Consider the following 144,179-nt stretch of genomic DNA (forward strand, 5'->3'; position numbering starts at 1 on the left):
ACTTATCAATTCTGTTTATATTTTGCAATTCTGTTCATATCTTGCAAAGCTGAATTTATATCTCAAAATTCTGAGTTTATATCACAAAATTCTAAGTTTATATCTGTTAATTCTGAGTTCATACTTCACAATTCTCTTTTTATCTTGCAATTCTCTTCATATCTTGCAATGCTGAATTTATATTTGACAGTTCTGGGTTTATATCACACAATTCTAAGTTTATATCAGTTAATTCTGAGTTCATACTTCACAATTCTGTTTACATCCCACAATTCTGAGTTTATATCACACAATTCTAAGTTTATATCCCACAATTCTGAGTTTATATCACAAAATTCTAAGTTTATATCTTTTAATTCTGAGTTTATACTTCACAATTCTATTTATATCTCACAATTCTGAGTTTATATCACAAAATTCTAAGTTTATATCTGTTAATTCTGAGTTTATACTTCACAATTCTATTTATATCCCACAATTCTGAGTTTATATCACACAATTCTAGGTTTATATCTGTTAATTCTGAGTTTATACTTCACAATTCTGTTTATATCCCACAATTCTGAGTTTATACTTTACAATTCTCTTTATATCTTACAATTCTGTTCATATCTTGCAAAGCTGAATTTGTATTTGACAGTTCTGAGTTTATATCACAAAATTCTAAGTTTATATCTGTTAATTCTGAGTTCATACTTCACAATTCTCTTTTTATCTTGCAATTCTCTTCATATCTTGCAATGCTGAATTTATATCTCAAAATTCTGAGTTTATATCACAAAATTCTAAGTTTATATCTGTTAATTCTGAGTTCATACTTCACAATTCTCTTTTTATCTTGCAATTCTCTTCATATCTTGCAATGCTGAATTTATATTTGACAGTTCTGGGTTTATATCACACAATTCTAAGTTTATATCAGTTAATTCTGAGTTCATACTTCACAATTCTGTTTACATCCCACAATTCTGAGTTTATATCACACAATTCTAAGTTTATATCCCACAATTCTGAGTTTATATCACGAAATTCTAAGTTTATATCTTTTAATTCTGAGTTTATACTTCAATATTCTATTTATATCTCACAATTTTGAGTTTATATCACAAAATTCTAAGTTTATATCTGTTAATTCTGAGTTTATACTTCACAATTCTGTTTATATCCCACAATTCTGAGTTTATATCACACAATTCTAGGTTTATATCTGTTAATTCTGAGTTTATACTTCACAATTCTGTTTATATCCCACAATTCTGAGTTTATACTTTACAATTCTCTTTATATCTTGCAATTCTGTTCATATCTTGCAATGCTGAATTTGTATTTGACAGTTCTGGGTTTATATCACAAAATTTTAAGTTTATATCCAACAATTCTGAATTTATACTTATCAATTCTGTTTATATCTTGCAATTCTGTTCATATCTTGCAATGCTGAATTTATATTTGACAGTTCTGGGTTTATATCACAAAATTCTAAGTTTATATCTGTTAATTCTGAGTTCATACTTCACAATTGTCTTTTTATCTTGCAATTCTCTTCATATCTTGCAATGCTGAATTTATATTTGACAGTTCTGGGTTTATATCACACAATTCTAAGTTTATATCAGTTAATTCTGAGTTCATACTTCACAATTCTGTTTACATCCCACAATTCTGAGTTTATATCACACAATTCTAAGTTTATATCACACAATTCTGAGTTTATATCACAAAATTCTAAGTTTATATCTTTTAATTCTGAGTTTAAACTTCACAATTCTATTTATATCTCACAATTTTGAGTTTATATCACAAAATTCTAGGTTTATATCTGTTAATTCTGAGTTTATACTTCACAATTCTGTTTATATCCCACAATTCTGAGTTTATACTTTACAATTCTCTTTATATCTTGCAATTCTGTTCATATCTTGCAATGCTGAATTTATATTTGACAGTTCTGGGTTTATATCACAAAATTTTAAGTTTATATCCAAGAATTCTGAGTTTATATTACACAATTCTATTTATATCTCACAATTTTGAATTTATATCACAAAATTCTAAATTTATATCCCACAATTTTGATTTTTTTATCACACATTTCTGAGTTTATACTTCACAATTCTGTTTATATCTTGCAATTCTGTTCATATCTTGCAAAGCTGAATTTATATCTCAAAATTCTGAGTTTATATCCCAGTATTCTGAGTTTTTATCACAAAATTCTAAGTTTATATCCCACAATTCTGAGTTTATATCACAAAATTCTAAGTTCATATCTTTTAATTCTGAGTTTATACTTCACAATTCTGTTTATATCTTGCAATTCTGTTCATATCTTGCAAAGCTGAATTCATATCTCAAAATTCTGAGTTTATATCACAAAATTCTAAGTTTATATCTGTTAATTCTGAGTTTATACTTCACAATTCTCTTTTTATCTTGCAATTCTCTTCATATCTTGCAATGCTGAATTTATATTTGACAGTTCTGGGTTTATATCACACAATTCTAAGTTTATATCAGTTAATTCTGAGTTCATACTTCACAATTCTGTTTACATCCCACAATTCTGAGTTTATATCACACAATTCTAAGTTTATGTCTTTTAATTCTGAGTTTATACTTTACAATTCTCTTTTTATCTTGCAATTCTGTTCATATCTTGCAATGCTGAATTTGTATTTGACAGTTCTGGGTTTATATCCCACAATTCTGAATTTATACTTATCAATTCTGTTTATATCTTGCAATTCTCTTCATATCTTGCAATGCTGAATTTATATTTGACAGTTCTGGGTTTATATCACACAATTCTAAGTTTATATCAGTTAATTCTGAGTTCATACTTCACAATTCTGTTTACATCCCACAATTCTGAGTTTATATCACACAATTCTAAGTTTATGTCTTTTAATTCTGAGTTTATACTTTACAATTCTCTTTTTATCTTGCAATTCTGTTCATATCTTGCAATGCTGAATTTGTATTTGACAGTTCTGGGTTTATATCCCACAATTCTGAATTTATACTTATCAATTCTGTTTATATCTTGCAATTCTGTTCATATCTTGCAAAGCTGAATTTATATCTCAAAATTCTGAGTTTATATCACAAAATTCTAAGTTTATATCTGTTAATTCTGAGTTCATACTTCACAATTCTCTTTTTATCTTGCAATTCTCTTCATATCTTGCAATGCTGAATTTATATTTGACAGTTCTGGGTTTATATCACACAATTCTAAGTTTATATCAGTTAATTTTGAGTTCATACTTCACAATTCTCTTTTTATCTTGCAATTCTCTTCATATCTTGCTATGCTGAATTTATATTTGACAGTTCTGGGTTTATATCACACAATTCTAAGTTTATATCAGTTAATTCTGAGTTCATACTTCACAATTCTGTTTATATCCCACAATTCTGAGTTTATACTTCACAATTCTGTTTATATCCAACAATTCTGAGTTTATATCACACAATTCTAAGTTTATATCACACAATTCTGAGTTTATATCACAAAATTCTAAGTTTATATCTTTTAATTCTGAGTTTATACTTCACAATTCTATTTATATCTCACAATTTTGAGTTTATATCACAAAATTCTAGGTTTATATCTGTTAATTCTGAGTTTATACTTCACAATTCTGTTTATATCCCACAATTCTGAGTTTATACTTTACAATTCTCTTTATATCTTGCAATTCTGTTCATATCTTGCAATGCTGAATTTATATTTGACAGTTCTGGGTTTATATCACTAAATTTTAAGTTTATATCCAAGAATTCTGAGTTTATATTACACAATTCTATTTATATCTCACAATTTTGAATTTATATCACAAAATTCTAAATTTATATCCCACAATTTTGATTTTTTTATCACACATTTCTGAGTTTATACTTCACAATTCTGTTTATATCTTGCAATTCTGTTCATATCTTGCCAAGCTGAATTTATATCTCAAAATTCTGAGTTTATATCCCAGTATTCTGAGTTTTTATCACAAAATTCTAAGTTTATATCCCACAATTCTGAGTTTATATCACAAAATTCTAAGTTCATATCTTTTAATTCTGAGTACTGATTGATACTTATCAATTCTGTTTATATCTTGCAATTCTGTTCATATCTTGCAATGCTGAATTTATATTTGACAGTTCTGGGTTTATATCACACAATTCTAAATTTATATCTGTTAATTCTGAGTTCATACTACATACTTCATAATTCATACTTTACAATTCTGTTTATATCCCACAATTTTGAGTTTATATCGCAAAATTCTAAGTTTATATCCCACATTTCTGAGTTTATACTTCACAATTCTGTTTATATCTTGCAATTCTGTTCATATCTTGCCAAGCTGAATTTATATCTCAAAATTCTGAGTTTATATCACACAATTCTAAGTTTATATCCCACAATTCTGAGTTTATATCACAAAGTGATATAAATTCTGAGTTTATAATTTACAATTCTCTTTATATCTTGCAATTCTGTTCATATCTTGCAATGCTGAATTTATATTTGACAGTTCTGGGTTTATATCACACAATTCTAAATTTATATCTGTTAATTCTGAGTTCATACTACATACTTCATAATTCATACTTTACAATTCTGTTTATATCCCACAATTTTGAGTTTATATCGCAAAATTCTAAGTTTATATCCCACATTTCTGAGTTTATACTTCACAATTCTGTTTATATCTTGCAATTCTGTTCATATCTTGCCAAGCTGAATTTATATCTCAAAATTCTGAGTTTATATCACACAATTCTAAGTTTATATCCGTTCATTTAAGTTTATATCCAAGAATTCTGAGTTTATATTACACAATTCTATTTATATCTCACAATTTTGAATTTATATCACAAAATTCTAAATTTATATCCCACAATTTTGATTTTTTTATCACACATTTCTGAGTTTATACTTCACAATTCTGTTTATATCTTGCAATTCTGTTCATATCTTGCAAAGCTGAATTTATATCTCAAAATTCTGAGTTTATATCCCAGTATTCTGAGTTTTTATCACAAAATTCTAAGTTTATATCCCACAATTCTGAGTTTATATCACACAATTCTAAGTTTATATCTTTTAATTCTGAGTTTATACTTCATAATTCTGTTTATATCTTGCAATTCTGTTCATATCTTGCAAAGCTGAATTCATATCTCAAAATTCTGAGTTTATATCACAAAATTCTAAGTTTATATCTGTTAATTCTGAGTTTATACTTCACAATTCTGTTTATATCTTGCAATTCTGTTCATATCTTGCAAAGCTGCATTCATATCTCAAAATTCTGAGTTTATATCACACAATTCTAAGTTTATATCTTTTAATTCTGAGTTTATACTTCACAATTCTGTTTATATCTTGCAATTCTGTTCATATCTTGCAAAGCTGAATTTATATCTCAAAATTCTGAGTTTATATCCCAGTATTCTGAGTTTTTATCACAAAATTCTAAGTTTATATCCCACAATTCTGAGTTTATATCACAAAATTCTAAGTTCATATCTTTTAATTCTGAGTTTATACTTCACAATTCTGTTTATATCTTGCAATTCTGTTCATATCTTGCAAAGCTGCATTCATATCTCAAAATTCTGAGTTTATATCACACAATTCTAAGTTTATATCTTTTAATTCTGAGTTTATACTTCATAATTCTGTTTATATCTTGCAATTCTGTTCATATCTTGCAAAGCTGAATTCATATCTCAAAATTCTGAGTTTATATCACAAAATTCTAAGTTTATATCTGTTAATTCTGAGTTTATACTTCACAATTCTGTTTATATCTTGCAATTCTGTTCATATCTTGCAAAGCTGAATTTGTATTTGACAGTTCTGGGTTTATATCCCACAATTCTGAATTTATACTTATCAATTCTGTTTATATCTTGCAATTCTGTTCATATCTTGCAAAGCTGAATTTATATCTCAAAATTCTGAGTTTATATCACACAATTCTAAGTTTATATCCCACAATTCTGAGTTTATATCACAAAATTCTAAGTTTATATCTTTTAATTCTGAGTTTATAATTTACAATTCTCTTTATATCTTGCAATTCTGTTCATATCTTGCAATGCTGAATTTATATTTGACAGTTCTGAGTTTATATCACAAAATTCTAAGTTCATATCTGTTAATTCTGAGTTCATACTTCACAATTCTGTTTATATCCCACAATTCTGAGTTTATATCACACAATTCTAAGTTTATATCTTTTAATTCTGAGTTTATACTTTACAATTCTATTTATATCTTGCAATTCTGTTCATATCTTGCAATGCTGAATTTATATTTGACAGTTCTAAGTTTATATCTTTTAATTCTGAGTTTATACTTCATAATTCTGTTTCTATCTCACAATTTTGAGTTTATATCACAAAATTCTAAGTTTATGTCTTTTAATTCTGAGTTTATACTTTACAATTCTGTTTATATCCCACAATTCTGAGTTTATATCACAAAATTCTAAGTTTATGTCTTTTAATTCTGAGTTTATACTTTACAATTCTCTTTTTATCTTGCAATTCTGTTCATATCTTGCAATGCTGAATTTGTATTTGACAGTTCTGGGTTAATATCCCACAATTCTGAATTTATACTTATCAATTCTGTTTATATTTTGCAAAGCTGAATTTATATCTCAAAATTCTGAGTTTATATCACAAAATTCTAAGTTTATATCTGTTAATTCTGAGTTCATACTTCACAATTCTCTTTTTATCTTGCAATTCTCTTCATATCTTGCAATGCTGAATTTATATTTGACAGTTCTGGGTTTATATCACACAATTCTAAGTTTATATCAGTTAATTTTGAGTTCATACTTGACAATTCTGTTTACATCCCACAATTCTGAGTTTATATCACACAATTCTAAGTTTATATCCCACAATTCTGAGTTTATATCACAAAATTCTAAGTTTATATCTTTTAATTCTGAGTTTATAATTTACAATTCTCTTTATATCTTGCAATTCTGTTCATATCTTGCAATGCTGAATTTATATTTGACAGTTCTGAGTTTATATCACAAAATTCTAAGTTCATATCTGTTAATTCTGAGTTGATACTTCACAATTCGCTTTTTATCTTGCAATTCTCTTTGTTCTGAGACACCTCGCTGGCATCTTATTAAACGAGAAACTAAGATGAATCCTGACTCTTCGATACTTTATGGGTGGAGTTTGGCTGACTGTTGAATTGCATTCATACATGCGACGAGAACAGTACACTCTTCATGTCTTGCCATGCTGAATTTATATTTGACAGTTCTGGGTTTATATCACACAATTCTAAGTTTATATCTGTTAATTCTGAGTTCATACTTCACAATTCTGTTTATATCCCACAATTCTGAGTTTATATCACACAATTCTAAGTTTATATCTTTTAATTCTGAGTTTAAACTTTACAATTCTATTTATATCTTGCAATTCTGTTCATATCTTGCAATGCTGAATTTATATTTCACAGTTCTAAGTTTATATCTTTTAATTCTGAGTTTATACTTCATAATTCTGTTTCTATCTCACAATTTTGAGTTTATATCACAAAATTCTCAGTTTATGTCTTTTAATTCTGAGTTTATACTTTACAATTCTGTTTATATCCCACAATTCTGAGTTTATATCACAAAATTCTAAGTTTATGTCTTTTAATTCTGAGTTTATACTTTACAATTCTCTTTTTATCTTGCAATTCTGTTCATATCTTGCGATGCTGAATTTGTATTTGACAGTTCTGGGTTTATATCCCACAATTCTGAATTTATACTTATCAATTCTGTTTATATTTTGCAATTCTGTTCATATCTTGCAAAGCTGAATTTATATCTCAAAATTCTGAGTTTATATCACAAAATTCTAAGTTTATATCTGTTAATTCTGAGTTCATACTTCACAATTCTCTTTTTATCTTGCAATTCTCTTCATATCTTGCAATGCTGAATTTATATTTGACAGTTCTGGGTTTATATCACACAATTCTAAGTTTATATCAGTTAATTCTGAGTTCATACTTCACAATTCTGTTTACATCCCACAATTCTGAGTTTATATCACACAATTCTAAGTTTATATCCCACAATTCTGAGTTTATATCACAAAATTCTAAGTTTATATCTTTTAATTCTGAGTTTATACTTCACAATTCTATTTATATCTCACAATTCTGAGTTTATATCACAAAATTCTAAGTTTATATCTGTTAATTCTGAGTTTATACTTCACAATTCTATTTATATCCCACAATTCTGAGTTTATATCACACAATTCTAGGTTTATATCTGTTAATTCTGAGTTTATACTTTACAATTCTCTTTATATCTTACAATTCTGTTCATATCTTGCAAAGCTGAATTTGTATTTGACAGTTCTGAGTTTATATCACAAAATTCTAAGTTTATATCTGTTAATTCTGAGTTCATACTTCACAATTCTCTTTTTATCTTGCAATTCTCTTCATATCTTGCAATGCTGAATTTATATCTCAAAATTCTGAGTTTATATCACAAAATTCTAAGTTTATATCTGTTAATTCTGAGTTCATACTTCACAATTCTCTTTTTATCTTGCAATTCTCTTCATATCTTGCAATGCTGAATTTATATTTGACAGTTCTGGGTTTATATCACACAATTCTAAGTTTATATCAGTTAATTCTGAGTTCATACTTCACAATTCTGTTTACATCCCACAATTCTGAGTTTATATCACACAATTCTAAGTTTATATCCCACAATTCTGAGTTTATATCACGAAATTCTAAGTTTATATCTTTTTTTTTTTTTTTTTTTTATTGTCGGTTATTTCAATACACATGCACATACAAGTACAGTCTCAGCTATACAGCTATAATGGGAAATATACAAACAAACAAATTAACACAATCAGGCTAGGGACTAAATATGCACCATGAAATACAGAGTCAAGAGAAATTATTAATGCAGCGCCAAAAAGGTGTCCATAACTGCCAAAAATCCTCAGACTTTTGATGCATATCATAGGTAAGTTTCTCGAGTGGAAATAGTGTACATGCTTGAGACAACCACATTTTAAAAGATGGTACCTGAGGAGATGACCACAATAAAAGTATGCATTTCTTTGCTAGATAAACCAAAATTAGAAACAAGTGTTTGGTGTGGGAGTCCAGTACATTCTCTACTCCACCATATAACAAATAAAATTCCAGAGAAAAACACAGTTTTAACTTAAAGAGCCTTTGTAGAAAATAATGTACTTTCTTCCAAAAAGAAATGATTTTGTCACAATACCAAAAACAGTGAAGGAATGTTCCTTTACATTTTTTACAGTTAAAACAAAGATCAGAAGAGTTTCTGTAAATCTTTTTCAGACGTAAAGGTGTAAGATAGACTCTGTTAATGAATTTATAATTAAGTTCATGAATACCCAATGAAGTACATTTAGAGAACAAATTGTTACATATTTCAGACCAATCTGTATCTTCAATTTCGTGACCTAAATCTTTTTCCCATACACTCTTTAAGCTCTTGAAAGAAGATTTACATGAATAAGATAGAGCTCTGTATATTTTGGATATTAACCCCTTGGAAAAACTGCTTGTTACAATTTGCTCTATGGCAGCAAGTTCAAATCTCAATTTACCCTTATCAGACAAAGATTTTATGAAATGACGCAGCTGAAGGTATTTAAAAAAATTAGATTGTGGTATGTTATATTGGCTAGAAATTTCTTGGAAAGATTTAAATGTACTGCCTGTAAAGAGGCACGATAACTTTAGAATCCCTAGCTTAGACCAATCTGAAAGGCCAATATTTTGTAAGGATACAGGGAAATCAGGATTAAAAGCAATAGGTGAAAACAAAGTTGTATTAGCTGGAATTTGAAAATATTTTTTTATGTCTCCCCATGTCAAAAGAGTATTTGAGATGATGAAATTTGTTGAAGTGCATTCAAGTTTTTTAATATTTATAATAAAAGGTAGGAATTTTATTGGGAGAGGAGCACAGGCTGATGCCTCCATATTGAACCATCTAGAGTCTGTTCTTTCGCTGTACCAGCTGACCATGTGTTTTACCTGTGCTGACCAAAAGTAAAGTTGTAAATTTGGTAAAGCGACTCCTCCCATTTCTCTTGGTTTCATTAATTTGTTAAGATTAATTCTGGGCATTTTATGGTTCCAGATAAATTTAGAAAAGTGCTTATTAATGTCTTTAAAAAAAGTATTAGGTAAATAACAAGGAAGAGATTGAAATAAATATAAAAATTTAGGGAGAATATTCATTCTAATCACATTAATCCTACCCAAAAAAGAAATAGGAAGTGTCCTCCACGTGTTAAGGTCTTTTTTAATAGCTTCAAAAAGAGGAACGTAATTTTCTTTAAATAAATCCTTAAGTATTGGTGTAATAAATATGCCAAGATATTTAAAACCAACAGAAGTAATTTTAAAGGGTGAAAGGGATGAAAGATTGAGTAGATTAGGTATATGGAAAGAGAGTGCCATAGATTTTGACAGGTTAATTTTATATCCGGATAAAATACTATAATCTGAAATACAATTTAATAACGCAGGGATTGACCTATCTGGTTCAGAAATATATAGCAGCACATCATCTGCGTATAAAGAAATCCGATGTTCTTCGTCTCCTACCGTTATTCCAACAAGATGTTGACATTGTCTTATCGATTCAGCTAGTGGCTCAATTACAAGGGCGAAGAGCAGGGGTGAAAGAGGGCACCCCTGTCTTGTGCCTCTTTCTATGTCAAAGGGTTTTGAGGTCAGGCCATTCGTAGTCACAGTAGCTTGAGGGCTAGCATAAAGCAATTTGATCAAATCAATGAATTTGGGACCGAGATTAAATCTTTTAAGGGTGGCAAAAAGAAATTTCCATTCGACTCGGTCGAAGGCTTTTTCTGCGTCAAGGGAAATAATAAGGGATGGAGTTTTACATGCTTGTATTGAATTTATAATATTTAGGAGTCGACGGATATTGTCTGTGCCAAAACGTGATTTTATGAATCCTGTCTGGTCTGGCTTAATGACTTGTGGTAACACAGTTTCAAGTCTGCGAGCAAGTATCTTAGCAAGAATTTTGTAATCGGTATTCAGAAGACTTATCGGTCTGTAAGAGGCACATTCTTGAAGATCTTTGTCTTTTTTAGGGATTAAACAAATAGATGCTGTTTTCCATGACTCAGGAGCCATTCCACGATCTAATAAATTTTGGAGGGCGGGTATTAAAATAGGAGAGAGTTCTGGCCAAAATTTTTTGTAAAATTCACAGGGGAATCCGTCCGGGCCTGGAGATTTATTCGAGGGCATAGAAAGGATTGCGCTAAAAACTTCTTCTGGTGACAAAGGTGAATCCAAAAACGTCCTATCTTCATCAGAAATAGTTGAGAGAGGAATTCTGTCTAAGAATTCAGTAATATCAGATTGTCCAGCAGTAACTTGTGATTTATATAATGTTTTGTAAAAGTTTCTGAATAATTTATTAATTTGAGCAGCATTGTATGTAATTGAGGCATCTGGCGTCTTCATTGATTTAATTGTTCTCTCATTCTGTGTTTTTTTAATTAGATGGGCTAATAATCTATTAGGTTTATTTGCGTATTCATAGTACTTTTGTTTTGAAAAGAAAATAAGTTTTTTAATGTGGTTTGTGTGGTCCAAATTAAGTTCTGCTCTGGCTCGACATAATTGGGCCCAATTTGTTTGAGTAGGGGCTGTACTATGTAGACATTCCAGTCTCTTTACTTCATTTTCTAGCTCCTGTCTTTTTCTATACCAAGTTCGTTTGTACGCAGAAGTATAAGATATAATATGCCCTCTAATGGTAGCTTTAGCAGCATCCCAAATAGTTGCAGATGATACCGGCGAATTTTCATTGTCTATCCAATAATTTTTTAGCCCTTCCCGAACTGAATCGCAAAACGGTGAATCATTCAACATAGAAGAATTAAATCTCCAGACCCTTGTGGTCCTGTGTACGCTTAGCGTCATGTCTAAGTAGACTGGAGCATGGTCAGACAAAACAATTGAGCCAATTTGACATGCAGATACTGTATGAAGATATTGAATGGGGATCAGAATGTAATCTAAACGAGAATACGAGCTATGGGGGTTAGAATAAAAAGTGTATTCTTTACTTCTCCCGTTAAATTCTCTCCAAACATCAGAGATTCCAGACTCGTTACAAAGTTCCTTGAGGACCATAGATGCTCTAGGGTGAGTGAGTGTTTCTGAAGTGGATTTATCCATTTTTTGATCCATGACACAGTTAAAGTCACCAGCACAAAGTCCCAAGCCATTGCAGTACTGATTAAACAAAAGTACGACTTTAGATATAAATTCAGGGGAATCCTCGTTTGGAGCATAAACATTAAGTAAAGTGATAGATTGCCCATATACTGTGCCTGTGATTAACACATATCTCCCATCTGGATCGTTAATCTGGTGCTCTAGAATAAAAGGGAAATGCCTACTGATTAAAATAATTGTACCTCTCTTCCTGGTGTTTGCTTTACACGATGAAAAGAATATCTGTCCAACCCAATCCCGTTTTAATTTTATGTGTTCTGAGTCAGATAAATGTGTCTCTTGTAGCATAGCGATAGTAGCTTTTTGTTTTTTCAGATAGGTTAATATTTTTTTCCTCTTAATCACATGTCCTAGCCCTTTAACATTCCATGTAATAACCCTGGTCGTATTGTACATAGTCATGAAACAGAGAAAAGTAAAAACAAAAAAAGCTGTAAGTTTAAGACTGCATCAAACCTAAAACATACATAAGACCGACAAGAAAGATTTTTGTATTTTAGAACACAAAACATGACATATTGAACCCAACACCCCCTCCCCCTGCCCTCCAGCCTCGTCCCCAAACGACGAGGCACACCCCGAGAGACTAAACTTAGGTTACTGTACCCGACCGGCACCGAGCATAAGGTGGTAACAGCCCATACCAAGTAGCAATACAGAGTTATACCCATAGGGGGCGCGCAAGCGCTACAGACCAGTTCCCTTCCCGTAGATCCAATATCCGAGGGTTAAACGTTTGGCCAGCGATCCGCCCACACACACAAAAAAAATAAAATAAAATAAAAAAATCTATATCCTGGCCACATATCCATTTTCAAAATAAAACGTCCTCGGATTATTGTTAAGAGTCAACGCAATAAAAGAAAGTCTATAACAGAATCAACAGCTTTCAGTTTAACATACTTGTATCTATTGTAAACGTTACCCTTCTGGCATTACTTATCTTCCAATGTTTTCATAAACTCCACGACTTCGGCTGGGGAAGAAAAAAGATGCATCCGAGTTCCGTGAAGGCAACGAAGTTTGGCAGGGTAAGCAAAGCCTCTAAACATGTCACAGGCAGACAGTTTCTTCCTGACATCGTCGAACTCCCGGCGTTTCTTCAGCACCTCGGCGGATACGTCTTGAAAGAAGCGCAGTTGAATCCCTTCGTGGCAGATGTACCGTTTTTTCCGCGCTGCTTGCAGTATCAACTCTTTGTCCACATAGCGCAAGAATCGCACTAAAACACTTCGTGGAGCATGGTTTGCTCCCGGCACCGGGCCGAGAGACCTGTGAGCTCGTTCAATCTCAAAGTGTGTTTCAGGAGTAAGGTCCAGCCATTTCGGCAACATCCTTGTCAAATATTGCGCAATAGGGTCAGAACCTTCAGCTTTCTCAGGGAGGCCGACGATCCTCAGGTTTTTCCGCCTGCCTCGGTTCTCCAAGTCGTCTATTTTGGCTCTAAGTAATGATAGATCTTTGTCCTGAGACGTGATTCTTCTTTCCTGCGATAACATGGCATCTTCAGCAGAGGAGATTCTTGCTTCTGCCTCGGTTAGTCGTGACTCGTTGGACGCCACTCTACCGGTTAAATTAGAAAGGGATTCCTGTATTGCGACAACTGAAGTAGAAATATTGTCCAAGCGACTATCGATTGCACTCAGTCTGCCATCGATATTGCCCAGGCTGGCTCCCAGCGAGCGAATTTCGGTCAGCATGGCGTCAGATTGGTCTGACAAGGCCTCCTCCGCCTCGGCCTGCTTTTTTTTTGCAGCTCTGGAAGGCCGAGAGGAAGCGAAGAGTGGAAACTCTCGTGATTCTTTGATCTCGGACATTGCTGTTTAATGTAAGAGCGATTGACTTCAAATTAACTAAAAGATAAATTAGAAAAAAGGGAACTGGCACGGAGCTAACAGATTATGCGGCCATCTTCTTCGAGGTCCCTCTAGCGCCCCCCCCTAAGTTTATATCTTTTAATTCTGAGTTTATACTTCAATATTCTATTTATATCTCACAATTTTGAGTTTATATCACAAAATTCTAAGTTTATATCTGTTAATTCTGAGTTTATACTTCACAATTCTGTTTATATCCCACAATTCTGAGTTTATATCACACAATTCTAGGTTTATATCTGTTAATTCTGAGTTTATACTTCACAATTCTGTTTATATCCCACAATTCTGAGTTTATACTTTACAATTCTCTTTATATCTTGCAATTCTGTTCATATCTTGCAATGCTGAATTTGTATTTGACAGTTCTGGGTTTATATCACAAAATTTTAAGTTTATATCCAACAATTCTGAATTTATACTTATCAATTCTGTTTATATCTTGCAATTCTGTTCATATCTTGCAATGCTGAATTTATATTTGACAGTTCTGGGTTTATATCACAAAATTCTAAGTTTATATCAGTTAATTCTGAGTTCATACTTCACAATTGTCTTTTTATCTTGCAATTCTCTTCATATCTTGCAATGCTGAATTTATATTTGACAGTTCTGGGTTTATATCACACAATTCTAAGTTTATATCAGTTAATTCTGAGTTCATAATTCACAATTCTGTTTACATCCCACAATTCTGAGTTTATATCACACAATTCTAAGTTTATATCACACAATTCTGAGTTTATATCACAAAATTCTAAGTTTATATCTTTTAATTCTGAGTTTAAACTTCACAATTCTATTTATATCTCACAATTTTGAGTTTATATCACAAAATTCTAGGTTTATATCTGTTAATTCTGAGTTTATACTTCACAATTCTGTTTATATCCCACAATTCTGAGTTTATACTTTACAATTCTCTTTATATCTTGCAATTCTGTTCATATCTTGCAATGCTGAATTTATATTTGACAGTTCTGGGTTTATATCACAAAATTTTAAGTTTATATCCAAGAATTCTGAGTTTATATTACACAATTCTATTTATATCTCACAATTTTGAATTTATATCACAAAATTCTAAATTTATATCCCACAATTTTGATTTTTTTATCACACATTTCTGAGTTTATACTTCACAATTCTGTTTATATCTTGCAATTCTGTTCATATCTTGCAAAGCTGAATTTATATCTCAAAATTCTGAGTTTATATCCCAGTATTCTGAGTTTTTATCACAAAATTCTAAGTTTATATCCCACAATTCTGAGTTTATATCACAAAATTCTAAGTTCATATCTTTTAATTCTGAGTTTATACTTCACAATTCTGTTTATATCTTGCAATTCTGTTCATATCTTGCAAAGCTGAATTCATATCTCAAAATTCTGAGTTTATATCACAAAATTCTAAGTTTATATCTTTTAATTCTGAGTTTATACTTCATAATTCTGTTTATATCTCACAATTTTGAGTTTATATCTTTTAATTCTGAGTTTATACTTCACAATTCTGTTTATATCTTGCAATTCTGTTCATATCTTGCAAAGCTGAATTCATATCTCAAAATTCTGAGTTTATATCACAAAATTCTAAGTTTATATCTGTTAATTCTGAGTTTATACTTCACAATTCTGTTTATATCTTGCAATTCTGTTCATATCTTGCAAAGCTGAATTCATATCTCAAAATTCTGAGTTTATATCACAAAATTCTAAGTTTATATCTGTTAATTCTGAGTTCATACTTCACAATTCTCTTTTTATCTTGCAATTCTCTTCATATCTTGCAATGCTGAATTTATATTTGACAGTTCTGGGTTTATATCACACAATTCTAAGTTTATATCAGTTAATTCTGAGTTCATACTTCACAATTCTGTTTACATCCCACAATTCTGAGTTTATACTTCACAATTCTGTTTATATCTTGCAATTCTGTTCATATCTTGCAAAGCTGCATTCATATCTCAAAATTCTGAGTTTATATCACACAATTCTAAGTTTATATCTTTTAATTCTGAGTTTATACTTCATAATTCTGTTTATATCTCGCAATTCTGTTCATATCTTGCAAAGCTGAATTCATATCTCAAAATTCTGAGTTTATATCACAAAATTCTAAGTTTATATCTGTTAATTCTGAGTTTATACTTCACAATTCTGTTTATATCTTGCAATTCTGTTCATATCTTGCAAAGCTGCATTCATATCTCAAAATTCTGAGTTTATATCACACAATTCTAAGTTTATATCTTTTAATTCTGAGTTTATACTTCACAATTCTGTTTATATCTTGCAATTCTGTTCATATCTTGCAAAGCTGAATTCATATCTCAAAATTCTGAGTTTATATCACAAAATTCTAAGTTTATATCTGTTAATTCTGAGTTTATACTTCACAATTCTGTTTATATCTTGCAATTCTGTTCATATCTTGCAAAGCTGAATTTATATCTCAAAATTCTGAGTTTATATCACAAAATTCTAAGTTTATATCTGTTAATTCTGAGTTCATACTTCACAATTCTCTTTTTATCTTGCAATTCTCTTCATATCTTGCAATGCTGAATTTATATTTGACAGTTCTGGGTTTATATCACACAATTCTAAGTTTATATCAGTTAATTCTGAGTTCATACTTCACAATTCTGTTTACATCCCACAATTCTGAGTTTATATCACACAATTCTAAGTTTATGTCTTTTAATTCTGAGTTTATACTTTACAATTCTCTTTTTATCTTGCAATTCTGTTCATATCTTGCAATGCTGAATTTGTATTTGACAGTTCTGGGTTTATATCCCACAATTCTGAATTTATACTTATCAATTCTGTTTATATCTTGCAATTCTGTTCATATCTTGCAAAGCTGAATTTATATCTCAAAATTCTGAGTTTATATCACAAAATTCTAAGTTTATATCTGTTAATTCTGAGTTCATACTTCACAATTCTCTTTTTATCTTGCAATTCTCTTCATATCTTGCAATGCTGAATTTATATTTGACAGTTCTGGGTTTATATCACACAATTCTAAGTTTATATCAGTTAATTTTGAGTTCATACTTCACAATTCTCTTTTTATCTTGCAATTCTCTTCATATCTTGCTATGCTGAATTTATATTTGACAGTTCTGGGTTTATATCACACAATTCTAAGTTTATATCAGTTAATTCTGAGTTCATACTTCACAATTCTGTTTACATCCCACAATTCTGAGTTTATACTTCACAATTCTGTTTATATCCAACAATTCTGAGTTTATATCACACAATTCTAAGTTTATATCACACAATTCTGAGTTTATATCACAAAATTCTAAGTTTATATCTTTTAATTCTGAGTTTATACTTCACAATTCTATTTATATCTCACAATTTTGAGTTTATATCACAAAATTCTAGGTTTATATCTGTTAATTCTGAGTTTATACTTCACAATTCTGTTTATATCCCACAATTCTGAGTTTATACTTTACAATTCTCTTTATATCTTGCAATTCTGTTCATATCTTGCAATGCTGAATTTATATTTGACAGTTCTGGGTTTATATCACTAAATTTTAAGTTTATATCCAAGAATTCTGAGTTTATATTACACAATTCTATTTATATCTCACAATTTTGAATTTATATCACAAAATTCTAAATTTATATCCCACAATTTTGATTTTTTTATCACACATTTCTGAGTTTATACTTCACAATTCTGTTTATATCTTGCAATTCTGTTCATATCTTGCCAAGCTGAATTTATATCTCAAAATTCTGAGTTTATATCCCAGTATTCTGAGTTTTTATCACAAAATTCTAAGTTTATATCCCACAATTCTGAGTTTATATCACAAAATTCTAAGTTCATATCTTTTAATTCTGAGTACTGATTGATACTTATCAATTCTGTTTATATCTTGCAATTCTGTTCATATCTTGCAAAGCTGAATTTATATCTCAAAATTCTGAGTTTATATCACAAAATTCTAAGTTTATATCTGTTAATTCTGAGTTCATACTTCACAATTCTCTTTTTATCTTGCAATTGCAAGATAAAAAGAGAATTGTGAAGTTTATATCACACAATTGCAAGATAAAAAGAGAATTGTGAAGTATGAACTCAGAATTAACAGATATAAACTTAGAATTTTGTGATATAAACTCAGAATTTTGAGATATAAATTCAGCTTTGCAAGATATGAACAGAATTGCAAGATATAAAATATCTCTTCATTCTCTTCATATCTTGCAATGCTGAATTTATATTTGACAGTTCTGGGTTTATATCACACAATTCTAAGTTTATATCAGTTAATTTTGAGTTCATACTTCACAATTCTGTTTACATCCCACAATTCTGAGTTTATATCACACAATTCTAAGTTTATATCCCACAATTCTGAGTTTATATCACAAAATTCTAAGTTTATATCTTTTAATTCTGAGTTTATAATTTACAATTCTCTTTATATCTTGCAATTCTGTTCATATCTTGCAATGCTGAATTTATATTTGACAGTTCTGGGTTTATATCACACAATTCTAAATTTATATCTGTTAATTCTGAGTTCATACTACATACTTCATAATTCATACTTTACAATTCTGTTTATATCCCACAATTTTGAGTTTATATCGCAAAATTCTAAGTTTATATCCCACATTTCTGAGTTTATACTTCACAATTCTGTTTATATCTTGCAATTCTGTTCATATCTTGCCAAGCTGAATTTATATCTCAAAATTCTGAGTTTATATCACACAATTCTAAGTTTATATCCCACAATTCTGAGTTTATATCACAAAGTGATATAAATTCTGAGTTTATAATTTACAATTCTCTTTATATCTTGCAATTCTGTTCATATCTTGCAATGCTGAATTTATATTTGACAGTTCTGGGTTTATATCACACAATTCTAAATTTATATCTGTTAATTCTGAGTTCATACTACATACTTCATAATTCATACTTTACAATTCTGTTTATATCCCACAATTTTGAGTTTATATCGCAAAATTCTAAGTTTATATCCCACATTTCTGAGTTTATACTTCACAATTCTGTTTATATCTTGCAATTCTGTTCATATCTTGCCAAGCTGAATTTATATCTCAAAATTCTGAGTTTATATCACACAATTCTAAGTTTATATCCGTTCATTTAAGTTTATATCCAAGAATTCTGATTTTATATTACACAATTCTATTTATATCTCACAATTTTGAATTTATATCACAAAATTCTAAATTTATATCCCACAATTTTGATTTTTTTATCACACATTTCTGAGTTTATACTTCACAATTCTGTTTATATCTTGCAATTCTGTTCATATCTTGCAAAGCTGAATTTATATCTCAAAATTCTGAGTTTATATCCCAGTATTCTGAGTTTTTATCACAAAATTCTAAGTTTATATCCCACAATTCTGAGTTTATATCACACAATTCTAAGTTTATATCTTTTAATTCTGAGTTTATACTTCATAATTCTGTTTATATCTTGCAATTCTGTTCATATCTTGCAAAGCTGAATTCATATCTCAAAATTCTGAGTTTATATCACAAAATTCTAAGTTTATATCTGTTAATTCTGAGTTTATACTTCACAATTCTGTTTATATCTTGCAATTCTGTTCATATCTTGCAAAGCTGCATTCATATCTCAAAATTCTGAGTTTATATCACACAATTCTAAGTTTATATCTTTTAATTCTGAGTTTATACTTCACAATTCTGTTTATATCTTGCAATTCTGTTCATATCTTGCAAAGCTGAATTTATATCTCAAAATTCTGAGTTTATATCCCAGTATTCTGAGTTTTTATCACAAAATTCTAAGTTTATATCCCACAATTCTGAGTTTATATCACAAAATTCTAAGTTCATATCTTTTAATTCTGAGTTTATACTTCACAATTCTGTTTATATCTTGCAATTCTGTTCATATCTTGCAAAGCTGCATTCATATCTCAAAATTCTGAGTTTATATCACACAATTCTAAGTTTATATCTTTTAATTCTGAGTTTATACTTCATAATTCTGTTTATATCTTGCAATTCTGTTCATATCTTGCAAAGCTGAATTCATATCTCAAAATTCTGAGTTTATATCACAAAATTCTAAGTTTATATCTGTTAATTCTGAGTTTATACTTCACAATTCTGTTTATATCTTGCAATTCTGTTCATATCTTGCCAAGCTGAATTTATATCTCAAAATTCTGAGTTTATATCACACAATTCTAAGTTTATATCCCACAATTCTGAGTTTATATCACAAAATTCTAAGTTTATATCTTTTAATTCTGAGTTTATAATTTACAATTCTCTTTATATCTTGCAATTCTGTTCATATCTTGCAATGCTGAATTTATATTTGACAGTTCTGAGTTTATATCACAAAATTCTAAGTTCATATCTGTTAATTCTGAGTTCATACTTCACAATTCTGTTTATATCCCACAATTCTGAGTTTATATCACACAATTCTAAGTTTATATCTTTTAATTCTGAGTTTATACTTTACAATTCTATTTATATCTTGCAATTCTGTTCATATCTTGCAATGCTGAATTTATATTTGACAGTTCTAAGTTTATATCTTTTAATTCTGAGTTTATACTTCATAATTCTGTTTCTATCTCACAATTTTGAGTTTATATCACAAAATTCTAAGTTTATGTCTTTTAATTCTGAGTTTATACTTTACAATTCTGTTTATATCCCACAATTCTGAGTTTATATCACAAAATTCTAAGTTTATGTCTTTTAATTCTGAGTTTATACTTTACAATTCTCTTTTTATCTTGCAATTCTGTTCATATCTTGCAATGCTGAATTTGTATTTGACAGTTCTGGGTTAATATCCCACAATTCTGAATTTATACTTATCAATTCTGTTTATATTTTGCAAAGCTGAATTTATATCTCAAAATTCTGAGTTTATATCACAAAATTCTAAGTTTATATCTGTTAATTCTGAGTTCATACTTCACAATTCTCTTTTTATCTTGCAATTCTCTTCATATCTTGCAATGCTGAATTTATATTTGACAGTTCTGGGTTTATATCACACAATTCTAAGTTTATATCAGTTAATTTTGAGTTCATACTTGACAATTCTGTTTACATCCCACAATTCTGAGTTTATATCACACAATTCTAAGTTTATATCCCACAATTCTGAGTTTATATCACAAAATTCTAAGTTTATATCTTTTAATTCTGAGTTTAAACTTCACAATTCTATTTATATCTCACAATTTTGAGTTTATATCACAAAATTCTAGGTTTATATCTGTTAATTCTGAGTTTATACTTCACAATTCTGTTTATATCCCACAATTCTGAGTTTATACTTTACAATTCTCTTTATATCTTGCAATTCTGTTCATATCTTGCAATGCTGAATTTATATTTGACAGTTCTGGGTTTATATCACAAAATTTTAAGTTTATATCCAAGAATTCTGAGTTTATATTACACAATTCTATTTATATCTCACAATTTTGAATTTATATCACAAAATTCTAAATTTATATCCCACAATTTTGATTTTTTTATCACACATTTCTGAGTTTATACTTCACAATTCTGTTTATATCTTGCAATTCTGTTCATATCTTGCAAAGCTGAATTTATATCTCAAAATTCTGAGTTTATATCCCAGTATTCTGAGTTTTTATCACAAAATTCTAAGTTTATATCCCACAATTCTGAGTTTATATCACAAAATTCTAAGTTCATATCTTTTAATTCTGAGTTTATACTTCACAATTCTGTTTATATCTTGCAATTCTGTTCATATCTTGCAAAGCTGAATTCATATCTCAAAATTCTGAGTTTATATCACAAAATTCTAAGTTTATATCTTTTAATTCTGAGTTTATACTTCATAATTCTGTTTATATCTCACAATTTTGAGTTTATATCTTTTAATTCTGAGTTTATACTTCACAATTCTGTTTATATCTTGCAATTCTGTTCATATCTTGCAAAGCTGAATTCATATCTCAAAATTCTGAGTTTATATCACAAAATTCTAAGTTTATATCTGTTAATTCTGAGTTTATACTTCACAATTCTGTTTATATCTTGCAATTCTGTTCATATCTTGCAAAGCTGAATTTATATCTCAAAATTCTGAGTTTATATCACAAAATTCTAAGTTTATATCTGTTAATTCTGAGTTCATACTTCACAATTCTCTTTTTATCTTGCAATTCTCTTCATATCTTGCAATGCTGAATTTATATTTGACAGTTCTGGGTTTATATCACACAATTCTAAGTTTATATCAGTTAATTCTGAGTTCATACTTCACAATTCTGTTTACATCCCACAATTCTGAGTTTATACTTCACAATTCTGTTTATATCTTGCAATTCTGTTCATATCTTGCAAAGCTGAATTTATATCTCAAAATTCTGAGTTTATATCCCAGTATTCTGAGTTTTTATCACAAAATTCTAAGTTTATATCCCACAATTCTGAGTTTATATCACAAAATTCTAAGTTCATATCTTTTAATTCTGAGTTTATACTTCACAATTCTGTTTATATCTTGCAATTCTGTTCATATCTTGCAAAGCTGCATTCATATCTCAAAATTCTGAGTTTATATCACACAATTCTAAGTTTATATCTTTTAATTCTGAGTTTATACTTCATAATTCTGTTTATATCTCGCAATTCTGTTCATATCTTGCAAAGCTGAATTCATATCTCAAAATTCTGAGTTTATATCACAAAATTCTAAGTTTATATCTGTTAATTCTGAGTTTATACTTCACAATTCTGTTTATATCTTGCAATTCTGTTCATATCTTGCAAAGCTGCATTCATATCTCAAAATTCTGAGTTTATATCACACAATTCTAAGTTTATATCTTTTAATTCTGAGTTTATACTTCACAATTCTGTTTATATCTTGCAATTCTGTTCATATCTTGCAAAGCTGAATTCATATCTCAAAATTCTGAGTTTATATCACAAAATTCTAAGTTTATATCTGTTAATTCTGAGTTTATACTTCACAATTCTGTTTATATCTTGCAATTCTGTTCATATCTTGCAAAGCTGAATTTATATCTCAAAATTCTGAGTTTATATCACAAAATTCTAAGTTTATATCTGTTAATTCTGAGTTCATACTTCACAATTCTCTTTTTATCTTGCAATTCTCTTCATATCTTGCAATGCTGAATTTATATTTGACAGTTCTGTGTTTATATCACACAATTCTAAGTTTATATCAGTTAATTCTGAGTTCATACTTCACAATTCTGTTTACATCCCACAATTCTGAGTTTATATCACACAATTCTAAGTTTATGTCTTTTAATTCTGAGTTTATACTTTACAATTCTCTTTTTATCTTGCAATTCTGTTCATATCTTGCAATGCTGAATTTGTATTTGACAGTTCTGGGTTTATATCCCACAATTCTGAATTTATACTTATCAATTCTGTTTATATCTTGCAATTCTGTTCATATCTTGCAAAGCTGAATTTATATCTCAAAATTCTGAGTTTATATCACAAAATTCTAAGTTTATATCTGTTAATTCTGAGTTCATACTTCACAATTCTCTTTTTATCTTGCAATTCTCTTCATATCTTGCAATGCTGAATTTATATTTGACAGTTCTGGGTTTATATCACACAATTCTAAGTTTATATCAGTTAATTTTGAGTTCATACTTCACAATTCTCTTTTTATCTTGCAATTCTCTTCATATCTTGCTATGCTGAATTTATATTTGACAGTTCTGGGTTTATATCACACAATTCTAAGTTTATATCAGTTAATTCTGAGTTCATACTTCACAATTCTGTTTACATCCCACAATTCTGAGTTTATACTTCACAATTCTGTTTATATCCAACAATTCTGAGTTTATATCACACAATTCTAAGTTTATATCACACAATTCTGAGTTTATATCACAAAATTCTAAGTTTATATCTTTTAATTCTGAGTTTATACTTCACAATTCTATTTATATCTCACAATTTTGAGTTTATATCACAAAATTCTAGGTTTATATCTGTTAATTCTGAGTTTATACTTCACAATTCTGTTTATATCCCACAATTCTGAGTTTATACTTTACAATTCTCTTTATATCTTGCAATTCTGTTCATATCTTGCAATGCTGAATTTATATTTGACAGTTCTGGGTTTATATCACTAAATTTTAAGTTTATATCCAAGAATTCTGAGTTTATATTACACAATTCTATTTATATCTCACAATTTTGAATTTATATCACAAAATTCTAAATTTATATCCCACAATTTTGATTTTTTTATCACACATTTCTGAGTTTATACTTCACAATTCTGTTTATATCTTGCAATTCTGTTCATATCTTGCCAAGCTGAATTTATATCTCAAAATTCTGAGTTTATATCCCAGTATTCTGAGTTTTTATCACAAAATTCTAAGTTTATATCCCACAATTCTGAGTTTATATCACAAAATTCTAAGTTCATATCTTTTAATTCTGAGTACTGATTGATACTTATCAATTCTGTTTATATCTTGCAATTCTGTTCATATCTTGCAAAGCTGAATTTATATCTCAAAATTCTGAGTTTATATCACAAAATTCTAAGTTTATATCTGTTAATTCTGAGTTCATACTTCACAATTCTCTTTTTATCTTGCAATTGCAAGATAAAAAGAGAATTGTGAAGTTTATATCACACAATTGCAAGATAAAAAGAGAATTGTGAAGTATGAACTCAGAATTAACAGATATAAACTTAGAATTTTGTGATATAAACTCAGAATTTTGAGATATAAATTCAGCTTTGCAAGATATGAACAGAATTGCAAGATATAAAATATCTCTTCATTCTCTTCATATCTTGCAATGCTGAATTTATATTTGACAGTTCTGGGTTTATATCACACAATTCTAAGTTTATATCAGTTAATTTTGAGTTCATACTTCACAATTCTGTTTACATCCCACAATTCTGAGTTTATATCACACAATTCTAAGTTTATATCCCACAATTCTGAGTTTATATCACAAAATTCTAAGTTTATATCTTTTAATTCTGAGTTTATAATTTACAATTCTCTTTATATCTTGCAATTCTGTTCATATCTTGCAATGCTGAATTTATATTTGACAGTTCTGGGTTTATATCACACAATTCTAAATTTATATCTGTTAATTCTGAGTTCATACTACATACTTCATAATTCATACTTTACAATTCTGTTTATATCCCACAATTTTGAGTTTATATCGCAAAATTCTAAGTTTATATCCCACATTTCTGAGTTTATACTTCACAATTCTGTTTATATCTTGCAATTCTGTTCATATCTTGCCAAGCTGAATTTATATCTCAAAATTCTGAGTTTATATCACACAATTCTAAGTTTATATCCCACAATTCTGAGTTTATATCACAAAGTGATATAAATTCTGAGTTTATAATTTACAATTCTCTTTATATCTTGCAATTCTGTTCATATCTTGCAATGCTGAATTTATATTTGACAGTTCTGGGTTTATATCACACAATTCTAAATTTATATCTGTTAATTCTGAGTTCATACTACATACTTCATAATTCATACTTTACAATTCTGTTTATATCCCACAATTTTGAGTTTATATCGCAAAATTCTAAGTTTATATCCCACATTTCTGAGTTTATACTTCACAATTCTGTTTATATCTTGCAATTCTGTTCATATCTTGCCAAGCTGAATTTATATCTCAAAATTCTGAGTTTATATCACACAATTCTAAGTTTATATCCGTTCATTTAAGTTTATATCCAAGAATTCTGAGTTTATATTACACAATTCTATTTATATCTCACAATTTTGAATTTATATCACAAAATTCTAAATTTATATCCCACAATTTTGATTTTTTTATCACACATTTCTGAGTTTATACTTCACAATTCTGTTTATATCTTGCAATTCTGTTCATATCTTGCAAAGCTGAATTTATATCTCAAAATTCTGAGTTTATATCCCAGTATTCTGAGTTTTTATCACAAAATTCTAAGTTTATATCCCACAATTCTGAGTTTATATCACACAATTCTAAGTTTATATCTTTTAATTCTGAGTTTATACTTCATAATTCTGTTTATATCTTGCAATTCTGTTCATATCTTGCAAAGCTGAATTCATATCTCAAAATTCTGAGTTTATATCACAAAATTCTAAGTTTATATCTGTTAATTCTGAGTTTATACTTCACAATTCTGTTTATATCTTGCAATTCTGTTCATATCTTGCAAAGCTGCATTCATATCTCAAAATTCTGAGTTTATATCACACAATTCTAAGTTTATATCTTTTAATTCTGAGTTTATACTTCACAATTCTGTTTATATCTTGCAATTCTGTTCATATCTTGCAAAGCTGAATTTATATCTCAAAATTCTGAGTTTATATCCCAGTATTCTGAGTTTTTATCACAAAATTCTAAGTTTATATCCCACAATTCTGAGTTTATATCACAAAATTCTAAGTTCATATCTTTTAATTCTGAGTTTATACTTCACAATTCTGTTTATATCTTGCAATTCTGTTCATATCTTGCAAAGCTGCATTCATATCTCAAAATTCTGAGTTTATATCACACAATTCTAAGTTTATATCTTTTAATTCTGAGTTTATACTTCATAATTCTGTTTATATCTTGCAATTCTGTTCATATCTTGCAAAGCTGAATTCATATCTCAAAATTCTGAGTTTATATCACAAAATTCTAAGTTTATATCTGTTAATTCTGAGTTTATACTTCACAATTCTGTTTATATCTTGCAATTCTGTTCATATCTTGCAAAGCTGAATTTGTATTTGACAGTTCTGGGTTTATATCCCACAATTCTGAATTTATACTTATCAATTCTGTTTATATCTTGCAATTCTGTTCATATCTTGCAAAGCTGAATTTATATCTCAAAATTCTGAGTTTATATCACAAAATTCTAAGTTTATATCTGTTAATTCTGAGTTCATACTTCACAATTCTCTTTTTATCTTGCAATTGCAAGATAAAAAGAGAATTGTGAAGTTTATATCACACAATTGCAAGATAAAAAGAGAATTGTGAAGTATGAACTCAGAATTAACAGATATAAACTTAGAATTTTGTGATATAAACTCAGAATTTTGAGATATAAATTCAGCTTTGCAAGATATGAACAGAATTGCAAGATATAAAATATCTCTTCATTCTCTTCATATCTTGCAATGCTGAATTTATGTTTGACAGTTCTGGGTTTATATCACACAATTCTAAGTTTATATCAGTTAATTTTGAGTTCATACTTCACAATTCTGTTTACATCCCACAATTCTGAGTTTATATCACACAATTCTAAGTTTATATCCCACAATTCTGAGTTTATATCACAAAATTCTAAGTTTATATCTTTTAATTCTGAGTTTATAATTTACAATTCTCTTTATATCTTGCAATTCTGTTCATATCTTGCAATGCTGAATTTATATTTGACAGTTCTGGGTTTATATCACACAATTCTAAATTTATATCTGTTAATTCTGAGTTCATACTACATACTTCATAATTCATACTTTACAATTCTGTTTATATCCCACAATTTTGAGTTTATATCGCAAAATTCTAAGTTTATATCCCACATTTCTGAGTTTATACTTCACAATTCTGTTTATATCTTGCAATTCTGTTCATATCTTGCCAAGCTGAATTTATATCTCAAAATTCTGAGTTTATATCACACAATTCTAAGTTTATATCCCACAATTCTGAGTTTATATCACAAAATTCTAAGTTTATATCTTTTAATTCTGAGTTTATAATTTACAATTCTCTTTATATCTTGCAATTCTGTTCATATCTTGCAATGCTGAATTTATATTTGACAGTTCTGAGTTTATATCACAAAATTCTAAGTTCATATCTGTTAATTCTGAGTTCATACTTCACAATTCTGTTTATATCCCACAATTCTGAGTTTATATCACACAATTCTAAGTTTATATCTTTTAATTCTGAGTTTATACTTTACAATTCTATTTATATCTTGCAATTCTGTTCATATCTTGCAATGCTGAATTTATATTTGACAGTTCTAAGTTTATATCTTTTAATTCTGAGTTTATACTTCATAATTCTGTTTCTATCTCACAATTTTGAGTTTATATCACAAAATTCTAAGTTTATGTCTTTTAATTCTGAGTTTATACTTTACAATTCTGTTTATATCCCACAATTCTGAGTTTATATCACAAAATTCTAAGTTTATGTCTTTTAATTCTGAGTTTATACTTTACAATTCTCTTTTTATCTTGCAATTCTGTTCATATCTTGCAATGCTGAATTTGTATTTGACAGTTCTGGGTTAATATCCCACAATTCTGAATTTATACTTATCAATTCTGTTTATATTTTGCAAAGCTGAATTTATATCTCAAAATTCTGAGTTTATATCACAAAATTCTAAGTTTATATCTGTTAATTCTGAGTTCATACTTCACAATTCTCTTTTTATCTTGCAATTCTCTTCATATCTTGCAATGCTGAATTTATATTTGACAGTTCTGGGTTTATATCACACAATTCTAAGTTTATATCAGTTAATTTTGAGTTCATACTTGACAATTCTGTTTACATCCCACAATTCTGAGTTTATATCACACAATTCTAAGTTTATATCCCACAATTCTGAGTTTATATCACAAAATTCTAAGTTTATATCTTTTAATTCTGAGTTTATAATTTACAATTCTCTTTATATCTTGCAATTCTGTTCATATCTTGCAATGCTGAATTTATATTTGACAGTTCTGAGTTTATATCACAAAATTCTAAGTTCATATCTGTTAATTCTGAGTTGATACTTCACAATTCGCTTTTTATCTTGCAATTCTCTTTGTTCTGAGACACCTCGCTGGCATCTTATTAAACGAGAAACTAAGATGAATCCTGACTCTTCGATACTTTATGGGTGGAGTTTGGCTGACTGTTGAATTGCATTCATACATGCGACGAGAACAGTACACTCTTCATGTCTTGCCATGCTGAATTTATATTTGACAGTTCTGGGTTTATATCACACAATTCTAAGTTTATATCTGTTAATTCTGAGTTCATACTTCACAATTCTGTTTATATCCCACAATTCTGAGTTTATATCACACAATTCTAAGTTTATATCTTTTAATTCTGAGTTTAAACTTTACAATTCTATTTATATCTTGCAATTCTGTTCATATCTTGCAATGCTGAATTTATATTTCACAGTTCTAAGTTTATATCTTTTAATTCTGAGTTTATACTTCATAATTCTGTTTCTATCTCACAATTTTGAGTTTATATCACAAAATTCTCAGTTTATGTCTTTTAATTCTGAGTTTATACTTTACAATTCTGTTTATATCCCACAATTCTGAGTTTATATCACAAAATTCTAAGTTTATGTCTTTTAATTCTGAGTTTATACTTTACAATTCTCTTTTTATCTTGCAATTCTGTTCATATCTTGCAATGCTGAATTTGTATTTGACAGTTCTGGGTTTATATCCCACAATTCTGAATTTATACTTATCAATTCTGTTTATATTTTGCAATTCTGTTCATATCTTGCAAAGCTGAATTTATATCTCAAAATTCTGAGTTTATATCACAAAATTCTAAGTTTATATCTGTTAATTCTGAGTTCATACTTCACAATTCTCTTTTTATCTTGCAATTCTCTTCATATCTTGCAATGCTGAATTTATATTTGACAGTTCTGGGTTTATATCACACAATTCTAAGTTTATATCAGTTAATTCTGAGTTCATACTTCACAATTCTGTTTACATCCCACAATTCTGAGTTTATATCACACAATTCTAAGTTTATATCCCACAATTCTGAGTTTATATCACAAAATTCTAAGTTTATATCTTTTAATTCTGAGTTTATACTTCACAATTCTATTTATATCTCACAATTCTGAGTTTATATCACAAAATTCTAAGTTTATATCTGTTAATTCTGAGTTTATACTTCACAATTCTATTTATATCCCACAATTCTGAGTTTATATCACACAATTCTAGGTTTATATCTGTTAATTCTGAGTTTATACTTCACAATTCTGTTTATATCCCACAATTCTGAGTTTATACTTTACAATTCTCTTTATATCTTACAATTCTGTTCATATCTTGCAAAGCTGAATTTGTATTTGACAGTTCTGAGTTTATATCACAAAATTCTAAGTTTATATCTGTTAATTCTGAGTTCATACTTCACAATTCTCTTTTTATCTTGCAATTCTCTTCATATCTTGCAATGCTGAATTTATATCTCAAAATTCTGAGTTTATATCACAAAATTCTAAGTTTATATCTGTTAATTCTGAGTTCATACTTCACAATTCTCTTTTTATCTTGCAATTCTCTTCATATCTTGCAATGCTGAATTTATATTTGACAGTTCTGGGTTTATATCACACAATTCTAAGTTTATATCAGTTAATTCTGAGTTCATACTTCACAATTCTGTTTACATCCCACAATTCTGAGTTTATATCACACAATTCTAAGTTTATATCCCACAATTCTGAGTTTATATCACGAAATTCTAAGTTTATATCTTTTAATTCTGAGTTTATACTTCAATATTCTATTTATATCTCACAATTTTGAGTTTATATCACAAAATTCTAAGTTTATATCTGTTAATTCTGAGTTTATACTTCACAATTCTGTTTATATCCCACAATTCTGAGTTTATATCACACAATTCTAGGTTTATATCTGTTAATTCTGAGTTTATACTTCACAATTCTGTTTATATCCCACAATTCTGAGTTTATACTTTACAATTCTCTTTATATCTTGCAATTCTGTTCATATCTTGCAATGCTGAATTTGTATTTGACAGTTCTGGGTTTATATCACAAAATTTTAAGTTTATATCCAACAATTCTGAATTTATACTTATCAATTCTGTTTATATCTTGCAATTCTGTTCATATCTTGCAATGCTGAATTTATATTTGACAGTTCTGGGTTTATATCACAAAATTCTAAGTTTATATCTGTTAATTCTGAGTTCATACTTCACAATTGTCTTTTTATCTTGCAATTCTCTTCATATCTTGCAATGCTGAATTTATATTTGACAGTTCTGGGTTTATATCACACAATTCTAAGTTTATATCAGTTAATTCTGAGTTCATACTTCACAATTCTGTTTACATCCCACAATTCTGAGTTTATATCACACAATTCTAAGTTTATATCACACAATTCTGAGTTTATATCACAAAATTCTAAGTTTATATCTTTTAATTCTGAGTTTAAACTTCACAATTCTATTTATATCTCACAATTTTGAGTTTATATCACAAAATTCTAGGTTTATATCTGTTAATTCTGAGTTTATACTTCACAATTCTGTTTATATCCCACAATTCTGAGTTTATACTTTACAATTCTCTTTATATCTTGCAATTCTGTTCATATCTTGCAATGCTGAATTTATATTTGACAGTTCTGGGTTTATATCACAAAATTTTAAGTTTATATCCAAGAATTCTGAGTTTATATTACACAATTCTATTTATATCTCACAATTTTGAATTTATATCACAAAATTCTAAATTTATATCCCACAATTTTGATTTTTTTATCACACATTTCTGAGTTTATACTTCACAATTCTGTTTATATCTTGCAATTCTGTTCATATCTTGCAAAGCTGAATTTATATCTCAAAATTCTGAGTTTATATCCCAGTATTCTGAGTTTTTATCACAAAATTCTAAGTTTATATCCCACAATTCTGAGTTTATATCACAAAATTCTAAGTTCATATCTTTTAATTCTGAGTTTATACTTCACAATTCTGTTTATATCTTGCAATTCTGTTCATATCTTGCAAAGCTGAATTCATATCTCAAAATTCTGAGTTTATATCACAAAATTCTAAGTTTATATCTGTTAATTCTGAGTTTATACTTCACAATTCTCTTTTTATCTTGCAATTCTCTTCATATCTTGCAATGCTGAATTTATATTTGACAGTTCTGGGTTTATATCACACAATTCTAAGTTTATATCAGTTAATTCTGAGTTCATACTTCACAATTCTGTTTACATCCCACAATTCTGAGTTTATATCACACAATTCTAAGTTTATGTCTTTTAATTCTGAGTTTATACTTTACAATTCTCTTTTTATCTTGCAATTCTGTTCATATCTTGCAATGCTGAATTTGTATTTGACAGTTCTGGGTTTATATCCCACAATTCTGAATTTATACTTATCAATTCTGTTTATATCTTGCAATTCTGTTCATATCTTGCAAAGCTGAATTTATATCTCAAAATTCTGAGTTTATATCACAAAATTCTAAGTTTATATCTGTTAATTCTGAGTTCATACTTCACAATTCTCTTTTTATCTTGCAATTCTCTTCATATCTTGCAATGCTGAATTTATATTTGACAGTTCTGGGTTTATATCACACAATTCTAAGTTTATATCAGTTAATTTTGAGTTCATACTTCACAATTCTCTTTTTATCTTGCAATTCTCTTCATATCTTGCTATGCTGAATTTATATTTGACAGTTCTGGGTTTATATCACACAATTCTAAGTTTATATCAGTTAATTCTGAGTTCATACTTCACAATTCTGTTTATATCCCACAATTCTGAGTTTATACTTCACAATTCTGTTTATATCCAACAATTCTGAGTTTATATCACACAATTCTAAGTTTATATCACACAATTCTGAGTTTATATCACAAAATTCTAAGTTTATATCTTTTAATTCTGAGTTTATACTTCACAATTCTATTTATATCTCACAATTTTGAGTTTATATCACAAAATTCTAGGTTTATATCTGTTAATTCTGAGTTTATACTTCACAATTCTGTTTATATCCCACAATTCTGAGTTTATACTTTACAATTCTCTTTATATCTTGCAATTCTGTTCATATCTTGCAATGCTGAATTTATATTTGACAGTTCTGGGTTTATATCACTAAATTTTAAGTTTATATCCAAGAATTCTGAGTTTATATTACACAATTCTATTTATATCTCACAATTTTGAATTTATATCACAAAATTCTAAATTTATATCCCACAATTTTGATTTTTTTATCACACATTTCTGAGTTTATACTTCACAATTCTGTTTATATCTTGCAATTCTGTTCATATCTTGCCAAGCTGAATTTATATCTCAAAATTCTGAGTTTATATCCCAGTATTCTGAGTTTTTATCACAAAATTCTAAGTTTATATCCCACAATTCTGAGTTTATATCACAAAATTCTAAGTTCATATCTTTTAATTCTGAGTACTGATTGATACTTATCAATTCTGTTTATATCTTGCAATTCTGTTCATATCTTGCAAAGCTGAATTTATATCTCAAAATTCTGAGTTTATATCACAAAATTCTAAGTTTATATCTGTTAATTCTGAGTTCATACTTCACAATTCTCTTTTTATCTTGCAATTGCAAGATAAAAAGAGAATTGTGAAGTTTATATCACACAATTGCAAGATAAAAAGAGAATTGTGAAGTATGAACTCAGAATTAACAGATATAAACTTAGAATTTTGTGATATAAACTCAGAATTTTGAGATATAAATTCAGCTTTGCAAGATATGAACAGAATTGCAAGATATAAAATATCTCTTCATTCTCTTCATATCTTGCAATGCTGAATTTATATTTGACAGTTCTGGGTTTATATCACACAATTCTAAGTTTATATCAGTTAATTTTGAGTTCATACTTCACAATTCTGTTTACATCCCACAATTCTGAGTTTATATCACACAATTCTAAGTTTATATCCCACAATTCTGAGTTTATATCACAAAATTCTAAGTTTATATCTTTTAATTCTGAGTTTATAATTTACAATTCTCTTTATATCTTGCAATTCTGTTCATATCTTGCAATGCTGAATTTATATTTGACAGTTCTGGGTTTATATCACACAATTCTAAATTTATATCTGTTAATTCTGAGTTCATACTACATACTTCATAATTCATACTTTACAATTCTGTTTATATCCCACAATTTTGAGTTTATATCGCAAAATTCTAAGTTTATATCCCACATTTCTGAGTTTATACTTCACAATTCTGTTTATATCTTGCAATTCTGTTCATATCTTGCCAAGCTGAATTTATATCTCAAAATTCTGAGTTTATATCACACAATTCTAAGTTTATATCCCACAATTCTGAGTTTATATCACAAAGTGATATAAATTCTGAGTTTATAATTTACAATTCTCTTTATATCTTGCAATTCTGTTCATATCTTGCAATGCTGAATTTATATTTGACAGTTCTGGGTTTATATCACACAATTCTAAATTTATATCTGTTAATTCTGAGTTCATACTACATACTTCATAATTCATACTTTACAATTCTGTTTATATCCCACAATTTTGAGTTTATATCGCAAAATTCTAAGTTTATATCCCACATTTCTGAGTTTATACTTCACAATTCTGTTTATATCTTGCAATTCTGTTCATATCTTGCCAAGCTGAATTTATATCTCAAAATTCTGAGTTTATATCACACAATTCTAAGTTTATATCCGTTCATTTAAGTTTATATCCAAGAATTCTGAGTTTATATTACACAATTCTATTTATATCTCACAATTTTGAATTTATATCACAAAATTCTAAATTTATATCCCACAATTTTGATTTTTTTATCACACATTTCTGAGTTTATACTTCACAATTCTGTTTATATCTTGCAATTCTGTTCATATCTTGCAAAGCTGAATTTATATCTCAAAATTCTGAGTTTATATCCCAGTATTCTGAGTTTTTATCACAAAATTCTAAGTTTATATCCCACAATTCTGAGTTTATATCACACAATTCTAAGTTTATATCTTTTAATTCTGAGTTTATACTTCATAATTCTGTTTATATCTTGCAATTCTGTTCATATCTTGCAAAGCTGAATTCATATCTCAAAATTCTGAGTTTATATCACAAAATTCTAAGTTTATATCTGTTAATTCTGAGTTTATACTTCACAATTCTGTTTATATCTTGCAATTCTGTTCATATCTTGCAAAGCTGCATTCATATCTCAAAATTCTGAGTTTATATCACACAATTCTAAGTTTATATCTTTTAATTCTGAGTTTATACTTCACAATTCTGTTTATATCTTGCAATTCTGTTCATATCTTGCAAAGCTGAATTTATATCTCAAAATTCTGAGTTTATATCCCAGTATTCTGAGTTTTTATCACAAAATTCTAAGTTTATATCCCACAATTCTGAGTTTATATCACAAAATTCTAAGTTCATATCTTTTAATTCTGAGTTTATACTTCACAATTCTGTTTATATCTTGCAATTCTGTTCATATCTTGCAAAGCTGCATTCATATCTCAAAATTCTGAGTTTATATCACACAATTCTAAGTTTATATCTTTTAATTCTGAGTTTATACTTCATAATTCTGTTTATATCTTGCAATTCTGTTCATATCTTGCAAAGCTGAATTCATATCTCAAAATTCTGAGTTTATATCACAAAATTCTAAGTTTATATCTGTTAATTCTGAGTTTATACTTCACAATTCTGTTTATATCTTGCAATTCTGTTCATATCTTGCAAAGCTGAATTTGTATTTGACAGTTCTGGGTTTATATCCCACAATTCTGAATTTATACTTATCAATTCTGTTTATATCTTGCAATTCTGTTCATATCTTGCAAAGCTGAATTTATATCTCAAAATTCTGAGTTTATATCACACAATTCTAAGTTTATATCCCACAATTCTGAGTTTATATCACAAAATTCTAAGTTTATATCTTTTAATTCTGAGTTTATAATTTACAATTCTCTTTATATCTTGCAATTCTGTTCATATCTTGCAATGCTGAATTTATATTTGACAGTTCTGAGTTTATATCACAAAATTCTAAGTTCATATCTGTTAATTCTGAGTTCATACTTCACAATTCTGTTTATATCCCACAATTCTGAGTTTATATCACACAATTCTAAGTTTATATCTTTTAATTCTGAGTTTATACTTTACAATTCTATTTATATCTTGCAATTCTGTTCATATCTTGCAATGCTGAATTTATATTTGACAGTTCTAAGTTTATATCTTTTAATTCTGAGTTTATACTTCATAATTCTGTTTCTATCTCACAATTTTGAGTTTATATCACAAAATTCTAAGTTTATGTCTTTTAATTCTGAGTTTATACTTTACAATTCTGTTTATATCCCACAATTCTGAGTTTATATCACAAAATTCTAAGTTTATGTCTTTTAATTCTGAGTTTATACTTTACAATTCTCTTTTTATCTTGCAATTCTGTTCATATCTTGCAATGCTGAATTTGTATTTGACAGTTCTGGGTTAATATCCCACAATTCTGAATTTATACTTATCAATTCTGTTTATATTTTGCAAAGCTGAATTTATATCTCAAAATTCTGAGTTTATATCACAAAATTCTAAGTTTATATCTGTTAATTCTGAGTTCATACTTCACAATTCTCTTTTTATCTTGCAATTCTCTTCATATCTTGCAATGCTGAATTTATATTTGACAGTTCTGGGTTTATATCACACAATTCTAAGTTTATATCAGTTAATTTTGAGTTCATACTTGACAATTCTGTTTACATCCCACAATTCTGAGTTTATATCACACAATTCTAAGTTTATATCCCACAATTCTGAGTTTATATCACAAAATTCTAAGTTTATATCTTTTAATTCTGAGTTTAAACTTCACAATTCTATTTATATCTCACAATTTTGAGTTTATATCACAAAATTCTAGGTTTATATCTGTTAATTCTGAGTTTATACTTCACAATTCTGTTTATATCCCACAATTCTGAGTTTATACTTTACAATTCTCTTTATATCTTGCAATTCTGTTCATATCTTGCAATGCTGAATTTATATTTGACAGTTCTGGGTTTATATCACAAAATTTTAAGTTTATATCCAAGAATTCTGAGTTTATATTACACAATTCTATTTATATCTCACAATTTTGAATTTATATCACAAAATTCTAAATTTATATCCCACAATTTTGATTTTTTTATCACACATTTCTGAGTTTATACTTCACAATTCTGTTTATATCTTGCAATTCTGTTCATATCTTGCAAAGCTGAATTTATATCTCAAAATTCTGAGTTTATATCCCAGTATTCTGAGTTTTTATCACAAAATTCTAAGTTTATATCCCACAATTCTGAGTTTATATCACAAAATTCTAAGTTCATATCTTTTAATTCTGAGTTTATACTTCACAATTCTGTTTATATCTTGCAATTCTGTTCATATCTTGCAAAGCTGAATTCATATCTCAAAATTCTGAGTTTATATCACAAAATTCTAAGTTTATATCTTTTAATTCTGAGTTTATACTTCATAATTCTGTTTATATCTCACAATTTTGAGTTTATATCTTTTAATTCTGAGTTTATACTTCACAATTCTGTTTATATCTTGCAATTCTGTTCATATCTTGCAAAGCTGAATTCATATCTCAAAATTCTGAGTTTATATCACAAAATTCTAAGTTTATATCTGTTAATTCTGAGTTTATACTTCACAATTCTGTTTATATCTTGCAATTCTGTTCATATCTTGCAAAGCTGAATTTATATCTCAAAATTCTGAGTTTATATCACAAAATTCTAAGTTTATATCTGTTAATTCTGAGTTCATACTTCACAATTCTCTTTTTATCTTGCAATTCTCTTCATATCTTGCAATGCTGAATTTATATTTGACAGTTCTGGGTTTATATCACACAATTCTAAGTTTATATCAGTTAATTCTGAGTTCATACTTCACAATTCTGTTTACATCCCACAATTCTGAGTTTATACTTCACAATTCTGTTTATATCTTGCAATTCTGTTCATATCTTGCAAAGCTGAATTTATATCTCAAAATTCTGAGTTTATATCCCAGTATTCTGAGTTTTTATCACAAAATTCTAAGTTTATATCCCACAATTCTGAGTTTATATCACAAAATTCTAAGTTCATATCTTTTAATTCTGAGTTTATACTTCACAATTCTGTTTATATCTTGCAATTCTGTTCATATCTTGCAAAGCTGCATTCATATCTCAAAATTCTGAGTTTATATCACACAATTCTAAGTTTATATCTTTTAATTCTGAGTTTATACTTCATAATTCTGTTTATATCTCGCAATTCTGTTCATATCTTGCAAAGCTGAATTCATATCTCAAAATTCTGAGTTTATATCACAAAATTCTAAGTTTATATCTGTTAATTCTGAGTTTATACTTCACAATTCTGTTTATATCTTGCAATTCTGTTCATATCTTGCAAAGCTGCATTCATATCTCAAAATTCTGAGTTTATATCACACAATTCTAAGTTTATATCTTTTAATTCTGAGTTTATACTTCACAATTCTGTTTATATCTTGCAATTCTGTTCATATCTTGCAAAGCTGAATTCATATCTCAAAATTCTGAGTTTATATCACAAAATTCTAAGTTTATATCTGTTAATTCTGAGTTTATACTTCACAATTCTGTTTATATCTTGCAATTCTGTTCATATCTTGCAAAGCTGAATTTATATCTCAAAATTCTGAGTTTATATCACAAAATTCTAAGTTTATATCTGTTAATTCTGAGTTCATACTTCACAATTCTCTTTTTATCTTGCAATTCTCTTCATATCTTGCAATGCTGAATTTATATTTGACAGTTCTGGGTTTATATCACACAATTCTAAGTTTATATCAGTTAATTCTGAGTTCATACTTCACAATTCTGTTTACATCCCACAATTCTGAGTTTATATCACACAATTCTAAGTTTATGTCTTTTAATTCTGAGTTTATACTTTACAATTCTCTTTTTATCTTGCAATTCTGTTCATATCTTGCAATGCTGAATTTGTATTTGACAGTTCTGGGTTTATATCCCACAATTCTGAATTTATACTTATCAATTCTGTTTATATCTTGCAATTCTGTTCATATCTTGCAAAGCTGAATTTATATCTCAAAATTCTGAGTTTATATCACAAAATTCTAAGTTTATATCTGTTAATTCTGAGTTCATACTTCACAATTCTCTTTTTATCTTGCAATTCTCTTCATATCTTGCAATGCTGAATTTATATTTGACAGTTCTGGGTTTATATCACACAATTCTAAGTTTATATCAGTTAATTTTGAGTTCATACTTCACAATTCTCTTTTTATCTTGCAATTCTCTTCATATCTTGCTATGCTGAATTTATATTTGACAGTTCTGGGTTTATATCACACAATTCTAAGTTTATATCAGTTAATTCTGAGTTCATACTTCACAATTCTGTTTACATCCCACAATTCTGAGTTTATACTTCACAATTCTGTTTATATCCAACAATTCTGAGTTTATATCACACAATTCTAAGTTTATATCACACAATTCTGAGTTTATATCACAAAATTCTAAGTTTATATCTTTTAATTCTGAGTTTATACTTCACAATTCTATTTATATCTCACAATTTTGAGTTTATATCACAAAATTCTAGGTTTATATCTGTTAATTCTGAGTTTATACTTCACAATTCTGTTTATATCCCACAATTCTGAGTTTATACTTTACAATTCTCTTTATATCTTGCAATTCTGTTCATATCTTGCAATGCTGAATTTATATTTGACAGTTCTGGGTTTATATCACTAAATTTTAAGTTTATATCCAAGAATTCTGAGTTTATATTACACAATTCTATTTATATCTCACAATTTTGAATTTATATCACAAAATTCTAAATTTATATCCCACAATTTTGATTTTTTTATCACACATTTCTGAGTTTATACTTCACAATTCTGTTTATATCTTGCAATTCTGTTCATATCTTGCCAAGCTGAATTTATATCTCAAAATTCTGAGTTTATATCCCAGTATTCTGAGTTTTTATCACAAAATTCTAAGTTTATATCCCACAATTCTGAGTTTATATCACAAAATTCTAAGTTCATATCTTTTAATTCTGAGTACTGATTGATACTTATCAATTCTGTTTATATCTTGCAATTCTGTTCATATCTTGCAAAGCTGAATTTATATCTCAAAATTCTGAGTTTATATCACAAAATTCTAAGTTTATATCTGTTAATTCTGAGTTCATACTTCACAATTCTCTTTTTATCTTGCAATTGCAAGATAAAAAGAGAATTGTGAAGTTTATATCACACAATTGCAAGATAAAAAGAGAATTGTGAAGTATGAACTCAGAATTAACAGATATAAACTTAGAATTTTGTGATATAAACTCAGAATTTTGAGATATAAATTCAGCTTTGCAAGATATGAACAGAATTGCAAGATATAAAATATCTCTTCATTCTCTTCATATCTTGCAATGCTGAATTTATATTTGACAGTTCTGGGTTTATATCACACAATTCTAAGTTTATATCAGTTAATTTTGAGTTCATACTTCACAATTCTGTTTACATCCCACAATTCTGAGTTTATATCACACAATTCTAAGTTTATATCCCACAATTCTGAGTTTATATCACAAAATTCTAAGTTTATATCTTTTAATTCTGAGTTTATAATTTACAATTCTCTTTATATCTTGCAATTCTGTTCATATCTTGCAATGCTGAATTTATATTTGACAGTTCTGGGTTTATATCACACAATTCTAAATTTATATCTGTTAATTCTGAGTTCATACTACATACTTCATAATTCATACTTTACAATTCTGTTTATATCCCACAATTTTGAGTTTATATCGCAAAATTCTAAGTTTATATCCCACATTTCTGAGTTTATACTTCACAATTCTGTTTATATCTTGCAATTCTGTTCATATCTTGCCAAGCTGAATTTATATCTCAAAATTCTGAGTTTATATCACACAATTCTAAGTTTATATCCGTTCATTTAAGTTTATATCCAAGAATTCTGAGTTTATATTACACAATTCTATTTATATCTCACAATTTTGAATTTATATCACAAAATTCTAAATTTATATCCCACAATTTTGATTTTTTTATCACACATTTCTGAGTTTATACTTCACAATTCTGTTTATATCTTGCAATTCTGTTCATATCTTGCAAAGCTGAATTTATATCTCAAAATTCTGAGTTTATATCCCAGTATTCTGAGTTTTTATCACAAAATTCTAAGTTTATATCCCACAATTCTGAGTTTATATCACACAATTCTAAGTTTATATCTTTTAATTCTGAGTTTATACTTCATAATTCTGTTTATATCTTGCAATTCTGTTCATATCTTGCAAAGCTGAATTCATATCTCAAAATTCTGAGTTTATATCACAAAATTCTAAGTTTATATCTGTTAATTCTGAGTTTATACTTCACAATTCTGTTTATATCTTGCAATTCTGTTCATATCTTGCAAAGCTGCATTCATATCTCAAAATTCTGAGTTTATATCACACAATTCTAAGTTTATATCTTTTAATTCTGAGTTTATACTTCACAATTCTGTTTATATCTTGCAATTCTGTTCATATCTTGCAAAGCTGAATTTATATCTCAAAATTCTGAGTTTATATCCCAGTATTCTGAGTTTTTATCACAAAATTCTAAGTTTATATCCCACAATTCTGAGTTTATATCACAAAATTCTAAGTTCATATCTTTTAATTCTGAGTTTATACTTCACAATTCTGTTTATATCTTGCAATTCTGTTCATATCTTGCAAAGCTGCATTCATATCTCAAAATTCTGAGTTTATATCACACAATTCTAAGTTTATATCTTTTAATTCTGAGTTTATACTTCATAATTCTGTTTATATCTTGCAATTCTGTTCATATCTTGCAAAGCTGAATTCATATCTCAAAATTCTGAGTTTATATCACAAAATTCTAAGTTTATATCTGTTAATTCTGAGTTTATACTTCACAATTCTGTTTATATCTTGCAATTCTGTTCATATCTTGCAAAGCTGAATTTGTATTTGACAGTTCTGGGTTTATATCCCACAATTCTGAATTTATACTTATCAATTCTGTTTATATCTTGCAATTCTGTTCATATCTTGCAAAGCTGAATTTATATCTCAAAATTCTGAGTTTATATCACAAAATTCTAAGTTTATATCTGTTAATTCTGAGTTCATACTTCACAATTCTCTTTTTATCTTGCAATTGCAAGATAAAAAGAGAATTGTGAAGTTTATATCACACAATTGCAAGATAAAAAGAGAATTGTGAAGTATGAACTCAGAATTAACAGATATAAACTTAGAATTTTGTGATATAAACTCAGAATTTTGAGATATAAATTCAGCTTTGCAAGATATGAACAGAATTGCAAGATATAAAATATCTCTTCATTCTCTTCATATCTTGCAATGCTGAATTTATGTTTGACAGTTCTGGGTTTATATCACACAATTCTAAGTTTATATCAGTTAATTTTGAGTTCATACTTCACAATTCTGTTTACATCCCACAATTCTGAGTTTATATCACACAATTCTAAGTTTATATCCCACAATTCTGAGTTTATATCACAAAATTCTAAGTTTATATCTTTTAATTCTGAGTTTATAATTTACAATTCTCTTTATATCTTGCAATTCTGTTCATATCTTGCAATGCTGAATTTATATTTGACAGTTCTGGGTTTATATCACACAATTCTAAATTTATATCTGTTAATTCTGAGTTCATACTACATACTTCATAATTCATACTTTACAATTCTGTTTATATCCCACAATTTTGAGTTTATATCGCAAAATTCTAAGTTTATATCCCACATTTCTGAGTTTATACTTCACAATTCTGTTTATATCTTGCAATTCTGTTCATATCTTGCCAAGCTGAATTTATATCTCAAAATTCTGAGTTTATATCACACAATTCTAAGTTTATATCCCACAATTCTGAGTTTATATCACAAAATTCTAAGTTTATATCTTTTAATTCTGAGTTTATAATTTACAATTCTCTTTATATCTTGCAATTCTGTTCATATCTTGCAATGCTGAATTTATATTTGACAGTTCTGAGTTTATATCACAAAATTCTAAGTTCATATCTGTTAATTCTGAGTTCATACTTCACAATTCTGTTTATATCCCACAATTCTGAGTTTATATCACACAATTCTAAGTTTATATCTTTTAATTCTGAGTTTATACTTTACAATTCTGTTTATATCTTGCAATTCTGTTCATATCTTGCAATGCTGAATTTATATTTGACAGTTCTAAGTTTATATCTTTTAATTCTGAGTTTATACTTCATAATTCTGTTTCTATCTCACAATTTTGAGTTTATATCACAAAATTCTAAGTTTATGTCTTTTAATTCTGAGTTTATACTTTACAATTCTGTTTATATCCCACAATTCTGAGTTTATATCACAAAATTCTAAGTTTATGTCTTTTAATTCTGAGTTTATACTTTACAATTCTCTTTTTATCTTGCAATTCTGTTCATATCTTGCAATGCTGAATTTGTATTTGACAGTTCTGGGTTAATATCCCACAATTCTGAATTTATACTTATCAATTCTGTTTATATTTTGCAAAGCTGAATTTATATCTCAAAATTCTGAGTTTATATCACAAAATTCTAAGTTTATATCTGTTAATTCTGAGTTCATACTTCACAATTCTCTTTTTATCTTGCAATTCTCTTCATATCTTGCAATGCTGAATTTATATTTGACAGTTCTGGGTTTATATCACACAATTCTAAGTTTATATCAGTTAATTTTGAGTTCATACTTGACAATTCTGTTTACATCCCACAATTCTGAGTTTATATCACACAATTCTAAGTTTATATCCCACAATTCTGAGTTTATATCACAAAATTCTAAGTTTATATCTTTTAATTCTGAGTTTATAATTTACAATTCTCTTTATATCTTGCAATTCTGTTCATATCTTGCAATGCTGAATTTATATTTGACAGTTCTGAGTTTATATCACAAAATTCTAAGTTCATATCTGTTAATTCTGAGTTGATACTTCACAATTCGCTTTTTATCTTGCAATTCTCTTTGTTCTGAGACACCTCGCTGGCATCTTATTAAACGAGAAACTAAGATGAATCCTGACTCTTCGATACTTTATGGGTGGAGTTTGGCTGACTGTTGAATTGCATTCATACATGCGACGAGAACAGTACACTCTTCATGTCTTGCCATGCTGAATTTATATTTGACAGTTCTGGGTTTATATCACACAATTCTAAGTTTATATCTGTTAATTCTGAGTTCATACTTCACAATTCTGTTTATATCCCACAATTCTGAGTTTATATCACACAATTCTAAGTTTATATCTTTTAATTCTGAGTTTAAACTTTACAATTCTATTTATATCTTGCAATTCTGTTCATATCTTGCAATGCTGAATTTATATTTCACAGTTCTAAGTTTATATCTTTTAATTCTGAGTTTATACTTCATAATTCTGTTTCTATCTCACAATTTTGAGTTTATATCACAAAATTCTCAGTTTATGTCTTTTAATTCTGAGTTTATACTTTACAATTCTGTTTATATCCCACAATTCTGAGTTTATATCACAAAATTCTAAGTTTATGTCTTTTAATTCTGAGTTTATACTTTACAATTCTCTTTTTATCTTGCAATTCTGTTCATATCTTGCAATGCTGAATTTGTATTTGACAGTTCTGGGTTTATATCCCACAATTCTGAATTTATACTTATCAATTCTGTTTATATTTTGCAATTCTGTTCATATCTTGCAAAGCTGAATTTATATCTCAAAATTCTGAGTTTATATCACAAAATTCTAAGTTTATATCTGTTAATTCTGAGTTCATACTTCACAATTCTCTTTTTATCTTGCAATTCTCTTCATATCTTGCAATGCTGAATTTATATTTGACAGTTCTGGGTTTATATCACACAATTCTAAGTTTATATCAGTTAATTCTGAGTTCATACTTCACAATTCTGTTTACATCCCACAATTCTGAGTTTATATCACACAATTCTAAGTTTATATCCCACAATTCTGAGTTTATATCACAAAATTCTAAGTTTATATCTTTTAATTCTGAGTTTATACTTCACAATTCTATTTATATCTCACAATTCTGAGTTTATATCACAAAATTCTAAGTTTATATCTGTTAATTCTGAGTTTATACTTCACAATTCTATTTATATCCCACAATTCTGAGTTTATATCACACAATTCTAGGTTTATATCTGTTAATTCTGAGTTTATACTTCACAATTCTGTTTATATCCCACAATTCTGAGTTTATACTTTACAATTCTCTTTATATCTTACAATTCTGTTCATATCTTGCAAAGCTGAATTTGTATTTGACAGTTCTGAGTTTATATCACAAAATTCTAAGTTTATATCTGTTAATTCTGAGTTCATACTTCACAATTCTCTTTTTATCTTGCAATTCTCTTCATATCTTGCAATGCTGAATTTATATCTCAAAATTCTGAGTTTATATCACAAAATTCTAAGTTTATATCTGTTAATTCTGAGTTCATACTTCACAATTCTCTTTTTATCTTGCAATTCTCTTCATATCTTGCAATGCTGAATTTATATTTGACAGTTCTGGGTTTATATCACACAATTCTAAGTTTATATCAGTTAATTCTGAGTTCATACTTCACAATTCTGTTTACATCCCACAATTCTGAGTTTATATCACACAATTCTAAGTTTATATCCCACAATTCTGAGTTTATATCACGAAATTCTAAGTTTATATCTTTTAATTCTGAGTTTATACTTCAATATTCTATTTATATCTCACAATTTTGAGTTTATATCACAAAATTCTAAGTTTATATCTGTTAATTCTGAGTTTATACTTCACAATTCTGTTTATATCCCACAATTCTGAGTTTATATCACACAATTCTAGGTTTATATCTGTTAATTCTGAGTTTATACTTCACAATTCTGTTTATATCCCACAATTCTGAGTTTATACTTTACAATTCTCTTTATATCTTGCAATTCTGTTCATATCTTGCAATGCTGAATTTGTATTTGACAGTTCTGGGTTTATATCACAAAATTTTAAGTTTATATCCAACAATTCTGAATTTATACTTATCAATTCTGTTTATATCTTGCAATTCTGTTCATATCTTGCAATGCTGAATTTATATTTGACAGTTCTGGGTTTATATCACAAAATTCTAAGTTTATATCTGTTAATTCTGAGTTCATACTTCACAATTGTCTTTTTATCTTGCAATTCTCTTCATATCTTGCAATGCTGAATTTATATTTGACAGTTCTGGGTTTATATCACACAATTCTAAGTTTATATCAGTTAATTCTGAGTTCATACTTCACAATTCTGTTTACATCCCACAATTCTGAGTTTATATCACACAATTCTAAGTTTATATCACACAATTCTGAGTTTATATCACAAAATTCTAAGTTTATATCTTTTAATTCTGAGTTTAAACTTCACAATTCTATTTATATCTCACAATTTTGAGTTTATATCACAAAATTCTAGGTTTATATCTGTTAATTCTGAGTTTATACTTCACAATTCTGTTTATATCCCACAATTCTGAGTTTATACTTTACAATTCTCTTTATATCTTGCAATTCTGTTCATATCTTGCAATGCTGAATTTATATTTGACAGTTCTGGGTTTATATCACAAAATTTTAAGTTTATATCCAAGAATTCTGAGTTTATATTACACAATTCTATTTATATCTCACAATTTTGAATTTATATCACAAAATTCTAAATTTATATCCCACAATTTTGATTTTTTTATCACACATTTCTGAGTTTATACTTCACAATTCTGTTTATATCTTGCAATTCTGTTCATATCTTGCAAAGCTGAATTTATATCTCAAAATTCTGAGTTTATATCCCAGTATTCTGAGTTTTTATCACAAAATTCTAAGTTTATATCCCACAATTCTGAGTTTATATCACAAAATTCTAAGTTCATATCTTTTAATTCTGAGTTTATACTTCACAATTCTGTTTATATCTTGCAATTCTGTTCATATCTTGCAAAGCTGAATTCATATCTCAAAATTCTGAGTTTATATCACAAAATTCTAAGTTTATATCTGTTAATTCTGAGTTTATACTTCACAATTCTGTTTATATCTTGCAATTCTGTTCATATCTTGCAAAGCTGAATTTATATCTCAAAATTCTGAGTTTATATCACAAAATTCTAAGTTTATATCTGTTAATTCTGAGTTCATACTTCACAATTCTCTTTTTATCTTGCAATTCTCTTCATATCTTGCAATGCTGAATTTATATTTGACAGTTCTGGGTTTATATCACACAATTCTAAGTTTATATCAGTTAATTCTGAGTTCATACTTCACAATTCTGTTTACATCCCACAATTCTGAGTTTATATCACACAATTCTAAGTTTATGTCTTTTAATTCTGAGTTTATACTTTACAATTCTCTTTTTATCTTGCAATTCTGTTCATATCTTGCAATGCTGAATTTGTATTTGACAGTTCTGGGTTTATATCCCACAATTCTGAATTTATACTTATCAATTCTGTTTATATCTTGCAATTCTGTTCATATCTTGCAAAGCTGAATTTATATCTCAAAATTCTGAGTTTATATCACAAAATTCTAAGTTTATATCTGTTAATTCTGAGTTCATACTTCACAATTCTCTTTTTATCTTGCAATTCTCTTCATATCTTGCAATGCTGAATTTATATTTGACAGTTCTGGGTTTATATCACACAATTCTAAGTTTATATCAGTTAATTTTGAGTTCATACTTCACAATTCTCTTTTTATCTTGCAATTCTCTTCATATCTTGCTATGCTGAATTTATATTTGACAGTTCTGGGTTTATATCACACAATTCTAAGTTTATATCAGTTAATTCTGAGTTCATACTTCACAATTCTGTTTATATCCCACAATTCTGAGTTTATACTTCACAATTCTGTTTATATCCAACAATTCTGAGTTTATATCACACAATTCTAAGTTTATATCACACAATTCTGAGTTTATATCACAAAATTCTAAGTTTATATCTTTTAATTCTGAGTTTATACTTCACAATTCTATTTATATCTCACAATTTTGAGTTTATATCACAAAATTCTAGGTTTATATCTGTTAATTCTGAGTTTATACTTCACAATTCTGTTTATATCCCACAATTCTGAGTTTATACTTTACAATTCTCTTTATATCTTGCAATTCTGTTCATATCTTGCAATGCTGAATTTATATTTGACAGTTCTGGGTTTATATCACTAAATTTTAAGTTTATATCCAAGAATTCTGAGTTTATATTACACAATTCTATTTATATCTCACAATTTTGAATTTATATCACAAAATTCTAAATTTATATCCCACAATTTTGATTTTTTTATCACACATTTCTGAGTTTATACTTCACAATTCTGTTTATATCTTGCAATTCTGTTCATATCTTGCCAAGCTGAATTTATATCTCAAAATTCTGAGTTTATATCCCAGTATTCTGAGTTTTTATCACAAAATTCTAAGTTTATATCCCACAATTCTGAGTTTATATCACAAAATTCTAAGTTCATATCTTTTAATTCTGAGTACTGATTGATACTTATCAATTCTGTTTATATCTTGCAATTCTGTTCATATCTTGCAAAGCTGAATTTATATCTCAAAATTCTGAGTTTATATCACAAAATTCTAAGTTTATATCTGTTAATTCTGAGTTCATACTTCACAATTCTCTTTTTATCTTGCAATTGCAAGATAAAAAGAGAATTGTGAAGTTTATATCACACAATTGCAAGATAAAAAGAGAATTGTGAAGTATGAACTCAGAATTAACAGATATAAACTTAGAATTTTGTGATATAAACTCAGAATTTTGAGATATAAATTCAGCTTTGCAAGATATGAACAGAATTGCAAGATATAAAATATCTCTTCATTCTCTTCATATCTTGCAATGCTGAATTTATATTTGACAGTTCTGGGTTTATATCACACAATTCTAAGTTTATATCAGTTAATTTTGAGTTCATACTTCACAATTCTGTTTACATCCCACAATTCTGAGTTTATATCACACAATTCTAAGTTTATATCCCACAATTCTGAGTTTATATCACAAAATTCTAAGTTTATATCTTTTAATTCTGAGTTTATAATTTACAATTCTCTTTATATCTTGCAATTCTGTTCATATCTTGCAATGCTGAATTTATATTTGACAGTTCTGGGTTTATATCACACAATTCTAAATTTATATCTGTTAATTCTGAGTTCATACTACATACTTCATAATTCATACTTTACAATTCTGTTTATATCCCACAATTTTGAGTTTATATCGCAAAATTCTAAGTTTATATCCCACATTTCTGAGTTTATACTTCACAATTCTGTTTATATCTTGCAATTCTGTTCATATCTTGCCAAGCTGAATTTATATCTCAAAATTCTGAGTTTATATCACACAATTCTAAGTTTATATCCCACAATTCTGAGTTTATATCACAAAGTGATATAAATTCTGAGTTTATAATTTACAATTCTCTTTATATCTTGCAATTCTGTTCATATCTTGCAATGCTGAATTTATATTTGACAGTTCTGGGTTTATATCACACAATTCTAAATTTATATCTGTTAATTCTGAGTTCATACTACATACTTCATAATTCATACTTTACAATTCTGTTTATATCCCACAATTTTGAGTTTATATCGCAAAATTCTAAGTTTATATCCCACATTTCTGAGTTTATACTTCACAATTCTGTTTATATCTTGCAATTCTGTTCATATCTTGCCAAGCTGAATTTATATCTCAAAATTCTGAGTTTATATCACACAATTCTAAGTTTATATCCGTTCATTTAAGTTTATATCCAAGAATTCTGAGTTTATATTACACAATTCTATTTATATCTCACAATTTTGAATTTATATCACAAAATTCTAAATTTATATCCCACAATTTTGATTTTTTTATCACACATTTCTGAGTTTATACTTCACAATTCTGTTTATATCTTGCAATTCTGTTCATATCTTGCAAAGCTGAATTTATATCTCAAAATTCTGAGTTTATATCCCAGTATTCTGAGTTTTTATCACAAAATTCTAAGTTTATATCCCACAATTCTGAGTTTATATCACACAATTCTAAGTTTATATCTTTTAATTCTGAGTTTATACTTCATAATTCTGTTTATATCTTGCAATTCTGTTCATATCTTGCAAAGCTGAATTCATATCTCAAAATTCTGAGTTTATATCACAAAATTCTAAGTTTATATCTGTTAATTCTGAGTTTATACTTCACAATTCTGTTTATATCTTGCAATTCTGTTCATATCTTGCAAAGCTGCATTCATATCTCAAAATTCTGAGTTTATATCACACAATTCTAAGTTTATATCTTTTAATTCTGAGTTTATACTTCACAATTCTGTTTATATCTTGCAATTCTGTTCATATCTTGCAAAGCTGAATTTATATCTCAAAATTCTGAGTTTATATCCCAGTATTCTGAGTTTTTATCACAAAATTCTAAGTTTATATCCCACAATTCTGAGTTTATATCACAAAATTCTAAGTTCATATCTTTTAATTCTGAGTTTATACTTCACAATTCTGTTTATATCTTGCAATTCTGTTCATATCTTGCAAAGCTGCATTCATATCTCAAAATTCTGAGTTTATATCACACAATTCTAAGTTTATATCTTTTAATTCTGAGTTTATACTTCATAATTCTGTTTATATCTTGCAATTCTGTTCATATCTTGCAAAGCTGAATTCATATCTCAAAATTCTGAGTTTATATCACAAAATTCTAAGTTTATATCTGTTAATTCTGAGTTTATACTTCACAATTCTGTTTATATCTTGCAATTCTGTTCATATCTTGCAAAGCTGAATTTGTATTTGACAGTTCTGGGTTTATATCCCACAATTCTGAATTTATACTTATCAATTCTGTTTATATCTTGCAATTCTGTTCATATCTTGCAAAGCTGAATTTATATCTCAAAATTCTGAGTTTATATCACAAAATTCTAAGTTTATATCTGTTAATTCTGAGTTCATACTTCACAATTCTCTTTTTATCTTGCAATTGCAAGATAAAAAGAGAATTGTGAAGTTTATATCACACAATTGCAAGATAAAAAGAGAATTGTGAAGTATGAACTCAGAATTAACAGATATAAACTTAGAATTTTGTGATATAAACTCAGAATTTTGAGATATAAATTCAGCTTTGCAAGATATGAACAGAATTGCAAGATATAAAATATCTCTTCATTCTCTTCATATCTTGCAATGCTGAATTTATGTTTGACAGTTCTGGGTTTATATCACACAATTCTAAGTTTATATCAGTTAATTTTGAGTTCATACTTCACAATTCTGTTTACATCCCACAATTCTGAGTTTATATCACACAATTCTAAGTTTATATCCCACAATTCTGAGTTTATATCACAAAATTCTAAGTTTATATCTTTTAATTCTGAGTTTATAATTTACAATTCTCTTTATATCTTGCAATTCTGTTCATATCTTGCAATGCTGAATTTATATTTGACAGTTCTGGGTTTATATCACACAATTCTAAATTTATATCTGTTAATTCTGAGTTCATACTACATACTTCATAATTCATACTTTACAATTCTGTTTATATCCCACAATTTTGAGTTTATATCGCAAAATTCTAAGTTTATATCCCACATTTCTGAGTTTATACTTCACAATTCTGTTTATATCTTGCAATTCTGTTCATATCTTGCCAAGCTGAATTTATATCTCAAAATTCTGAGTTTATATCACACAATTCTAAGTTTATATCCCACAATTCTGAGTTTATATCACAAAATTCTAAGTTTATATCTTTTAATTCTGAGTTTATAATTTACAATTCTCTTTATATCTTGCAATTCTGTTCATATCTTGCAATGCTGAATTTATATTTGACAGTTCTGAGTTTATATCACAAAATTCTAAGTTCATATCTGTTAATTCTGAGTTCATACTTCACAATTCTGTTTATATCCCACAATTCTGAGTTTATATCACACAATTCTAAGTTTATATCTTTTAATTCTGAGTTTATACTTTACAATTCTATTTATATCTTGCAATTCTGTTCATATCTTGCAATGCTGAATTTATATTTGACAGTTCTAAGTTTATATCTTTTAATTCTGAGTTTATACTTCATAATTCTGTTTCTATCTCACAATTTTGAGTTTATATCACAAAATTCTAAGTTTATGTCTTTTAATTCTGAGTTTATACTTTACAATTCTGTTTATATCCCACAATTCTGAGTTTATATCACAAAATTCTAAGTTTATGTCTTTTAATTCTGAGTTTATACTTTACAATTCTCTTTTTATCTTGCAATTCTGTTCATATCTTGCAATGCTGAATTTGTATTTGACAGTTCTGGGTTAATATCCCACAATTCTGAATTTATACTTATCAATTCTGTTTATATTTTGCAAAGCTGAATTTATATCTCAAAATTCTGAGTTTATATCACAAAATTCTAAGTTTATATCTGTTAATTCTGAGTTCATACTTCACAATTCTCTTTTTATCTTGCAATTCTCTTCATATCTTGCAATGCTGAATTTATATTTGACAGTTCTGGGTTTATATCACACAATTCTAAGTTTATATCAGTTAATTTTGAGTTCATACTTGACAATTCTGTTTACATCCCACAATTCTGAGTTTATATCACACAATTCTAAGTTTATATCCCACAATTCTGAGTTTATATCACAAAATTCTAAGTTTATATCTTTTAATTCTGAGTTTATAATTTACAATTCTCTTTATATCTTGCAATTCTGTTCATATCTTGCAATGCTGAATTTATATTTGACAGTTCTGAGTTTATATCACAAAATTCTAAGTTCATATCTGTTAATTCTGAGTTGATACTTCACAATTCGCTTTTTATCTTGCAATTCTCTTTGTTCTGAGACACCTCGCTGGCATCTTATTAAACGAGAAACTAAGATGAATCCTGACTCTTCGATACTTTATGGGTGGAGTTTGGCTGACTGTTGAATTGCATTCATACATGCGACGAGAACAGTACACTCTTCATGTCTTGCCATGCTGAATTTATATTTGACAGTTCTGGGTTTATATCACACAATTCTAAGTTTATATCTGTTAATTCTGAGTTCATACTTCACAATTCTGTTTATATCCCACAATTCTGAGTTTATATCACACAATTCTAAGTTTATATCTTTTAATTCTGAGTTTAAACTTTACAATTCTATTTATATCTTGCAATTCTGTTCATATCTTGCAATGCTGAATTTATATTTCACAGTTCTAAGTTTATATCTTTTAATTCTGAGTTTATACTTCATAATTCTGTTTCTATCTCACAATTTTGAGTTTATATCACAAAATTCTCAGTTTATGTCTTTTAATTCTGAGTTTATACTTTACAATTCTGTTTATATCCCACAATTCTGAGTTTATATCACAAAATTCTAAGTTTATGTCTTTTAATTCTGAGTTTATACTTTACAATTCTCTTTTTATCTTGCAATTCTGTTCATATCTTGCAATGCTGAATTTGTATTTGACAGTTCTGGGTTTATATCCCACAATTCTGAATTTATACTTATCAATTCTGTTTATATTTTGCAATTCTGTTCATATCTTGCAAAGCTGAATTTATATCTCAAAATTCTGAGTTTATATCACAAAATTCTAAGTTTATATCTGTTAATTCTGAGTTCATACTTCACAATTCTCTTTTTATCTTGCAATTCTCTTCATATCTTGCAATGCTGAATTTATATTTGACAGTTCTGGGTTTATATCACACAATTCTAAGTTTATATCAGTTAATTCTGAGTTCATACTTCACAATTCTGTTTACATCCCACAATTCTGAGTTTATATCACACAATTCTAAGTTTATATCCCACAATTCTGAGTTTATATCACAAAATTCTAAGTTTATATCTTTTAATTCTGAGTTTATACTTCACAATTCTATTTATATCTCACAATTCTGAGTTTATATCACAAAATTCTAAGTTTATATCTGTTAATTCTGAGTTTATACTTCACAATTCTATTTATATCCCACAATTCTGAGTTTATATCACACAATTCTAGGTTTATATCTGTTAATTCTGAGTTTATACTTCACAATTCTGTTTATATCCCACAATTCTGAGTTTATACTTTACAATTCTCTTTATATCTTACAATTCTGTTCATATCTTGCAAAGCTGAATTTGTATTTGACAGTTCTGAGTTTATATCACAAAATTCTAAGTTTATATCTGTTAATTCTGAGTTCATACTTCACAATTCTCTTTTTATCTTGCAATTCTCTTCATATCTTGCAATGCTGAATTTATATCTCAAAATTCTGAGTTTATATCACAAAATTCTAAGTTTATATCTGTTAATTCTGAGTTCATACTTCACAATTCTCTTTTTATCTTGCAATTCTCTTCATATCTTGCAATGCTGAATTTATATTTGACAGTTCTGGGTTTATATCACACAATTCTAAGTTTATATCAGTTAATTCTGAGTTCATACTTCACAATTCTGTTTACATCCCACAATTCTGAGTTTATATCACACAATTCTAAGTTTATATCCCACAATTCTGAGTTTATATCACGAAATTCTAAGTTTATATCTTTTAATTCTGAGTTTATACTTCAATATTCTATTTATATCTCACAATTTTGAGTTTATATCACAAAATTCTAAGTTTATATCTGTTAATTCTGAGTTTATACTTCACAATTCTGTTTATATCCCACAATTCTGAGTTTATATCACACAATTCTAGGTTTATATCTGTTAATTCTGAGTTTATACTTCACAATTCTGTTTATATCCCACAATTCTGAGTTTATACTTTACAATTCTCTTTATATCTTGCAATTCTGTTCATATCTTGCAATGCTGAATTTGTATTTGACAGTTCTGGGTTTATATCACAAAATTTTAAGTTTATATCCAACAATTCTGAATTTATACTTATCAATTCTGTTTATATCTTGCAATTCTGTTCATATCTTGCAATGCTGAATTTATATTTGACAGTTCTGGGTTTATATCACAAAATTCTAAGTTTATATCTGTTAATTCTGAGTTCATACTTCACAATTGTCTTTTTATCTTGCAATTCTCTTCATATCTTGCAATGCTGAATTTATATTTGACAGTTCTGGGTTTATATCACACAATTCTAAGTTTATATCAGTTAATTCTGAGTTCATACTTCACAATTCTGTTTACATCCCACAATTCTGAGTTTATATCACACAATTCTAAGTTTATATCACACAATTCTGAGTTTATATCACAAAATTCTAAGTTTATATCTTTTAATTCTGAGTTTAAACTTCACAATTCTATTTATATCTCACAATTTTGAGTTTATATCACAAAATTCTAGGTTTATATCTGTTAATTCTGAGTTTATACTTCACAATTCTGTTTATATCCCACAATTCTGAGTTTATACTTTACAATTCTCTTTATATCTTGCAATTCTGTTCATATCTTGCAATGCTGAATTTATATTTGACAGTTCTGGGTTTATATCACAAAATTTTAAGTTTATATCCAAGAATTCTGAGTTTATATTACACAATTCTATTTATATCTCACAATTTTGAATTTATATCACAAAATTCTAAATTTATATCCCACAATTTTGATTTTTTTATCACACATTTCTGAGTTTATACTTCACAATTCTGTTTATATCTTGCAATTCTGTTCATATCTTGCAAAGCTGAATTTATATCTCAAAATTCTGAGTTTATATCCCAGTATTCTGAGTTTTTATCACAAAATTCTAAGTTTATATCCCACAATTCTGAGTTTATATCACAAAATTCTAAGTTCATATCTTTTAATTCTGAGTTTATACTTCACAATTCTGTTTATATCTTGCAATTCTGTTCATATCTTGCAAAGCTGAATTCATATCTCAAAATTCTGAGTTTATATCACAAAATTCTAAGTTTATATCTGTTAATTCTGAGTTTATACTTCACAATTCTGTTTATATCTTGCAATTCTGTTCATATCTTGCAAAGCTGAATTTATATCTCAAAATTCTGAGTTTATATCACAAAATTCTAAGTTTATATCTGTTAATTCTGAGTTCATACTTCACAATTCTCTTTTTATCTTGCAATTCTCTTCATATCTTGCAATGCTGAATTTATATTTGACAGTTCTGGGTTTATATCACACAATTCTAAGTTTATATCAGTTAATTCTGAGTTCATACTTCACAATTCTGTTTACATCCCACAATTCTGAGTTTATATCACACAATTCTAAGTTTATGTCTTTTAATTCTGAGTTTATACTTTACAATTCTCTTTTTATCTTGCAATTCTGTTCATATCTTGCAATGCTGAATTTGTATTTGACAGTTCTGGGTTTATATCCCACAATTCTGAATTTATACTTATCAATTCTGTTTATATCTTGCAATTCTGTTCATATCTTGCAAAGCTGAATTTATATCTCAAAATTCTGAGTTTATATCACAAAATTCTAAGTTTATATCTGTTAATTCTGAGTTCATACTTCACAATTCTCTTTTTATCTTGCAATTCTCTTCATATCTTGCAATGCTGAATTTATATTTGACAGTTCTGGGTTTATATCACACAATTCTAAGTTTATATCAGTTAATTTTGAGTTCATACTTCACAATTCTCTTTTTATCTTGCAATTCTCTTCATATCTTGCTATGCTGAATTTATATTTGACAGTTCTGGGTTTATATCACACAATTCTAAGTTTATATCAGTTAATTCTGAGTTCATACTTCACAATTCTGTTTATATCCCACAATTCTGAGTTTATACTTCACAATTCTGTTTATATCCAACAATTCTGAGTTTATATCACACAATTCTAAGTTTATATCACACAATTCTGAGTTTATATCACAAAATTCTAAGTTTATATCTTTTAATTCTGAGTTTATACTTCACAATTCTATTTATATCTCACAATTTTGAGTTTATATCACAAAATTCTAGGTTTATATCTGTTAATTCTGAGTTTATACTTCACAATTCTGTTTATATCCCACAATTCTGAGTTTATACTTTACAATTCTCTTTATATCTTGCAATTCTGTTCATATCTTGCAATGCTGAATTTATATTTGACAGTTCTGGGTTTATATCACTAAATTTTAAGTTTATATCCAAGAATTCTGAGTTTATATTACACAATTCTATTTATATCTCACAATTTTGAATTTATATCACAAAATTCTAAATTTATATCCCACAATTTTGATTTTTTTATCACACATTTCTGAGTTTATACTTCACAATTCTGTTTATATCTTGCAATTCTGTTCATATCTTGCCAAGCTGAATTTATATCTCAAAATTCTGAGTTTATATCCCAGTATTCTGAGTTTTTATCACAAAATTCTAAGTTTATATCCCACAATTCTGAGTTTATATCACAAAATTCTAAGTTCATATCTTTTAATTCTGAGTACTGATTGATACTTATCAATTCTGTTTATATCTTGCAATTCTGTTCATATCTTGCAAAGCTGAATTTATATCTCAAAATTCTGAGTTTATATCACACAATTCTAAGTTTATATCCCACAATTCTGAGTTTATATCACAAAGTGATATAAATTCTGAGTTTATAATTTACAATTCTCTTTATATCTTGCAATTCTGTTCATATCTTGCAATGCTGAATTTATATTTGACAGTTCTGGGTTTATATCACACAATTCTAAATTTATATCTGTTAATTCTGAGTTCATACTACATACTTCATAATTCATACTTTACAATTCTGTTTATATCCCACAATTTTGAGTTTATATCGCAAAATTCTAAGTTTATATCCCACATTTCTGAGTTTATACTTCACAATTCTGTTTATATCTTGCAATTCTGTTCATATCTTGCCAAGCTGAATTTATATCTCAAAATTCTGAGTTTATATCACACAATTCTAAGTTTATATCCGTTCATTTAAGTTTATATCCAAGAATTCTGAGTTTATATTACACAATTCTATTTATATCTCACAATTTTGAATTTATATCACAAAATTCTAAATTTATATCCCACAATTTTGATTTTTTTATCACACATTTCTGAGTTTATACTTCACAATTCTGTTTATATCTTGCAATTCTGTTCATATCTTGCAAAGCTGAATTTATATCTCAAAATTCTGAGTTTATATCCCAGTATTCTGAGTTTTTATCACAAAATTCTAAGTTTATATCCCACAATTCTGAGTTTATATCACACAATTCTAAGTTTATATCTTTTAATTCTGAGTTTATACTTCATAATTCTGTTTATATCTTGCAATTCTGTTCATATCTTGCAAAGCTGAATTCATATCTCAAAATTCTGAGTTTATATCACAAAATTCTAAGTTTATATCTGTTAATTCTGAGTTTATACTTCACAATTCTGTTTATATCTTGCAATTCTGTTCATATCTTGCAAAGCTGCATTCATATCTCAAAATTCTGAGTTTATATCACACAATTCTAAGTTTATATCTTTTAATTCTGAGTTTATACTTCACAATTCTGTTTATATCTTGCAATTCTGTTCATATCTTGCAAAGCTGAATTTATATCTCAAAATTCTGAGTTTATATCCCAGTATTCTGAGTTTTTATCACAAAATTCTAAGTTTATATCCCACAATTCTGAGTTTATATCACAAAATTCTAAGTTCATATCTTTTAATTCTGAGTTTATACTTCACAATTCTGTTTATATCTTGCAATTCTGTTCATATCTTGCAAAGCTGCATTCATATCTCAAAATTCTGAGTTTATATCACACAATTCTAAGTTTATATCTTTTAATTCTGAGTTTATACTTCATAATTCTGTTTATATCTTGCAATTCTGTTCATATCTTGCAAAGCTGAATTCATATCTCAAAATTCTGAGTTTATATCACAAAATTCTAAGTTTATATCTGTTAATTCTGAGTTTATACTTCACAATTCTGTTTATATCTTGCAATTCTGTTCATATCTTGCAAAGCTGAATTTGTATTTGACAGTTCTGGGTTTATATCCCACAATTCTGAATTTATACTTATCAATTCTGTTTATATCTTGCAATTCTGTTCATATCTTGCAAAGCTGAATTTATATTTGACAGTTCTGGGTTTATATCACACAATTCTAAATTTATATCTGTTAATTCTGAGTTCATACTACATACTTCATAATTCATACTTTACAATTCTGTTTATATCCCACAATTTTGAGTTTATATCGCAAAATTCTAAGTTTATATCCCACATTTCTGAGTTTATACTTCACAATTCTGTTTATATCTTGCAATTCTGTTCATATCTTGCCAAGCTGAATTTATATCTCAAAATTCTGAGTTTATATCACACAATTCTAAGTTTATATCCCACAATTCTGAGTTTATATCACAAAATTCTAAGTTTATATCTTTTAATTCTGAGTTTATAATTTACAATTCTCTTTATATCTTGCAATTCTGTTCATATCTTGCAATGCTGAATTTATATTTGACAGTTCTGAGTTTATATCACAAAATTCTAAGTTCATATCTGTTAATTCTGAGTTCATACTTCACAATTCTGTTTATATCCCACAATTCTGAGTTTATATCACACAATTCTAAGTTTATATCTTTTAATTCTGAGTTTATACTTTACAATTCTATTTATATCTTGCAATTCTGTTCATATCTTGCAATGCTGAATTTATATTTGACAGTTCTAAGTTTATATCTTTTAATTCTGAGTTTATACTTCATAATTCTGTTTCTATCTCACAATTTTGAGTTTATATCACAAAATTCTAAGTTTATGTCTTTTAATTCTGAGTTTATACTTTACAATTCTGTTTATATCCCACAATTCTGAGTTTATATCACAAAATTCTAAGTTTATGTCTTTTAATTCTGAGTTTATACTTTACAATTCTCTTTTTATCTTGCAATTCTGTTCATATCTTGCAATGCTGAATTTGTATTTGACAGTTCTGGGTTAATATCCCACAATTCTGAATTTATACTTATCAATTCTGTTTATATTTTGCAAAGCTGAATTTATATCTCAAAATTCTGAGTTTATATCACAAAATTCTAAGTTTATATCTGTTAATTCTGAGTTCATACTTCACAATTCTCTTTTTATCTTGCAATTCTCTTCATATCTTGCAATGCTGAATTTATATTTGACAGTTCTGGGTTTATATCACACAATTCTAAGTTTATATCAGTTAATTTTGAGTTCATACTTGACAATTCTGTTTACATCCCACAATTCTGAGTTTATATCACACAATTCTAAGTTTATATCCCACAATTCTGAGTTTATATCACAAAATTCTAAGTTTATATCTTTTAATTCTGAGTTTATAATTTACAATTCTCTTTATATCTTGCAATTCTGTTCATATCTTGCAATGCTGAATTTATATTTGACAGTTCTGAGTTTATATCACAAAATTCTAAGTTCATATCTGTTAATTCTGAGTTGATACTTCACAATTCGCTTTTTATCTTGCAATTCTCTTTGTTCTGAGACACCTCGCTGGCATCTTATTAAACGAGAAACTAAGATGAATCCTGACTCTTCGATACTTTATGGGTGGAGTTTGGCTGACTGTTGAATTGCATTCATACATGCGACGAGAACAGTACACTCTTCATGTCTTGCCATGCTGAATTTATATTTGACAGTTCTGGGTTTATATCACACAATTCTAAGTTTATATCTGTTAATTCTGAGTTCATACTTCACAATTCTGTTTATATCCCACAATTCTGAGTTTATATCACACAATTCTAAGTTTATATCTTTTAATTCTGAGTTTAAACTTTACAATTCTATTTATATCTTGCAATTCTGTTCATATCTTGCAATGCTGAATTTATATTTCACAGTTCTAAGTTTATATCTTTTAATTCTGAGTTTATACTTCATAATTCTGTTTCTATCTCACAATTTTGAGTTTATATCACAAAATTCTCAGTTTATGTCTTTTAATTCTGAGTTTATACTTTACAATTCTGTTTATATCCCACAATTCTGAGTTTATATCACAAAATTCTAAGTTTATGTCTTTTAATTCTGAGTTTATACTTTACAATTCTCTTTTTATCTTGCAATTCTGTTCATATCTTGCAATGCTGAATTTGTATTTGACAGTTCTGGGTTTATATCCCACAATTCTGAATTTATACTTATCAATTCTGTTTATATTTTGCAATTCTGTTCATATCTTGCAAAGCTGAATTTATATCTCAAAATTCTGAGTTTATATCACAAAATTCTAAGTTTATATCTGTTAATTCTGAGTTCATACTTCACAATTCTCTTTTTATCTTGCAATTCTCTTCATATCTTGCAATGCTGAATTTATATTTGACAGTTCTGGGTTTATATCACACAATTCTAAGTTTATATCAGTTAATTCTGAGTTCATACTTCACAATTCTGTTTACATCCCACAATTCTGAGTTTATATCACACAATTCTAAGTTTATATCCCACAATTCTGAGTTTATATCACAAAATTCTAAGTTTATATCTTTTAATTCTGAGTTTATACTTCACAATTCTATTTATATCTCACAATTCTGAGTTTATATCACAAAATTCTAAGTTTATATCTGTTAATTCTGAGTTTATACTTCACAATTCTATTTATATCCCACAATTCTGAGTTTATATCACACAATTCTAGGTTTATATCTGTTAATTCTGAGTTTATACTTCACAATTCTGTTTATATCCCACAATTCTGAGTTTATACTTTACAATTCTCTTTATATCTTACAATTCTGTTCATATCTTGCAAAGCTGAATTTGTATTTGACAGTTCTGAGTTTATATCACAAAATTCTAAGTTTATATCTGTTAATTCTGAGTTCATACTTCACAATTCTCTTTTTATCTTGCAATTCTCTTCATATCTTGCAATGCTGAATTTATATCTCAAAATTCTGAGTTTATATCACAAAATTCTAAGTTTATATCTGTTAATTCTGAGTTCATACTTCACAATTCTCTTTTTATCTTGCAATTCTCTTCATATCTTGCAATGCTGAATTTATATTTGACAGTTCTGGGTTTATATCACACAATTCTAAGTTTATATCAGTTAATTCTGAGTTCATACTTCACAATTCTGTTTACATCCCACAATTCTGAGTTTATATCACACAATTCTAAGTTTATATCCCACAATTCTGAGTTTATATCACGAAATTCTAAGTTTATATCTTTTAATTCTGAGTTTATACTTCAATATTCTATTTATATCTCACAATTTTGAGTTTATATCACAAAATTCTAAGTTTATATCTGTTAATTCTGAGTTTATACTTCACAATTCTGTTTATATCCCACAATTCTGAGTTTATATCACACAATTCTAGGTTTATATCTGTTAATTCTGAGTTTATACTTCACAATTCTGTTTATATCCCACAATTCTGAGTTTATACTTTACAATTCTCTTTATATCTTGCAATTCTGTTCATATCTTGCAATGCTGAATTTGTATTTGACAGTTCTGGGTTTATATCACAAAATTTTAAGTTTATATCCAACAATTCTGAATTTATACTTATCAATTCTGTTTATATCTTGCAATTCTGTTCATATCTTGCAATGCTGAATTTATATTTGACAGTTCTGGGTTTATATCACAAAATTCTAAGTTTATATCTGTTAATTCTGAGTTCATACTTCACAATTGTCTTTTTATCTTGCAATTCTCTTCATATCTTGCAATGCTGAATTTATATTTGACAGTTCTGGGTTTATATCACACAATTCTAAGTTTATATCAGTTAATTCTGAGTTCATACTTCACAATTCTGTTTACATCCCACAATTCTGAGTTTATATCACACAATTCTAAGTTTATATCACACAATTCTGAGTTTATATCACAAAATTCTAAGTTTATATCTTTTAATTCTGAGTTTAAACTTCACAATTCTATTTATATCTCACAATTTTGAGTTTATATCACAAAATTCTAGGTTTATATCTGTTAATTCTGAGTTTATACTTCACAATTCTGTTTATATCCCACAATTCTGAGTTTATACTTTACAATTCTCTTTATATCTTGCAATTCTGTTCATATCTTGCAATGCTGAATTTATATTTGACAGTTCTGGGTTTATATCACAAAATTTTAAGTTTATATCCAAGAATTCTGAGTTTATATTACACAATTCTATTTATATCTCACAATTTTGAATTTATATCACAAAATTCTAAATTTATATCCCACAATTTTGATTTTTTTATCACACATTTCTGAGTTTATACTTCACAATTCTGTTTATATCTTGCAATTCTGTTCATATCTTGCAAAGCTGAATTTATATCTCAAAATTCTGAGTTTATATCCCAGTATTCTGAGTTTTTATCACAAAATTCTAAGTTTATATCCCACAATTCTGAGTTTATATCACAAAATTCTAAGTTCATATCTTTTAATTCTGAGTTTATACTTCACAATTCTGTTTATATCTTGCAATTCTGTTCATATCTTGCAAAGCTGAATTCATATCTCAAAATTCTGAGTTTATATCACAAAATTCTAAGTTTATATCTGTTAATTCTGAGTTTATACTTCACAATTCTCTTTTTATCTTGCAATTCTCTTCATATCTTGCAATGCTGAATTTATATTTGACAGTTCTGGGTTTATATCACACAATTCTAAGTTTATATCAGTTAATTCTGAGTTCATACTTCACAATTCTGTTTACATCCCACAATTCTGAGTTTATATCACACAATTCTAAGTTTATGTCTTTTAATTCTGAGTTTATACTTTACAATTCTCTTTTTATCTTGCAATTCTGTTCATATCTTGCAATGCTGAATTTGTATTTGACAGTTCTGGGTTTATATCCCACAATTCTGAATTTATACTTATCAATTCTGTTTATATCTTGCAATTCTCTTCATATCTTGCAATGCTGAATTTATATTTGACAGTTCTGGGTTTATATCACACAATTCTAAGTTTATATCAGTTAATTCTGAGTTCATACTTCACAATTCTGTTTACATCCCACAATTCTGAGTTTATATCACACAATTCTAAGTTTATGTCTTTTAATTCTGAGTTTATACTTTACAATTCTCTTTTTATCTTGCAATTCTGTTCATATCTTGCAATGCTGAATTTGTATTTGACAGTTCTGGGTTTATATCCCACAATTCTGAATTTATACTTATCAATTCTGTTTATATCTTGCAATTCTGTTCATATCTTGCAAAGCTGAATTTATATCTCAAAATTCTGAGTTTATATCACAAAATTCTAAGTTTATATCTGTTAATTCTGAGTTCATACTTCACAATTCTCTTTTTATCTTGCAATTCTCTTCATATCTTGCAATGCTGAATTTATATTTGACAGTTCTGGGTTTATATCACACAATTCTAAGTTTATATCAGTTAATTTTGAGTTCATACTTCACAATTCTCTTTTTATCTTGCAATTCTCTTCATATCTTGCTATGCTGAATTTATATTTGACAGTTCTGGGTTTATATCACACAATTCTAAGTTTATATCAGTTAATTCTGAGTTCATACTTCACAATTCTGTTTATATCCCACAATTCTGAGTTTATACTTCACAATTCTGTTTATATCCAACAATTCTGAGTTTATATCACACAATTCTAAGTTTATATCACACAATTCTGAGTTTATATCACAAAATTCTAAGTTTATATCTTTTAATTCTGAGTTTATACTTCACAATTCTATTTATATCTCACAATTTTGAGTTTATATCACAAAATTCTAGGTTTATATCTGTTAATTCTGAGTTTATACTTCACAATTCTGTTTATATCCCACAATTCTGAGTTTATACTTTACAATTCTCTTTATATCTTGCAATTCTGTTCATATCTTGCAATGCTGAATTTATATTTGACAGTTCTGGGTTTATATCACTAAATTTTAAGTTTATATCCAAGAATTCTGAGTTTATATTACACAATTCTATTTATATCTCACAATTTTGAATTTATATCACAAAATTCTAAATTTATATCCCACAATTTTGATTTTTTTATCACACATTTCTGAGTTTATACTTCACAATTCTGTTTATATCTTGCAATTCTGTTCATATCTTGCCAAGCTGAATTTATATCTCAAAATTCTGAGTTTATATCCCAGTATTCTGAGTTTTTATCACAAAATTCTAAGTTTATATCCCACAATTCTGAGTTTATATCACAAAATTCTAAGTTCATATCTTTTAATTCTGAGTACTGATTGATACTTATCAATTCTGTTTATATCTTGCAATTCTGTTCATATCTTGCAAAGCTGAATTTATATCTCAAAATTCTGAGTTTATATCACAAAATTCTAAGTTTATATCTGTTAATTCTGAGTTCATACTTCACAATTCTCTTTTTATCTTGCAATTGCAAGATAAAAAGAGAATTGTGAAGTTTATATCACACAATTGCAAGATAAAAAGAGAATTGTGAAGTATGAACTCAGAATTAACAGATATAAACTTAGAATTTTGTGATATAAACTCAGAATTTTGAGATATAAATTCAGCTTTGCAAGATATGAACAGAATTGCAAGATATAAAATATCTCTTCATTCTCTTCATATCTTGCAATGCTGAATTTATATTTGACAGTTCTGGGTTTATATCACACAATTCTAAGTTTATATCAGTTAATTTTGAGTTCATACTTCACAATTCTGTTTACATCCCACAATTCTGAGTTTATATCACACAATTCTAAGTTTATATCCCACAATTCTGAGTTTATATCACAAAATTCTAAGTTTATATCTTTTAATTCTGAGTTTATAATTTACAATTCTCTTTATATCTTGCAATTCTGTTCATATCTTGCAATGCTGAATTTATATTTGACAGTTCTGGGTTTATATCACACAATTCTAAATTTATATCTGTTAATTCTGAGTTCATACTACATACTTCATAATTCATACTTTACAATTCTGTTTATATCCCACAATTTTGAGTTTATATCGCAAAATTCTAAGTTTATATCCCACATTTCTGAGTTTATACTTCACAATTCTGTTTATATCTTGCAATTCTGTTCATATCTTGCCAAGCTGAATTTATATCTCAAAATTCTGAGTTTATATCACACAATTCTAAGTTTATATCCCACAATTCTGAGTTTATATCACAAAGTGATATAAATTCTGAGTTTATAATTTACAATTCTCTTTATATCTTGCAATTCTGTTCATATCTTGCAATGCTGAATTTATATTTGACAGTTCTGGGTTTATATCACACAATTCTAAATTTATATCTGTTAATTCTGAGTTCATACTACATACTTCATAATTCATACTTTACAATTCTGTTTATATCCCACAATTTTGAGTTTATATCGCAAAATTCTAAGTTTATATCCCACATTTCTGAGTTTATACTTCACAATTCTGTTTATATCTTGCAATTCTGTTCATATCTTGCCAAGCTGAATTTATATCTCAAAATTCTGAGTTTATATCACACAATTCTAAGTTTATATCCGTTCATTTAAGTTTATATCCAAGAATTCTGAGTTTATATTACACAATTCTATTTATATCTCACAATTTTGAATTTATATCACAAAATTCTAAATTTATATCCCACAATTTTGATTTTTTTATCACACATTTCTGAGTTTATACTTCACAATTCTGTTTATATCTTGCAATTCTGTTCATATCTTGCAAAGCTGAATTTATATCTCAAAATTCTGAGTTTATATCCCAGTATTCTGAGTTTTTATCACAAAATTCTAAGTTTATATCCCACAATTCTGAGTTTATATCACACAATTCTAAGTTTATATCTTTTAATTCTGAGTTTATACTTCATAATTCTGTTTATATCTTGCAATTCTGTTCATATCTTGCAAAGCTGAATTCATATCTCAAAATTCTGAGTTTATATCACAAAATTCTAAGTTTATATCTGTTAATTCTGAGTTTATACTTCACAATTCTGTTTATATCTTGCAATTCTGTTCATATCTTGCAAAGCTGCATTCATATCTCAAAATTCTGAGTTTATATCACACAATTCTAAGTTTATATCTTTTAATTCTGAGTTTATACTTCACAATTCTGTTTATATCTTGCAATTCTGTTCATATCTTGCAAAGCTGAATTTATATCTCAAAATTCTGAGTTTATATCCCAGTATTCTGAGTTTTTATCACAAAATTCTAAGTTTATATCCCACAATTCTGAGTTTATATCACAAAATTCTAAGTTCATATCTTTTAATTCTGAGTTTATACTTCACAATTCTGTTTATATCTTGCAATTCTGTTCATATCTTGCAAAGCTGCATTCATATCTCAAAATTCTGAGTTTATATCACACAATTCTAAGTTTATATCTTTTAATTCTGAGTTTATACTTCATAATTCTGTTTATATCTTGCAATTCTGTTCATATCTTGCAAAGCTGAATTCATATCTCAAAATTCTGAGTTTATATCACAAAATTCTAAGTTTATATCTGTTAATTCTGAGTTTATACTTCACAATTCTGTTTATATCTTGCAATTCTGTTCATATCTTGCAAAGCTGAATTTGTATTTGACAGTTCTGGGTTTATATCCCACAATTCTGAATTTATACTTATCAATTCTGTTTATATCTTGCAATTCTGTTCATATCTTGCAAAGCTGAATTTATATCTCAAAATTCTGAGTTTATATCACAAAATTCTAAGTTTATATCTGTTAATTCTGAGTTCATACTTCACAATTCTCTTTTTATCTTGCAATTGCAAGATAAAAAGAGAATTGTGAAGTTTATATCACACAATTGCAAGATAAAAAGAGAATTGTGAAGTATGAACTCAGAATTAACAGATATAAACTTAGAATTTTGTGATATAAACTCAGAATTTTGAGATATAAATTCAGCTTTGCAAGATATGAACAGAATTGCAAGATATAAAATATCTCTTCATTCTCTTCATATCTTGCAATGCTGAATTTATGTTTGACAGTTCTGGGTTTATATCACACAATTCTAAGTTTATATCAGTTAATTTTGAGTTCATACTTCACAATTCTGTTTACATCCCACAATTCTGAGTTTATATCACACAATTCTAAGTTTATATCCCACAATTCTGAGTTTATATCACAAAATTCTAAGTTTATATCTTTTAATTCTGAGTTTATAATTTACAATTCTCTTTATATCTTGCAATTCTGTTCATATCTTGCAATGCTGAATTTATATTTGACAGTTCTGGGTTTATATCACACAATTCTAAATTTATATCTGTTAATTCTGAGTTCATACTACATACTTCATAATTCATACTTTACAATTCTGTTTATATCCCACAATTTTGAGTTTATATCGCAAAATTCTAAGTTTATATCCCACATTTCTGAGTTTATACTTCACAATTCTGTTTATATCTTGCAATTCTGTTCATATCTTGCCAAGCTGAATTTATATCTCAAAATTCTGAGTTTATATCACACAATTCTAAGTTTATATCCCACAATTCTGAGTTTATATCACAAAATTCTAAGTTTATATCTTTTAATTCTGAGTTTATAATTTACAATTCTCTTTATATCTTGCAATTCTGTTCATATCTTGCAATGCTGAATTTATATTTGACAGTTCTGAGTTTATATCACAAAATTCTAAGTTCATATCTGTTAATTCTGAGTTCATACTTCACAATTCTGTTTATATCCCACAATTCTGAGTTTATATCACACAATTCTAAGTTTATATCTTTTAATTCTGAGTTTATACTTTACAATTCTATTTATATCTTGCAATTCTGTTCATATCTTGCAATGCTGAATTTATATTTGACAGTTCTAAGTTTATATCTTTTAATTCTGAGTTTATACTTCATAATTCTGTTTCTATCTCACAATTTTGAGTTTATATCACAAAATTCTAAGTTTATGTCTTTTAATTCTGAGTTTATACTTTACAATTCTGTTTATATCCCACAATTCTGAGTTTATATCACAAAATTCTAAGTTTATGTCTTTTAATTCTGAGTTTATACTTTACAATTCTCTTTTTATCTTGCAATTCTGTTCATATCTTGCAATGCTGAATTTGTATTTGACAGTTCTGGGTTAATATCCCACAATTCTGAATTTATACTTATCAATTCTGTTTATATTTTGCAAAGCTGAATTTATATCTCAAAATTCTGAGTTTATATCACAAAATTCTAAGTTTATATCTGTTAATTCTGAGTTCATACTTCACAATTCTCTTTTTATCTTGCAATTCTCTTCATATCTTGCAATGCTGAATTTATATTTGACAGTTCTGGGTTTATATCACACAATTCTAAGTTTATATCAGTTAATTTTGAGTTCATACTTGACAATTCTGTTTACATCCCACAATTCTGAGTTTATATCACACAATTCTAAGTTTATATCCCACAATTCTGAGTTTATATCACAAAATTCTAAGTTTATATCTTTTAATTCTGAGTTTATAATTTACAATTCTCTTTATATCTTGCAATTCTGTTCATATCTTGCAATGCTGAATTTATATTTGACAGTTCTGAGTTTATATCACAAAATTCTAAGTTCATATCTGTTAATTCTGAGTTGATACTTCACAATTCGCTTTTTATCTTGCAATTCTCTTTGTTCTGAGACACCTCGCTGGCATCTTATTAAACGAGAAACTAAGATGAATCCTGACTCTTCGATACTTTATGGGTGGAGTTTGGCTGACTGTTGAATTGCATTCATACATGCGACGAGAACAGTACACTCTTCATGTCTTGCCATGCTGAATTTATATTTGACAGTTCTGGGTTTATATCACACAATTCTAAGTTTATATCTGTTAATTCTGAGTTCATACTTCACAATTCTGTTTATATCCCACAATTCTGAGTTTATATCACACAATTCTAAGTTTATATCTTTTAATTCTGAGTTTAAACTTTACAATTCTATTTATATCTTGCAATTCTGTTCATATCTTGCAATGCTGAATTTATATTTCACAGTTCTAAGTTTATATCTTTTAATTCTGAGTTTATACTTCATAATTCTGTTTCTATCTCACAATTTTGAGTTTATATCACAAAATTCTCAGTTTATGTCTTTTAATTCTGAGTTTATACTTTACAATTCTGTTTATATCCCACAATTCTGAGTTTATATCACAAAATTCTAAGTTTATGTCTTTTAATTCTGAGTTTATACTTTACAATTCTCTTTTTATCTTGCAATTCTGTTCATATCTTGCGATGCTGAATTTGTATTTGACAGTTCTGGGTTTATATCCCACAATTCTGAATTTATACTTATCAATTCTGTTTATATTTTGCAATTCTGTTCATATCTTGCAAAGCTGAATTTATATCTCAAAATTCTGAGTTTATATCACAAAATTCTAAGTTTATATCTGTTAATTCTGAGTTCATACTTCACAATTCTCTTTTTATCTTGCAATTCTCTTCATATCTTGCAATGCTGAATTTATATTTGACAGTTCTGGGTTTATATCACACAATTCTAAGTTTATATCAGTTAATTCTGAGTTCATACTTCACAATTCTGTTTACATCCCACAATTCTGAGTTTATATCACACAATTCTAAGTTTATATCCCACAATTCTGAGTTTATATCACAAAATTCTAAGTTTATATCTTTTAATTCTGAGTTTATACTTCACAATTCTATTTATATCTCACAATTCTGAGTTTATATCACAAAATTCTAAGTTTATATCTGTTAATTCTGAGTTTATACTTCACAATTCTATTTATATCCCACAATTCTGAGTTTATATCACACAATTCTAGGTTTATATCTGTTAATTCTGAGTTTATACTTTACAATTCTCTTTATATCTTACAATTCTGTTCATATCTTGCAAAGCTGAATTTGTATTTGACAGTTCTGAGTTTATATCACAAAATTCTAAGTTTATATCTGTTAATTCTGAGTTCATACTTCACAATTCTCTTTTTATCTTGCAATTCTCTTCATATCTTGCAATGCTGAATTTATATCTCAAAATTCTGAGTTTATATCACAAAATTCTAAGTTTATATCTGTTAATTCTGAGTTCATACTTCACAATTCTCTTTTTATCTTGCAATTCTCTTCATATCTTGCAATGCTGAATTTATATTTGACAGTTCTGGGTTTATATCACACAATTCTAAGTTTATATCAGTTAATTCTGAGTTCATACTTCACAATTCTGTTTACATCCCACAATTCTGAGTTTATATCACACAATTCTAAGTTTATATCCCACAATTCTGAGTTTATATCACGAAATTCTAAGTTTATATCTTTTTTTTTTTTTTTTTTTTATTGTCGGTTATTTCAATACACATGCACATACAAGTACAGTCTCAGCTATACAGCTATAATGGGAAATATACAAACAAACAAATTAACACAATCAGGCTAGGGACTAAATATGCACCATGAAATACAGAGTCAAGAGAAATTATTAATGCAGCGCCAAAAAGGTGTCCATAACTGCCAAAAATCCTCAGACTTTTGATGCATATCATAGGTAAGTTTCTCGAGTGGAAATAGTGTACATGCTTGAGACAACCACATTTTAAAAGATGGTACCTGAGGAGATGACCACAATAAAAGTATGCATTTCTTTGCTAGATAAACCAAAATTAGAAACAAGTGTTTGGTGTGGGAGTCCAGTACATTCTCTACTCCACCATATAACAAATAAAATTCCAGAGAAAAACACAGTTTTAACTTAAAGAGCCTTTGTAGAAAATAATGTACTTTCTTCCAAAAAGAAATGATTTTGTCACAATACCAAAAACAGTGAAGGAATGTTCCTTTACATTTTTTACAGTTAAAACAAAGATCAGAAGAGTTTCTGTAAATCTTTTTCAGACGTAAAGGTGTAAGATAGACTCTGTTAATGAATTTATAATTAAGTTCATGAATACCCAATGAAGTACATTTAGAGAACAAATTGTTACATATTTCAGACCAATCTGTATCTTCAATTTCGTGACCTAAATCTTTTTCCCATACACTCTTTAAGCTCTTGAAAGAAGATTTACATGAATAAGATAGAGCTCTGTATATTTTGGATATTAACCCCTTGGAAAAACTGCTTGTTACAATTTGCTCTATGGCAGCAAGTTCAAATCTCAATTTACCCTTATCAGACAAAGATTTTATGAAATGACGCAGCTGAAGGTATTTAAAAAAATTAGATTGTGGTATGTTATATTGGCTAGAAATTTCTTGGAAAGATTTAAATGTACTGCCTGTAAAGAGGCACGATAACTTTAGAATCCCTAGCTTAGACCAATCTGAAAGGCCAATATTTTGTAAGGATACAGGGAAATCAGGATTAAAAGCAATAGGTGAAAACAAAGTTGTATTAGCTGGAATTTGAAAATATTTTTTTATGTCTCCCCATGTCAAAAGAGTATTTGAGATGATGAAATTTGTTGAAGTGCATTCAAGTTTTTTAATATTTATAATAAAAGGTAGGAATTTTATTGGGAGAGGAGCACAGGCTGATGCCTCCATATTGAACCATCTAGAGTCTGTTCTTTCGCTGTACCAGCTGACCATGTGTTTTACCTGTGCTGACCAAAAGTAAAGTTGTAAATTTGGTAAAGCGACTCCTCCCATTTCTCTTGGTTTCATTAATTTGTTAAGATTAATTCTGGGCATTTTATGGTTCCAGATAAATTTAGAAAAGTGCTTATTAATGTCTTTAAAAAAAGTATTAGGTAAATAACAAGGAAGAGATTGAAATAAATATAAAAATTTAGGGAGAATATTCATTCTAATCACATTAATCCTACCCAAAAAAGAAATAGGAAGTGTCCTCCACGTGTTAAGGTCTTTTTTAATAGCTTCAAAAAGAGGAACGTAATTTTCTTTAAATAAATCCTTAAGTATTGGTGTAATAAATATGCCAAGATATTTAAAACCAACAGAAGTAATTTTAAAGGGTGAAAGGGATGAAAGATTGAGTAGATTAGGTATATGGAAAGAGAGTGCCATAGATTTTGACAGGTTAATTTTATATCCGGATAAAATACTATAATCTGAAATACAATTTAATAACGCAGGGATTGACCTATCTGGTTCAGAAATATATAGCAGCACATCATCTGCGTATAAAGAAATCCGATGTTCTTCGTCTCCTACCGTTATTCCAACAAGATGTTGACATTGTCTTATCGATTCAGCTAGTGGCTCAATTACAAGGGCGAAGAGCAGGGGTGAAAGAGGGCACCCCTGTCTTGTGCCTCTTTCTATGTCAAAGGGTTTTGAGGTCAGGCCATTCGTAGTCACAGTAGCTTGAGGGCTAGCATAAAGCAATTTGATCAAATCAATGAATTTGGGACCGAGATTAAATCTTTTAAGGGTGGCAAAAAGAAATTTCCATTCGACTCGGTCGAAGGCTTTTTCTGCGTCAAGGGAAATAATAAGGGATGGAGTTTTACATGCTTGTATTGAATTTATAATATTTAGGAGTCGACGGATATTGTCTGTGCCAAAACGTGATTTTATGAATCCTGTCTGGTCTGGCTTAATGACTTGTGGTAACACAGTTTCAAGTCTGCGAGCAAGTATCTTAGCAAGAATTTTGTAATCGGTATTCAGAAGACTTATCGGTCTGTAAGAGGCACATTCTTGAAGATCTTTGTCTTTTTTAGGGATTAAACAAATAGATGCTGTTTTCCATGACTCAGGAGCCATTCCACGATCTAATAAATTTTGGAGGGCGGGTATTAAAATAGGAGAGAGTTCTGGCCAAAATTTTTTGTAAAATTCACAGGGGAATCCGTCCGGGCCTGGAGATTTATTCGAGGGCATAGAAAGGATTGCGCTAAAAACTTCTTCTGGTGACAAAGGTGAATCCAAAAACGTCCTATCTTCATCAGAAATAGTTGAGAGAGGAATTCTGTCTAAGAATTCAGTAATATCAGATTGTCCAGCAGTAACTTGTGATTTATATAATGTTTTGTAAAAGTTTCTGAATAATTTATTAATTTGAGCAGCATTGTATGTAATTGAGGCATCTGGCGTCTTCATTGATTTAATTGTTCTCTCATTCTGTGTTTTTTTAATTAGATGGGCTAATAATCTATTAGGTTTATTTGCGTATTCATAGTACTTTTGTTTTGAAAAGAAAATAAGTTTTTTAATGTGGTTTGTGTGGTCCAAATTAAGTTCTGCTCTGGCTCGACATAATTGGGCCCAATTTGTTTGAGTAGGGGCTGTACTATGTAGACATTCCAGTCTCTTTACTTCATTTTCTAGCTCCTGTCTTTTTCTATACCAAGTTCGTTTGTACGCAGAAGTATAAGATATAATATGCCCTCTAATGGTAGCTTTAGCAGCATCCCAAATAGTTGCAGATGATACCGGCGAATTTTCATTGTCTATCCAATAATTTTTTAGCCCTTCCCGAACTGAATCGCAAAACGGTGAATCATTCAACATAGAAGAATTAAATCTCCAGACCCTTGTGGTCCTGTGTACGCTTAGCGTCATGTCTAAGTAGACTGGAGCATGGTCAGACAAAACAATTGAGCCAATTTGACATGCAGATACTGTATGAAGATATTGAATGGGGATCAGAATGTAATCTAAACGAGAATACGAGCTATGGGGGTTAGAATAAAAAGTGTATTCTTTACTTCTCCCGTTAAATTCTCTCCAAACATCAGAGATTCCAGACTCGTTACAAAGTTCCTTGAGGACCATAGATGCTCTAGGGTGAGTGAGTGTTTCTGAAGTGGATTTATCCATTTTTTGATCCATGACACAGTTAAAGTCACCAGCACAAAGTCCCAAGCCATTGCAGTACTGATTAAACAAAAGTACGACTTTAGATATAAATTCAGGGGAATCCTCGTTTGGAGCATAAACATTAAGTAAAGTGATAGATTGCCCATATACTGTGCCTGTGATTAACACATATCTCCCATCTGGATCGTTAATCTGGTGCTCTAGAATAAAAGGGAAATGCCTACTGATTAAAATAATTGTACCTCTCTTCCTGGTGTTTGCTTTACACGATGAAAAGAATATCTGTCCAACCCAATCCCGTTTTAATTTTATGTGTTCTGAGTCAGATAAATGTGTCTCTTGTAGCATAGCGATAGTAGCTTTTTGTTTTTTCAGATAGGTTAATATTTTTTTCCTCTTAATCACATGTCCTAGCCCTTTAACATTCCATGTAATAACCCTGGTCGTATTGTACATAGTCATGAAACAGAGAAAAGTAAAAACAAAAAAAGCTGTAAGTTTAAGACTGCATCAAACCTAAAACATACATAAGACCGACAAGAAAGATTTTTGTATTTTAGAACACAAAACATGACATATTGAACCCAACACCCCCTCCCCCTGCCCTCCAGCCTCGTCCCCAAACGACGAGGCACACCCCGAGAGACTAAACTTAGGTTACTGTACCCGACCGGCACCGAGCATAAGGTGGTAACAGCCCATACCAAGTAGCAATACAGAGTTATACCCATAGGGGGCGCGCAAGCGCTACAGACCAGTTCCCTTCCCGTAGATCCAATATCCGAGGGTTAAACGTTTGGCCAGCGATCCGCCCACACACACAAAAAAAATAAAATAAAATAAAAAAATCTATATCCTGGCCACATATCCATTTTCAAAATAAAACGTCCTCGGATTATTGTTAAGAGTCAACGCAATAAAAGAAAGTCTATAACAGAATCAACAGCTTTCAGTTTAACATACTTGTATCTATTGTAAACGTTACCCTTCTGGCATTACTTATCTTCCAATGTTTTCATAAACTCCACGACTTCGGCTGGGGAAGAAAAAAGATGCATCCGAGTTCCGTGAAGGCAACGAAGTTTGGCAGGGTAAGCAAAGCCTCTAAACATGTCACAGGCAGACAGTTTCTTCCTGACATCGTCGAACTCCCGGCGTTTCTTCAGCACCTCGGCGGATACGTCTTGAAAGAAGCGCAGTTGAATCCCTTCGTGGCAGATGTACCGTTTTTTCCGCGCTGCTTGCAGTATCAACTCTTTGTCCACATAGCGCAAGAATCGCACTAAAACACTTCGTGGAGCATGGTTTGCTCCCGGCACCGGGCCGAGAGACCTGTGAGCTCGTTCAATCTCAAAGTGTGTTTCAGGAGTAAGGTCCAGCCATTTCGGCAACATCCTTGTCAAATATTGCGCAATAGGGTCAGAACCTTCAGCTTTCTCAGGGAGGCCGACGATCCTCAGGTTTTTCCGCCTGCCTCGGTTCTCCAAGTCGTCTATTTTGGCTCTAAGTAATGATAGATCTTTGTCCTGAGACGTGATTCTTCTTTCCTGCGATAACATGGCATCTTCAGCAGAGGAGATTCTTGCTTCTGCCTCGGTTAGTCGTGACTCGTTGGACGCCACTCTACCGGTTAAATTAGAAAGGGATTCCTGTATTGCGACAACTGAAGTAGAAATATTGTCCAAGCGACTATCGATTGCACTCAGTCTGCCATCGATATTGCCCAGGCTGGCTCCCAGCGAGCGAATTTCGGTCAGCATGGCGTCAGATTGGTCTGACAAGGCCTCCTCCGCCTCGGCCTGCTTTTTTTTTGCAGCTCTGGAAGGCCGAGAGGAAGCGAAGAGTGGAAACTCTCGTGATTCTTTGATCTCGGACATTGCTGTTTAATGTAAGAGCGATTGACTTCAAATTAACTAAAAGATAAATTAGAAAAAAGGGAACTGGCACGGAGCTAACAGATTATGCGGCCATCTTCTTCGAGGTCCCTCTAGCGCCCCCCCCTAAGTTTATATCTTTTAATTCTGAGTTTATACTTCAATATTCTATTTATATCTCACAATTTTGAGTTTATATCACAAAATTCTAAGTTTATATCTGTTAATTCTGAGTTTATACTTCACAATTCTGTTTATATCCCACAATTCTGAGTTTATATCACACAATTCTAGGTTTATATCTGTTAATTCTGAGTTTATACTTCACAATTCTGTTTATATCCCACAATTCTGAGTTTATACTTTACAATTCTCTTTATATCTTGCAATTCTGTTCATATCTTGCAATGCTGAATTTGTATTTGACAGTTCTGGGTTTATATCACAAAATTTTAAGTTTATATCCAACAATTCTGAATTTATACTTATCAATTCTGTTTATATCTTGCAATTCTGTTCATATCTTGCAATGCTGAATTTATATTTGACAGTTCTGGGTTTATATCACAAAATTCTAAGTTTATATCAGTTAATTCTGAGTTCATACTTCACAATTGTCTTTTTATCTTGCAATTCTCTTCATATCTTGCAATGCTGAATTTATATTTGACAGTTCTGGGTTTATATCACACAATTCTAAGTTTATATCAGTTAATTCTGAGTTCATAATTCACAATTCTGTTTACATCCCACAATTCTGAGTTTATATCACACAATTCTAAGTTTATATCACACAATTCTGAGTTTATATCACAAAATTCTAAGTTTATATCTTTTAATTCTGAGTTTAAACTTCACAATTCTATTTATATCTCACAATTTTGAGTTTATATCACAAAATTCTAGGTTTATATCTGTTAATTCTGAGTTTATACTTCACAATTCTGTTTATATCCCACAATTCTGAGTTTATACTTTACAATTCTCTTTATATCTTGCAATTCTGTTCATATCTTGCAATGCTGAATTTATATTTGACAGTTCTGGGTTTATATCACAAAATTTTAAGTTTATATCCAAGAATTCTGAGTTTATATTACACAATTCTATTTATATCTCACAATTTTGAATTTATATCACAAAATTCTAAATTTATATCCCACAATTTTGATTTTTTTATCACACATTTCTGAGTTTATACTTCACAATTCTGTTTATATCTTGCAATTCTGTTCATATCTTGCAAAGCTGAATTTATATCTCAAAATTCTGAGTTTATATCCCAGTATTCTGAGTTTTTATCACAAAATTCTAAGTTTATATCCCACAATTCTGAGTTTATATCACAAAATTCTAAGTTTATATCCCACAATTCTGAGTTTATATCACAAAATTCTAAGTTTATATCTTTTAATTCTGAGTTTATAATTTACAATTCTCTTTATATCTTGCAATTCTGTTCATATCTTGCAATGCTGAATTTATATTTGACAGTTCTGGGTTTATATCACACAATTCTAAATTTATATCTGTTAATTCTGAGTTCATACTACATACTTCATAATTCATACTTTACAATTCTGTTTATATCCCACAATTTTGAGTTTATATCGCAAAATTCTAAGTTTATATCCCACATTTCTGAGTTTATACTTCACAATTCTGTTTATATCTTGCAATTCTGTTCATATCTTGCCAAGCTGAATTTATATCTCAAAATTCTGAGTTTATATCACACAATTCTAAGTTTATATCCCACAATTCTGAGTTTATATCACAAAGTGATATAAATTCTGAGTTTATAATTTACAATTCTCTTTATATCTTGCAATTCTGTTCATATCTTGCAATGCTGAATTTATATTTGACAGTTCTGGGTTTATATCACACAATTCTAAATTTATATCTGTTAATTCTGAGTTCATACTACATACTTCATAATTCATACTTTACAATTCTGTTTATATCCCACAATTTTGAGTTTATATCGCAAAATTCTAAGTTTATATCCCACATTTCTGAGTTTATACTTCACAATTCTGTTTATATCTTGCAATTCTGTTCATATCTTGCCAAGCTGAATTTATATCTCAAAATTCTGAGTTTATATCACACAATTCTAAGTTTATATCCCACAATTCTGAGTTTATATCACAAAGTGATATAAATTCTGAGTTTATAATTTACAATTCTCTTTATATCTTGCAATTCTGTTCATATCTTGCAATGCTGAATTTATATTTGACAGTTCTGGGTTTATATCACACAATTCTAAATTTATATCTGTTAATTCTGAGTTCATACTACATACTTCATAATTCATACTTTACAATTCTGTTTATATCCCACAATTTTGAGTTTATATCGCAAAATTCTAAGTTTATATCCCACATTTCTGAGTTTATACTTCACAATTCTGTTTATATCTTGCAATTCTGTTCATATCTTGCCAAGCTGAATTTATATCTCAAAATTCTGAGTTTATATCACACAATTCTAAGTTTATATCCGTTCATTTAAGTTTATATCCAAGAATTCTGAGTTTATATTACACAATTCTATTTATATCTCACAATTTTGAATTTATATCACAAAATTCTAAATTTATATCCCACAATTTTGATTTTTTTATCACACATTTCTGAGTTTATACTTCACAATTCTGTTTATATCTTGCAATTCTGTTCATATCTTGCAAAGCTGAATTTATATCTCAAAATTCTGAGTTTATATCCCAGTATTCTGAGTTTTTATCACAAAATTCTAAGTTTATATCCCACAATTCTGAGTTTATATCACACAATTCTAAGTTTATATCTTTTAATTCTGAGTTTATACTTCATAATTCTGTTTATATCTTGCAATTCTGTTCATATCTTGCAAAGCTGAATTCATATCTCAAAATTCTGAGTTTATATCACAAAATTCTAAGTTTATATCTGTTAATTCTGAGTTTATACTTCACAATTCTGTTTATATCTTGCAATTCTGTTCATATCTTGCAAAGCTGCATTCATATCTCAAAATTCTGAGTTTATATCACACAATTCTAAGTTTATATCTTTTAATTCTGAGTTTATACTTCACAATTCTGTTTATATCTTGCAATTCTGTTCATATCTTGCAAAGCTGAATTTATATCTCAAAATTCTGAGTTTATATCCCAGTATTCTGAGTTTTTATCACAAAATTCTAAGTTTATATCCCACAATTCTGAGTTTATATCACAAAATTCTAAGTTCATATCTTTTAATTCTGAGTTTATACTTCACAATTCTGTTTATATCTTGCAATTCTGTTCATATCTTGCAAAGCTGCATTCATATCTCAAAATTCTGAGTTTATATCACACAATTCTAAGTTTATATCTTTTAATTCTGAGTTTATACTTCATAATTCTGTTTATATCTTGCAATTCTGTTCATATCTTGCAAAGCTGAATTCATATCTCAAAATTCTGAGTTTATATCACAAAATTCTAAGTTTATATCTGTTAATTCTGAGTTTATACTTCACAATTCTGTTTATATCTTGCAATTCTGTTCATATCTTGCAAAGCTGAATTTGTATTTGACAGTTCTGGGTTTATATCCCACAATTCTGAATTTATACTTATCAATTCTGTTTATATCTTGCAATTCTGTTCATATCTTGCAAAGCTGAATTTATATCTCAAAATTCTGAGTTTATATCACAAAATTCTAAGTTTATATCTGTTAATTCTGAGTTCATACTTCACAATTCTCTTTTTATCTTGCAATTGCAAGATAAAAAGAGAATTGTGAAGTTTATATCACACAATTGCAAGATAAAAAGAGAATTGTGAAGTATGAACTCAGAATTAACAGATATAAACTTAGAATTTTGTGATATAAACTCAGAATTTTGAGATATAAATTCAGCTTTGCAAGATATGAACAGAATTGCAAGATATAAAATATCTCTTCATTCTCTTCATATCTTGCAATGCTGAATTTATGTTTGACAGTTCTGGGTTTATATCACACAATTCTAAGTTTATATCAGTTAATTTTGAGTTCATACTTCACAATTCTGTTTACATCCCACAATTCTGAGTTTATATCACACAATTCTAAGTTTATATCCCACAATTCTGAGTTTATATCACAAAATTCTAAGTTTATATCTTTTAATTCTGAGTTTATAATTTACAATTCTCTTTATATCTTGCAATTCTGTTCATATCTTGCAATGCTGAATTTATATTTGACAGTTCTGGGTTTATATCACACAATTCTAAATTTATATCTGTTAATTCTGAGTTCATACTACATACTTCATAATTCATACTTTACAATTCTGTTTATATCCCACAATTTTGAGTTTATATCGCAAAATTCTAAGTTTATATCCCACATTTCTGAGTTTATACTTCACAATTCTGTTTATATCTTGCAATTCTGTTCATATCTTGCCAAGCTGAATTTATATCTCAAAATTCTGAGTTTATATCACACAATTCTAAGTTTATATCCCACAATTCTGAGTTTATATCACAAAATTCTAAGTTTATATCTTTTAATTCTGAGTTTATAATTTACAATTCTCTTTATATCTTGCAATTCTGTTCATATCTTGCAATGCTGAATTTATATTTGACAGTTCTGAGTTTATATCACAAAATTCTAAGTTCATATCTGTTAATTCTGAGTTCATACTTCACAATTCTGTTTATATCCCACAATTCTGAGTTTATATCACACAATTCTAAGTTTATATCTTTTAATTCTGAGTTTATACTTTACAATTCTATTTATATCTTGCAATTCTGTTCATATCTTGCAATGCTGAATTTATATTTGACAGTTCTAAGTTTATATCTTTTAATTCTGAGTTTATACTTCATAATTCTGTTTCTATCTCACAATTTTGAGTTTATATCACAAAATTCTAAGTTTATGTCTTTTAATTCTGAGTTTATACTTTACAATTCTGTTTATATCCCACAATTCTGAGTTTATATCACAAAATTCTAAGTTTATGTCTTTTAATTCTGAGTTTATACTTTACAGTTCTCTTTTTATCTTGCAATTCTGTTCATATCTTGCAATGCTGAATTTGTATTTGACAGTTCTGGGTTAATATCCCACAATTCTGAATTTATACTTATCAATTCTGTTTATATTTTGCAAAGCTGAATTTATATCTCAAAATTCTGAGTTTATATCACAAAATTCTAAGTTTATATCTGTTAATTCTGAGTTCATACTTCACAATTCTCTTTTTATCTTGCAATTCTCTTCATATCTTGCAATGCTGAATTTATATTTGACAGTTCTGGGTTTATATCACACAATTCTAAGTTTATATCAGTTAATTTTGAGTTCATACTTGACAATTCTGTTTACATCCCACAATTCTGAGTTTATATCACACAATTCTAAGTTTATATCCCACAATTCTGAGTTTATATCACAAAATTCTAAGTTTATATCTTTTAATTCTGAGTTTAAACTTCACAATTCTATTTATATCTCACAATTTTGAGTTTATATCACAAAATTCTAGGTTTATATCTGTTAATTCTGAGTTTATACTTCACAATTCTGTTTATATCCCACAATTCTGAGTTTATACTTTACAATTCTCTTTATATCTTGCAATTCTGTTCATATCTTGCAATGCTGAATTTATATTTGACAGTTCTGGGTTTATATCACAAAATTTTAAGTTTATATCCAAGAATTCTGAGTTTATATTACACAATTCTATTTATATCTCACAATTTTGAATTTATATCACAAAATTCTAAATTTATATCCCACAATTTTGATTTTTTTATCACACATTTCTGAGTTTATACTTCACAATTCTGTTTATATCTTGCAATTCTGTTCATATCTTGCAAAGCTGAATTTATATCTCAAAATTCTGAGTTTATATCCCAGTATTCTGAGTTTTTATCACAAAATTCTAAGTTTATATCCCACAATTCTGAGTTTATATCACAAAATTCTAAGTTCATATCTTTTAATTCTGAGTTTATACTTCACAATTCTGTTTATATCTTGCAATTCTGTTCATATCTTGCAAAGCTGAATTCATATCTCAAAATTCTGAGTTTATATCACAAAATTCTAAGTTTATATCTTTTAATTCTGAGTTTATACTTCATAATTCTGTTTATATCTCACAATTTTGAGTTTATATCTTTTAATTCTGAGTTTATACTTCACAATTCTGTTTATATCTTGCAATTCTGTTCATATCTTGCAAAGCTGAATTCATATCTCAAAATTCTGAGTTTATATCACAAAATTCTAAGTTTATATCTGTTAATTCTGAGTTTATACTTCACAATTCTGTTTATATCTTGCAATTCTGTTCATATCTTGCAAAGCTGAATTTATATCTCAAAATTCTGAGTTTATATCACAAAATTCTAAGTTTATATCTGTTAATTCTGAGTTCATACTTCACAATTCTCTTTTTATCTTGCAATTCTCTTCATATCTTGCAATGCTGAATTTATATTTGACAGTTCTGGGTTTATATCACACAATTCTAAGTTTATATCAGTTAATTCTGAGTTCATACTTCACAATTCTGTTTACATCCCACAATTCTGAGTTTATACTTCACAATTCTGTTTATATCTTGCAATTCTGTTCATATCTTGCAAAGCTGAATTTATATCTCAAAATTCTGAGTTTATATCCCAGTATTCTGAGTTTTTATCACAAAATTCTAAGTTTATATCCCACAATTCTGAGTTTATATCACAAAATTCTAAGTTCATATCTTTTAATTCTGAGTTTATACTTCACAATTCTGTTTATATCTTGCAATTCTGTTCATATCTTGCAAAGCTGCATTCATATCTCAAAATTCTGAGTTTATATCACACAATTCTAAGTTTATATCTTTTAATTCTGAGTTTATACTTCATAATTCTGTTTATATCTCGCAATTCTGTTCATATCTTGCAAAGCTGAATTCATATCTCAAAATTCTGAGTTTATATCACAAAATTCTAAGTTTATATCTGTTAATTCTGAGTTTATACTTCACAATTCTGTTTATATCTTGCAATTCTGTTCATATCTTGCAAAGCTGCATTCATATCTCAAAATTCTGAGTTTATATCACACAATTCTAAGTTTATATCTTTTAATTCTGAGTTTATACTTCACAATTCTGTTTATATCTTGCAATTCTGTTCATATCTTGCAAAGCTGAATTCATATCTCAAAATTCTGAGTTTATATCACAAAATTCTAAGTTTATATCTGTTAATTCTGAGTTTATACTTCACAATTCTGTTTATATCTTGCAATTCTGTTCATATCTTGCAAAGCTGAATTTATATCTCAAAATTCTGAGTTTATATCACAAAATTCTAAGTTTATATCTGTTAATTCTGAGTTCATACTTCACAATTCTCTTTTTATCTTGCAATTCTCTTCATATCTTGCAATGCTGAATTTATATTTGACAGTTCTGTGTTTATATCACACAATTCTAAGTTTATATCAGTTAATTCTGAGTTCATACTTCACAATTCTGTTTACATCCCACAATTCTGAGTTTATATCACACAATTCTAAGTTTATGTCTTTTAATTCTGAGTTTATACTTTACAATTCTCTTTTTATCTTGCAATTCTGTTCATATCTTGCAATGCTGAATTTGTATTTGACAGTTCTGGGTTTATATCCCACAATTCTGAATTTATACTTATCAATTCTGTTTATATCTTGCAATTCTGTTCATATCTTGCAAAGCTGAATTTATATCTCAAAATTCTGAGTTTATATCACAAAATTCTAAGTTTATATCTGTTAATTCTGAGTTCATACTTCACAATTCTCTTTTTATCTTGCAATTCTCTTCATATCTTGCAATGCTGAATTTATATTTGACAGTTCTGGGTTTATATCACACAATTCTAAGTTTATATCAGTTAATTTTGAGTTCATACTTCACAATTCTCTTTTTATCTTGCAATTCTCTTCATATCTTGCTATGCTGAATTTATATTTGACAGTTCTGGGTTTATATCACACAATTCTAAGTTTATATCAGTTAATTCTGAGTTCATACTTCACAATTCTGTTTACATCCCACAATTCTGAGTTTATACTTCACAATTCTGTTTATATCCAACAATTCTGAGTTTATATCACACAATTCTAAGTTTATATCACACAATTCTGAGTTTATATCACAAAATTCTAAGTTTATATCTTTTAATTCTGAGTTTATACTTCACAATTCTATTTATATCTCACAATTTTGAGTTTATATCACAAAATTCTAGGTTTATATCTGTTAATTCTGAGTTTATACTTCACAATTCTGTTTATATCCCACAATTCTGAGTTTATACTTTACAATTCTCTTTATATCTTGCAATTCTGTTCATATCTTGCAATGCTGAATTTATATTTGACAGTTCTGGGTTTATATCACTAAATTTTAAGTTTATATCCAAGAATTCTGAGTTTATATTACACAATTCTATTTATATCTCACAATTTTGAATTTATATCACAAAATTCTAAATTTATATCCCACAATTTTGATTTTTTTATCACACATTTCTGAGTTTATACTTCACAATTCTGTTTATATCTTGCAATTCTGTTCATATCTTGCCAAGCTGAATTTATATCTCAAAATTCTGAGTTTATATCCCAGTATTCTGAGTTTTTATCACAAAATTCTAAGTTTATATCCCACAATTCTGAGTTTATATCACAAAATTCTAAGTTCATATCTTTTAATTCTGAGTACTGATTGATACTTATCAATTCTGTTTATATCTTGCAATTCTGTTCATATCTTGCAAAGCTGAATTTATATCTCAAAATTCTGAGTTTATATCACAAAATTCTAAGTTTATATCTGTTAATTCTGAGTTCATACTTCACAATTCTCTTTTTATCTTGCAATTGCAAGATAAAAAGAGAATTGTGAAGTTTATATCACACAATTGCAAGATAAAAAGAGAATTGTGAAGTATGAACTCAGAATTAACAGATATAAACTTAGAATTTTGTGATATAAACTCAGAATTTTGAGATATAAATTCAGCTTTGCAAGATATGAACAGAATTGCAAGATATAAAATATCTCTTCATTCTCTTCATATCTTGCAATGCTGAATTTATATTTGACAGTTCTGGGTTTATATCACACAATTCTAAGTTTATATCAGTTAATTTTGAGTTCATACTTCACAATTCTGTTTACATCCCACAATTCTGAGTTTATATCACACAATTCTAAGTTTATATCCCACAATTCTGAGTTTATATCACAAAATTCTAAGTTTATATCTTTTAATTCTGAGTTTATAATTTACAATTCTCTTTATATCTTGCAATTCTGTTCATATCTTGCAATGCTGAATTTATATTTGACAGTTCTGGGTTTATATCACACAATTCTAAATTTATATCTGTTAATTCTGAGTTCATACTACATACTTCATAATTCATACTTTACAATTCTGTTTATATCCCACAATTTTGAGTTTATATCGCAAAATTCTAAGTTTATATCCCACATTTCTGAGTTTATACTTCACAATTCTGTTTATATCTTGCAATTCTGTTCATATCTTGCCAAGCTGAATTTATATCTCAAAATTCTGAGTTTATATCACACAATTCTAAGTTTATATCCGTTCATTTAAGTTTATATCCAAGAATTCTGAGTTTATATTACACAATTCTATTTATATCTCACAATTTTGAATTTATATCACAAAATTCTAAATTTATATCCCACAATTTTGATTTTTTTATCACACATTTCTGAGTTTATACTTCACAATTCTGTTTATATCTTGCAATTCTGTTCATATCTTGCAAAGCTGAATTTATATCTCAAAATTCTGAGTTTATATCCCAGTATTCTGAGTTTTTATCACAAAATTCTAAGTTTATATCCCACAATTCTGAGTTTATATCACACAATTCTAAGTTTATATCTTTTAATTCTGAGTTTATACTTCATAATTCTGTTTATATCTTGCAATTCTGTTCATATCTTGCAAAGCTGAATTCATATCTCAAAATTCTGAGTTTATATCACAAAATTCTAAGTTTATATCTGTTAATTCTGAGTTTATACTTCACAATTCTGTTTATATCTTGCAATTCTGTTCATATCTTGCAAAGCTGCATTCATATCTCAAAATTCTGAGTTTATATCACACAATTCTAAGTTTATATCTTTTAATTCTGAGTTTATACTTCACAATTCTGTTTATATCTTGCAATTCTGTTCATATCTTGCAAAGCTGAATTTATATCTCAAAATTCTGAGTTTATATCCCAGTATTCTGAGTTTTTATCACAAAATTCTAAGTTTATATCCCACAATTCTGAGTTTATATCACAAAATTCTAAGTTCATATCTTTTAATTCTGAGTTTATACTTCACAATTCTGTTTATATCTTGCAATTCTGTTCATATCTTGCAAAGCTGCATTCATATCTCAAAATTCTGAGTTTATATCACACAATTCTAAGTTTATATCTTTTAATTCTGAGTTTATACTTCATAATTCTGTTTATATCTTGCAATTCTGTTCATATCTTGCAAAGCTGAATTCATATCTCAAAATTCTGAGTTTATATCACAAAATTCTAAGTTTATATCTGTTAATTCTGAGTTTATACTTCACAATTCTGTTTATATCTTGCAATTCTGTTCATATCTTGCAAAGCTGAATTTGTATTTGACAGTTCTGGGTTTATATCCCACAATTCTGAATTTATACTTATCAATTCTGTTTATATCTTGCAATTCTGTTCATATCTTGCAAAGCTGAATTTATATCTCAAAATTCTGAGTTTATATCACAAAATTCTAAGTTTATATCTGTTAATTCTGAGTTCATACTTCACAATTCTCTTTTTATCTTGCAATTGCAAGATAAAAAGAGAATTGTGAAGTTTATATCACACAATTGCAAGATAAAAAGAGAATTGTGAAGTATGAACTCAGAATTAACAGATATAAACTTAGAATTTTGTGATATAAACTCAGAATTTTGAGATATAAATTCAGCTTTGCAAGATATGAACAGAATTGCAAGATATAAAATATCTCTTCATTCTCTTCATATCTTGCAATGCTGAATTTATGTTTGACAGTTCTGGGTTTATATCACACAATTCTAAGTTTATATCAGTTAATTTTGAGTTCATACTTCACAATTCTGTTTACATCCCACAATTCTGAGTTTATATCACACAATTCTAAGTTTATATCCCACAATTCTGAGTTTATATCACAAAATTCTAAGTTTATATCTTTTAATTCTGAGTTTATAATTTACAATTCTCTTTATATCTTGCAATTCTGTTCATATCTTGCAATGCTGAATTTATATTTGACAGTTCTGGGTTTATATCACACAATTCTAAATTTATATCTGTTAATTCTGAGTTCATACTACATACTTCATAATTCATACTTTACAATTCTGTTTATATCCCACAATTTTGAGTTTATATCGCAAAATTCTAAGTTTATATCCCACATTTCTGAGTTTATACTTCACAATTCTGTTTATATCTTGCAATTCTGTTCATATCTTGCCAAGCTGAATTTATATCTCAAAATTCTGAGTTTATATCACACAATTCTAAGTTTATATCCCACAATTCTGAGTTTATATCACAAAATTCTAAGTTTATATCTTTTAATTCTGAGTTTATAATTTACAATTCTCTTTATATCTTGCAATTCTGTTCATATCTTGCAATGCTGAATTTATATTTGACAGTTCTGAGTTTATATCACAAAATTCTAAGTTCATATCTGTTAATTCTGAGTTCATACTTCACAATTCTGTTTATATCCCACAATTCTGAGTTTATATCACACAATTCTAAGTTTATATCTTTTAATTCTGAGTTTATACTTTACAATTCTGTTTATATCTTGCAATTCTGTTCATATCTTGCAATGCTGAATTTATATTTGACAGTTCTAAGTTTATATCTTTTAATTCTGAGTTTATACTTCATAATTCTGTTTCTATCTCACAATTTTGAGTTTATATCACAAAATTCTAAGTTTATGTCTTTTAATTCTGAGTTTATACTTTACAATTCTGTTTATATCCCACAATTCTGAGTTTATATCACAAAATTCTAAGTTTATGTCTTTTAATTCTGAGTTTATACTTTACAATTCTCTTTTTATCTTGCAATTCTGTTCATATCTTGCAATGCTGAATTTGTATTTGACAGTTCTGGGTTAATATCCCACAATTCTGAATTTATACTTATCAATTCTGTTTATATTTTGCAAAGCTGAATTTATATCTCAAAATTCTGAGTTTATATCACAAAATTCTAAGTTTATATCTGTTAATTCTGAGTTCATACTTCACAATTCTCTTTTTATCTTGCAATTCTCTTCATATCTTGCAATGCTGAATTTATATTTGACAGTTCTGGGTTTATATCACACAATTCTAAGTTTATATCAGTTAATTTTGAGTTCATACTTGACAATTCTGTTTACATCCCACAATTCTGAGTTTATATCACACAATTCTAAGTTTATATCCCACAATTCTGAGTTTATATCACAAAATTCTAAGTTTATATCTTTTAATTCTGAGTTTATAATTTACAATTCTCTTTATATCTTGCAATTCTGTTCATATCTTGCAATGCTGAATTTATATTTGACAGTTCTGAGTTTATATCACAAAATTCTAAGTTCATATCTGTTAATTCTGAGTTGATACTTCACAATTCGCTTTTTATCTTGCAATTCTCTTTGTTCTGAGACACCTCGCTGGCATCTTATTAAACGAGAAACTAAGATGAATCCTGACTCTTCGATACTTTATGGGTGGAGTTTGGCTGACTGTTGAATTGCATTCATACATGCGACGAGAACAGTACACTCTTCATGTCTTGCCATGCTGAATTTATATTTGACAGTTCTGGGTTTATATCACACAATTCTAAGTTTATATCTGTTAATTCTGAGTTCATACTTCACAATTCTGTTTATATCCCACAATTCTGAGTTTATATCACACAATTCTAAGTTTATATCTTTTAATTCTGAGTTTAAACTTTACAATTCTATTTATATCTTGCAATTCTGTTCATATCTTGCAATGCTGAATTTATATTTCACAGTTCTAAGTTTATATCTTTTAATTCTGAGTTTATACTTCATAATTCTGTTTCTATCTCACAATTTTGAGTTTATATCACAAAATTCTCAGTTTATGTCTTTTAATTCTGAGTTTATACTTTACAATTCTGTTTATATCCCACAATTCTGAGTTTATATCACAAAATTCTAAGTTTATGTCTTTTAATTCTGAGTTTATACTTTACAATTCTCTTTTTATCTTGCAATTCTGTTCATATCTTGCAATGCTGAATTTGTATTTGACAGTTCTGGGTTTATATCCCACAATTCTGAATTTATACTTATCAATTCTGTTTATATTTTGCAATTCTGTTCATATCTTGCAAAGCTGAATTTATATCTCAAAATTCTGAGTTTATATCACAAAATTCTAAGTTTATATCTGTTAATTCTGAGTTCATACTTCACAATTCTCTTTTTATCTTGCAATTCTCTTCATATCTTGCAATGCTGAATTTATATTTGACAGTTCTGGGTTTATATCACACAATTCTAAGTTTATATCAGTTAATTCTGAGTTCATACTTCACAATTCTGTTTACATCCCACAATTCTGAGTTTATATCACACAATTCTAAGTTTATATCCCACAATTCTGAGTTTATATCACAAAATTCTAAGTTTATATCTTTTAATTCTGAGTTTATACTTCACAATTCTATTTATATCTCACAATTCTGAGTTTATATCACAAAATTCTAAGTTTATATCTGTTAATTCTGAGTTTATACTTCACAATTCTATTTATATCCCACAATTCTGAGTTTATATCACACAATTCTAGGTTTATATCTGTTAATTCTGAGTTTATACTTCACAATTCTGTTTATATCCCACAATTCTGAGTTTATACTTTACAATTCTCTTTATATCTTACAATTCTGTTCATATCTTGCAAAGCTGAATTTGTATTTGACAGTTCTGAGTTTATATCACAAAATTCTAAGTTTATATCTGTTAATTCTGAGTTCATACTTCACAATTCTCTTTTTATCTTGCAATTCTCTTCATATCTTGCAATGCTGAATTTATATCTCAAAATTCTGAGTTTATATCACAAAATTCTAAGTTTATATCTGTTAATTCTGAGTTCATACTTCACAATTCTCTTTTTATCTTGCAATTCTCTTCATATCTTGCAATGCTGAATTTATATTTGACAGTTCTGGGTTTATATCACACAATTCTAAGTTTATATCAGTTAATTCTGAGTTCATACTTCACAATTCTGTTTACATCCCACAATTCTGAGTTTATATCACACAATTCTAAGTTTATATCCCACAATTCTGAGTTTATATCACGAAATTCTAAGTTTATATCTTTTAATTCTGAGTTTATACTTCAATATTCTATTTATATCTCACAATTTTGAGTTTATATCACAAAATTCTAAGTTTATATCTGTTAATTCTGAGTTTATACTTCACAATTCTGTTTATATCCCACAATTCTGAGTTTATATCACACAATTCTAGGTTTATATCTGTTAATTCTGAGTTTATACTTCACAATTCTGTTTATATCCCACAATTCTGAGTTTATACTTTACAATTCTCTTTATATCTTGCAATTCTGTTCATATCTTGCAATGCTGAATTTGTATTTGACAGTTCTGGGTTTATATCACAAAATTTTAAGTTTATATCCAACAATTCTGAATTTATACTTATCAATTCTGTTTATATCTTGCAATTCTGTTCATATCTTGCAATGCTGAATTTATATTTGACAGTTCTGGGTTTATATCACAAAATTCTAAGTTTATATCTGTTAATTCTGAGTTCATACTTCACAATTGTCTTTTTATCTTGCAATTCTCTTCATATCTTGCAATGCTGAATTTATATTTGACAGTTCTGGGTTTATATCACACAATTCTAAGTTTATATCAGTTAATTCTGAGTTCATACTTCACAATTCTGTTTACATCCCACAATTCTGAGTTTATATCACACAATTCTAAGTTTATATCACACAATTCTGAGTTTATATCACAAAATTCTAAGTTTATATCTTTTAATTCTGAGTTTAAACTTCACAATTCTATTTATATCTCACAATTTTGAGTTTATATCACAAAATTCTAGGTTTATATCTGTTAATTCTGAGTTTATACTTCACAATTCTGTTTATATCCCACAATTCTGAGTTTATACTTTACAATTCTCTTTATATCTTGCAATTCTGTTCATATCTTGCAATGCTGAATTTATATTTGACAGTTCTGGGTTTATATCACAAAATTTTAAGTTTATATCCAAGAATTCTGAGTTTATATTACACAATTCTATTTATATCTCACAATTTTGAATTTATATCACAAAATTCTAAATTTATATCCCACAATTTTGATTTTTTTATCACACATTTCTGAGTTTATACTTCACAATTCTGTTTATATCTTGCAATTCTGTTCATATCTTGCAAAGCTGAATTTATATCTCAAAATTCTGAGTTTATATCCCAGTATTCTGAGTTTTTATCACAAAATTCTAAGTTTATATCCCACAATTCTGAGTTTATATCACAAAATTCTAAGTTCATATCTTTTAATTCTGAGTTTATACTTCACAATTCTGTTTATATCTTGCAATTCTGTTCATATCTTGCAAAGCTGAATTCATATCTCAAAATTCTGAGTTTATATCACAAAATTCTAAGTTTATATCTGTTAATTCTGAGTTTATACTTCACAATTCTGTTTATATCTTGCAATTCTGTTCATATCTTGCAAAGCTGAATTTATATCTCAAAATTCTGAGTTTATATCACAAAATTCTAAGTTTATATCTGTTAATTCTGAGTTCATACTTCACAATTCTCTTTTTATCTTGCAATTCTCTTCATATCTTGCAATGCTGAATTTATATTTGACAGTTCTGGGTTTATATCACACAATTCTAAGTTTATATCAGTTAATTCTGAGTTCATACTTCACAATTCTGTTTACATCCCACAATTCTGAGTTTATATCACACAATTCTAAGTTTATGTCTTTTAATTCTGAGTTTATACTTTACAATTCTCTTTTTATCTTGCAATTCTGTTCATATCTTGCAATGCTGAATTTGTATTTGACAGTTCTGGGTTTATATCCCACAATTCTGAATTTATACTTATCAATTCTGTTTATATCTTGCAATTCTGTTCATATCTTGCAAAGCTGAATTTATATCTCAAAATTCTGAGTTTATATCACAAAATTCTAAGTTTATATCTGTTAATTCTGAGTTCATACTTCACAATTCTCTTTTTATCTTGCAATTCTCTTCATATCTTGCAATGCTGAATTTATATTTGACAGTTCTGGGTTTATATCACACAATTCTAAGTTTATATCAGTTAATTTTGAGTTCATACTTCACAATTCTCTTTTTATCTTGCAATTCTCTTCATATCTTGCTATGCTGAATTTATATTTGACAGTTCTGGGTTTATATCACACAATTCTAAGTTTATATCAGTTAATTCTGAGTTCATACTTCACAATTCTGTTTATATCCCACAATTCTGAGTTTATACTTCACAATTCTGTTTATATCCAACAATTCTGAGTTTATATCACACAATTCTAAGTTTATATCACACAATTCTGAGTTTATATCACAAAATTCTAAGTTTATATCTTTTAATTCTGAGTTTATACTTCACAATTCTATTTATATCTCACAATTTTGAGTTTATATCACAAAATTCTAGGTTTATATCTGTTAATTCTGAGTTTATACTTCACAATTCTGTTTATATCCCACAATTCTGAGTTTATACTTTACAATTCTCTTTATATCTTGCAATTCTGTTCATATCTTGCAATGCTGAATTTATATTTGACAGTTCTGGGTTTATATCACTAAATTTTAAGTTTATATCCAAGAATTCTGAGTTTATATTACACAATTCTATTTATATCTCACAATTTTGAATTTATATCACAAAATTCTAAATTTATATCCCACAATTTTGATTTTTTTATCACACATTTCTGAGTTTATACTTCACAATTCTGTTTATATCTTGCAATTCTGTTCATATCTTGCCAAGCTGAATTTATATCTCAAAATTCTGAGTTTATATCCCAGTATTCTGAGTTTTTATCACAAAATTCTAAGTTTATATCCCACAATTCTGAGTTTATATCACAAAATTCTAAGTTCATATCTTTTAATTCTGAGTACTGATTGATACTTATCAATTCTGTTTATATCTTGCAATTCTGTTCATATCTTGCAAAGCTGAATTTATATCTCAAAATTCTGAGTTTATATCACAAAATTCTAAGTTTATATCTGTTAATTCTGAGTTCATACTTCACAATTCTCTTTTTATCTTGCAATTGCAAGATAAAAAGAGAATTGTGAAGTTTATATCACACAATTGCAAGATAAAAAGAGAATTGTGAAGTATGAACTCAGAATTAACAGATATAAACTTAGAATTTTGTGATATAAACTCAGAATTTTGAGATATAAATTCAGCTTTGCAAGATATGAACAGAATTGCAAGATATAAAATATCTCTTCATTCTCTTCATATCTTGCAATGCTGAATTTATATTTGACAGTTCTGGGTTTATATCACACAATTCTAAGTTTATATCAGTTAATTTTGAGTTCATACTTCACAATTCTGTTTACATCCCACAATTCTGAGTTTATATCACACAATTCTAAGTTTATATCCCACAATTCTGAGTTTATATCACAAAATTCTAAGTTTATATCTTTTAATTCTGAGTTTATAATTTACAATTCTCTTTATATCTTGCAATTCTGTTCATATCTTGCAATGCTGAATTTATATTTGACAGTTCTGGGTTTATATCACACAATTCTAAATTTATATCTGTTAATTCTGAGTTCATACTACATACTTCATAATTCATACTTTACAATTCTGTTTATATCCCACAATTTTGAGTTTATATCGCAAAATTCTAAGTTTATATCCCACATTTCTGAGTTTATACTTCACAATTCTGTTTATATCTTGCAATTCTGTTCATATCTTGCCAAGCTGAATTTATATCTCAAAATTCTGAGTTTATATCACACAATTCTAAGTTTATATCCCACAATTCTGAGTTTATATCACAAAGTGATATAAATTCTGAGTTTATAATTTACAATTCTCTTTATATCTTGCAATTCTGTTCATATCTTGCAATGCTGAATTTATATTTGACAGTTCTGGGTTTATATCACACAATTCTAAATTTATATCTGTTAATTCTGAGTTCATACTACATACTTCATAATTCATACTTTACAATTCTGTTTATATCCCACAATTTTGAGTTTATATCGCAAAATTCTAAGTTTATATCCCACATTTCTGAGTTTATACTTCACAATTCTGTTTATATCTTGCAATTCTGTTCATATCTTGCCAAGCTGAATTTATATCTCAAAATTCTGAGTTTATATCACACAATTCTAAGTTTATATCCGTTCATTTAAGTTTATATCCAAGAATTCTGAGTTTATATTACACAATTCTATTTATATCTCACAATTTTGAATTTATATCACAAAATTCTAAATTTATATCCCACAATTTTGATTTTTTTATCACACATTTCTGAGTTTATACTTCACAATTCTGTTTATATCTTGCAATTCTGTTCATATCTTGCAAAGCTGAATTTATATCTCAAAATTCTGAGTTTATATCCCAGTATTCTGAGTTTTTATCACAAAATTCTAAGTTTATATCCCACAATTCTGAGTTTATATCACACAATTCTAAGTTTATATCTTTTAATTCTGAGTTTATACTTCATAATTCTGTTTATATCTTGCAATTCTGTTCATATCTTGCAAAGCTGAATTCATATCTCAAAATTCTGAGTTTATATCACAAAATTCTAAGTTTATATCTGTTAATTCTGAGTTTATACTTCACAATTCTGTTTATATCTTGCAATTCTGTTCATATCTTGCAAAGCTGCATTCATATCTCAAAATTCTGAGTTTATATCACACAATTCTAAGTTTATATCTTTTAATTCTGAGTTTATACTTCACAATTCTGTTTATATCTTGCAATTCTGTTCATATCTTGCAAAGCTGAATTTATATCTCAAAATTCTGAGTTTATATCCCAGTATTCTGAGTTTTTATCACAAAATTCTAAGTTTATATCCCACAATTCTGAGTTTATATCACAAAATTCTAAGTTCATATCTTTTAATTCTGAGTTTATACTTCACAATTCTGTTTATATCTTGCAATTCTGTTCATATCTTGCAAAGCTGCATTCATATCTCAAAATTCTGAGTTTATATCACACAATTCTAAGTTTATATCTTTTAATTCTGAGTTTATACTTCATAATTCTGTTTATATCTTGCAATTCTGTTCATATCTTGCAAAGCTGAATTCATATCTCAAAATTCTGAGTTTATATCACAAAATTCTAAGTTTATATCTGTTAATTCTGAGTTTATACTTCACAATTCTGTTTATATCTTGCAATTCTGTTCATATCTTGCAAAGCTGAATTTGTATTTGACAGTTCTGGGTTTATATCCCACAATTCTGAATTTATACTTATCAATTCTGTTTATATCTTGCAATTCTGTTCATATCTTGCAAAGCTGAATTTATATCTCAAAATTCTGAGTTTATATCACAAAATTCTAAGTTTATATCTGTTAATTCTGAGTTCATACTTCACAATTCTCTTTTTATCTTGCAATTGCAAGATAAAAAGAGAATTGTGAAGTTTATATCACACAATTGCAAGATAAAAAGAGAATTGTGAAGTATGAACTCAGAATTAACAGATATAAACTTAGAATTTTGTGATATAAACTCAGAATTTTGAGATATAAATTCAGCTTTGCAAGATATGAACAGAATTGCAAGATATAAAATATCTCTTCATTCTCTTCATATCTTGCAATGCTGAATTTATGTTTGACAGTTCTGGGTTTATATCACACAATTCTAAGTTTATATCAGTTAATTTTGAGTTCATACTTCACAATTCTGTTTACATCCCACAATTCTGAGTTTATATCACACAATTCTAAGTTTATATCCCACAATTCTGAGTTTATATCACAAAATTCTAAGTTTATATCTTTTAATTCTGAGTTTATAATTTACAATTCTCTTTATATCTTGCAATTCTGTTCATATCTTGCAATGCTGAATTTATATTTGACAGTTCTGGGTTTATATCACACAATTCTAAATTTATATCTGTTAATTCTGAGTTCATACTACATACTTCATAATTCATACTTTACAATTCTGTTTATATCCCACAATTTTGAGTTTATATCGCAAAATTCTAAGTTTATATCCCACATTTCTGAGTTTATACTTCACAATTCTGTTTATATCTTGCAATTCTGTTCATATCTTGCCAAGCTGAATTTATATCTCAAAATTCTGAGTTTATATCACACAATTCTAAGTTTATATCCCACAATTCTGAGTTTATATCACAAAATTCTAAGTTTATATCTTTTAATTCTGAGTTTATAATTTACAATTCTCTTTATATCTTGCAATTCTGTTCATATCTTGCAATGCTGAATTTATATTTGACAGTTCTGAGTTTATATCACAAAATTCTAAGTTCATATCTGTTAATTCTGAGTTCATACTTCACAATTCTGTTTATATCCCACAATTCTGAGTTTATATCACACAATTCTAAGTTTATATCTTTTAATTCTGAGTTTATACTTTACAATTCTATTTATATCTTGCAATTCTGTTCATATCTTGCAATGCTGAATTTATATTTGACAGTTCTAAGTTTATATCTTTTAATTCTGAGTTTATACTTCATAATTCTGTTTCTATCTCACAATTTTGAGTTTATATCACAAAATTCTAAGTTTATGTCTTTTAATTCTGAGTTTATACTTTACAATTCTGTTTATATCCCACAATTCTGAGTTTATATCACAAAATTCTAAGTTTATGTCTTTTAATTCTGAGTTTATACTTTACAATTCTCTTTTTATCTTGCAATTCTGTTCATATCTTGCAATGCTGAATTTGTATTTGACAGTTCTGGGTTAATATCCCACAATTCTGAATTTATACTTATCAATTCTGTTTATATTTTGCAAAGCTGAATTTATATCTCAAAATTCTGAGTTTATATCACAAAATTCTAAGTTTATATCTGTTAATTCTGAGTTCATACTTCACAATTCTCTTTTTATCTTGCAATTCTCTTCATATCTTGCAATGCTGAATTTATATTTGACAGTTCTGGGTTTATATCACACAATTCTAAGTTTATATCAGTTAATTTTGAGTTCATACTTGACAATTCTGTTTACATCCCACAATTCTGAGTTTATATCACACAATTCTAAGTTTATATCCCACAATTCTGAGTTTATATCACAAAATTCTAAGTTTATATCTTTTAATTCTGAGTTTATAATTTACAATTCTCTTTATATCTTGCAATTCTGTTCATATCTTGCAATGCTGAATTTATATTTGACAGTTCTGAGTTTATATCACAAAATTCTAAGTTCATATCTGTTAATTCTGAGTTGATACTTCACAATTCGCTTTTTATCTTGCAATTCTCTTTGTTCTGAGACACCTCGCTGGCATCTTATTAAACGAGAAACTAAGATGAATCCTGACTCTTCGATACTTTATGGGTGGAGTTTGGCTGACTGTTGAATTGCATTCATACATGCGACGAGAACAGTACACTCTTCATGTCTTGCCATGCTGAATTTATATTTGACAGTTCTGGGTTTATATCACACAATTCTAAGTTTATATCTGTTAATTCTGAGTTCATACTTCACAATTCTGTTTATATCCCACAATTCTGAGTTTATATCACACAATTCTAAGTTTATATCTTTTAATTCTGAGTTTAAACTTTACAATTCTATTTATATCTTGCAATTCTGTTCATATCTTGCAATGCTGAATTTATATTTCACAGTTCTAAGTTTATATCTTTTAATTCTGAGTTTATACTTCATAATTCTGTTTCTATCTCACAATTTTGAGTTTATATCACAAAATTCTCAGTTTATGTCTTTTAATTCTGAGTTTATACTTTACAATTCTGTTTATATCCCACAATTCTGAGTTTATATCACAAAATTCTAAGTTTATGTCTTTTAATTCTGAGTTTATACTTTACAATTCTCTTTTTATCTTGCAATTCTGTTCATATCTTGCAATGCTGAATTTGTATTTGACAGTTCTGGGTTTATATCCCACAATTCTGAATTTATACTTATCAATTCTGTTTATATTTTGCAATTCTGTTCATATCTTGCAAAGCTGAATTTATATCTCAAAATTCTGAGTTTATATCACAAAATTCTAAGTTTATATCTGTTAATTCTGAGTTCATACTTCACAATTCTCTTTTTATCTTGCAATTCTCTTCATATCTTGCAATGCTGAATTTATATTTGACAGTTCTGGGTTTATATCACACAATTCTAAGTTTATATCAGTTAATTCTGAGTTCATACTTCACAATTCTGTTTACATCCCACAATTCTGAGTTTATATCACACAATTCTAAGTTTATATCCCACAATTCTGAGTTTATATCACAAAATTCTAAGTTTATATCTTTTAATTCTGAGTTTATACTTCACAATTCTATTTATATCTCACAATTCTGAGTTTATATCACAAAATTCTAAGTTTATATCTGTTAATTCTGAGTTTATACTTCACAATTCTATTTATATCCCACAATTCTGAGTTTATATCACACAATTCTAGGTTTATATCTGTTAATTCTGAGTTTATACTTCACAATTCTGTTTATATCCCACAATTCTGAGTTTATACTTTACAATTCTCTTTATATCTTACAATTCTGTTCATATCTTGCAAAGCTGAATTTGTATTTGACAGTTCTGAGTTTATATCACAAAATTCTAAGTTTATATCTGTTAATTCTGAGTTCATACTTCACAATTCTCTTTTTATCTTGCAATTCTCTTCATATCTTGCAATGCTGAATTTATATCTCAAAATTCTGAGTTTATATCACAAAATTCTAAGTTTATATCTGTTAATTCTGAGTTCATACTTCACAATTCTCTTTTTATCTTGCAATTCTCTTCATATCTTGCAATGCTGAATTTATATTTGACAGTTCTGGGTTTATATCACACAATTCTAAGTTTATATCAGTTAATTCTGAGTTCATACTTCACAATTCTGTTTACATCCCACAATTCTGAGTTTATATCACACAATTCTAAGTTTATATCCCACAATTCTGAGTTTATATCACGAAATTCTAAGTTTATATCTTTTAATTCTGAGTTTATACTTCAATATTCTATTTATATCTCACAATTTTGAGTTTATATCACAAAATTCTAAGTTTATATCTGTTAATTCTGAGTTTATACTTCACAATTCTGTTTATATCCCACAATTCTGAGTTTATATCACACAATTCTAGGTTTATATCTGTTAATTCTGAGTTTATACTTCACAATTCTGTTTATATCCCACAATTCTGAGTTTATACTTTACAATTCTCTTTATATCTTGCAATTCTGTTCATATCTTGCAATGCTGAATTTGTATTTGACAGTTCTGGGTTTATATCACAAAATTTTAAGTTTATATCCAACAATTCTGAATTTATACTTATCAATTCTGTTTATATCTTGCAATTCTGTTCATATCTTGCAATGCTGAATTTATATTTGACAGTTCTGGGTTTATATCACAAAATTCTAAGTTTATATCTGTTAATTCTGAGTTCATACTTCACAATTGTCTTTTTATCTTGCAATTCTCTTCATATCTTGCAATGCTGAATTTATATTTGACAGTTCTGGGTTTATATCACACAATTCTAAGTTTATATCAGTTAATTCTGAGTTCATACTTCACAATTCTGTTTACATCCCACAATTCTGAGTTTATATCACACAATTCTAAGTTTATATCACACAATTCTGAGTTTATATCACAAAATTCTAAGTTTATATCTTTTAATTCTGAGTTTAAACTTCACAATTCTATTTATATCTCACAATTTTGAGTTTATATCACAAAATTCTAGGTTTATATCTGTTAATTCTGAGTTTATACTTCACAATTCTGTTTATATCCCACAATTCTGAGTTTATACTTTACAATTCTCTTTATATCTTGCAATTCTGTTCATATCTTGCAATGCTGAATTTATATTTGACAGTTCTGGGTTTATATCACAAAATTTTAAGTTTATATCCAAGAATTCTGAGTTTATATTACACAATTCTATTTATATCTCACAATTTTGAATTTATATCACAAAATTCTAAATTTATATCCCACAATTTTGATTTTTTTATCACACATTTCTGAGTTTATACTTCACAATTCTGTTTATATCTTGCAATTCTGTTCATATCTTGCAAAGCTGAATTTATATCTCAAAATTCTGAGTTTATATCCCAGTATTCTGAGTTTTTATCACAAAATTCTAAGTTTATATCCCACAATTCTGAGTTTATATCACAAAATTCTAAGTTCATATCTTTTAATTCTGAGTTTATACTTCACAATTCTGTTTATATCTTGCAATTCTGTTCATATCTTGCAAAGCTGAATTCATATCTCAAAATTCTGAGTTTATATCACAAAATTCTAAGTTTATATCTGTTAATTCTGAGTTTATACTTCACAATTCTGTTTATATCTTGCAATTCTGTTCATATCTTGCAAAGCTGAATTTATATCTCAAAATTCTGAGTTTATATCACAAAATTCTAAGTTTATATCTGTTAATTCTGAGTTCATACTTCACAATTCTCTTTTTATCTTGCAATTCTCTTCATATCTTGCAATGCTGAATTTATATTTGACAGTTCTGGGTTTATATCACACAATTCTAAGTTTATATCAGTTAATTCTGAGTTCATACTTCACAATTCTGTTTACATCCCACAATTCTGAGTTTATATCACACAATTCTAAGTTTATGTCTTTTAATTCTGAGTTTATACTTTACAATTCTCTTTTTATCTTGCAATTCTGTTCATATCTTGCAATGCTGAATTTGTATTTGACAGTTCTGGGTTTATATCCCACAATTCTGAATTTATACTTATCAATTCTGTTTATATCTTGCAATTCTGTTCATATCTTGCAAAGCTGAATTTATATCTCAAAATTCTGAGTTTATATCACAAAATTCTAAGTTTATATCTGTTAATTCTGAGTTCATACTTCACAATTCTCTTTTTATCTTGCAATTCTCTTCATATCTTGCAATGCTGAATTTATATTTGACAGTTCTGGGTTTATATCACACAATTCTAAGTTTATATCAGTTAATTTTGAGTTCATACTTCACAATTCTCTTTTTATCTTGCAATTCTCTTCATATCTTGCTATGCTGAATTTATATTTGACAGTTCTGGGTTTATATCACACAATTCTAAGTTTATATCAGTTAATTCTGAGTTCATACTTCACAATTCTGTTTACATCCCACAATTCTGAGTTTATACTTCACAATTCTGTTTATATCCAACAATTCTGAGTTTATATCACACAATTCTAAGTTTATATCACACAATTCTGAGTTTATATCACAAAATTCTAAGTTTATATCTTTTAATTCTGAGTTTATACTTCACAATTCTATTTATATCTCACAATTTTGAGTTTATATCACAAAATTCTAGGTTTATATCTGTTAATTCTGAGTTTATACTTCACAATTCTGTTTATATCCCACAATTCTGAGTTTATACTTTACAATTCTCTTTATATCTTGCAATTCTGTTCATATCTTGCAATGCTGAATTTATATTTGACAGTTCTGGGTTTATATCACTAAATTTTAAGTTTATATCCAAGAATTCTGAGTTTATATTACACAATTCTATTTATATCTCACAATTTTGAATTTATATCACAAAATTCTAAATTTATATCCCACAATTTTGATTTTTTTATCACACATTTCTGAGTTTATACTTCACAATTCTGTTTATATCTTGCAATTCTGTTCATATCTTGCCAAGCTGAATTTATATCTCAAAATTCTGAGTTTATATCCCAGTATTCTGAGTTTTTATCACAAAATTCTAAGTTTATATCCCACAATTCTGAGTTTATATCACAAAATTCTAAGTTCATATCTTTTAATTCTGAGTACTGATTGATACTTATCAATTCTGTTTATATCTTGCAATTCTGTTCATATCTTGCAAAGCTGAATTTATATCTCAAAATTCTGAGTTTATATCACAAAATTCTAAGTTTATATCTGTTAATTCTGAGTTCATACTTCACAATTCTCTTTTTATCTTGCAATTGCAAGATAAAAAGAGAATTGTGAAGTTTATATCACACAATTGCAAGATAAAAAGAGAATTGTGAAGTATGAACTCAGAATTAACAGATATAAACTTAGAATTTTGTGATATAAACTCAGAATTTTGAGATATAAATTCAGCTTTGCAAGATATGAACAGAATTGCAAGATATAAAATATCTCTTCATTCTCTTCATATCTTGCAATGCTGAATTTATATTTGACAGTTCTGGGTTTATATCACACAATTCTAAGTTTATATCAGTTAATTTTGAGTTCATACTTCACAATTCTGTTTACATCCCACAATTCTGAGTTTATATCACACAATTCTAAGTTTATATCCCACAATTCTGAGTTTATATCACAAAATTCTAAGTTTATATCTTTTAATTCTGAGTTTATAATTTACAATTCTCTTTATATCTTGCAATTCTGTTCATATCTTGCAATGCTGAATTTATATTTGACAGTTCTGGGTTTATATCACACAATTCTAAATTTATATCTGTTAATTCTGAGTTCATACTACATACTTCATAATTCATACTTTACAATTCTGTTTATATCCCACAATTTTGAGTTTATATCGCAAAATTCTAAGTTTATATCCCACATTTCTGAGTTTATACTTCACAATTCTGTTTATATCTTGCAATTCTGTTCATATCTTGCCAAGCTGAATTTATATCTCAAAATTCTGAGTTTATATCACACAATTCTAAGTTTATATCCGTTCATTTAAGTTTATATCCAAGAATTCTGAGTTTATATTACACAATTCTATTTATATCTCACAATTTTGAATTTATATCACAAAATTCTAAATTTATATCCCACAATTTTGATTTTTTTATCACACATTTCTGAGTTTATACTTCACAATTCTGTTTATATCTTGCAATTCTGTTCATATCTTGCAAAGCTGAATTTATATCTCAAAATTCTGAGTTTATATCCCAGTATTCTGAGTTTTTATCACAAAATTCTAAGTTTATATCCCACAATTCTGAGTTTATATCACACAATTCTAAGTTTATATCTTTTAATTCTGAGTTTATACTTCATAATTCTGTTTATATCTTGCAATTCTGTTCATATCTTGCAAAGCTGAATTCATATCTCAAAATTCTGAGTTTATATCACAAAATTCTAAGTTTATATCTGTTAATTCTGAGTTTATACTTCACAATTCTGTTTATATCTTGCAATTCTGTTCATATCTTGCAAAGCTGCATTCATATCTCAAAATTCTGAGTTTATATCACACAATTCTAAGTTTATATCTTTTAATTCTGAGTTTATACTTCACAATTCTGTTTATATCTTGCAATTCTGTTCATATCTTGCAAAGCTGAATTTATATCTCAAAATTCTGAGTTTATATCCCAGTATTCTGAGTTTTTATCACAAAATTCTAAGTTTATATCCCACAATTCTGAGTTTATATCACAAAATTCTAAGTTCATATCTTTTAATTCTGAGTTTATACTTCACAATTCTGTTTATATCTTGCAATTCTGTTCATATCTTGCAAAGCTGCATTCATATCTCAAAATTCTGAGTTTATATCACACAATTCTAAGTTTATATCTTTTAATTCTGAGTTTATACTTCATAATTCTGTTTATATCTTGCAATTCTGTTCATATCTTGCAAAGCTGAATTCATATCTCAAAATTCTGAGTTTATATCACAAAATTCTAAGTTTATATCTGTTAATTCTGAGTTTATACTTCACAATTCTGTTTATATCTTGCAATTCTGTTCATATCTTGCAAAGCTGAATTTGTATTTGACAGTTCTGGGTTTATATCCCACAATTCTGAATTTATACTTATCAATTCTGTTTATATCTTGCAATTCTGTTCATATCTTGCAAAGCTGAATTTATATCTCAAAATTCTGAGTTTATATCACAAAATTCTAAGTTTATATCCCACAATTCTGAGTTTATATCACAAAATTCTAAGTTTATATCTTTTAATTCTGAGTTTATAATTTACAATTCTCTTTATATCTTGCAATTCTGTTCATATCTTGCAATGCTGAATTTATATTTGACAGTTCTGAGTTTATATCACAAAATTCTAAGTTCATATCTGTTAATTCTGAGTTCATACTTCACAATTCTGTTTATATCCCACAATTCTGAGTTTATATCACACAATTCTAAGTTTATATCTTTTAATTCTGAGTTTATACTTTACAATTCTATTTATATCTTGCAATTCTGTTCATATCTTGCAATGCTGAATTTATATTTGACAGTTCTAAGTTTATATCTTTTAATTCTGAGTTTATACTTCATAATTCTGTTTCTATCTCACAATTTTGAGTTTATATCACAAAATTCTAAGTTTATGTCTTTTAATTCTGAGTTTATACTTTACAATTCTGTTTATATCCCACAATTCTGAGTTTATATCACAAAATTCTAAGTTTATGTCTTTTAATTCTGAGTTTATACTTTACAATTCTCTTTTTATCTTGCAATTCTGTTCATATCTTGCAATGCTGAATTTGTATTTGACAGTTCTGGGTTAATATCCCACAATTCTGAATTTATACTTATCAATTCTGTTTATATTTTGCAAAGCTGAATTTATATCTCAAAATTCTGAGTTTATATCACAAAATTCTAAGTTTATATCTGTTAATTCTGAGTTCATACTTCACAATTCTCTTTTTATCTTGCAATTCTCTTCATATCTTGCAATGCTGAATTTATATTTGACAGTTCTGGGTTTATATCACACAATTCTAAGTTTATATCAGTTAATTTTGAGTTCATACTTGACAATTCTGTTTACATCCCACAATTCTGAGTTTATATCACACAATTCTAAGTTTATATCCCACAATTCTGAGTTTATATCACAAAATTCTAAGTTTATATCTTTTAATTCTGAGTTTAAACTTCACAATTCTATTTATATCTCACAATTTTGAGTTTATATCACAAAATTCTAGGTTTATATCTGTTAATTCTGAGTTTATACTTCACAATTCTGTTTATATCCCACAATTCTGAGTTTATACTTTACAATTCTCTTTATATCTTGCAATTCTGTTCATATCTTGCAATGCTGAATTTATATTTGACAGTTCTGGGTTTATATCACAAAATTTTAAGTTTATATCCAAGAATTCTGAGTTTATATTACACAATTCTATTTATATCTCACAATTTTGAATTTATATCACAAAATTCTAAATTTATATCCCACAATTTTGATTTTTTTATCACACATTTCTGAGTTTATACTTCACAATTCTGTTTATATCTTGCAATTCTGTTCATATCTTGCAAAGCTGAATTTATATCTCAAAATTCTGAGTTTATATCCCAGTATTCTGAGTTTTTATCACAAAATTCTAAGTTTATATCCCACAATTCTGAGTTTATATCACAAAATTCTAAGTTCATATCTTTTAATTCTGAGTTTATACTTCACAATTCTGTTTATATCTTGCAATTCTGTTCATATCTTGCAAAGCTGAATTCATATCTCAAAATTCTGAGTTTATATCACAAAATTCTAAGTTTATATCTTTTAATTCTGAGTTTATACTTCATAATTCTGTTTATATCTCACAATTTTGAGTTTATATCTTTTAATTCTGAGTTTATACTTCACAATTCTGTTTATATCTTGCAATTCTGTTCATATCTTGCAAAGCTGAATTCATATCTCAAAATTCTGAGTTTATATCACAAAATTCTAAGTTTATATCTGTTAATTCTGAGTTTATACTTCACAATTCTGTTTATATCTTGCAATTCTGTTCATATCTTGCAAAGCTGAATTTATATCTCAAAATTCTGAGTTTATATCACAAAATTCTAAGTTTATATCTGTTAATTCTGAGTTCATACTTCACAATTCTCTTTTTATCTTGCAATTCTCTTCATATCTTGCAATGCTGAATTTATATTTGACAGTTCTGGGTTTATATCACACAATTCTAAGTTTATATCAGTTAATTCTGAGTTCATACTTCACAATTCTGTTTACATCCCACAATTCTGAGTTTATACTTCACAATTCTGTTTATATCTTGCAATTCTGTTCATATCTTGCAAAGCTGAATTTATATCTCAAAATTCTGAGTTTATATCCCAGTATTCTGAGTTTTTATCACAAAATTCTAAGTTTATATCCCACAATTCTGAGTTTATATCACAAAATTCTAAGTTCATATCTTTTAATTCTGAGTTTATACTTCACAATTCTGTTTATATCTTGCAATTCTGTTCATATCTTGCAAAGCTGCATTCATATCTCAAAATTCTGAGTTTATATCACACAATTCTAAGTTTATATCTTTTAATTCTGAGTTTATACTTCATAATTCTGTTTATATCTCGCAATTCTGTTCATATCTTGCAAAGCTGAATTCATATCTCAAAATTCTGAGTTTATATCACAAAATTCTAAGTTTATATCTGTTAATTCTGAGTTTATACTTCACAATTCTGTTTATATCTTGCAATTCTGTTCATATCTTGCAAAGCTGCATTCATATCTCAAAATTCTGAGTTTATATCACACAATTCTAAGTTTATATCTTTTAATTCTGAGTTTATACTTCACAATTCTGTTTATATCTTGCAATTCTGTTCATATCTTGCAAAGCTGAATTCATATCTCAAAATTCTGAGTTTATATCACAAAATTCTAAGTTTATATCTGTTAATTCTGAGTTTATACTTCACAATTCTGTTTATATCTTGCAATTCTGTTCATATCTTGCAAAGCTGAATTTATATCTCAAAATTCTGAGTTTATATCACAAAATTCTAAGTTTATATCTGTTAATTCTGAGTTCATACTTCACAATTCTCTTTTTATCTTGCAATTCTCTTCATATCTTGCAATGCTGAATTTATATTTGACAGTTCTGTGTTTATATCACACAATTCTAAGTTTATATCAGTTAATTCTGAGTTCATACTTCACAATTCTGTTTACATCCCACAATTCTGAGTTTATATCACACAATTCTAAGTTTATGTCTTTTAATTCTGAGTTTATACTTTACAATTCTCTTTTTATCTTGCAATTCTGTTCATATCTTGCAATGCTGAATTTGTATTTGACAGTTCTGGGTTTATATCCCACAATTCTGAATTTATACTTATCAATTCTGTTTATATCTTGCAATTCTGTTCATATCTTGCAAAGCTGAATTTATATCTCAAAATTCTGAGTTTATATCACAAAATTCTAAGTTTATATCTGTTAATTCTGAGTTCATACTTCACAATTCTCTTTTTATCTTGCAATTCTCTTCATATCTTGCAATGCTGAATTTATATTTGACAGTTCTGGGTTTATATCACACAATTCTAAGTTTATATCAGTTAATTTTGAGTTCATACTTCACAATTCTCTTTTTATCTTGCAATTCTCTTCATATCTTGCTATGCTGAATTTATATTTGACAGTTCTGGGTTTATATCACACAATTCTAAGTTTATATCAGTTAATTCTGAGTTCATACTTCACAATTCTGTTTACATCCCACAATTCTGAGTTTATACTTCACAATTCTGTTTATATCCAACAATTCTGAGTTTATATCACACAATTCTAAGTTTATATCACACAATTCTGAGTTTATATCACAAAATTCTAAGTTTATATCTTTTAATTCTGAGTTTATACTTCACAATTCTATTTATATCTCACAATTTTGAGTTTATATCACAAAATTCTAGGTTTATATCTGTTAATTCTGAGTTTATACTTCACAATTCTGTTTATATCCCACAATTCTGAGTTTATACTTTACAATTCTCTTTATATCTTGCAATTCTGTTCATATCTTGCAATGCTGAATTTATATTTGACAGTTCTGGGTTTATATCACTAAATTTTAAGTTTATATCCAAGAATTCTGAGTTTATATTACACAATTCTATTTATATCTCACAATTTTGAATTTATATCACAAAATTCTAAATTTATATCCCACAATTTTGATTTTTTTATCACACATTTCTGAGTTTATACTTCACAATTCTGTTTATATCTTGCAATTCTGTTCATATCTTGCCAAGCTGAATTTATATCTCAAAATTCTGAGTTTATATCCCAGTATTCTGAGTTTTTATCACAAAATTCTAAGTTTATATCCCACAATTCTGAGTTTATATCACAAAATTCTAAGTTCATATCTTTTAATTCTGAGTACTGATTGATACTTATCAATTCTGTTTATATCTTGCAATTCTGTTCATATCTTGCAAAGCTGAATTTATATCTCAAAATTCTGAGTTTATATCACAAAATTCTAAGTTTATATCTGTTAATTCTGAGTTCATACTTCACAATTCTGTTTACATCCCACAATTCTGAGTTTATATCACACAATTCTAAGTTTATATCCCACAATTCTGAGTTTATATCACAAAATTCTAAGTTTATATCTTTTAATTCTGAGTTTATAATTTACAATTCTCTTTATATCTTGCAATTCTGTTCATATCTTGCAATGCTGAATTTATATTTGACAGTTCTGGGTTTATATCACACAATTCTAAATTTATATCTGTTAATTCTGAGTTCATACTACATACTTCATAATTCATACTTTACAATTCTGTTTATATCCCACAATTTTGAGTTTATATCGCAAAATTCTAAGTTTATATCCCACATTTCTGAGTTTATACTTCACAATTCTGTTTATATCTTGCAATTCTGTTCATATCTTGCCAAGCTGAATTTATATCTCAAAATTCTGAGTTTATATCACACAATTCTAAGTTTATATCCCACAATTCTGAGTTTATATCACAAAGTGATATAAATTCTGAGTTTATAATTTACAATTCTCTTTATATCTTGCAATTCTGTTCATATCTTGCAATGCTGAATTTATATTTGACAGTTCTGGGTTTATATCACACAATTCTAAATTTATATCTGTTAATTCTGAGTTCATACTACATACTTCATAATTCATACTTTACAATTCTGTTTATATCCCACAATTTTGAGTTTATATCGCAAAATTCTAAGTTTATATCCCACATTTCTGAGTTTATACTTCACAATTCTGTTTATATCTTGCAATTCTGTTCATATCTTGCCAAGCTGAATTTATATCTCAAAATTCTGAGTTTATATCACACAATTCTAAGTTTATATCCGTTCATTTAAGTTTATATCCAAGAATTCTGAGTTTATATTACACAATTCTATTTATATCTCACAATTTTGAATTTATATCACAAAATTCTAAATTTATATCCCACAATTTTGATTTTTTTATCACACATTTCTGAGTTTATACTTCACAATTCTGTTTATATCTTGCAATTCTGTTCATATCTTGCAAAGCTGAATTTATATCTCAAAATTCTGAGTTTATATCCCAGTATTCTGAGTTTTTATCACAAAATTCTAAGTTTATATCCCACAATTCTGAGTTTATATCACACAATTCTAAGTTTATATCTTTTAATTCTGAGTTTATACTTCATAATTCTGTTTATATCTTGCAATTCTGTTCATATCTTGCAAAGCTGAATTCATATCTCAAAATTCTGAGTTTATATCACAAAATTCTAAGTTTATATCTGTTAATTCTGAGTTTATACTTCACAATTCTGTTTATATCTTGCAATTCTGTTCATATCTTGCAAAGCTGCATTCATATCTCAAAATTCTGAGTTTATATCACACAATTCTAAGTTTATATCTTTTAATTCTGAGTTTATACTTCACAATTCTGTTTATATCTTGCAATTCTGTTCATATCTTGCAAAGCTGAATTTATATCTCAAAATTCTGAGTTTATATCCCAGTATTCTGAGTTTTTATCACAAAATTCTAAGTTTATATCCCACAATTCTGAGTTTATATCACAAAATTCTAAGTTCATATCTTTTAATTCTGAGTTTATACTTCACAATTCTGTTTATATCTTGCAATTCTGTTCATATCTTGCAAAGCTGCATTCATATCTCAAAATTCTGAGTTTATATCACACAATTCTAAGTTTATATCTTTTAATTCTGAGTTTATACTTCATAATTCTGTTTATATCTTGCAATTCTGTTCATATCTTGCAAAGCTGAATTCATATCTCAAAATTCTGAGTTTATATCACAAAATTCTAAGTTTATATCTGTTAATTCTGAGTTTATACTTCACAATTCTGTTTATATCTTGCAATTCTGTTCATATCTTGCAAAGCTGAATTTGTATTTGACAGTTCTGGGTTTATATCCCACAATTCTGAATTTATACTTATCAATTCTGTTTATATCTTGCAATTCTGTTCATATCTTGCAAAGCTGAATTTATATCTCAAAATTCTGAGTTTATATCACAAAATTCTAAGTTTATATCTGTTAATTCTGAGTTCATACTTCACAATTCTCTTTTTATCTTGCAATTGCAAGATAAAAAGAGAATTGTGAAGTTTATATCACACAATTGCAAGATAAAAAGAGAATTGTGAAGTATGAACTCAGAATTAACAGATATAAACTTAGAATTTTGTGATATAAACTCAGAATTTTGAGATATAAATTCAGCTTTGCAAGATATGAACAGAATTGCAAGATATAAAATATCTCTTCATTCTCTTCATATCTTGCAATGCTGAATTTATGTTTGACAGTTCTGGGTTTATATCACACAATTCTAAGTTTATATCAGTTAATTTTGAGTTCATACTTCACAATTCTGTTTACATCCCACAATTCTGAGTTTATATCACACAATTCTAAGTTTATATCCCACAATTCTGAGTTTATATCACAAAATTCTAAGTTTATATCTTTTAATTCTGAGTTTATAATTTACAATTCTCTTTATATCTTGCAATTCTGTTCATATCTTGCAATGCTGAATTTATATTTGACAGTTCTGGGTTTATATCACACAATTCTAAATTTATATCTGTTAATTCTGAGTTCATACTACATACTTCATAATTCATACTTTACAATTCTGTTTATATCCCACAATTTTGAGTTTATATCGCAAAATTCTAAGTTTATATCCCACATTTCTGAGTTTATACTTCACAATTCTGTTTATATCTTGCAATTCTGTTCATATCTTGCCAAGCTGAATTTATATCTCAAAATTCTGAGTTTATATCACACAATTCTAAGTTTATATCCCACAATTCTGAGTTTATATCACAAAATTCTAAGTTTATATCTTTTAATTCTGAGTTTATAATTTACAATTCTCTTTATATCTTGCAATTCTGTTCATATCTTGCAATGCTGAATTTATATTTGACAGTTCTGAGTTTATATCACAAAATTCTAAGTTCATATCTGTTAATTCTGAGTTCATACTTCACAATTCTGTTTATATCCCACAATTCTGAGTTTATATCACACAATTCTAAGTTTATATCTTTTAATTCTGAGTTTATACTTTACAATTCTATTTATATCTTGCAATTCTGTTCATATCTTGCAATGCTGAATTTATATTTGACAGTTCTAAGTTTATATCTTTTAATTCTGAGTTTATACTTCATAATTCTGTTTCTATCTCACAATTTTGAGTTTATATCACAAAATTCTAAGTTTATGTCTTTTAATTCTGAGTTTATACTTTACAATTCTGTTTATATCCCACAATTCTGAGTTTATATCACAAAATTCTAAGTTTATGTCTTTTAATTCTGAGTTTATACTTTACAATTCTCTTTTTATCTTGCAATTCTGTTCATATCTTGCAATGCTGAATTTGTATTTGACAGTTCTGGGTTAATATCCCACAATTCTGAATTTATACTTATCAATTCTGTTTATATTTTGCAAAGCTGAATTTATATCTCAAAATTCTGAGTTTATATCACAAAATTCTAAGTTTATATCTGTTAATTCTGAGTTCATACTTCACAATTCTCTTTTTATCTTGCAATTCTCTTCATATCTTGCAATGCTGAATTTATATTTGACAGTTCTGGGTTTATATCACACAATTCTAAGTTTATATCAGTTAATTTTGAGTTCATACTTGACAATTCTGTTTACATCCCACAATTCTGAGTTTATATCACACAATTCTAAGTTTATATCCCACAATTCTGAGTTTATATCACAAAATTCTAAGTTTATATCTTTTAATTCTGAGTTTATAATTTACAATTCTCTTTATATCTTGCAATTCTGTTCATATCTTGCAATGCTGAATTTATATTTGACAGTTCTGAGTTTATATCACAAAATTCTAAGTTCATATCTGTTAATTCTGAGTTGATACTTCACAATTCGCTTTTTATCTTGCAATTCTCTTTGTTCTGAGACACCTCGCTGGCATCTTATTAAACGAGAAACTAAGATGAATCCTGACTCTTCGATACTTTATGGGTGGAGTTTGGCTGACTGTTGAATTGCATTCATACATGCGACGAGAACAGTACACTCTTCATGTCTTGCCATGCTGAATTTATATTTGACAGTTCTGGGTTTATATCACACAATTCTAAGTTTATATCTGTTAATTCTGAGTTCATACTTCACAATTCTGTTTATATCCCACAATTCTGAGTTTATATCACACAATTCTAAGTTTATATCTTTTAATTCTGAGTTTAAACTTTACAATTCTATTTATATCTTGCAATTCTGTTCATATCTTGCAATGCTGAATTTATATTTCACAGTTCTAAGTTTATATCTTTTAATTCTGAGTTTATACTTCATAATTCTGTTTCTATCTCACAATTTTGAGTTTATATCACAAAATTCTCAGTTTATGTCTTTTAATTCTGAGTTTATACTTTACAATTCTGTTTATATCCCACAATTCTGAGTTTATATCACAAAATTCTAAGTTTATGTCTTTTAATTCTGAGTTTATACTTTACAATTCTCTTTTTATCTTGCAATTCTGTTCATATCTTGCAATGCTGAATTTGTATTTGACAGTTCTGGGTTTATATCCCACAATTCTGAATTTATACTTATCAATTCTGTTTATATTTTGCAATTCTGTTCATATCTTGCAAAGCTGAATTTATATCTCAAAATTCTGAGTTTATATCACAAAATTCTAAGTTTATATCTGTTAATTCTGAGTTCATACTTCACAATTCTCTTTTTATCTTGCAATTCTCTTCATATCTTGCAATGCTGAATTTATATTTGACAGTTCTGGGTTTATATCACACAATTCTAAGTTTATATCAGTTAATTCTGAGTTCATACTTCACAATTCTGTTTACATCCCACAATTCTGAGTTTATATCACACAATTCTAAGTTTATATCCCACAATTCTGAGTTTATATCACAAAATTCTAAGTTTATATCTTTTAATTCTGAGTTTATACTTCACAATTCTATTTATATCTCACAATTCTGAGTTTATATCACAAAATTCTAAGTTTATATCTGTTAATTCTGAGTTTATACTTCACAATTCTATTTATATCCCACAATTCTGAGTTTATATCACACAATTCTAGGTTTATATCTGTTAATTCTGAGTTTATACTTCACAATTCTGTTTATATCCCACAATTCTGAGTTTATACTTTACAATTCTCTTTATATCTTACAATTCTGTTCATATCTTGCAAAGCTGAATTTGTATTTGACAGTTCTGAGTTTATATCACAAAATTCTAAGTTTATATCTGTTAATTCTGAGTTCATACTTCACAATTCTCTTTTTATCTTGCAATTCTCTTCATATCTTGCAATGCTGAATTTATATCTCAAAATTCTGAGTTTATATCACAAAATTCTAAGTTTATATCTGTTAATTCTGAGTTCATACTTCACAATTCTCTTTTTATCTTGCAATTCTCTTCATATCTTGCAATGCTGAATTTATATTTGACAGTTCTGGGTTTATATCACACAATTCTAAGTTTATATCAGTTAATTCTGAGTTCATACTTCACAATTCTGTTTACATCCCACAATTCTGAGTTTATATCACACAATTCTAAGTTTATATCCCACAATTCTGAGTTTATATCACGAAATTCTAAGTTTATATCTTTTAATTCTGAGTTTATACTTCAATATTCTATTTATATCTCACAATTTTGAGTTTATATCACAAAATTCTAAGTTTATATCTGTTAATTCTGAGTTTATACTTCACAATTCTGTTTATATCCCACAATTCTGAGTTTATATCACACAATTCTAGGTTTATATCTGTTAATTCTGAGTTTATACTTCACAATTCTGTTTATATCCCACAATTCTGAGTTTATACTTTACAATTCTCTTTATATCTTGCAATTCTGTTCATATCTTGCAATGCTGAATTTGTATTTGACAGTTCTGGGTTTATATCACAAAATTTTAAGTTTATATCCAACAATTCTGAATTTATACTTATCAATTCTGTTTATATCTTGCAATTCTGTTCATATCTTGCAATGCTGAATTTATATTTGACAGTTCTGGGTTTATATCACAAAATTCTAAGTTTATATCTGTTAATTCTGAGTTCATACTTCACAATTGTCTTTTTATCTTGCAATTCTCTTCATATCTTGCAATGCTGAATTTATATTTGACAGTTCTGGGTTTATATCACACAATTCTAAGTTTATATCAGTTAATTCTGAGTTCATACTTCACAATTCTGTTTACATCCCACAATTCTGAGTTTATATCACACAATTCTAAGTTTATATCACACAATTCTGAGTTTATATCACAAAATTCTAAGTTTATATCTTTTAATTCTGAGTTTAAACTTCACAATTCTATTTATATCTCACAATTTTGAGTTTATATCACAAAATTCTAGGTTTATATCTGTTAATTCTGAGTTTATACTTCACAATTCTGTTTATATCCCACAATTCTGAGTTTATACTTTACAATTCTCTTTATATCTTGCAATTCTGTTCATATCTTGCAATGCTGAATTTATATTTGACAGTTCTGGGTTTATATCACAAAATTTTAAGTTTATATCCAAGAATTCTGAGTTTATATTACACAATTCTATTTATATCTCACAATTTTGAATTTATATCACAAAATTCTAAATTTATATCCCACAATTTTGATTTTTTTATCACACATTTCTGAGTTTATACTTCACAATTCTGTTTATATCTTGCAATTCTGTTCATATCTTGCAAAGCTGAATTTATATCTCAAAATTCTGAGTTTATATCCCAGTATTCTGAGTTTTTATCACAAAATTCTAAGTTTATATCCCACAATTCTGAGTTTATATCACAAAATTCTAAGTTCATATCTTTTAATTCTGAGTTTATACTTCACAATTCTGTTTATATCTTGCAATTCTGTTCATATCTTGCAAAGCTGAATTCATATCTCAAAATTCTGAGTTTATATCACAAAATTCTAAGTTTATATCTGTTAATTCTGAGTTTATACTTCACAATTCTCTTTTTATCTTGCAATTCTCTTCATATCTTGCAATGCTGAATTTATATTTGACAGTTCTGGGTTTATATCACACAATTCTAAGTTTATATCAGTTAATTCTGAGTTCATACTTCACAATTCTGTTTACATCCCACAATTCTGAGTTTATATCACACAATTCTAAGTTTATGTCTTTTAATTCTGAGTTTATACTTTACAATTCTCTTTTTATCTTGCAATTCTGTTCATATCTTGCAATGCTGAATTTGTATTTGACAGTTCTGGGTTTATATCCCACAATTCTGAATTTATACTTATCAATTCTGTTTATATCTTGCAATTCTCTTCATATCTTGCAATGCTGAATTTATATTTGACAGTTCTGGGTTTATATCACACAATTCTAAGTTTATATCAGTTAATTCTGAGTTCATACTTCACAATTCTGTTTACATCCCACAATTCTGAGTTTATATCACACAATTCTAAGTTTATGTCTTTTAATTCTGAGTTTATACTTTACAATTCTCTTTTTATCTTGCAATTCTGTTCATATCTTGCAATGCTGAATTTGTATTTGACAGTTCTGGGTTTATATCCCACAATTCTGAATTTATACTTATCAATTCTGTTTATATCTTGCAATTCTGTTCATATCTTGCAAAGCTGAATTTATATCTCAAAATTCTGAGTTTATATCACAAAATTCTAAGTTTATATCTGTTAATTCTGAGTTCATACTTCACAATTCTCTTTTTATCTTGCAATTCTCTTCATATCTTGCAATGCTGAATTTATATTTGACAGTTCTGGGTTTATATCACACAATTCTAAGTTTATATCAGTTAATTTTGAGTTCATACTTCACAATTCTCTTTTTATCTTGCAATTCTCTTCATATCTTGCTATGCTGAATTTATATTTGACAGTTCTGGGTTTATATCACACAATTCTAAGTTTATATCAGTTAATTCTGAGTTCATACTTCACAATTCTGTTTATATCCCACAATTCTGAGTTTATACTTCACAATTCTGTTTATATCCAACAATTCTGAGTTTATATCACACAATTCTAAGTTTATATCACACAATTCTGAGTTTATATCACAAAATTCTAAGTTTATATCTTTTAATTCTGAGTTTATACTTCACAATTCTATTTATATCTCACAATTTTGAGTTTATATCACAAAATTCTAGGTTTATATCTGTTAATTCTGAGTTTATACTTCACAATTCTGTTTATATCCCACAATTCTGAGTTTATACTTTACAATTCTCTTTATATCTTGCAATTCTGTTCATATCTTGCAATGCTGAATTTATATTTGACAGTTCTGGGTTTATATCACTAAATTTTAAGTTTATATCCAAGAATTCTGAGTTTATATTACACAATTCTATTTATATCTCACAATTTTGAATTTATATCACAAAATTCTAAATTTATATCCCACAATTTTGATTTTTTTATCACACATTTCTGAGTTTATACTTCACAATTCTGTTTATATCTTGCAATTCTGTTCATATCTTGCCAAGCTGAATTTATATCTCAAAATTCTGAGTTTATATCCCAGTATTCTGAGTTTTTATCACAAAATTCTAAGTTTATATCCCACAATTCTGAGTTTATATCACAAAATTCTAAGTTCATATCTTTTAATTCTGAGTACTGATTGATACTTATCAATTCTGTTTATATCTTGCAATTCTGTTCATATCTTGCAAAGCTGAATTTATATCTCAAAATTCTGAGTTTATATCACAATTCTGAGTTTATATCACACAATTCTAAGTTTATATCCCACAATTCTGAGTTTATATCACAAAATTCTAAGTTTATATCTTTTAATTCTGAGTTTATAATTTACAATTCTCTTTATATCTTGCAATTCTGTTCATATCTTGCAATGCTGAATTTATATTTGACAGTTCTGGGTTTATATCACACAATTCTAAATTTATATCTGTTAATTCTGAGTTCATACTACATACTTCATAATTCATACTTTACAATTCTGTTTATATCCCACAATTTTGAGTTTATATCGCAAAATTCTAAGTTTATATCCCACATTTCTGAGTTTATACTTCACAATTCTGTTTATATCTTGCAATTCTGTTCATATCTTGCCAAGCTGAATTTATATCTCAAAATTCTGAGTTTATATCACACAATTCTAAGTTTATATCCCACAATTCTGAGTTTATATCACAAAGTGATATAAATTCTGAGTTTATAATTTACAATTCTCTTTATATCTTGCAATTCTGTTCATATCTTGCAATGCTGAATTTATATTTGACAGTTCTGGGTTTATATCACACAATTCTAAATTTATATCTGTTAATTCTGAGTTCATACTACATACTTCATAATTCATACTTTACAATTCTGTTTATATCCCACAATTTTGAGTTTATATCGCAAAATTCTAAGTTTATATCCCACATTTCTGAGTTTATACTTCACAATTCTGTTTATATCTTGCAATTCTGTTCATATCTTGCCAAGCTGAATTTATATCTCAAAATTCTGAGTTTATATCACACAATTCTAAGTTTATATCCGTTCATTTAAGTTTATATCCAAGAATTCTGAGTTTATATTACACAATTCTATTTATATCTCACAATTTTGAATTTATATCACAAAATTCTAAATTTATATCCCACAATTTTGATTTTTTTATCACACATTTCTGAGTTTATACTTCACAATTCTGTTTATATCTTGCAATTCTGTTCATATCTTGCAAAGCTGAATTTATATCTCAAAATTCTGAGTTTATATCCCAGTATTCTGAGTTTTTATCACAAAATTCTAAGTTTATATCCCACAATTCTGAGTTTATATCACACAATTCTAAGTTTATATCTTTTAATTCTGAGTTTATACTTCATAATTCTGTTTATATCTTGCAATTCTGTTCATATCTTGCAAAGCTGAATTCATATCTCAAAATTCTGAGTTTATATCACAAAATTCTAAGTTTATATCTGTTAATTCTGAGTTTATACTTCACAATTCTGTTTATATCTTGCAATTCTGTTCATATCTTGCAAAGCTGCATTCATATCTCAAAATTCTGAGTTTATATCACACAATTCTAAGTTTATATCTTTTAATTCTGAGTTTATACTTCACAATTCTGTTTATATCTTGCAATTCTGTTCATATCTTGCAAAGCTGAATTTATATCTCAAAATTCTGAGTTTATATCCCAGTATTCTGAGTTTTTATCACAAAATTCTAAGTTTATATCCCACAATTCTGAGTTTATATCACAAAATTCTAAGTTCATATCTTTTAATTCTGAGTTTATACTTCACAATTCTGTTTATATCTTGCAATTCTGTTCATATCTTGCAAAGCTGCATTCATATCTCAAAATTCTGAGTTTATATCACACAATTCTAAGTTTATATCTTTTAATTCTGAGTTTATACTTCATAATTCTGTTTATATCTTGCAATTCTGTTCATATCTTGCAAAGCTGAATTCATATCTCAAAATTCTGAGTTTATATCACAAAATTCTAAGTTTATATCTGTTAATTCTGAGTTTATACTTCACAATTCTGTTTATATCTTGCAATTCTGTTCATATCTTGCAAAGCTGAATTTGTATTTGACAGTTCTGGGTTTATATCCCACAATTCTGAATTTATACTTATCAATTCTGTTTATATCTTGCAATTCTGTTCATATCTTGCAAAGCTGAATTTATATCTCAAAATTCTGAGTTTATATCACAAAATTCTAAGTTTATATCTGTTAATTCTGAGTTCATACTTCACAATTCTCTTTTTATCTTGCAATTGCAAGATAAAAAGAGAATTGTGAAGTTTATATCACACAATTGCAAGATAAAAAGAGAATTGTGAAGTATGAACTCAGAATTAACAGATATAAACTTAGAATTTTGTGATATAAACTCAGAATTTTGAGATATAAATTCAGCTTTGCAAGATATGAACAGAATTGCAAGATATAAAATATCTCTTCATTCTCTTCATATCTTGCAATGCTGAATTTATGTTTGACAGTTCTGGGTTTATATCACACAATTCTAAGTTTATATCAGTTAATTTTGAGTTCATACTTCACAATTCTGTTTACATCCCACAATTCTGAGTTTATATCACACAATTCTAAGTTTATATCCCACAATTCTGAGTTTATATCACAAAATTCTAAGTTTATATCTTTTAATTCTGAGTTTATAATTTACAATTCTCTTTATATCTTGCAATTCTGTTCATATCTTGCAATGCTGAATTTATATTTGACAGTTCTGGGTTTATATCACACAATTCTAAATTTATATCTGTTAATTCTGAGTTCATACTACATACTTCATAATTCATACTTTACAATTCTGTTTATATCCCACAATTTTGAGTTTATATCGCAAAATTCTAAGTTTATATCCCACATTTCTGAGTTTATACTTCACAATTCTGTTTATATCTTGCAATTCTGTTCATATCTTGCCAAGCTGAATTTATATCTCAAAATTCTGAGTTTATATCACACAATTCTAAGTTTATATCCCACAATTCTGAGTTTATATCACAAAATTCTAAGTTTATATCTTTTAATTCTGAGTTTATAATTTACAATTCTCTTTATATCTTGCAATTCTGTTCATATCTTGCAATGCTGAATTTATATTTGACAGTTCTGAGTTTATATCACAAAATTCTAAGTTCATATCTGTTAATTCTGAGTTCATACTTCACAATTCTGTTTATATCCCACAATTCTGAGTTTATATCACACAATTCTAAGTTTATATCTTTTAATTCTGAGTTTATACTTTACAATTCTATTTATATCTTGCAATTCTGTTCATATCTTGCAATGCTGAATTTATATTTGACAGTTCTAAGTTTATATCTTTTAATTCTGAGTTTATACTTCATAATTCTGTTTCTATCTCACAATTTTGAGTTTATATCACAAAATTCTAAGTTTATGTCTTTTAATTCTGAGTTTATACTTTACAATTCTGTTTATATCCCACAATTCTGAGTTTATATCACAAAATTCTAAGTTTATGTCTTTTAATTCTGAGTTTATACTTTACAATTCTCTTTTTATCTTGCAATTCTGTTCATATCTTGCAATGCTGAATTTGTATTTGACAGTTCTGGGTTAATATCCCACAATTCTGAATTTATACTTATCAATTCTGTTTATATTTTGCAAAGCTGAATTTATATCTCAAAATTCTGAGTTTATATCACAAAATTCTAAGTTTATATCTGTTAATTCTGAGTTCATACTTCACAATTCTCTTTTTATCTTGCAATTCTCTTCATATCTTGCAATGCTGAATTTATATTTGACAGTTCTGGGTTTATATCACACAATTCTAAGTTTATATCAGTTAATTTTGAGTTCATACTTGACAATTCTGTTTACATCCCACAATTCTGAGTTTATATCACACAATTCTAAGTTTATATCCCACAATTCTGAGTTTATATCACAAAATTCTAAGTTTATATCTTTTAATTCTGAGTTTATAATTTACAATTCTCTTTATATCTTGCAATTCTGTTCATATCTTGCAATGCTGAATTTATATTTGACAGTTCTGAGTTTATATCACAAAATTCTAAGTTCATATCTGTTAATTCTGAGTTGATACTTCACAATTCGCTTTTTATCTTGCAATTCTCTTTGTTCTGAGACACCTCGCTGGCATCTTATTAAACGAGAAACTAAGATGAATCCTGACTCTTCGATACTTTATGGGTGGAGTTTGGCTGACTGTTGAATTGCATTCATACATGCGACGAGAACAGTACACTCTTCATGTCTTGCCATGCTGAATTTATATTTGACAGTTCTGGGTTTATATCACACAATTCTAAGTTTATATCTGTTAATTCTGAGTTCATACTTCACAATTCTGTTTATATCCCACAATTCTGAGTTTATATCACACAATTCTAAGTTTATATCTTTTAATTCTGAGTTTAAACTTTACAATTCTATTTATATCTTGCAATTCTGTTCATATCTTGCAATGCTGAATTTATATTTCACAGTTCTAAGTTTATATCTTTTAATTCTGAGTTTATACTTCATAATTCTGTTTCTATCTCACAATTTTGAGTTTATATCACAAAATTCTCAGTTTATGTCTTTTAATTCTGAGTTTATACTTTACAATTCTGTTTATATCCCACAATTCTGAGTTTATATCACAAAATTCTAAGTTTATGTCTTTTAATTCTGAGTTTATACTTTACAATTCTCTTTTTATCTTGCAATTCTGTTCATATCTTGCGATGCTGAATTTGTATTTGACAGTTCTGGGTTTATATCCCACAATTCTGAATTTATACTTATCAATTCTGTTTATATTTTGCAATTCTGTTCATATCTTGCAAAGCTGAATTTATATCTCAAAATTCTGAGTTTATATCACAAAATTCTAAGTTTATATCTGTTAATTCTGAGTTCATACTTCACAATTCTCTTTTTATCTTGCAATTCTCTTCATATCTTGCAATGCTGAATTTATATTTGACAGTTCTGGGTTTATATCACACAATTCTAAGTTTATATCAGTTAATTCTGAGTTCATACTTCACAATTCTGTTTACATCCCACAATTCTGAGTTTATATCACACAATTCTAAGTTTATATCCCACAATTCTGAGTTTATATCACAAAATTCTAAGTTTATATCTTTTAATTCTGAGTTTATACTTCACAATTCTATTTATATCTCACAATTCTGAGTTTATATCACAAAATTCTAAGTTTATATCTGTTAATTCTGAGTTTATACTTCACAATTCTATTTATATCCCACAATTCTGAGTTTATATCACACAATTCTAGGTTTATATCTGTTAATTCTGAGTTTATACTTTACAATTCTCTTTATATCTTACAATTCTGTTCATATCTTGCAAAGCTGAATTTGTATTTGACAGTTCTGAGTTTATATCACAAAATTCTAAGTTTATATCTGTTAATTCTGAGTTCATACTTCACAATTCTCTTTTTATCTTGCAATTCTCTTCATATCTTGCAATGCTGAATTTATATCTCAAAATTCTGAGTTTATATCACAAAATTCTAAGTTTATATCTGTTAATTCTGAGTTCATACTTCACAATTCTCTTTTTATCTTGCAATTCTCTTCATATCTTGCAATGCTGAATTTATATTTGACAGTTCTGGGTTTATATCACACAATTCTAAGTTTATATCAGTTAATTCTGAGTTCATACTTCACAATTCTGTTTACATCCCACAATTCTGAGTTTATATCACACAATTCTAAGTTTATATCCCACAATTCTGAGTTTATATCACGAAATTCTAAGTTTATATCTTTTTTTTTTTTTTTTTTTTATTGTCGGTTATTTCAATACACATGCACATACAAGTACAGTCTCAGCTATACAGCTATAATGGGAAATATACAAACAAACAAATTAACACAATCAGGCTAGGGACTAAATATGCACCATGAAATACAGAGTCAAGAGAAATTATTAATGCAGCGCCAAAAAGGTGTCCATAACTGCCAAAAATCCTCAGACTTTTGATGCATATCATAGGTAAGTTTCTCGAGTGGAAATAGTGTACATGCTTGAGACAACCACATTTTAAAAGATGGTACCTGAGGAGATGACCACAATAAAAGTATGCATTTCTTTGCTAGATAAACCAAAATTAGAAACAAGTGTTTGGTGTGGGAGTCCAGTACATTCTCTACTCCACCATATAACAAATAAAATTCCAGAGAAAAACACAGTTTTAACTTAAAGAGCCTTTGTAGAAAATAATGTACTTTCTTCCAAAAAGAAATGATTTTGTCACAATACCAAAAACAGTGAAGGAATGTTCCTTTACATTTTTTACAGTTAAAACAAAGATCAGAAGAGTTTCTGTAAATCTTTTTCAGACGTAAAGGTGTAAGATAGACTCTGTTAATGAATTTATAATTAAGTTCATGAATACCCAATGAAGTACATTTAGAGAACAAATTGTTACATATTTCAGACCAATCTGTATCTTCAATTTCGTGACCTAAATCTTTTTCCCATACACTCTTTAAGCTCTTGAAAGAAGATTTACATGAATAAGATAGAGCTCTGTATATTTTGGATATTAACCCCTTGGAAAAACTGCTTGTTACAATTTGCTCTATGGCAGCAAGTTCAAATCTCAATTTACCCTTATCAGACAAAGATTTTATGAAATGACGCAGCTGAAGGTATTTAAAAAAATTAGATTGTGGTATGTTATATTGGCTAGAAATTTCTTGGAAAGATTTAAATGTACTGCCTGTAAAGAGGCACGATAACTTTAGAATCCCTAGCTTAGACCAATCTGAAAGGCCAATATTTTGTAAGGATACAGGGAAATCAGGATTAAAAGCAATAGGTGAAAACAAAGTTGTATTAGCTGGAATTTGAAAATATTTTTTTATGTCTCCCCATGTCAAAAGAGTATTTGAGATGATGAAATTTGTTGAAGTGCATTCAAGTTTTTTAATATTTATAATAAAAGGTAGGAATTTTATTGGGAGAGGAGCACAGGCTGATGCCTCCATATTGAACCATCTAGAGTCTGTTCTTTCGCTGTACCAGCTGACCATGTGTTTTACCTGTGCTGACCAAAAGTAAAGTTGTAAATTTGGTAAAGCGACTCCTCCCATTTCTCTTGGTTTCATTAATTTGTTAAGATTAATTCTGGGCATTTTATGGTTCCAGATAAATTTAGAAAAGTGCTTATTAATGTCTTTAAAAAAAGTATTAGGTAAATAACAAGGAAGAGATTGAAATAAATATAAAAATTTAGGGAGAATATTCATTCTAATCACATTAATCCTACCCAAAAAAGAAATAGGAAGTGTCCTCCACGTGTTAAGGTCTTTTTTAATAGCTTCAAAAAGAGGAACGTAATTTTCTTTAAATAAATCCTTAAGTATTGGTGTAATAAATATGCCAAGATATTTAAAACCAACAGAAGTAATTTTAAAGGGTGAAAGGGATGAAAGATTGAGTAGATTAGGTATATGGAAAGAGAGTGCCATAGATTTTGACAGGTTAATTTTATATCCGGATAAAATACTATAATCTGAAATACAATTTAATAACGCAGGGATTGACCTATCTGGTTCAGAAATATATAGCAGCACATCATCTGCGTATAAAGAAATCCGATGTTCTTCGTCTCCTACCGTTATTCCAACAAGATGTTGACATTGTCTTATCGATTCAGCTAGTGGCTCAATTACAAGGGCGAAGAGCAGGGGTGAAAGAGGGCACCCCTGTCTTGTGCCTCTTTCTATGTCAAAGGGTTTTGAGGTCAGGCCATTCGTAGTCACAGTAGCTTGAGGGCTAGCATAAAGCAATTTGATCAAATCAATGAATTTGGGACCGAGATTAAATCTTTTAAGGGTGGCAAAAAGAAATTTCCATTCGACTCGGTCGAAGGCTTTTTCTGCGTCAAGGGAAATAATAAGGGATGGAGTTTTACATGCTTGTATTGAATTTATAATATTTAGGAGTCGACGGATATTGTCTGTGCCAAAACGTGATTTTATGAATCCTGTCTGGTCTGGCTTAATGACTTGTGGTAACACAGTTTCAAGTCTGCGAGCAAGTATCTTAGCAAGAATTTTGTAATCGGTATTCAGAAGACTTATCGGTCTGTAAGAGGCACATTCTTGAAGATCTTTGTCTTTTTTAGGGATTAAACAAATAGATGCTGTTTTCCATGACTCAGGAGCCATTCCACGATCTAATAAATTTTGGAGGGCGGGTATTAAAATAGGAGAGAGTTCTGGCCAAAATTTTTTGTAAAATTCACAGGGGAATCCGTCCGGGCCTGGAGATTTATTCGAGGGCATAGAAAGGATTGCGCTAAAAACTTCTTCTGGTGACAAAGGTGAATCCAAAAACGTCCTATCTTCATCAGAAATAGTTGAGAGAGGAATTCTGTCTAAGAATTCAGTAATATCAGATTGTCCAGCAGTAACTTGTGATTTATATAATGTTTTGTAAAAGTTTCTGAATAATTTATTAATTTGAGCAGCATTGTATGTAATTGAGGCATCTGGCGTCTTCATTGATTTAATTGTTCTCTCATTCTGTGTTTTTTTAATTAGATGGGCTAATAATCTATTAGGTTTATTTGCGTATTCATAGTACTTTTGTTTTGAAAAGAAAATAAGTTTTTTAATGTGGTTTGTGTGGTCCAAATTAAGTTCTGCTCTGGCTCGACATAATTGGGCCCAATTTGTTTGAGTAGGGGCTGTACTATGTAGACATTCCAGTCTCTTTACTTCATTTTCTAGCTCCTGTCTTTTTCTATACCAAGTTCGTTTGTACGCAGAAGTATAAGATATAATATGCCCTCTAATGGTAGCTTTAGCAGCATCCCAAATAGTTGCAGATGATACCGGCGAATTTTCATTGTCTATCCAATAATTTTTTAGCCCTTCCCGAACTGAATCGCAAAACGGTGAATCATTCAACATAGAAGAATTAAATCTCCAGACCCTTGTGGTCCTGTGTACGCTTAGCGTCATGTCTAAGTAGACTGGAGCATGGTCAGACAAAACAATTGAGCCAATTTGACATGCAGATACTGTATGAAGATATTGAATGGGGATCAGAATGTAATCTAAACGAGAATACGAGCTATGGGGGTTAGAATAAAAAGTGTATTCTTTACTTCTCCCGTTAAATTCTCTCCAAACATCAGAGATTCCAGACTCGTTACAAAGTTCCTTGAGGACCATAGATGCTCTAGGGTGAGTGAGTGTTTCTGAAGTGGATTTATCCATTTTTTGATCCATGACACAGTTAAAGTCACCAGCACAAAGTCCCAAGCCATTGCAGTACTGATTAAACAAAAGTACGACTTTAGATATAAATTCAGGGGAATCCTCGTTTGGAGCATAAACATTAAGTAAAGTGATAGATTGCCCATATACTGTGCCTGTGATTAACACATATCTCCCATCTGGATCGTTAATCTGGTGCTCTAGAATAAAAGGGAAATGCCTACTGATTAAAATAATTGTACCTCTCTTCCTGGTGTTTGCTTTACACGATGAAAAGAATATCTGTCCAACCCAATCCCGTTTTAATTTTATGTGTTCTGAGTCAGATAAATGTGTCTCTTGTAGCATAGCGATAGTAGCTTTTTGTTTTTTCAGATAGGTTAATATTTTTTTCCTCTTAATCACATGTCCTAGCCCTTTAACATTCCATGTAATAACCCTGGTCGTATTGTACATAGTCATGAAACAGAGAAAAGTAAAAACAAAAAAAGCTGTAAGTTTAAGACTGCATCAAACCTAAAACATACATAAGACCGACAAGAAAGATTTTTGTATTTTAGAACACAAAACATGACATATTGAACCCAACACCCCCTCCCCCTGCCCTCCAGCCTCGTCCCCAAACGACGAGGCACACCCCGAGAGACTAAACTTAGGTTACTGTACCCGACCGGCACCGAGCATAAGGTGGTAACAGCCCATACCAAGTAGCAATACAGAGTTATACCCATAGGGGGCGCGCAAGCGCTACAGACCAGTTCCCTTCCCGTAGATCCAATATCCGAGGGTTAAACGTTTGGCCAGCGATCCGCCCACACACACAAAAAAAATAAAATAAAATAAAAAAATCTATATCCTGGCCACATATCCATTTTCAAAATAAAACGTCCTCGGATTATTGTTAAGAGTCAACGCAATAAAAGAAAGTCTATAACAGAATCAACAGCTTTCAGTTTAACATACTTGTATCTATTGTAAACGTTACCCTTCTGGCATTACTTATCTTCCAATGTTTTCATAAACTCCACGACTTCGGCTGGGGAAGAAAAAAGATGCATCCGAGTTCCGTGAAGGCAACGAAGTTTGGCAGGGTAAGCAAAGCCTCTAAACATGTCACAGGCAGACAGTTTCTTCCTGACATCGTCGAACTCCCGGCGTTTCTTCAGCACCTCGGCGGATACGTCTTGAAAGAAGCGCAGTTGAATCCCTTCGTGGCAGATGTACCGTTTTTTCCGCGCTGCTTGCAGTATCAACTCTTTGTCCACATAGCGCAAGAATCGCACTAAAACACTTCGTGGAGCATGGTTTGCTCCCGGCACCGGGCCGAGAGACCTGTGAGCTCGTTCAATCTCAAAGTGTGTTTCAGGAGTAAGGTCCAGCCATTTCGGCAACATCCTTGTCAAATATTGCGCAATAGGGTCAGAACCTTCAGCTTTCTCAGGGAGGCCGACGATCCTCAGGTTTTTCCGCCTGCCTCGGTTCTCCAAGTCGTCTATTTTGGCTCTAAGTAATGATAGATCTTTGTCCTGAGACGTGATTCTTCTTTCCTGCGATAACATGGCATCTTCAGCAGAGGAGATTCTTGCTTCTGCCTCGGTTAGTCGTGACTCGTTGGACGCCACTCTACCGGTTAAATTAGAAAGGGATTCCTGTATTGCGACAACTGAAGTAGAAATATTGTCCAAGCGACTATCGATTGCACTCAGTCTGCCATCGATATTGCCCAGGCTGGCTCCCAGCGAGCGAATTTCGGTCAGCATGGCGTCAGATTGGTCTGACAAGGCCTCCTCCGCCTCGGCCTGCTTTTTTTTTGCAGCTCTGGAAGGCCGAGAGGAAGCGAAGAGTGGAAACTCTCGTGATTCTTTGATCTCGGACATTGCTGTTTAATGTAAGAGCGATTGACTTCAAATTAACTAAAAGATAAATTAGAAAAAAGGGAACTGGCACGGAGCTAACAGATTATGCGGCCATCTTCTTCGAGGTCCCTCTAGCGCCCCCCCCTAAGTTTATATCTTTTAATTCTGAGTTTATACTTCAATATTCTATTTATATCTCACAATTTTGAGTTTATATCACAAAATTCTAAGTTTATATCTGTTAATTCTGAGTTTATACTTCACAATTCTGTTTATATCCCACAATTCTGAGTTTATATCACACAATTCTAGGTTTATATCTGTTAATTCTGAGTTTATACTTCACAATTCTGTTTATATCCCACAATTCTGAGTTTATACTTTACAATTCTCTTTATATCTTGCAATTCTGTTCATATCTTGCAATGCTGAATTTGTATTTGACAGTTCTGGGTTTATATCACAAAATTTTAAGTTTATATCCAACAATTCTGAATTTATACTTATCAATTCTGTTTATATCTTGCAATTCTGTTCATATCTTGCAATGCTGAATTTATATTTGACAGTTCTGGGTTTATATCACAAAATTCTAAGTTTATATCAGTTAATTCTGAGTTCATACTTCACAATTGTCTTTTTATCTTGCAATTCTCTTCATATCTTGCAATGCTGAATTTATATTTGACAGTTCTGGGTTTATATCACACAATTCTAAGTTTATATCAGTTAATTCTGAGTTCATAATTCACAATTCTGTTTACATCCCACAATTCTGAGTTTATATCACACAATTCTAAGTTTATATCACACAATTCTGAGTTTATATCACAAAATTCTAAGTTTATATCTTTTAATTCTGAGTTTAAACTTCACAATTCTATTTATATCTCACAATTTTGAGTTTATATCACAAAATTCTAGGTTTATATCTGTTAATTCTGAGTTTATACTTCACAATTCTGTTTATATCCCACAATTCTGAGTTTATACTTTACAATTCTCTTTATATCTTGCAATTCTGTTCATATCTTGCAATGCTGAATTTATATTTGACAGTTCTGGGTTTATATCACAAAATTTTAAGTTTATATCCAAGAATTCTGAGTTTATATTACACAATTCTATTTATATCTCACAATTTTGAATTTATATCACAAAATTCTAAATTTATATCCCACAATTTTGATTTTTTTATCACACATTTCTGAGTTTATACTTCACAATTCTGTTTATATCTTGCAATTCTGTTCATATCTTGCAAAGCTGAATTTATATCTCAAAATTCTGAGTTTATATCCCAGTATTCTGAGTTTTTATCACAAAATTCTAAGTTTATATCCCACAATTCTGAGTTTATATCACAAAATTCTAAGTTTATATCCCACAATTCTGAGTTTATATCACAAAATTCTAAGTTTATATCTTTTAATTCTGAGTTTATAATTTACAATTCTCTTTATATCTTGCAATTCTGTTCATATCTTGCAATGCTGAATTTATATTTGACAGTTCTGGGTTTATATCACACAATTCTAAATTTATATCTGTTAATTCTGAGTTCATACTACATACTTCATAATTCATACTTTACAATTCTGTTTATATCCCACAATTTTGAGTTTATATCGCAAAATTCTAAGTTTATATCCCACATTTCTGAGTTTATACTTCACAATTCTGTTTATATCTTGCAATTCTGTTCATATCTTGCCAAGCTGAATTTATATCTCAAAATTCTGAGTTTATATCACACAATTCTAAGTTTATATCCCACAATTCTGAGTTTATATCACAAAGTGATATAAATTCTGAGTTTATAATTTACAATTCTCTTTATATCTTGCAATTCTGTTCATATCTTGCAATGCTGAATTTATATTTGACAGTTCTGGGTTTATATCACACAATTCTAAATTTATATCTGTTAATTCTGAGTTCATACTACATACTTCATAATTCATACTTTACAATTCTGTTTATATCCCACAATTTTGAGTTTATATCGCAAAATTCTAAGTTTATATCCCACATTTCTGAGTTTATACTTCACAATTCTGTTTATATCTTGCAATTCTGTTCATATCTTGCCAAGCTGAATTTATATCTCAAAATTCTGAGTTTATATCACACAATTCTAAGTTTATATCCCACAATTCTGAGTTTATATCACAAAGTGATATAAATTCTGAGTTTATAATTTACAATTCTCTTTATATCTTGCAATTCTGTTCATATCTTGCAATGCTGAATTTATATTTGACAGTTCTGGGTTTATATCACACAATTCTAAATTTATATCTGTTAATTCTGAGTTCATACTACATACTTCATAATTCATACTTTACAATTCTGTTTATATCCCACAATTTTGAGTTTATATCGCAAAATTCTAAGTTTATATCCCACATTTCTGAGTTTATACTTCACAATTCTGTTTATATCTTGCAATTCTGTTCATATCTTGCCAAGCTGAATTTATATCTCAAAATTCTGAGTTTATATCACACAATTCTAAGTTTATATCCGTTCATTTAAGTTTATATCCAAGAATTCTGAGTTTATATTACACAATTCTATTTATATCTCACAATTTTGAATTTATATCACAAAATTCTAAATTTATATCCCACAATTTTGATTTTTTTATCACACATTTCTGAGTTTATACTTCACAATTCTGTTTATATCTTGCAATTCTGTTCATATCTTGCAAAGCTGAATTTATATCTCAAAATTCTGAGTTTATATCCCAGTATTCTGAGTTTTTATCACAAAATTCTAAGTTTATATCCCACAATTCTGAGTTTATATCACACAATTCTAAGTTTATATCTTTTAATTCTGAGTTTATACTTCATAATTCTGTTTATATCTTGCAATTCTGTTCATATCTTGCAAAGCTGAATTCATATCTCAAAATTCTGAGTTTATATCACAAAATTCTAAGTTTATATCTGTTAATTCTGAGTTTATACTTCACAATTCTGTTTATATCTTGCAATTCTGTTCATATCTTGCAAAGCTGCATTCATATCTCAAAATTCTGAGTTTATATCACACAATTCTAAGTTTATATCTTTTAATTCTGAGTTTATACTTCACAATTCTGTTTATATCTTGCAATTCTGTTCATATCTTGCAAAGCTGAATTTATATCTCAAAATTCTGAGTTTATATCCCAGTATTCTGAGTTTTTATCACAAAATTCTAAGTTTATATCCCACAATTCTGAGTTTATATCACAAAATTCTAAGTTCATATCTTTTAATTCTGAGTTTATACTTCACAATTCTGTTTATATCTTGCAATTCTGTTCATATCTTGCAAAGCTGCATTCATATCTCAAAATTCTGAGTTTATATCACACAATTCTAAGTTTATATCTTTTAATTCTGAGTTTATACTTCATAATTCTGTTTATATCTTGCAATTCTGTTCATATCTTGCAAAGCTGAATTCATATCTCAAAATTCTGAGTTTATATCACAAAATTCTAAGTTTATATCTGTTAATTCTGAGTTTATACTTCACAATTCTGTTTATATCTTGCAATTCTGTTCATATCTTGCAAAGCTGAATTTGTATTTGACAGTTCTGGGTTTATATCCCACAATTCTGAATTTATACTTATCAATTCTGTTTATATCTTGCAATTCTGTTCATATCTTGCAAAGCTGAATTTATATCTCAAAATTCTGAGTTTATATCACACAATTCTAAGTTTATATCCCACAATTCTGAGTTTATATCACAAAATTCTAAGTTTATATCTTTTAATTCTGAGTTTATAATTTACAATTCTCTTTATATCTTGCAATTCTGTTCATATCTTGCAATGCTGAATTTATATTTGACAGTTCTGAGTTTATATCACAAAATTCTAAGTTCATATCTGTTAATTCTGAGTTCATACTTCACAATTCTGTTTATATCCCACAATTCTGAGTTTATATCACACAATTCTAAGTTTATATCTTTTAATTCTGAGTTTATACTTTACAATTCTATTTATATCTTGCAATTCTGTTCATATCTTGCAATGCTGAATTTATATTTGACAGTTCTAAGTTTATATCTTTTAATTCTGAGTTTATACTTCATAATTCTGTTTCTATCTCACAATTTTGAGTTTATATCACAAAATTCTAAGTTTATGTCTTTTAATTCTGAGTTTATACTTTACAATTCTGTTTATATCCCACAATTCTGAGTTTATATCACAAAATTCTAAGTTTATGTCTTTTAATTCTGAGTTTATACTTTACAGTTCTCTTTTTATCTTGCAATTCTGTTCATATCTTGCAATGCTGAATTTGTATTTGACAGTTCTGGGTTAATATCCCACAATTCTGAATTTATACTTATCAATTCTGTTTATATTTTGCAAAGCTGAATTTATATCTCAAAATTCTGAGTTTATATCACAAAATTCTAAGTTTATATCTGTTAATTCTGAGTTCATACTTCACAATTCTCTTTTTATCTTGCAATTCTCTTCATATCTTGCAATGCTGAATTTATATTTGACAGTTCTGGGTTTATATCACACAATTCTAAGTTTATATCAGTTAATTTTGAGTTCATACTTGACAATTCTGTTTACATCCCACAATTCTGAGTTTATATCACACAATTCTAAGTTTATATCCCACAATTCTGAGTTTATATCACAAAATTCTAAGTTTATATCTTTTAATTCTGAGTTTAAACTTCACAATTCTATTTATATCTCACAATTTTGAGTTTATATCACAAAATTCTAGGTTTATATCTGTTAATTCTGAGTTTATACTTCACAATTCTGTTTATATCCCACAATTCTGAGTTTATACTTTACAATTCTCTTTATATCTTGCAATTCTGTTCATATCTTGCAATGCTGAATTTATATTTGACAGTTCTGGGTTTATATCACAAAATTTTAAGTTTATATCCAAGAATTCTGAGTTTATATTACACAATTCTATTTATATCTCACAATTTTGAATTTATATCACAAAATTCTAAATTTATATCCCACAATTTTGATTTTTTTATCACACATTTCTGAGTTTATACTTCACAATTCTGTTTATATCTTGCAATTCTGTTCATATCTTGCAAAGCTGAATTTATATCTCAAAATTCTGAGTTTATATCCCAGTATTCTGAGTTTTTATCACAAAATTCTAAGTTTATATCCCACAATTCTGAGTTTATATCACAAAATTCTAAGTTCATATCTTTTAATTCTGAGTTTATACTTCACAATTCTGTTTATATCTTGCAATTCTGTTCATATCTTGCAAAGCTGAATTCATATCTCAAAATTCTGAGTTTATATCACAAAATTCTAAGTTTATATCTTTTAATTCTGAGTTTATACTTCATAATTCTGTTTATATCTCACAATTTTGAGTTTATATCTTTTAATTCTGAGTTTATACTTCACAATTCTGTTTATATCTTGCAATTCTGTTCATATCTTGCAAAGCTGAATTCATATCTCAAAATTCTGAGTTTATATCACAAAATTCTAAGTTTATATCTGTTAATTCTGAGTTTATACTTCACAATTCTGTTTATATCTTGCAATTCTGTTCATATCTTGCAAAGCTGAATTTATATCTCAAAATTCTGAGTTTATATCACAAAATTCTAAGTTTATATCTGTTAATTCTGAGTTCATACTTCACAATTCTCTTTTTATCTTGCAATTCTCTTCATATCTTGCAATGCTGAATTTATATTTGACAGTTCTGGGTTTATATCACACAATTCTAAGTTTATATCAGTTAATTCTGAGTTCATACTTCACAATTCTGTTTACATCCCACAATTCTGAGTTTATACTTCACAATTCTGTTTATATCTTGCAATTCTGTTCATATCTTGCAAAGCTGAATTTATATCTCAAAATTCTGAGTTTATATCCCAGTATTCTGAGTTTTTATCACAAAATTCTAAGTTTATATCCCACAATTCTGAGTTTATATCACAAAATTCTAAGTTCATATCTTTTAATTCTGAGTTTATACTTCACAATTCTGTTTATATCTTGCAATTCTGTTCATATCTTGCAAAGCTGCATTCATATCTCAAAATTCTGAGTTTATATCACACAATTCTAAGTTTATATCTTTTAATTCTGAGTTTATACTTCATAATTCTGTTTATATCTCGCAATTCTGTTCATATCTTGCAAAGCTGAATTCATATCTCAAAATTCTGAGTTTATATCACAAAATTCTAAGTTTATATCTGTTAATTCTGAGTTTATACTTCACAATTCTGTTTATATCTTGCAATTCTGTTCATATCTTGCAAAGCTGCATTCATATCTCAAAATTCTGAGTTTATATCACACAATTCTAAGTTTATATCTTTTAATTCTGAGTTTATACTTCACAATTCTGTTTATATCTTGCAATTCTGTTCATATCTTGCAAAGCTGAATTCATATCTCAAAATTCTGAGTTTATATCACAAAATTCTAAGTTTATATCTGTTAATTCTGAGTTTATACTTCACAATTCTGTTTATATCTTGCAATTCTGTTCATATCTTGCAAAGCTGAATTTATATCTCAAAATTCTGAGTTTATATCACAAAATTCTAAGTTTATATCTGTTAATTCTGAGTTCATACTTCACAATTCTCTTTTTATCTTGCAATTCTCTTCATATCTTGCAATGCTGAATTTATATTTGACAGTTCTGTGTTTATATCACACAATTCTAAGTTTATATCAGTTAATTCTGAGTTCATACTTCACAATTCTGTTTACATCCCACAATTCTGAGTTTATATCACACAATTCTAAGTTTATGTCTTTTAATTCTGAGTTTATACTTTACAATTCTCTTTTTATCTTGCAATTCTGTTCATATCTTGCAATGCTGAATTTGTATTTGACAGTTCTGGGTTTATATCCCACAATTCTGAATTTATACTTATCAATTCTGTTTATATCTTGCAATTCTGTTCATATCTTGCAAAGCTGAATTTATATCTCAAAATTCTGAGTTTATATCACAAAATTCTAAGTTTATATCTGTTAATTCTGAGTTCATACTTCACAATTCTCTTTTTATCTTGCAATTCTCTTCATATCTTGCAATGCTGAATTTATATTTGACAGTTCTGGGTTTATATCACACAATTCTAAGTTTATATCAGTTAATTTTGAGTTCATACTTCACAATTCTCTTTTTATCTTGCAATTCTCTTCATATCTTGCTATGCTGAATTTATATTTGACAGTTCTGGGTTTATATCACACAATTCTAAGTTTATATCAGTTAATTCTGAGTTCATACTTCACAATTCTGTTTACATCCCACAATTCTGAGTTTATACTTCACAATTCTGTTTATATCCAACAATTCTGAGTTTATATCACACAATTCTAAGTTTATATCACACAATTCTGAGTTTATATCACAAAATTCTAAGTTTATATCTTTTAATTCTGAGTTTATACTTCACAATTCTATTTATATCTCACAATTTTGAGTTTATATCACAAAATTCTAGGTTTATATCTGTTAATTCTGAGTTTATACTTCACAATTCTGTTTATATCCCACAATTCTGAGTTTATACTTTACAATTCTCTTTATATCTTGCAATTCTGTTCATATCTTGCAATGCTGAATTTATATTTGACAGTTCTGGGTTTATATCACTAAATTTTAAGTTTATATCCAAGAATTCTGAGTTTATATTACACAATTCTATTTATATCTCACAATTTTGAATTTATATCACAAAATTCTAAATTTATATCCCACAATTTTGATTTTTTTATCACACATTTCTGAGTTTATACTTCACAATTCTGTTTATATCTTGCAATTCTGTTCATATCTTGCCAAGCTGAATTTATATCTCAAAATTCTGAGTTTATATCCCAGTATTCTGAGTTTTTATCACAAAATTCTAAGTTTATATCCCACAATTCTGAGTTTATATCACAAAATTCTAAGTTCATATCTTTTAATTCTGAGTACTGATTGATACTTATCAATTCTGTTTATATCTTGCAATTCTGTTCATATCTTGCAAAGCTGAATTTATATCTCAAAATTCTGAGTTTATATCACAAAATTCTAAGTTTATATCTGTTAATTCTGAGTTCATACTTCACAATTCTCTTTTTATCTTGCAATTGCAAGATAAAAAGAGAATTGTGAAGTTTATATCACACAATTGCAAGATAAAAAGAGAATTGTGAAGTATGAACTCAGAATTAACAGATATAAACTTAGAATTTTGTGATATAAACTCAGAATTTTGAGATATAAATTCAGCTTTGCAAGATATGAACAGAATTGCAAGATATAAAATATCTCTTCATTCTCTTCATATCTTGCAATGCTGAATTTATATTTGACAGTTCTGGGTTTATATCACACAATTCTAAGTTTATATCAGTTAATTTTGAGTTCATACTTCACAATTCTGTTTACATCCCACAATTCTGAGTTTATATCACACAATTCTAAGTTTATATCCCACAATTCTGAGTTTATATCACAAAATTCTAAGTTTATATCTTTTAATTCTGAGTTTATAATTTACAATTCTCTTTATATCTTGCAATTCTGTTCATATCTTGCAATGCTGAATTTATATTTGACAGTTCTGGGTTTATATCACACAATTCTAAATTTATATCTGTTAATTCTGAGTTCATACTACATACTTCATAATTCATACTTTACAATTCTGTTTATATCCCACAATTTTGAGTTTATATCGCAAAATTCTAAGTTTATATCCCACATTTCTGAGTTTATACTTCACAATTCTGTTTATATCTTGCAATTCTGTTCATATCTTGCCAAGCTGAATTTATATCTCAAAATTCTGAGTTTATATCACACAATTCTAAGTTTATATCCGTTCATTTAAGTTTATATCCAAGAATTCTGAGTTTATATTACACAATTCTATTTATATCTCACAATTTTGAATTTATATCACAAAATTCTAAATTTATATCCCACAATTTTGATTTTTTTATCACACATTTCTGAGTTTATACTTCACAATTCTGTTTATATCTTGCAATTCTGTTCATATCTTGCAAAGCTGAATTTATATCTCAAAATTCTGAGTTTATATCCCAGTATTCTGAGTTTTTATCACAAAATTCTAAGTTTATATCCCACAATTCTGAGTTTATATCACACAATTCTAAGTTTATATCTTTTAATTCTGAGTTTATACTTCATAATTCTGTTTATATCTTGCAATTCTGTTCATATCTTGCAAAGCTGAATTCATATCTCAAAATTCTGAGTTTATATCACAAAATTCTAAGTTTATATCTGTTAATTCTGAGTTTATACTTCACAATTCTGTTTATATCTTGCAATTCTGTTCATATCTTGCAAAGCTGCATTCATATCTCAAAATTCTGAGTTTATATCACACAATTCTAAGTTTATATCTTTTAATTCTGAGTTTATACTTCACAATTCTGTTTATATCTTGCAATTCTGTTCATATCTTGCAAAGCTGAATTTATATCTCAAAATTCTGAGTTTATATCCCAGTATTCTGAGTTTTTATCACAAAATTCTAAGTTTATATCCCACAATTCTGAGTTTATATCACAAAATTCTAAGTTCATATCTTTTAATTCTGAGTTTATACTTCACAATTCTGTTTATATCTTGCAATTCTGTTCATATCTTGCAAAGCTGCATTCATATCTCAAAATTCTGAGTTTATATCACACAATTCTAAGTTTATATCTTTTAATTCTGAGTTTATACTTCATAATTCTGTTTATATCTTGCAATTCTGTTCATATCTTGCAAAGCTGAATTCATATCTCAAAATTCTGAGTTTATATCACAAAATTCTAAGTTTATATCTGTTAATTCTGAGTTTATACTTCACAATTCTGTTTATATCTTGCAATTCTGTTCATATCTTGCAAAGCTGAATTTGTATTTGACAGTTCTGGGTTTATATCCCACAATTCTGAATTTATACTTATCAATTCTGTTTATATCTTGCAATTCTGTTCATATCTTGCAAAGCTGAATTTATATCTCAAAATTCTGAGTTTATATCACAAAATTCTAAGTTTATATCTGTTAATTCTGAGTTCATACTTCACAATTCTCTTTTTATCTTGCAATTGCAAGATAAAAAGAGAATTGTGAAGTTTATATCACACAATTGCAAGATAAAAAGAGAATTGTGAAGTATGAACTCAGAATTAACAGATATAAACTTAGAATTTTGTGATATAAACTCAGAATTTTGAGATATAAATTCAGCTTTGCAAGATATGAACAGAATTGCAAGATATAAAATATCTCTTCATTCTCTTCATATCTTGCAATGCTGAATTTATGTTTGACAGTTCTGGGTTTATATCACACAATTCTAAGTTTATATCAGTTAATTTTGAGTTCATACTTCACAATTCTGTTTACATCCCACAATTCTGAGTTTATATCACACAATTCTAAGTTTATATCCCACAATTCTGAGTTTATATCACAAAATTCTAAGTTTATATCTTTTAATTCTGAGTTTATAATTTACAATTCTCTTTATATCTTGCAATTCTGTTCATATCTTGCAATGCTGAATTTATATTTGACAGTTCTGGGTTTATATCACACAATTCTAAATTTATATCTGTTAATTCTGAGTTCATACTACATACTTCATAATTCATACTTTACAATTCTGTTTATATCCCACAATTTTGAGTTTATATCGCAAAATTCTAAGTTTATATCCCACATTTCTGAGTTTATACTTCACAATTCTGTTTATATCTTGCAATTCTGTTCATATCTTGCCAAGCTGAATTTATATCTCAAAATTCTGAGTTTATATCACACAATTCTAAGTTTATATCCCACAATTCTGAGTTTATATCACAAAATTCTAAGTTTATATCTTTTAATTCTGAGTTTATAATTTACAATTCTCTTTATATCTTGCAATTCTGTTCATATCTTGCAATGCTGAATTTATATTTGACAGTTCTGAGTTTATATCACAAAATTCTAAGTTCATATCTGTTAATTCTGAGTTCATACTTCACAATTCTGTTTATATCCCACAATTCTGAGTTTATATCACACAATTCTAAGTTTATATCTTTTAATTCTGAGTTTATACTTTACAATTCTGTTTATATCTTGCAATTCTGTTCATATCTTGCAATGCTGAATTTATATTTGACAGTTCTAAGTTTATATCTTTTAATTCTGAGTTTATACTTCATAATTCTGTTTCTATCTCACAATTTTGAGTTTATATCACAAAATTCTAAGTTTATGTCTTTTAATTCTGAGTTTATACTTTACAATTCTGTTTATATCCCACAATTCTGAGTTTATATCACAAAATTCTAAGTTTATGTCTTTTAATTCTGAGTTTATACTTTACAATTCTCTTTTTATCTTGCAATTCTGTTCATATCTTGCAATGCTGAATTTGTATTTGACAGTTCTGGGTTAATATCCCACAATTCTGAATTTATACTTATCAATTCTGTTTATATTTTGCAAAGCTGAATTTATATCTCAAAATTCTGAGTTTATATCACAAAATTCTAAGTTTATATCTGTTAATTCTGAGTTCATACTTCACAATTCTCTTTTTATCTTGCAATTCTCTTCATATCTTGCAATGCTGAATTTATATTTGACAGTTCTGGGTTTATATCACACAATTCTAAGTTTATATCAGTTAATTTTGAGTTCATACTTGACAATTCTGTTTACATCCCACAATTCTGAGTTTATATCACACAATTCTAAGTTTATATCCCACAATTCTGAGTTTATATCACAAAATTCTAAGTTTATATCTTTTAATTCTGAGTTTATAATTTACAATTCTCTTTATATCTTGCAATTCTGTTCATATCTTGCAATGCTGAATTTATATTTGACAGTTCTGAGTTTATATCACAAAATTCTAAGTTCATATCTGTTAATTCTGAGTTGATACTTCACAATTCGCTTTTTATCTTGCAATTCTCTTTGTTCTGAGACACCTCGCTGGCATCTTATTAAACGAGAAACTAAGATGAATCCTGACTCTTCGATACTTTATGGGTGGAGTTTGGCTGACTGTTGAATTGCATTCATACATGCGACGAGAACAGTACACTCTTCATGTCTTGCCATGCTGAATTTATATTTGACAGTTCTGGGTTTATATCACACAATTCTAAGTTTATATCTGTTAATTCTGAGTTCATACTTCACAATTCTGTTTATATCCCACAATTCTGAGTTTATATCACACAATTCTAAGTTTATATCTTTTAATTCTGAGTTTAAACTTTACAATTCTATTTATATCTTGCAATTCTGTTCATATCTTGCAATGCTGAATTTATATTTCACAGTTCTAAGTTTATATCTTTTAATTCTGAGTTTATACTTCATAATTCTGTTTCTATCTCACAATTTTGAGTTTATATCACAAAATTCTCAGTTTATGTCTTTTAATTCTGAGTTTATACTTTACAATTCTGTTTATATCCCACAATTCTGAGTTTATATCACAAAATTCTAAGTTTATGTCTTTTAATTCTGAGTTTATACTTTACAATTCTCTTTTTATCTTGCAATTCTGTTCATATCTTGCAATGCTGAATTTGTATTTGACAGTTCTGGGTTTATATCCCACAATTCTGAATTTATACTTATCAATTCTGTTTATATTTTGCAATTCTGTTCATATCTTGCAAAGCTGAATTTATATCTCAAAATTCTGAGTTTATATCACAAAATTCTAAGTTTATATCTGTTAATTCTGAGTTCATACTTCACAATTCTCTTTTTATCTTGCAATTCTCTTCATATCTTGCAATGCTGAATTTATATTTGACAGTTCTGGGTTTATATCACACAATTCTAAGTTTATATCAGTTAATTCTGAGTTCATACTTCACAATTCTGTTTACATCCCACAATTCTGAGTTTATATCACACAATTCTAAGTTTATATCCCACAATTCTGAGTTTATATCACAAAATTCTAAGTTTATATCTTTTAATTCTGAGTTTATACTTCACAATTCTATTTATATCTCACAATTCTGAGTTTATATCACAAAATTCTAAGTTTATATCTGTTAATTCTGAGTTTATACTTCACAATTCTATTTATATCCCACAATTCTGAGTTTATATCACACAATTCTAGGTTTATATCTGTTAATTCTGAGTTTATACTTCACAATTCTGTTTATATCCCACAATTCTGAGTTTATACTTTACAATTCTCTTTATATCTTACAATTCTGTTCATATCTTGCAAAGCTGAATTTGTATTTGACAGTTCTGAGTTTATATCACAAAATTCTAAGTTTATATCTGTTAATTCTGAGTTCATACTTCACAATTCTCTTTTTATCTTGCAATTCTCTTCATATCTTGCAATGCTGAATTTATATCTCAAAATTCTGAGTTTATATCACAAAATTCTAAGTTTATATCTGTTAATTCTGAGTTCATACTTCACAATTCTCTTTTTATCTTGCAATTCTCTTCATATCTTGCAATGCTGAATTTATATTTGACAGTTCTGGGTTTATATCACACAATTCTAAGTTTATATCAGTTAATTCTGAGTTCATACTTCACAATTCTGTTTACATCCCACAATTCTGAGTTTATATCACACAATTCTAAGTTTATATCCCACAATTCTGAGTTTATATCACGAAATTCTAAGTTTATATCTTTTAATTCTGAGTTTATACTTCAATATTCTATTTATATCTCACAATTTTGAGTTTATATCACAAAATTCTAAGTTTATATCTGTTAATTCTGAGTTTATACTTCACAATTCTGTTTATATCCCACAATTCTGAGTTTATATCACACAATTCTAGGTTTATATCTGTTAATTCTGAGTTTATACTTCACAATTCTGTTTATATCCCACAATTCTGAGTTTATACTTTACAATTCTCTTTATATCTTGCAATTCTGTTCATATCTTGCAATGCTGAATTTGTATTTGACAGTTCTGGGTTTATATCACAAAATTTTAAGTTTATATCCAACAATTCTGAATTTATACTTATCAATTCTGTTTATATCTTGCAATTCTGTTCATATCTTGCAATGCTGAATTTATATTTGACAGTTCTGGGTTTATATCACAAAATTCTAAGTTTATATCTGTTAATTCTGAGTTCATACTTCACAATTGTCTTTTTATCTTGCAATTCTCTTCATATCTTGCAATGCTGAATTTATATTTGACAGTTCTGGGTTTATATCACACAATTCTAAGTTTATATCAGTTAATTCTGAGTTCATACTTCACAATTCTGTTTACATCCCACAATTCTGAGTTTATATCACACAATTCTAAGTTTATATCACACAATTCTGAGTTTATATCACAAAATTCTAAGTTTATATCTTTTAATTCTGAGTTTAAACTTCACAATTCTATTTATATCTCACAATTTTGAGTTTATATCACAAAATTCTAGGTTTATATCTGTTAATTCTGAGTTTATACTTCACAATTCTGTTTATATCCCACAATTCTGAGTTTATACTTTACAATTCTCTTTATATCTTGCAATTCTGTTCATATCTTGCAATGCTGAATTT

This window comes from Garra rufa, chromosome 22 (assembly GCF_049309525.1).
Source record: "Garra rufa chromosome 22, GarRuf1.0, whole genome shotgun sequence".
NCBI classification, from domain to species: domain Eukaryota; kingdom Metazoa; phylum Chordata; class Actinopteri; order Cypriniformes; family Cyprinidae; genus Garra; species Garra rufa.